General features: G+C 44.6%; 1 protein-coding gene across 1 annotated transcript; it reads left to right on the top strand.

The window, feature by feature from the left end:
* Window positions 1–33,234: 33,234 nt before the first annotated feature.
* Window positions 33,235–99,423, top strand: LOC137373252 (ral guanine nucleotide dissociation stimulator-like 1). Its single transcript, XM_068038102.1, has 19 exons — window positions 33,235–33,303; window positions 33,667–33,773; window positions 37,594–37,795; window positions 44,260–44,373; window positions 50,057–50,262; window positions 52,478–52,534; window positions 59,475–59,668; window positions 62,600–62,733; window positions 65,899–66,114; window positions 70,224–70,327; window positions 70,417–70,521; window positions 73,328–73,400; window positions 84,853–84,936; window positions 85,553–85,585; window positions 87,554–87,675; window positions 91,852–91,941; window positions 97,740–97,839; window positions 99,248–99,348; window positions 99,390–99,423. The coding sequence occupies exons 1-19, from the start codon at window positions 33,235–33,237 to the stop codon at window positions 99,421–99,423; spliced, it is 2,145 nt and encodes a 714-aa protein (XP_067894203.1).
* Window positions 99,424–144,179: the final 44,756 nt, after the last annotated feature.

The following is a 144,179-nucleotide window of genomic DNA, read 5'->3' on the forward strand; positions in this document are numbered from 1 at the left end:
GATAGGACTTAGAACTCATTGTCCATGCTCAGCAGGGAAGAATGACCAACTGGGGAGAGATATTAGAGGATTCCTGGTAGCTCCACCACTGACTTCTGGAGCATAGGCAGAAACTCAAAGAAGGAAATAAAAGTGCTGATTCAAGGAGTGGTGTTTACAGGAGGTAGAGGGCTGAAAAGCACAGTTCTTATTCTGGACAGAAAATCATGGGCTACAGGCTCACAATTCCTAAACTGCTCTCTGGGATTGCTACTCCTTGCTGGAAGTATCTAATCATAAAATAAGCCCTAACATGTTCCCACCCAAATAAACTGCAATGGGTTCAGTCTGTGCTTCTGCTGCACCTTACAGACACACAGGCTGTTAGAGGAGTGAAAACTTCCTGAGCAGTGCACATTGGCTACTATTCAGATTGCTAAGAAAACAAATCGAATCTCATAAAAATGAGTAGAACTGATCCAGGATAAATACTCAGAGAATTTTACATTTTACAGTAAATAACAGGCCATTCAGCCCAACTAGTCTATGCCAGTGTTTATGTTCCACATGAGCCTCCTCCTACCCTACTTCATGTAACCCCATCGGCTTATCCTTCTATTCCTTTCTCCCTCATATCCTTATCTAGTTTCCCCTTAAATGCATCCAAGTGATTTGTCTCAAACACTCCATGCAATAGAGATTTTCACATTCAAACCACTCTTTGAGTAAAGAAGTTCCTTCTAAATTCCCTATTGGATTTATTATTGACTATCTTGTATTTAGGTTCCCTAGTTTTGACTTCCCCCGCCCCCCCCCCCCCCCGACCATTTGGAAATATCTTCCCTACATTTACCCCTTCAAACCCCTTCAAAATCTTAAAGGATATCTATCACATTACCCCTCATTCTTCTCTTTTATAGAGAAAAGAACCCCAGCCTGTTCAATCTTTCCTGATAGTAATAACCTCTCAGTTTTTGTATCATACATAGTAAATCTTTTTTGTATCTTGTGTCTCTATATCCTGTGGTCCAACTAAAATTCTGTACAAGTTAAACATAACTTCTCTACTTTTCAATTCTATCCCTCTCGAAATGAATTCCAGTGTTTTGTTTGAAGTTTTGATGGTTTTGTTAACCTGCATTGCTAATTTTAATGATAGGTTATTCTGTACCCCTAGATCCCATTGTTCCACTCTGCCATTTCAACTCTGATTTTCCATAGTGTATGGGGCTGCCTGATTGCTCCTGCCAAAATGCATCCCTCGGATTTATTTTGTACATTATAGATGCCATTGCCCTCAATTAGTGGCTGAATAGTTCGCTGGGGTTGCAAATGACAGGCCACCTGCCAGAGCAGGTGTCAGTTCAGTGGGTAACACTATCATCTCAGTTTGAAGATTTTGGTCTCAAATCCCATGCCAGGGGCTCGAGCACAAAAATCTATGATGACACTACAGTGGAATACTAAGGGAGTGCTGCATTGTCAGAAGTGCTGTCCTTGGGATGAGACGTTAAACCAAGGCTATCTCTGCCCTCTCAGGTGGGCATAAAAGATCCCATGACACTACTTTGAAGAAGAGCAGGTGTGTCCTCCCTAACGTCTTGGCCAAGATTTCTCCCTCAGTCAACATCAGGGATGGGGAACTTCAGTTATGTGGATCAGTTGGAGAATCTGGGGCTGTTCTCCATGGAGAAGAGAAGATTAAGAGGAGATTTGATAGGAGTGTTTAAAATCATGAGGGTCTGGATAGAGTAGATGGGGAGACATTGTTCCCATTGAACGGATCTAATACCAGAGGACACCGATTTAAGGTGATTGGCAAAAGTAGCAATGTTGACATGAGGAAGACCTTTCTTTTCACAGCGATTGTAAAATCTGGAATGATCTGTCTGAGAGTGTGGTCGAAGCAGATTCAATCATGGCTTTCAAAATGGAATTGGATAATTAGCTGATTAGAAAAAAATTGCAGGTCTACATGGAAAAGGTGGGGGAGTGGGACTGGGTGAGTGGCCTCCTTCTGTGCTGTAACCTTTCTATGATTCTATCACTAACAAAAGATTATCTGGTCATTATCTCATGTGGATCTTGTTGTGCCCAAAATAGCTGTCACGTTTCCTATATTACAACTATGCCTACACTTCAAAAGTACTTCATTGGTTGTAAAGCATTTCAGGATGTCCTGAGGTAGCATTTCACTACATCTCCAATATCAAATTCACTTTGTCACATTCTCCACATAATACTTGGTATTGTTCCTGTCCCTGGCTCTTAGTCGTCTAACTGCAAAAACACACCTTGCTAGCTTACACAGAAGGATAATGGGACAATGCTCAATCTTATAACATTTCACTTCACAGCAACATCTGAATGAAATTGAAAGATGTCGAATGCCCTTTTTTGTCTGGCATTTGGGTATACGGTGATGGGTCACAGAGATCCTTTTCTGGAACAATCCATTCAGGCGGCGTCGAGGATTTATCCGGCAGGTTTTTCCAGCTTCTCAGGAGAAGTGCAACTTTAGGAATTTTAGTTCCCACACATTCAATATGCAGGATTTCTTCAAATACAAAGGGAAAGAGGAGACTGTCACACTGAATATGCAGGGTTTCTTTCAAATAGAGAGAAAGAGATGAGTTGGGTGTTTCTTTTTTTTGGCAGGCAAAATCAACAGTCTTCAAAACAGTTCACACACCAATTCCCTATAAATCTTGACCTGTCACTTCTCAGTAAACATCTTCCCCAGGCCAAACTGCACCGCCACCCCCGACCCGCCACCCCTGCTGGGTACTTATCTGAAGACAGTGACTTCCAGTAAGGGTTGTTTACAAACCAAGTCCAAAAGACCTTCCGATGACCTCTTTTTAAAAAAGCACAAAACCCAGCATCTATGGAATCTTTTTCAGTTTTAAAAGCACAAGTCCTCAAAATTTAAAAAAAAGTCAAAGTACTCTCGTAGCAATAGGCAGGACAAAAGAGTGCCAAATAAGATTTACAGAATGAGGCAAGGCTGAAAGATGAGGTGAACAGAGTGGGAAAGTGATTTACAACTGGAAAATTAAGTTGAAGAAATATGGACAGATGTGTAAAATGTACCAGACTGAAGGACCTGGAAATGGTGCTGTGGGATAATGTCATCTGAATGGTTAGGAAGCTTGTATCAAATTCCTTTGTCTGTTCCTTGAACAGAGGCATTCCCTGCCTTATTTTATGTTGTTATGTATGCATGTGATGATATTGCTGACTGTGATTTCCAGGCTATAGTTGTGTGTTTGACAGTGGCCCAGGAATTCTCCACTTGATAAGGAGCTCTGGAGATGGACACTAGCCACCACAATTGTGCAAGAGGGTCATCAAGACTAAAAATCACCAACGTGACCATGGGTTTCCTGAACTGTGTGGAACTCACCAGGGTCAACAAGACAAGAGCACAGTGGGGAGCCATTGATCAATAAAACTGATCAGCTTAAAAGGCTTTCAATATTGAAATTGCATAGCTATTGACATGTCTATGGCAAAGGCTTGTGCTTGCAGCACTTGTTCTGAGATTGTGCTTTCACTGCTTCACGGGTGTTTTCCAAGCTTTTGGAAGTCATTTCACTTACTTTGGACTTTATTCAACTTGGTCTGATTGTTCCTGCTGCCTGTCTTCAGTGCACCATGGAAGCAGCTTATGCAGCTATACCTTGGACCTCTGATGAGGAACAAGAGGAACAGTACCAACAACACCAGCAACACCAACAAAAGCAGGCGCAGCAGGAGCAACACCAGCAACAGCATCAGCTGCCTTCTCCTTAGCTACATGTTGCATCACATGACAGAGGGGATGGACAGAGATCCAGCTCGAAGGAGGCAACACTCCAAATACTGGGGCCAGAGGCAAAGAATCAGCATTTTCAGTGTGTCTGAGCACTGGTGCCTCATGAGGCTCAGGCTTTCACAAGAGGTCATTGCTGACATCTGCTGTCTCCTGGAGCAAGACCTCCTTTCACTGTGGGCTTGGTGGGCACACATTGTCAGTGGCCGTCAGGGTGGCAAACACTGGAGGGCTATCACCAGTTCTCTGCCTCTTCCTTGAGTTTTGCACTCTCTCCTGCAAGGAGGGAAAGTAGAGAGTTATGAGTGTGATAAATGGAATGTGTGGAGAGGAGGAAATGACACCAAATGTGGAGGTTAACTTTGAGACATGGGTGTGAGATGTCAGTAAGCTGAGGGTGTGTGAATGTTGTCTGTTTAGATGTTAAATATTAAAATTAATTAAGATAAGATGCTAATCAACATTAGTCTGGTCCCGGCAGCCGTCCCATGTCGATTTTACGGCCGCGAGCCGCAACTTGTGCGCCTTCGGAACTCCGTATGGAGTTCCAAGGCGAGACACTGGTGGAGAAGGGGGAGGACCGAAATTATCAGGGTGGGAGTGGGGGAGTGGGGAAAACCTTTTTATTGGCCGTGAGGATGGTAAAAAGGGGTTGAAGGGCAAAAGGAGGTTGGGGGGGGCCAGTTCAGGGTGGGAAAAAAATGTATTGCTTGTCACACTGGAATATAAAACAACCTTTGGGGGAGTTGGGAGAGGGCCTCCAGCTTTTGATGATTTTTTTTCATGTAAAGTAACAATCATTTCTCTTTAAAAATTCTAATTTTTGCGAAGGGCTCTAAGTCCTTTAAAAATGGAACCGGCGCCTGCGCGGTGATACTGGACGCCATTGCCGGGGACAGAGCAGCCGTCCCCTCTACATCATCAGGGGCAGCGGCTCTGAAACCCCCCCCCATTTAAAGGAGCCCCTGCATGCAATGTCACGGGGCTCAGCGCTGGTGCTTCTGTATCGGAAGGCTGCCACGTTTAAAGCACGCTGCCGCGATGTGCAGCACGCTAATAAAATTCAGCCCTAAAAGTGGGATACAAGTCACCTTTCTGAACCTTATGTCATCATTGAATCTCTTGCGGCACTGTATCCAAGTTTAAGAGATCACACTGCTGCTGCTCACTTCCTCGGCCACTTCCATCCACAGCTGCTTGGTTTTCCTTGGGAAACATGACCTGACTTCAATTATAAGAGCAAAGTACTGCGGATGGTCGAACTCAGAAATGAGAACAGCAAGTGCCTGAAATACTCAGCAGATCTGGCAGCATCTGTGGTGAGAGAAACAGAGTTAAAGTTTCAGGTCTGCGACCCTTTTTGCAACTGGAGGCTGTTTCCACCAGCAGTCTGCAGGAATCAGTACTGGGTCCCCTGCTTTTTCTGGTATTATATTCATGATTTGGACATAAATGTAGCAGGCATGATCAAGAAGTTTGCAGATGACACAAAGACTGGCTGTGTGGTAGATAGCGAGGAGGATAGCTGCAGGCTGCAGGAAGATATTGATGGTCTGGTCAGATGGGCAGAAAAGTGGCAAATGGAACTCAACCTGGAGAGGTGTGAGGTGATGCATTTGAGGAGGTCAAACAAGGCAAAGGAATACAAGATTAATGGGAAAATACTGAGAAGTGTAAGAGGAAGTGAGGGGCCTTCGAGTGAATGTGCAAGAGGTTTTGCAATAACATTATGCAATATCTCTCCTCAAGTCCACTTGAATTGTATCTGTGTTTTGCGAAAGAAGACCTCACTTCTTAAAACTGCCAGCAGAAACCTTGGTCCTCATATTTGCGGGGAGGAAGTGTTGGGAGCATGCGGGTTGCACTGGCAGTGGAAATCAGAAATGCGGGGAAGGTGGAGATCCTGCTGAATTTAACAGCAAGTCCTCATCTCAATGTTTTTCTCCGTTGCTCAAGTGACAGCTGGCCAGATTGAGAGGCTTGATGCCTATCGGTTGGGTAAGCCTCAGCTCGGGAGCAGAGAGGAGAGAAAGAGGGAGAGATCATGGGAGTGGGGGTGCAGAGAGAGGGGGCTTTGAATTGAGTGGAGAGAAGGAACTTGGAAACCAGGGGAGGAAAGCAGGTTTGCTTGAAGGGCTGGTGGGAAGCAGTATTGGAAAAGCACTTAGCTGTTGGTCCGGCCTTTCAGCTGTTGGGTTTCCGAGCCCCAGGAAGCCCAGTCTGGAGGTGTTCAGTCTAAGAGTCTGTTAAAATTTGTGGTAGTAGTCTTATTATATTTAACTAACTGGCCTGCCTCTCCAGAGCAGGTTAGTCATCCACCCCCAAACCTGTCTCCATTAAAACTGGACGTAGGATTTCAAGATGGGTTGGGGTGGGTATTTAGATTTTTGAATTTTAGCCTATCCACCCCCCAACCCCTTTTCCTTCACCCTTGGCCTGACTCTGATCCATTATGATGAACGCAGGTTAAGAACAGTAAAGGCACAATACCTGCTCTTATACATTGTTTTGTCTTTAGTTCAAATCATTTTACGTATCTGTAGTCCCAAGTTGCACCTATTTTAAAAACTAATTTTCGGGTTCTGAGTGTTAGCAGCAAGGTCAGCATTTATTGCCCATCCCTAATTGCCCTAGAGAAGGTGGTGATGAGCCGTCTTCTGAACCGCTGCAGTACTTGTGATGAAGGTACTCTCACAGTGCTATTAGGTAGAGGGTTTTAGGATTTTGACCCAGTGACGATGAACTTTGTAGCACACAATACTTATTCTACCTCTTTACCCCTCCTCCTTTTTTCGTCTGGGAACACGTCTTCTCAAATGTTTCATCTTAGCAAATTTTCCCGTACCTACAAATTCTGGACTCTTTCCTCGGGGGACAACTCTTTCTCACAGATGGATTCCTGCTTGTTTGCACAGGGACAGTTTCATGTTTTCTCTCTCAGTAGGGCTGGGGAGAAGAGGAAGAATTTCAGTGCAGAATTTATTATCCACAGCTGTTCCATCAGTTTCTAAATTCACTTGAAAAAGCACTTCAAAACACTCCTACAGGGGATGCAGAGACCAAATGGGCCCATCAGAGACGCCATCTATGACTCAGCAATAACCACCTATGGCAAACGTGAGAAGCAGAATGCAGACTGGTTTCAATCTCACTTTGAAGAGCTGGAACCTGTCATAGCCGCTAAGCGCTTTGCACTGTTGAACTACAAGAAAGCCCCCAGCGAGTTAACATCCGTAGCACTTGAAGTAGCCAGAAGCGCTGCACAATGAACAGCCAGACGCTGTGCAAATGACTACTGGCAACACTTATGCAGTCATATTCAGCTAGCCTCCGACACTGGAAACATCAGACGAATGTATGATGGCATTAAGAGAGCTTTTGGGCCAACCATTAAGAAGATCACCCCCCTCAAGTCTAAATCAGGGGACACAATCATTGACCAACGCAAGCAAATGGACCGCTGGGTGAAGCACTACCAAGAACTGTACTCCAGCGAAAATGTTGTCACTGATACCGCCCTCAATGCAGCCCATTCTCTGCCAGTCATGGATGAGCTGGACAAACAGCCAACAAAATCGGAACTCAGTGATGCCATTGATTCTCTAGCCAGTGGAAAAACTCCTGGGAAGGACGGTATTACCCCTGAAATAATTAAGAGTGCCAAGCCTGCTAAACTCTCAGCACTCCATGAATTGCTTTGCCTATGCTGGGACAAGGGAGCAGTACTACAGGACATGCGCGATGCCAGTACCATCACCCTTTATAAGAACAAGGGTGACCGCAGTGACTGCAACAACTACCGTGGAATCTCCCTGCTCAGCATAGTGGGGAAAGTCTTTGCTCGAGTCGTTTTAAAAAGACTCCAGAAGCTGGCTGAGCGTGTCTCCCCTGAGGCAGAGTGTGGCTTTCACACTGAGAGATCTACCATTGACATGCTGTTTTCCCTTCGCCAGCCACAGGAGAAATGCCGCGAACAACAGATGCCCCTCTACATTACTTTCATAGATCTCACCAAAGTCTTTGACCTCGTCAGCAGACGTGGTCTCTTCAGACTACGAGCAAAGATCGGATGTCCACCAAAACTACTAAGTATCATCACCTCATTTCATGACAATATTAAAGGCAGAATTCAGCATAGCGGTGCCTCATCAGACCCCTTTCCGATCCTGAATGGGGTGAAACAGGGCTGTGTTCTCGCACCTACACTGTTTGGGATCTTCATCTCCCTGCTGCTCTCACATGCATTCAAGTCTTCAGAAGAAGGAATTTTCCTCCACTCAAGATCAAATGGCAGGTTGTTCAACATTGCCCGTCTTAGAGCGAAGACCAAAGTATGGAAGGTCCTCATCAGGGAACTCCTCTTTGCTGACGATGCTGCATTAACATCCCACACAGAAGAGTGTCTGCAGAGACTCATAGGCAGGATTGTGGCTGCCTGCAATGAATTTGGCCTAACCATCAGCCTCAAGAAAACGAACATCATGGGACAGGACGTCAGAAATGCTCCATCCATCAATATCGGCAACCACGCTCTGGAAGTGGTTCAAGAGTTCACCTACCAAGGCTCAACTATCACCAGTAACCTGTCTCTTGATGCAGAAATCAACAAGTGCATGGGAAAGGCGTCCGCTGCTATGTCCAGATTGGCCAAGAGAGTGTGGGAAACTGGGGCACTGACACAGAACACAAAAGTCCGAATGTATTAAGCCTGTGTCGTCAGTACCGTGCTCTACGGCAGCGAGGCCTGGACAACGTATGTCAGCCAAGAGCGACATCTCAATTCATTCCATCTTTGCTGCCTCCGGAGAATCCTTGGCATCAGGTGGCAGGACCATATCTCCAATGCAGAAGTCCTCGAGGCGGCCAACATCCCCAGCATATACACCCTACTGAGCCAGCGACACTTGAGATGGCTTGGCCATGTGAGCCGCATGGAAGATGGCAGGATCCCCAAGGACACATTGTATAGCGAGCTCATCACTGGTATCAGACCCACCGGCCGTCCATGTCTCCGCTTTAAAGACGGCTGCAAACGCAACATGAAGTCCTGTGACTGTTGCCAGCGATCGCCAGAGCTGGTGGGCAGCTATAAAGGCGGGGTTAAAGAGGGGCGAGTCAAAGAGACTTAGCTGTTGGCAGGAAAAAAGACAGAAGCGCAAGGAGGGAGCCAACTGTGTAACAGCCCCGACAACCAATTTTATCTGCAGTGTCTGTGAAAGGGTCTGTCACTCGAGAATTGGCCTTTATAGCCACTCCAGGCGCTGCTCCACAAACCACCGACCACATCTAGGCATTTACCCATTGTCTGTCGAGACAAGAAGGCCAAAGAAGAAGAAGGGTTGGGAGTGGAGAAAGAGTTGAATGGATTGATAAGCACCCTACCCCCACTGCAAGTGGAAGTATTTTGAGTGTCAGAACTTTGTCATATATATTTTAAAAAATTCTGCGAGTTCTGGATAAACAATATGACAGCACTCAGGGTTAAATTGAATCTAAGCTGATATTTTAGGGTCATTCAGAATAATGAATGACAGGCTGGTGGGCTTATCTGGTAGGTACTTCATTGTTGAGAAATCCCAAAACCTCTGCATTTCATAGACACAGTTAAATAAAGAAACTACACAAAAGCTGCAAGTTTTGGATCTTTTACCTTCAGAATTCCTCTTACAACTGTTCCCAATGGCTATTTATTTAAGTGATGCGTGTAGATTAATGGATAGCAACAATCCCTGAGAGTCTTTGCAAATCATTTCTAAATTGGAAAGACACCTGGACATCCTGTTGAGAATATGGCAGAATATGAATGACTTCCTTGGGGAAAGATTGGAAATGTTAGTCAAAGACAATGCAGCCTGTTATTCCCCAACCAAAACCAAGATAAGTCATGTTAATTTTAATTTCCACACTTACTGCTGTAAAACTTGCATATATTTACATGTAAAAACTTCCTGAGGTAGACTTTTTACCTAATGCTTCTGTTGGTGTGAAGATATCATGGACTGGTTCATGAACTCGCCAAGAGGTGAGCAGTTCACAGTGTTAACATTGCTGTCTGAACTGATGTTTTTAAAAGCCTAGTTTCAAAGACTGGTTAAAATCAAAAGAGTTTGTCAATACCAAGGTGCTAGATGGCCAGATGTTGCTAATGGGCTTCCATGTTTCCCTGCACTACAACACAGACTGCACTTCAAAAGTGCCTCAATCAATTGTGACATTCTGAGGAAAGGCAATTCTTTCTTTCTTTAATTGACAAAAGACTAAATGAACTATGCACTGAAGAATAGCAGAATAATTAGATTTTGCATGTGTAATGCCTAGGATATTATTCCGATTGATGTTCTGGATTGTTACATCCTCATTTCACACCTGATATTAAAATTAACAGGCTGCATTGTCTTTGACTAACATTTCCACTCTTTCCCCAAGGAAATCATTCATATTCTGCCATATTCTCAACAGGATGTCCAGCTGTCTTTCCAATTCATAAATGATTTGCAAAGACTCTCAGGGATTGTTGCCATCCAGTGAAAAAACCTAATTTACAATTGCTTGTTCTTGGACCAGAATGAAAGCATGATTGAGAATAGCCTGCCCTGGCATGAGGAAGATGGAACATTGCACCCTAAGCCATGCTCCTGTTGCTTTCCCATTTCAATATAAAGAACAGCCAAGCAGGAGTGTGAAATCATGTGCAGCAAAAATGTAATATCATTTTGGGTGGGGCAGGGGTTGCTCATGGTGTGAGATTTGGATTGTACTGCCAGGGTAAGCAAGCCAAGAGAATCCAGCCTTTCTAAGTATCTGAAGTCACATAGAACAACCCATGTAAATGATCAATTCTAAGGTGATTCCTCTCCCACAGTTATCATTTTTATTCGTACAAGCAGCAATGATTTCACTGCAGTCATAAATCTAATAGATATTTTATGTGATTTTCTAACACATTGCTAGCTTTGGCTAGAGGATTTTCATAGAATCATAGAATGGTTACAACACAGAAAGAGGCCATTCAGACTGTCGTATCCGTGCCATCTCTGTGAAAGAGCAACTCACCTAGTGCCACTCTCCTGCCTTTTCCCTGTAGCCCTGCAATTTTTTTTCTATGATTCCATTCCATTTTGAGGGCCATGATTGAATCTGCCTCGACCACACTCTCAGGCAGTGCATTCCAGATCCTAATCCCCCTGTCTATTAATTATGAACCCGAAAAACAGGAATTAATCCCTGTACTACTTTTTAATTGAATGTTTAGTTTAATGACCTTGTACTTCTGCACTAGGATATAATTGATAAATTTGTTTTCACAAAGGGACATTGCCATAAATTCAGAATGACCAATTATGTGTGTGTGAAGAGAAAGGAATATTTAAATTGGACCTCATATTCACTTTACCAGCTGAAGGTCTTTTTAATAGTTTGAAAGCTACGATCTGATTTTAAAAGATGAACAGGTTTAAATATGATCATCGATTAAAAGATGTCAATTGGACAGTTGTTCAATGCTTCTTGAGGTGAGAGTGACTGCCCTTGACATCAAGGCAGCATTTGACCGAGTATGGCATGAAGCAGCCCAAGCAAAACTGGAGTCAACGGGAATCAAGGGGAAAACTCTCCGCTGGTTGGAGTCATACCGAGCGCAAAGGAAGATGGTTTGGTTGTTGGAGGTCACTCTTCTCAGCTCCAGGTCATCACTGCAGGAGCTCCTCGGGATAGTGTCCTGGGCCCAACCGTCATCAACTGCCTCTTCAATGATCTTCCTTGAATCATAAGGGGTAGGACGTCAGAAATGCTCCATCCATCAATATTGGCGACCACGCTCTGGAAGTGGTTCAAGAGTTCACCTACCTCGGCTCAACTATCACCAGTAACCTGTCTCTAGATGCAGAAATCAACAAGCGCATGGGTAAGGCTTCCACTGCTATGTCCAGACTGGCCAAGAGAGTGTGGGAAAATGGCGCACTGACACGGAACACAAAAGTCCGAGTGTATCAGGCCTGTGTCCTCAGTACCTTGCTCTCCGGCAGCGTGGCCTGGACAACGTATGCCAGCCAAGAGCGACGTCTCAATTCATTCCATCTTCGCTGCCTTCGGAGAATACTTGGCATCAGGTGGCAGGACTATATCTCCAACACAGAAGTCCTTGAAGCGGCCAACACCCCCAGCTTATACACACTACTGAGTCAGCGGCGCTTGAGATGGCTTGGCCATGTGAGCCGCATGGAAGATGGCAGGATCCCCAAAGACACATTGTACAGCGAGCTCGCCACTGGTATCAGACCCACCGGCCGTCCATGTCTCCGCTATAAAGACGTCTGCAAACGCGACATGAAATCGTGTGACATTGATCACAAGTCGTGGGAGTCAGTTGCCAGCATTCGCCAGAGCTGGCGGGCTGCCATAAAGACAGGGCTAAATTGTGGCGAGTCGAAGAGACTTAGTAGTTGGCAGGAAAAAAGACAGAGGCGCAAGGGGAGAGCCAACTGTGCAACAGCTCCGACAAACAAATTTCTCTGCAGCACCTGTGGAAGAGCCTGTCACTCCAGAATTGGCCTTTATAGCCACTCCAGGCGCTGCTTCACAAACCACTGACCACCTCCAGGCGCGTATCCATTGTCTCTCGAGATAAGGAGGCCCAAAAGAAAGAAGGCGGTGGCGTAGTGGTATTATCACTGGACTAGTAACCCAGAGACACAGGCTATTTCTCTGGGGACATGGGTTCGAATCCCACCACAGCAGAAGGTGGAATTTGAATTTAATTAATAAATCTGGAATTAAAAAAAGCTAGTCTAATGATGGCCATGAAACCATTGTCGATTGTTGTAAAAACCCATCTGGTTCACTAATGTCCTTTAGGGAAGGAAATCTGCTGTCCTTACCTGGTCTGGCCGACATGTGATTCCAGACCCACAGCAATGTGGTTAACTCTTAGATGCCCTCAGAAATGGCCTAGCAAGCCACTTAGTTGTAAATAAAAAGGAATGAAACCGCACGGACCATCGGGCATCGACCTAGGCAGCGGAAACGACAACGGCAAACCCAGCCCTGTTGACCCTGCAAAGTCTTCCTTACTAACATCTGGGGGCTTGTGTCAAAGTTGGGAGAGCTGTCCCGCAGACTAGTCAAGCAACAGCCTGACATAGTCATACTCACGGAATCATACCTTACAGGCAATGTCCCAGACGCTGCCATCACCATCCTCTCCCACCAGCAGGACAGACCTACCAGAGGTGGCGGGACAGTGGTACACAGTAGGGAAGGATTTGCCCTGGGAGTCCTCAACATCGACTCCGGACCCCATGATGTCTCATGGCATCAGGTCAAACATGGGCAAGGTAACCTCCAACTGATTACCACCTACCGCCCTCCCTCAGCTGATGACTCAGTACTCCACCATGTTGAACAGCACTTGGACGAAACACTGAGGCTGGCAAGGGCACAAAATGTATTCGGGGGTGGGGGACTTCAATGTCCATCACCAAGAGTGGCTCGGTAGCACCACTACTGGCCGAGTCCTAAAGAACATAGCTGCTAGACTGGGTCTGTGGCTGGTGGTGGGGGAACCAACACAAGGGAGAAACACACTTCACCTCGTCCTCACCAATCTGCCTGCCGCAGATGCTTCTGTCCATGACTGTATTGGTAGGAGTGACCACCGCACAGGCCTTGTGGAGACAAAGTCCCACCTGTAACCTCATGGCCCGGCATATCCCCCACTCTACCATTACCATCAAGCCAGAAGACCAACCCTGGTTCAATGAAGAGTGCAGGAAGGCATGCCAGGAACAGCACCAGGCATACCTCAAAATGATGTGTCAACCTGGTGAAGCTACAACACAGGACTATCAGCGTGCCAAACTCCGTAAGCAGCATGCGATAGACAGAGCTAAACGATCCCATAACCAATGGATCAGATCTAAGCTCTGCAGTCCTGCCACATCCAGCCATGAATGGTGGTGGACAATTAAACAATTAACTGGAGGAGGTGGCTCCACAAATATCCCCATCCTCAATGATGGGAGAGCCCAGCACATCAGTGTGAAAGATAAGGCTGAAGCATTTGCAACAATCTTCAGTCAGAAGTGCCGAGTTAATGATCCATCTCGGCCTCCTCCTGAAGTCCCCAGCATCACATATGCCTGACTTCAGCCAATTCGATTCACTCCGTGTGATATCAAGAAATGACTGAAGGCACTGGATACTGCAAAAGCTATGGGCCCTGACAATATTCCGGCAATAATACTGAAGACCTGTGCTCCAGAACATGCCGCTCCCGTGACAAAGCTGTTCCAGTACAACTACAACACAGGCATCTAGTTCAGTTTGTCATGTGCTGGTCGGAAATCTTTGGTTGGGCGAGGTGTCCCAGAGTCGAATAGTTGGATGCCACTCAAAGTCTTTCCAGACGAGGCTGATGAACAGTCTTTGATGGGTAGGTGTTCAAGGCAATTTGATTACAGCAGGTATCACACAGGTCTTTCAGCAGGGATGCAACAACTGGTCTGCTCGGGATTCGTAGCAGCAACACAGCAATAGAAGCTTTCTTCAGGTTTGAGGATTTCCCAAAATACAGCAGGCAACAGGAACCACACACTGGATGCAGGAATTCTTCAGAGACAGGAGGCAATAGGAATCTGCCACCTTTCAAATACTGGGTTTCTTTTCAAGAGATGCAGGATTCCTTTACAAAGAGAGGTCTTTTTCTCTCGTCTTCCAGGCAGGTCGGGTCTAAGTTTCAAATACCTGCTCTTTGTCCAGTTCACTGTTTGTTTAAAAGTATAAAGAGAAAGTCGGCCCCCCCGGCCGCAACTTCAAAGCGCCCGCGGGAGATGGCTCGGAGAGCATCTGCAGCGCACTGTCGGCAATGCTGCAAGCCTTTATTTAAACCACTGCAAAAAAAAAAAACCCTTAGCAAATGTAATCACCTCTAAGTCTGCCAAATGATGCTTCACCTCCCGAAGGACGTGGATGAGCTTTCCGGACGTCGATGGTGGGCACTGAGGAAATGGCTTATTACCTGCACCAGATTCCACCCCCCCTCCCCCCACCTTTACCCCCCTTCCACCCCCCCCCCACCCCCGTCCCCTTCCCTGCTCCACCCTCTCAGCTCACCCCCTCACAACCCCGTCCCAGCCCGCCCCCCCCTCGCACCATCTTCACCCCGCACCCCCTTCCCCTGCACCCCCCCCCACCCCCTCCCTCTACCCCTCCCCCTTGCATCCCCTCCTCCCACCGGCACCATCCTACACCTGTGTAGGGGCCCCAACAACCCCACTGCCTTGTGGGCGTCTCGGGAGAGACCAAGGCTAAGGGAGTAAACCCTAACAGAAAATCCGGAGCGGAACCCCGTAGGCGGTCATGTGTCACCTTTGGCATGTTTCCGGCAGTTCCTGCAGCCATACTGGTGCCAAACGTCGTGTCCTGCACTCCTTTGGACCCCACCAGAAAGGCCGAGAGGGGGGTTTTGACGACTGGGCAACTCTCAACCTCCATAAATTTGCCCAGGCATGCGCCATGGAGAGGTCACTCCATAGTTGCCTCACAGCGACTAAAACAACACGGAAGGCAGCAGTTACGGGTTATAAGTCCAGATAAATTGGCGTAGAAACTGGGCGCCACGGGTTGCCTTTGTCGGTGGGAGAGGTCATTGCACCTCACTGGACAGCTACCGCCCGCCTCAAACCGGGCAGCCCCCGGTCAATAAGGTTCTGTCCCGCCACAGTCTGCCTGCTTCAATGGGTGCTTGGAGCTCAGGGTCATTGCCCGAAAGGTGGACTGATACACCGCACCAAACAACATGAAAAAAGGAAAGAAGGTACCAGCCCTTCGCTTTGCAAGCTGGAACGTCAGAACTATGTGTCCTGGCCTGTCGGAAGACCTTACACAAATCAACGATTCTCGGAAGACCGCCATTATTAACAACGAGCTCAGTAGACTCAATGTAGACATTGCAGCACTTCAGGAGACTCGCCTCCCCGCGAGTGGCTCTCTAGCAGAGCAAGACTACACCTTCTTCTGGCAGGGCAGGGATCCTGAAGAACCAAGACAGCATGGAGTGGGCTTCGCCATCAGAAACTCCTTGCTCAGCATGATAGAGCCTCCCTCAAATGGCTCGGAACGCATACTGTCCATCCGACTGCTCACCACCTCTGGTCCAGTACACCTACTCAGCATCTATGCTCCAACACTCTGCTCCGCACCTGAAGCTAAAGACCAGTTCTATGAACAACTCCATAACATCATTAGCAGCATCCCCAACACCGAACACCTATTCCTGCTGGGGGTCTTTAATGCCAAGGTTGGGGCCGACCATGACTCATGGCCCTCCTGCCTTGGGCGCTATGGCGTTGGAAGGATGAATGAGAACGGGCAGAGACTGCTTGAGTTGTGTACCTATCATAACCTCTGCATCACCAACTCGTTCTTTCACACTAAACCCTGTCACCAGGTTTCATGGAGGCACCCAAGATCACGTCGTTGGCACCAGCTAGACCTCATTGTCACAAGGCGAGCCGCCTTAAACAGTGTTCAAATCACACGCAGCTTCCACAGTGCGGACTGCGACACCGACCACTCCCTGGTGTGCAGCAAGGTTAGACTCAGACCAAAGAAGTTGCATCATTCCAAGCAGAAGGGCCACCCGCGCATCAACACGAGCAGAATTTCTCACCCACAGCTGTTACAAAAATTTCTAAATTCACTTGTAACAGCCCTTCAAAACACTCCCACAGGGGATGCTGAGACCAAGTGGGCCCACATCAGAGACGCCATCTATGAGTCAGCTTTGACCACCTACGGCAAAAGTGCGAAGAGAAATGCAGACTGGTTTCAATCTCATAATGAAGAGCTGGAACCTGTCATAGCCGCTAAGCGCATTGCACTTTTGAACTACAAGAAAGCCCCCAGCGATTTAACATCCGCAGCACTTAAAGCAGCCAGAAGTACTGCACAAAGAACAGCTAGGCGTTGCGCAAACGACTACTGGCAACACCTATGCAGTCATATTCAGCTGGCCTCAGACACCGGAAACATCAGAGGAATGTATGATGGCATGAAGAGAGCTCTTGGGCCAACCATCAAGAAGATCGCCCCCCTCAAATCTAAATCGGGGGACATAATCACTGACCAACGCAAACAGATGGACCGCTGGGTTGAGCACTACCTAGAACTGTACTCCAGGGAGAATGCTGTCACTGAGACTGCCCTCAATGCAGCCCAGCCTCTACCAGTCATGGATGAGCTGGACATACAGCCAACCAAATCGGAACTCAGTGATGCCATTGATTCCCTAGCCAGCGGAAAAGCCCCTGGGAAGGACAGCATTACCCCTGAAATAATCAAGAGTGCCAAGCCTGCTATACTCTCAGCACTACATGAACTGCTATGCCTGTGCTGGGACGAGGGAGCAGTACCCCAGAACATGCGCGATGCCAACATCATCACCCTCTATAAAAACAAAGGTGACCGCGGTGACTGCAACAACTACCGTGGAATCTCCCTGCTCAGCATAGTGGGGAAAGTCTTTGCTCGAGTCGCTCTGAACAGGCTCCAGAAGCTGGCCGAGCGCGTCTACCCTGAGGCACAGTGTGGCTTTCGTGCAGAGAGATCGACTATTGACATGCTGTTCTCCCTTCGTCAGATACAGGAGAAATGCCGTGAACAACAGATGCCCCTCTACATTGCTTTCATTGATCTCACCAAAGCCTTTGACCTCGTCAGCAGACGTGGTCTCTTCAGACTACTAGAAAAGATCGGATGTCCACCAAAGCTACTAAGTATCATCACCTCATTCCATGACAATATGAAAGGCACAATTCAACATGGTGGCTCCTCATCAGAGCCCTTTCCTATCCTGAGTGGTGTGAAACAGGGCTGTGTTCTCGCACCCACACTTTTTGGGATTTTCTTCTCCCTGCTGCTTTCACATGCGTTCAAATCCTCTGAAGAAGGAATTTTCCTCCACACAAGATCAGGGGGCAGGTTGTTCAACCTTGCCCGTCTAAGAGCGAAGTCCAAAGTACGGAAAGTCCTCATCAGAGAACTCCTCTTTGCTGACGATGCTGCTTTAACATCTCACACTGAAGAGTGCCTGCAGAGTCTCGACAGGTTTGCGGCTGCCTGCAATGAATTTGGCCTAACCATCAGCCTCAAGAAAACGAACATCATGGGGCAGGATGTCAGAAATGCTCCATCCATCAATATTGGCGACCACGCTCTGGAAGTGGTTCAAGAGTTCACCCACCTAGGCTCAACTATCACCAGTAACCTGTCTCTAGATGCAGAAATCAACAAGCGCATGGGTAAGGCTTCCACTGCTATGTCCAGACTGGCCAAGAGAGTGTGGGAAAATGGCGCACTGACACGGAACACAAAAGTCCGAGTGTATCAGGCCTGTGTCCTCAGTACCTTGCTCTACGGCAGCGAGGCCTGGACAACGTATGCCAGCCAAGAGCGACGTCTCAATTCATTCCATCTTCGCTGCCTTCGGAGAATACTTGGCATCAGGTGGCAGGACTATATCTCCAACACAGAAGTCCTTGAAGCGGCCAACACCCCCAGCTTATACACACTACTGAGTCAGCGGCGCTTGAGATGGCTTGGCCATGTGAGCCGCATGGAAGATGGCAGGATCCCCAAAGACACATTGTACAGCGAGCTCGCCACTGGTATCAGACCCACCGGCCGTCCATGTCTCCGTTATAAAGACGTCTGCAAACGCGACATGAAATCGTGTGACATTGATCACAAGTCGTGGGAGTCAGTTGCCAGCAGTCGCCAGAGCTGGCGGGCAGCCATAAAGACAGGGCTAAATTGTGGCGAGTCGAAGAGACTTAGTAGTTGGCAGGAAAAAAGACAGAGGCGCAAGGGGAGAGCCAACTGTGCAACAGCCCCAACAAACAAATTTCTCTGCAGCACCTGTGGAAGAGCCTGTCACTCCAGAATTGGCCTTTATAGCCACTCCAGGCGCTGCTTCACAAACCACTGACCACCTCCAGGCGCGTATCCATTGTCTCTCGAGATAAGGAGGCCCAAAGAAAAGAATAAAGAGAAAGTAAAAAGCCTTTCTGAACTGATCACGTGACCAGACAAACAGTCTCCCCTGTCATTCAAAGTGTTGCTCTCAGGAGGTTAAAATCCCTTGCTGTTTCTTTGAAATTGCTTGTTTTTCCTATCCTTGTATGCAAAGTCAACATCCAAAAATTCCAGCTATTTGCAGGTGTCCAAGTCTACTGAAAATCCTTTTTTCTGTTTTTAAAACACATAAAATGCGAATATTTTAGTGCAAAAATAAAACCTCTTGCAATACTACTCTCTGTTTCCTGTTGGCTAATCAATCTTCTATCCATGCCAAAACGTTACCCCCTACGCATGAACTTTTATTTTCCACCATAACCTTTGATGTGTCACCTCATGAAATGCCTTCTGGAAGTCTAAGTACAGTACATCTACCAGTTCCCTTTTATCCACAGTACGTTACTTCTTCAAAGTACTCCAATAAATTGGTTAAGCATGATTTCTCTTTCACAAAACTATGTTGACTCTGTCTGATTACCTTGAATTTTTCTAAGTGCCCTACTATATATATTTATATATATATTTCAAAATAACTTCTAACATTTTCTCTATGATAGATGTTAAGCTAACTGGCCTGTAGTTTCCTGCTTTCTGTCTCCCTCACTTTTTGAATAAACAAGTTACATTGGCTATTTTCCAATCTCATGGAATCTTCCCCAAATCTAGGGAATTTTGGAAAATTAAAACTAAAGCATCAACTATCTCACTAGCCACTTCTTTTAAGACCCTAGGATGAAGTCCATCAGAACCCGAGGACTTGGCATCCTGCGGCTCCAACAATTTGCTCAGTATTACTTTCCTGGTGATTGTAATTTTCTTGAGATCCCCCCTCCCTTCCACTTCCTGATTTACAGCTATTTCTGGGATGTTACTTGTATCCTTTATATTGGAGACTGATGCAAAATATCTGTTCAATTCATCTGCCATCTCCTTATTTTCCCTTATTAATTCCCCAGACTCACTTTCTATTGGACCAACGCTCACTTTGTTAACTTTTTAATAATATCTATAGAAATTCTTTCTATCTGTTTTTATATTTCTAGCCAGCATTCTCTTGTGCTCTAATTTTTCCCTCCTCATTAATCTTTTAGTCGTTCTTTGTTCCTTTTTATATTCTGTCCAATCTTCTGGCCTGCCATCCATCTTTGTGAAATTATATGCTTTTTCATTAAGTTTGATACCATCTTTAACCTTTTTAGTTAACCACAGATAGTGCGTCCTCCCCTTGGAATTTTTATTTCTTATTGGAATGTATCTATTCCGTGTATTCTGGAATATTCCCTTAAATGTCTGCCACTGCATCCCTATTGACCTATCCCTTAACATACTTTGCCAGTTGACTTTTACTAGCTCTGCTTTCATGCCCTTATAATTGCCCTTATTTAAGTTTTAGACCCATTCTTCTCTCCCTCAAACTAAATGTAAAATTCAATCATATTATGATCGTTGCTGCCGAGGGGCACCTTCGCTATTCGGACATTAATTATTCCTATCTCATTGCACAATACCAGGTCTAGTATAGCCTGCTCTCTGGTTGGCTCCAGAATATGCTGTTCTCAGAAACGATCCTGACAACATTTTATGAACTCTTCATCTTGGCTACCTTTGCCCATCTGATTTTTCCCGTCTATATGTAGATTGAAATCCCCAATGATTATCGCTGCATCTTTCTGACAAGCACCCATTATTTCTTCCTTAATATCTATCATGTGGTTACTATTAGGGGGCCTGTATATCACTCCCACAAGTGACTTCTTGCCTTTATCATTTCTCATCTCAATCCAAATCACTTCTCCATCCTGGTTTCCTGAACTTAAGTCATCCCTCTCTATTGTGCGAATACCATCATTAATTAACAGAGCCACCCCTCCACCTTTTCCCACCTTCCTTTTCCTTCCTAAATGTCATATACCTTGCAATATTCATATCCCAATCGATGTTATCCTGCAGCCATGTCTGTGTAATGGCTATCAGATGGTACTTATTTATTTCTATTTGCGCCATCTGTTTATCTGTTTTGTTTTGAATGCTACATGCATTCAGATACAGAGCCTTTAGTTTTGTCCTTTTATTATTTTTGTAACCTCGAGTCTGTCTGCTGGTTTACTCTTAGATTTGTACTCACTGTCCCTTCCTGTCTTGGCATGTATTTATCTTTCCCATATTCATACCTTTATCTCTGGCCTTGTCTCAACTCCTTGATTAACGACATCTTCCTAAATTTGATCCCTTGCTTAAACCCATCTCTACGTCTCTAGTTATGCGGCTAGCTAGAACACTGGTCCAAGCACAGTTCAGATGTAAACTGTCCCAACGGTATAGCCCCCACTTTCATCAGTACTGGTGCCAGTGCCTCACAAACCGAAACCCACTTTTACCACACCAGTCTTTGAGCCAGGGATTCATTTCTCTAATCGTATTTGCCCCACTTCAATTTCCATGTCGCTCAGGTAATAATCCAGAGATTATTACCTTTGCGGTTCTGCTTCTTAATTTGGTGCCAAGCTCCACATACTGACTATGCAGAACCTCTTTCCTTGTCCTCCCTACGTCATTGGTACCTACATGGACCATGAAGGCTGGACCTTCCCCATTCCATTGTAAGTTCCGCTCTCGCCCTAAGCAGTTGTCCCGAACCCTGGCACCAGGCAGGCAACACAGCCTTCTGGACTTTCGCTGTTTGCTGCAGAGAACAGTGTCATTCTCCCTCACTATATGTCTCCTACTACCACTACTTTCTTTTTTTGTCCCCCCACTTGAACGGTTTCCTAAGCCATGGTACCACGGTCAGTCTGTTCATCCACACTACAGCCCTCAATCTTGTCCATACAAGCCGCAAGACCCTCAAACTTGTTGCCCAATTGCAAGGGCTGAGGTTCTTCCACTTCCACCTTCTCGATCCCTTTACCTGCCCGATTTGCAGTCACACCCTCCTGACCCTGACCAGTGACCAAAACAAACAACCCTATCCTGAGGGGTGTGACTACCTTCTGGAACAAAGTGTTCAGGTAACTTTCCCACTCCCCGATGCATCACAGTGTCTACAGCTCCGGCTCCAGCTCAGCTACTCTGAGCCGAGGCTCCTCAAGCCACAGACACTTACTACAGACATGGTTGCTATGGATTGCCGTGGCATCCAGGAGCTTCCACATACTACCTCCCTGACACATCACCTTTCCTGCCAACATTATTGTGTGAAATTAGTTTAATTTATTTTTACTTAATTAATTTATAGTTCCCCTCTTTACCGAACTCCCTTCTTCACACTCTGTGCCCTCCAGCAGTACTCAGTGCAGTCCAGGAAGGTTCCAGATTCAATTTGCATTCTTTGCTATGTTAGTTCATCTCAGCTGGCATGGTGGTGGGATTGCCACAATTGGCCTCACCTACCCTCTAATTAGGGAGGGCAAAATGATCATGGCCCTTACTCCTGATTGCTGTCTAGTGACATCCATTTGTGTGTATGACACTGGTGTGGGTTCTGTTGGATTGGTGATCTCTCTCTTGCTTCCCCCCTCTGCTCTCGGTGTGGTCAGTTAGGCTGCGAGTACTCACTGTCCTGGCTCAAATGCAAATGGCTGCTTTGGAGAAGTGCCTCAAAACTACAGGTACATGGAACCGTGCACAGAAGGAGTCAACCTTTTCTTTGAGTGGAGGGAGGAAAATTGGCAGGAACGGAAGAAAAAATAATCTATTATCAAAGTGTTGCACCGGTTTCATGATAAGAAAGGATTTCTTCTACTTTTGAAAATGACTTCCCTGCAGCAGAAGTTTGTATGACAATTAAAAGTCACCTTCATGTTCCTGGTACAGGTAGAATATTCGTGATAAGCAGCTGGTATCATGTTGGAATTGTCCGCTTCCTCGCTCCCCTCCTACCCCCAACCCACCCTTACCCCACCACCAAGCGCTTGCTGCTCTCCATCCCCACATGACTCAGCTAAAGCACCTCCAGTTTTCTTAGAATCATACAGCGCAGGAAGAGGCCTTTCGGCCCATCGGAGCACTGCCAGCTTTTTGAGAGAAATAGCCAATTGGTCTAATTCCCTGTTTTTTCCCCTTAGCGCTGCAGATTTTTCCTTTTCAAGTGTACAGCCAATTTCCCTATAAAAGTCATGACTGAATTGACTCCCGCCAACATTGGACAGTAGATTCCAGATCATAACTTGCAATGTTTATTCAAAAAATTCTCGTTCTCCTTCATCCCCACTGCACCCCGCCCCCCACCACCCCAGAATTTTTGCCAATTAACTTAAATCTGTGCCATCTGTTTCCCATCGTTATTTACTCCATCAAAACCCACCAAAGGAGAACAAACCTCGCCTCTCCAGTCAAACTACTTTGTAAGATATTTAAATTGACACACTAACATGCCAGATACTCCAATACATATTTATGTCTCTGCGGCAATAGAGGTCATTTCCATTCAATCCCTCATGTTTGGTTTTGGCAATTGTATCAAAACTCTTGGTCGTATTGAATATCATTATCTAGTAAAACATAGGGTTCTCTAACTGAACATTGGCACAGGAGCTCTGTCAAATGTAATCAGTGATGAAAGGTGAAATATTCCACCAACTTTACAACATATAACTGTTCCAGTGTACTTCATTTCTTTGCTATCAATGTTTATATTTAAATGCAATAAGTTTTGGTCCTGCACATTGTGCAGGTGACCTCACAATGGTCTGGCTATGACAGCATAAACCAGTAACCATGTCAACACACTTTAAACCTGAGGATAGCTGTTAGGTCCCTTCATATCATCTTGAGTCAATGTGTTGAAACATCGTAGACTTCAGTGCTGCTTCATTTAAGTGTGCATCACTTTTTTTTCCTGAATAGTTGTGATTAGGAAAGTTAATAATCGTTCAACCAGAGAGAAAGAACAGAATATACGAAGAGCTACTCACGCTCGTGAGAAGAGATTTGAGGTATTTTGAAATCAATTTGTGTGGCCAGAATTTCTAAAAATTCGAGTTTGAGTCCAGATTCAGATGTGGGAGACATGGACGAATGAATGCCAACGGGAGTAATCCTGTTGAATTTATGTCTATATTTCATTTGGTCATGATTCCCACCTCCCCACCATCAGAAACAAATTGTCTGCTTTATGCCTAAAGTCGACCAACAGGAAAATGTTTCTTCTGTGGCTTTGTTGGAGTTGCTGTCTTTAGGATGAAACTTTAAACCAATGCGCTGTCTGCCCCCCAGGTGGTCATAAGATTTCGTGGCACTATTCAAATAAGAACAGTAGAGTTCTCCCTAGTGTCTTGGCCAATATTTATCCTTCTAACAACATTACTAAAACAGATTATGTGGTCATTATCGCATTGCTGGGAAAAATGTTTGTGGGAGCTTGCTGTGTGCAAGTTGGCTGGTGCTTTTCCTAGATTACAGCAGTAACTGAGGTAGCCGAAGGATTAGATCCCAGGCTGTTCGAGTAGGCACATGTTGGTTGTCCTGTGACATTTTAATAAGGTCATTCAGATCTTGAGGGAACAGGGCAAATGTCAAATTATCAGCGAGCCCATGCTCGCTGGTATTGGTTTATTGAAAAGCTGATATAAAACGAAGGAAGATGCTCCATGCTCCATTTTAACACAAGTACAAGGGGATCTATGCCAGGGAGACTTATCAGAAGCACATGGAAACCATGGAGGACTACATGTCGGCAACTGGAGTGGGGAGATTGCGTTTGGATCAATACATAGACGAGTGTTGACTGGACATGGTATTATATATTTGAGGAAGACAAAGTGGACATTGAAAAGGCAAAGGAATAGAGGCATAAGTGACTGCAAGAAAACTTAAGTCTGCTGTTCACATTTATTAATCCTGTTTTGACCTTTCGTGTTTAATCTAGATTTGATTTCAATCTGATGTTGGTCTCATTTACATTTTAGATTTGACTGTATATCATCTTCACAAGTCATCGTGCCGCTATTTTTAATCAAAAAGGTGATTATAATCCTTGCTCACTATGTTGTCATAACTGAAACACTTCCCATGGTTACAGATCTATGCTGCAATAATCAGACCATTGTGAGGTCACTGGCACAACATACGGAACAAAGGTCATTAGGATTCATTGCTTTTTAAAAAAAAACTCTTGCAACATGGAAACAAAGTTTACTTAAATAGCGATATGTTGTAAAAGCTGATGGAGTATTCACTTGTGGAAACCTTCATCACTGATTATATCTGACAGAGGATCCTGTACAAGTGTTCTGTTAAAGGACCCGACATTTTACAAGACAATGACACTCAACACTACCAAGACTTTTGTCACAAGTGCATGAGGGAGAAATGAATAGAAGGATATGTTAACAGGGTGGGATGAAGTTGGGTGGGAGGAGACATGTTGGAGCATAAACATCAGCAAAGACGAGCTGGGTCCATATGGTCTGTTTCTGTGCTGTCAGATCTTATGTATTTCTGTGTAATTGTTTAAAGCAAATATAAGTGAATGAATGGAAGCAACCTCTTTTGCCACAGATATAAAGATAGATACATACATATCTGTCAATTTAAACATTTTATATTGGACAGAATATTTTAGATTCAGACATTTGTTATCATTATCAAAAGAAAAGTCATGACTGTAGCAAGGACCTGGCTAATTTTTGTACTCATTGTTTGTGTGTGTATGTACTTAACGACTTGTATATAGATCTAGAGCCAGAGCAGTGAAGTGCATAAAAATGATCAGTTAAAAAAAAAATAAACATTTGTGTAGCACCAGCAGGGAGGGAGGGCAGTGGTGAACTTTTTAGCCTTTTGGCTTTTACTGCTTCCAGCCCTGACCATTACCACAATACCATGACAATGATGCCAGAAGTAGGTGTCGCCCTTGCAACAGTGGCAGCAGTCTTCACCTCTCAATCAGAAGTTCATGAGTTCTAAAGATTTGAGCACATAATCTAGGCTGACAATTGTGCTCAGTCCTGAGGAAGTGCTGCACTGTCAGAGGTGCTAAATATCAGATACTACGTTAAACTGAACTCCTGTCTGCCCCTTCAACTGTCCATAAGTTTCCATGGCACGATTTGAAGAAGAGCAAGAGCATTTTCCCTGGTGCCCTGGCCAATATTTATCCCTCAACCAGCCAAAACAGATTCTCTGGTCATTATCTCTTTGCTGATTGTGGGATCTGGCTGTGTGCAAATTGCCTGCTATGTTTCCCTGCATTGTAACAATGACCACATCTCAAATGTACCTGATTGGCTGTACATTGCTTTGGGACATGCCAAGATTCTGAAAGTTTCAAGTGCTTTCTTTCAAATTAATAAACTGTGCGAAAAGAAATGTGGAAGAAAAAACTTGCAAGAGCTGTCAAAGCTAACAGTAAAAATTTGATAACTATATTGAGAATGAATATGGTGAGGTGAGGCTACAATGGAGCTATAAGGAAACTGCAGACCTGTTTGATATGTTTTCATAGTAGAAGATGATTAAAATGTTATCAACACTGGGAAACCTAAAAAATAAATTCAGGGAAGGAAGCTATTGGATTGAATACAAGTAGTAAAATGATAATGCAGAAATAATGGAATTTCCGTGAGACAAATTTCCAGGAGTTGATGGATTCCACTCAATGAACTTGAAGGAAATAGATGAGGAAATTGTAGGTGTGTTGGATATAATTTCCAAAGTTTTCTAGATTCTGCAATTGTATGGTTGGAGTGTGTATTAGGAAATGTCTTTCCATTATTTATTGTTTAGAGAGGCAAGGAGAAACCAGGAATCTGCAAACTTATCAGTTGAAATTTGATTCCAGTAGTTTCCCTGCCATATCATCAGAAACAGAGTGACCGAGGATTTGGACAAGTATGAACTGATCAGAGAGTCAGCATGCATTTGTGAAGGATAGGTCACGTCTGACTAATCTAGTTGAATTTTTTGAGGTAGTCACTAATGAGGTAAATAAGGAAATGTCTGTGGATGTTGTGTATATGAGCTTCCAGAAGGCATTTGATAAGGTTCCATAAAAGAGGTAAATAAAAGCAGAATACTGCAGATGCTGGAAATCTGCAATAAAAACAGAAAGTGCTGGAAATACTCAGCATCTGTGGAGAGAGAAGCAGAGTTAATGTTTCAGGCACCTGCTGAGCATTTCCAGCACTTTCAATTTTTATTCCATACAAGTGGTTATTGGTAAAAGTAAATGTTTTCACTGTGGAAGGAGAAATAAAAAAACAGAATATTCAATTGAGGGACGAGGAAATGTTGGTATTCAGAGGAAGCTGGGTGTTCTTGTTCACAAATCAGCAAGTTAACATGTAGAGACAGAAGGCAAATAGTGTGATATCCTTTAAATCACCAATCCCTTTGTAATAGAGTGAAGAAATCTAATGACAACCGTGGATAGGGTCTTAGTTAGATCACACCTGCAATACTGTTTATAGTTTTGGTCATCATATTGTAAGGGAGGATACACTTCGCTTGGAGGGAGTGCAACAATGGTTTACTACGCTAATTGCTAGGATGAGGGGATTCTGTTATGAGGAGAGACAGAGTAAACTAGGCCTAGATTGCCAAGAATTTTTAAATTTATTCATGGGATGTGAGCATTGATGGCGAGGCCAGCACTTGTTGCCCATCCTTAATTGCCCTTGAGAAGGTGATGGTGAGCTGCCTTCTTGAACCCCTATGCTATTAGGAAGGAGGTTCCAGGATTTTGACCCAGCGACCGTAAAGGAAATGCGATATAGCTTCAAATCAGGATGGTGTGTGGCTTGGAGGGGAATTTGCAAGAGGTGTTATTCCCATGTGTCTGCTGCCCTTGTCCACCTAGTGATAGAGGTCACAGGTTTGGAAGGTGCTGTCAAAGGAGACTTGGTGAGTTGCTGCAGTGCATCTTGCAGGTGGTTACACTGTTGTCACTTTATGACAGTGATGGATCAAGCGGGCTATTTTGTCTTGGATGCTGTCGAGCTTTTTGTGTTGTCGGAGCTGCACTCATCCAGGCAAGTGGAGAGCATTCCATCACACTCCTGACTTGTGCCTTGTGGATGGTGGACGGGCTTTGGAGAGTCAGGAGGTGATTTAAACGCTGCAGAATTTCCAGCCTCTGACCTGCTCTTGTAGCACGGTAATTATATGGCTGGTCCAGTTAAGTTTCTGGTTGATGATGTGGCTAACAAAAGAAGGTAAAGATTGCATTAGATGAAAGGAAGTGGTTTATAAGGTTGCTGGAAAAAGTGGTTAGCCTGAGGATTGGGAACAACTTAGATTCCAGCAAAGGATAAAGAAAGGGAAAAGAGACTATGAATGCAAACCAGTGAGAAACATAAAAGCAATTGTAAAAGCTTCTTTAGGTCTGTGAAAATAAACAGATTCGTTCGGACAAATGTGGGTCCATTACAGGTGGAGACAGGACACTTTGTGGTAGAGAGACTAAACAATGACTTTGTGTTTGTCTTCACGGAGGAAGATACAGAAAATCCCCCAGAAGTACCAGGGAAACCAAGGGACTTGTAACAATGAAAGAAATTAGTATAAATAAAGAGGTGGACCCGAAAAATTAATTGGATTGAAAGTTGATAAATCCCCTGGACCAGATGAGCTACATCCCAGATTATTGAAAGAGGTGGCTTTCGAGATGGTGGATGCATTAGAGGGGCTATCTTTCAAAATTCTATAGATTCTGGAAGGGTTCTTGCAGACTGGAAAGTAGCAAATGTAACCCAACTATTTAAGAAAGGAGTGAGAGAGAAAACGGAGAACTACAGACCTGTTAGTTTGACTCCAGTCGTGGGGAAAATGTTAGAATCTATTATAAAAGATGTGATAATTAGACACTTGGAAAATAACGATATGATTGGACAGAATCACCATGAATTGATGAAAGGGAAATCATATTTGACAAAACTGTTGGAGTTTTTTGAGAATGTTACTTGTAGCATAGATAAAGGAGAACCAGTGGATGTGCTGTATGTGGATTTTCAGAAGGCTTTTGATAAGGTCCCACACAGGAGGTTAGTAAACAAAATGGGATTGGAGGTAATGTACTGTTTTGGATTGAGAATTGGTTAACAGACAGAAAGCAAAGAGTAGGAATAGACAGGTCATTCTCAGGATGGCAGGCTTTTACTAGTGGGATACCACAAGGATCAGTGCTTGGGCCACAGCTGTTCACAATCTATATAAATGATTTGGATGTGGGGACCAAATATACTTCCAAGTTTGGAGAGCCAGCATGAACTTGATGGGCCAACTGGCCTCCTTCTATGCTGTAAATGACTCTGACTTCAATTTTGCTGGAGCTCTTTGATGCCATTCTCGGCTAAATGCTGCCTTGATGTCAAGGATAATCACTCTTGCCTCATCTCTTGAATTCACTTATTTTATCCCTTATTGGACAAGGCTGTGATGAGGTCTGGAATTGAGTGGGCCTGGTGGAACCCAAACTAAGCATCGGTAAGCAGATTACTGCTGAATAAGTGCTGTTTGATCGCACTGACAATGACACCTTCCATCTCTTTGCTGTTGATTGAGAGTAGACCGATGGGGTGGTAATTGGCTGGATTGGATTTGTTCTTTTTTTTGTGGACAGGACATACCCGGACAATATTCCACATTGTCAGGTCGATGCCAGCGTATTAGCTGTACTGGAACAACTTGGCTCATGGCACAGATAGTTCTGGAGCACAAATCTTCAGTACTACAGCCTGAACATTGTTAGTACCATAGCCTTTGCTGTATCCAGTGCATTCAGCCATTTATTGGTATCATGATAGGATGTGCAGGACTGCAGGGCTTTGATCTGATCCTTTGGTTGTGGGATTGCTTTGCTCTGCCTATCGTATGCTGCTTCTGCTGTTTGCATGTAGTCCAGTGTTGTTGTTTCACTAGGTTGACACATCATCTTTAGGTATGCCAGGTGCTGTTCCTGGCCTGCTCTCCTGCACGGATCACTGAACTAAGATTGAATCCCTGGTAATGGTATGGTGAGGGATATGCCAGGCCGTGAGGTTACAGATTGTAGTTGAATACACTTGTGCTGTTGATGGCCCAAAGAGCCTCATGGATGCCCAGTTTTGTGCTGCTAGATTTGTTCTGAATCAATCCCATTTAATGCGGTGGTGGTGCCACACAGTACAATGGAAGGGATCCTCAGTGGGACAACTGAAACATCGTCCACACAAGGACTGTGTAGTGGTCACTTCTGCCAATACTGCCATGGTCAGATGCATCTGTGGCATGTAGATCGGTGAGGATGAGGTCAAGTAAGTTTTTCCCTCTTGTTGGTTCTCTCACCACCTGCCGCAGGCGCAGCCTAGCAGATATGTCCTTCAGTACTCTGCCAGCTTAGTCAGTAGTGGTGCTACCAAGCCACTCTTGGTGGTGGACATTGAAGTCCCCCACCCAGACATTCTGTGCCTTTGCACTCTCAGTATTTGTTCCAAGTGGTGTTCAACATGGAGGAGTCCTGATTCTTCAGTTGAAGGAGGGCAGTAGGTAGCAATCAGCAGGAGGATTGCTTTTACCTGATATCACGAGACTTCATGAGGTCTGAACCACATGTTTAGGACTCCCAGGGCCACTCCCTTCCAACTGTATACCACTGTGCTGCCACCTCTGTTGGATCTGTCCTGCTGCTGAGACAGCACATATCCAGGGATAGTGATGGAGGGGTCTGGGACATTGACTGTAAGGTATGATTCTGTGAGTATGATATGTCAAACTGCTGTTTGTCTAGTCTGTGGGACAGCTCTCCCAATTTTGGCACAACTCCTCTGATGTTAGTGAGGAGGACTTTGCAGGGTCGATTGAGCAGAGTCTGCCTTTGTTTCCAGTGCTTTGGTCGATGCCAGGTAGTCTGTCCAATTTCATTCTTTTTCAACATTTCTATAGCAATTTGATACAACTGAGAGGCTTGCTCGGCCATTTCAGAGGGCAGTTAAGAATCAACTATTTTGCTATGGGTCTGGAGTCACATGTAGGTCAGACCAGGTAATGACGACAGATTTTCTTCCCTTAAGGTTATTAGTGAGCTAGATGGGTTTCGAAAAATGAGAGGTGATCTCATTGAAATGGATGAAATTCTTAAGGAGTTTGATAGAGTGGATGCTGGGAGGATGTTTCCCTGGCTGCTGACCCTAGAACTGAGGATCACAGTCTCTGAATAAGAGATGAAATGAAACTGAGATGAAACATTTGTTCACTCAGAGGGTTGTGAATCTTTGGAATCTTTAACTCCAGAAGGCAGTGGATGTTCAGTCGGTGAATATAATCAAGATAGAGATCAATAGATTCTTGGAGACTAAGGAAATTAAGGGCTATGTGGAGGGTGTGGGAAGCTGGAGTTGAGGTAGAAGATTAGCCATGATCTTATTGAATGTTGGAGCAGGCTCAAAAGGGCTGAATGGTTTTCTCCTGCTCCTATTTCTCAGTTCTTTTTATGTCTTTTGGTCAAAGACACCCAGAAATCGAGGTAAGCTTGTGGCATTGATCGGTAATTGGTTGGGAGGTAGGAGGTAGTGTGGATGAGGGTTCATTATCTGATTGGTGGGAGGTGACAATTGGTGCTCCCCAAGTATCAGTATTGGGACGTCAACTTTTCAGCATATACATCAATGAATTAGATGAAGGAATGGAGTTACATATCTAAGTTTGAAGATGGCACTAAGTTAGGAGACACAGTAAGTTGTGCAGATGACTACCAGAAGTTATAAAGGGACATAAACGGATTAAGTGAGTAGGTAGAATTGGCGGATGGAGTTCAAAATGGGGAAGTGTGAGGTAAACCACTTTATATAAAAGAGAAAGAAATTGGAATAGTTTCTTAGTGGTGGGAGATTAGGAGAGGTGAATAAACGGAGAGATTTTGTGTCTTTGTTCAAATAACTAAAAGCTAGTTCATAGATATTAAAAGTAATCAAAAAGCTAATGGAATGTTGGCCTCTCAAGGAGGTTTCATACAAAAGAGAGGAAGTGATGCTTCAGTTGTGCAGAGCCTTGATCAGACTCTATCTGGAATACTGCATTCAGTTTAGGGCACCTCAGGATGGGTAGATTGGTTGTGCAGGAGGTACTGCACAGAATGATATGGTGGGTTAAAGGGTGACATTATTCGGATCGATTGCATAAACTTGGCTTATAAACTTGAGTTTAGGAGGTTGAAGTGTTACCATTGATTTGTTTAAGATGATAAAGGGATTTATTGGGATAAATGAAGATAATTTCCTCTGGTGGGGGAATTCCAAAAAAGGTGGCACAATCTTAAAATTCGAGCTAAGCTATTTAGGTGTGAAATTGGGATGCAGTTGTTCATACAAAGAGCATGGAAATCTGGAACTTCTAAAAGGCTAGGAATGCTGGGTTAATTCAAAATTTCAAGGCTGAGAGGTAGATTGTTTTGTTGGGTCATGGCTAAAAGGCAATGGAAAAAATGGAATTGAGATTCCAAAGAATGGAATTGAGAGAGAAAATAGTTATGATTTGATTGAATGGCCCGAGAGGCCTCCTGTTTCTATGAATGCAAATAAGATGGTTTAAGTCTTTAAGGTTTGCCACAGAGAATATAAGAAGAAGAGAAGGGTAAGGATATTCAAGGTGCCAGAATAGCAAGCTGCACAAACTTTGGTGATTAACATGAAATCAAGTAACAGTGTAAATAATTTTTAAAGAATCTTTCAGGATGGTGGTCTAAATCTAATTTCCTGTATGTTCCAGACTTGATTTTTTCATCCTCTATGAAGGCAACACACATCAACTATATGCAACCACCAAAACAGTATTAGGCCACATGATGTAAAATGGTGGCCGGGATTTTAGGGCCCCAGTGAGGCAGAATCGGAGGCGGGGGGACACGGAGTATTGTGACCAGTAGCAGAGGGCAAGGCGGGCCAGAGGGCCCCGTTTACCAGCGATCTTCCTGGAGGCAGGATAGGCTGACAACCACATTTGCGCCCAGAGGCCAATTGACACCTTCAAGTGGCCAATTAATGGCCAATTCAAGGCCTCTTCCCGTCGCCGCTGGGATGTTACCAGCAGTGAGGGGGGCGTCCACCGTGCAGGGAGGACACTTTGTAAAACAAGGTGCTCTCCCTGCATGCTTTGAGGGGGGGTGTCCCTCCTCCGTGGGAGGTGGAACAACTTTACCCCCCCGGAACCCCTGTTCTCCTGGACTGAATGACCACCTCCCCCCATCCTTGCTGGAGCCTTCCGGACTGGCCCCAAAGACCCCACCTCATCTACCTCTGTTCTGGGGTTCCACTGCTGGGCCTGGGTCTGAGACCTCAGCAGTACTGGCAGTGGCCACCGGTCATGGTGGCGCTGCTGATACTGCTGAGCTGCCTGCCCTCTGATTGGCCAGCAGCTCTTGGAGGCAGGATGCCCGTCTCTTTAAAGTCTTTAAAGGGATGGAAATCTCAACTTCTAAAACCTTGAATCAAAAGGACTGGAGGATCACCGCTGGGGGGCACAAAAAGGCAAAGGCGGGGTTCTCCCCATCTTTTTGGATGGGTGCAGTGAGTCCTGCCTCCAGCACAGAATCCAGCCTGGTGGGTGTAATGAAGATGACTGACTGCTAAAGTTTTTGTTTCTGTTTCTTTGAAAATTACTTTTTAACCACTAACTGCAGAGGAACTTTTTCACCTTTTAATCGGGGTTAATGATGGATCTTGGACAGTGTTTCATTTGTGGCCAGCCTCCATTTGCTCTCCCACGTGTTCTCCCGAACAACATTCGGTAAACAAATTCCAATTTCAAACCAGATTTTCAAACCATCAGAGGTGTGCGACGAGGGAATATATTCACCAGAAATAACTAAATATTGCTTTTCCTCTCTTTAGTGCAATACAGTTCCACAGGAACCAGTTTCCAATATCAACCATAAAGCCCAGGTGATCTTGGACAGTGAAGTCATCAGTTCAAGCAGGAGTCTCTGGACTGCAACATGGTGGGTTTCCTGGCCAACTTTCCTCTCCCTATCCCAGAGATGCCGAGACTAATTCAAAGACTTTTATTGCTATTTCAGTGAACAGTAGCTACCTCAGCAGACACAGGGCCTTTATAGATTGTATAACTCCTTTCCCTTCCCCTCCCTTACACCTCTGCAGTGCCTTAGGATGCTTCTCTACATTAAAAGGTGCTAAATAATTGCAAGTTTCTGTCGCTCACTGGATAAACCTCCTGAGATGGAGGCTTGGGGGTAAACACTCCAACATTTTTGACCTCAGAATGTCCCAAAGCACTTTTCAGCCAATCAAGTACTTTTTGAAGTGTAGTCATTAAATGTAGGAAACACAGGAGTCAATTTATTCCCAGCAAGGTCTCACTAAGAACAATGAAATAATGACCAGTTCATCTGATTTTGAAGGTGTTGGTTGAGGAATAAATCTTGTTCAGGACACAAGATGCTTCCCTGCTCTTCCATCAAATAGTGCCATGGCATCTTTTACACTCTCCTGAGAGCATGGACAAAAAGAAACTTTCAAACAATAGAGTGTTATCTACAAATTTAGCCACCATAGATTCAGTCCCTACATCCAGGTTATTGATGTGGATTGTAAATAGTTGAGGCCCCAGCACTGATCCCCCTGGCGCTCCACTAGTAACATCCTGCCAAACTGAAAATGACCCATTTATTCCTACTCTCTGCTCCCTGTTAGCCAGCCAATCCTCTGTCCATGCTAATATGTTACCCCCTACACCATGAACTCTTATTTTGTGTAGTAACCTTTGATGTGGCAGCCTATTTAATGCCTTTTGGAAATTCAAGTACACCAAATCTGCAGGTTCCCTTTTGTCCCGGTTGTTTGTTACATCCGTAGCTGCACTGATGTCTGTTCTTTTCACAACAATCGTACACTAATCTCTTGCTCCTTTTCAGGCAGGATTTAGAGAATAGAATCATTTAAATTTTAATTCTCCAAATCACATTTATACTGTTGATTTCAGTCTCAATTGTTTGAAAGTTTCTTTTTGTCCATGCTCTCAGGAGAGTGTAAAAGATGCCATGGCACTATTTGATGGAAGAGCAGGGAAACATCTTGTGTCCTGAACAAGATTTATTCCTCAACCAACACCTTCAAAATCAGACGAACGGGTCATTATTTCATTGTTCTTCGTGAGACCTTGCTGGGAATAAATTGACTCCTGTGTTTCCTACATTTAATGACTACACTTCAAAAAATACTTGATTGGCTGAAAAGTGCTTTGGGACATCCTGAGGTCAAAAATGTTGGAGTGTTTACCCCCAAGCCTCCATCTCAGGAGGGTTATCCAGTGAGCGACAGAAACTTGCAATTATTTAGCACCTTTTAATGTAGAGAAGCATCCTAAGGCACTGCAGAGGTGTAAGGGAGGGTAAGGGAAAGGAGTTATACAGACTACAAAGGCCCAGTGTCTGCTGAGGTAGCGACTGAACCTGTCCTGCCACCTTCAGATGCACATGTACACCTGGGCCCCTCTGCTCCTGCACCCGCTTTAGAATCGTACCCTTTATTCCATATTGTGTCTCAATGTTCTTCCTCCCAAAATGAATCATTTCACATTTCTCCGCATTGAACTTCATCTACCACCTGTCTGCCTATTCCACCAACATGTCTATGGCCTTTTGAAGTTCTACACTATCCTCCTCACACTTCACAATGCTTCCAAGTTTGCTATCATCTGCAAACTTTGAAATTGTGTCCTGTGCACCAAGGCCTAGGTCATTAATATATATTTGGAAAAGCAAGGCTCCCAACACTGATTCCTGGGAACTCCACGACAAACCTTGCTCCAGCCGAAAAGCATCCATTAACCACTAATGTTTGTTTCCTGTCAGTCAGCCAATTTCGTATCCCTGTTGCTCCTGTCCCTTTCATTCCATGTGCTACAAGTTTGCTCACAAGTCTGTTGTGTGGCACTGTATCAAATGCCTTTTGAAAGTCCATGTACACAACAGCAACAACATTGCACTCATCAACCCTCTCTGTTACCTCCTCAAAAGACTCCAGCAAGTTAGATAAACATGATTTTCCCTTCATAAATCCATGCTGGCTTTCCTTAATTAAGTTGCATTTGTCCATGTGACTATTGATTTTGTCCCAAATTATTTTTTCTAGAAGTTTTCCCGCCACCGAAGTTAAACTGACTGGCCTGTAGTTGCTGGGCTTATCTTGACAGCCTTTTTTGAACAAGGGTGTAACATTTGCAATTCTCTAATCTTCTGGCACAACCCCCAAGTCTAAGGAAGACTGAAAAATTATGGCCAGTGCCTCTGTGATTTCCACCCTCTCTTCCCTCAGTATCCTTAGATGTATCTCAGCTGGCCCTGGTGAAGGCACTGCACGCACACCCAGGCAGCTGACTGAGGCTGAAACAGAGTGGCCCCTGACCGTCAGGGAGGCCTGTGAGTGGTCAGGCCTATGCTGAGCCCCAGGCTACTTGTGATCTTCTGCTGTTGACAGGGCATGCTGGAGATGATAAATAAGTTATAGCAACAGGAGGCAAAGACGCCACTGACCATTTTTTTTTTTTTTTTTTTATTTCCAAAATATACTTTATTCATAAAAATCTGTAAAAATTACATTGCCAAACAGTTTCCAAACAGCACGAAAAAATACAAACATTGCAAAAGAGATCAGTTTCTTTCAATAATGTCATGAGTTTCTTCCCAACCCTTCCGTTTCACAATTGTCATGTCAATTACAGTTTTACATTTACAGCAATTGAGAATATTAACGATACATTTCGAGGGGCTTCCCATGGTTCCAGCCCCTCAGTCCAGCTTGGTGGGGGAACCTTACACTGTGGTCTTTCCCCATTGAGCCTTTGCTGCGGCTGCCCCAAGCTTTAGTGCGTCCCTCAGCACGTAGTCCTGGACCTTGGAATGTGCCAGTCTGCAACATTCGGTGGTGGACAACTCTTTGCGCTGGAAGACCAGCAAGTTTCGGGCAGACCAAAGGGCGTCTTTCACCGAATTGATAGTCCTCCAGCAGCAGTTGATGTTTGTCTCGGTGTGCGTCCCTGGGAACAGCCCGTAGAGCACAGACTCCTGTGTTACAGAGCTGCTTGGGATGAACCTTGACAAAAACCACTGCATCTCTTTCCACACCTGCTTTGCAAAGGCACATTCCAGGAGGAGGTGGGTGACCGTCTCTTCCCCACCACAGCCAACGCGGGGGCACTGTGCGGAGGGGGCGAGACTTCGGGTGTGCATGAAGGATCTGACGGGGAGGGCCCTTCTCACCACCAGCCAAGCTACGTCTTGGTGCTTGTTTGAAAGTTCTGGTGATGAGGCATTCCGCCAAATGACTTTGACGGTCTGCTCGGGGAACCATCCGACAGGATCCACCGTTTCCTTTTCCCGTAGAGCCTTGAGGACATTCCGTGCAGACCACTGCCTGATGGACCGGTGGTCAAAGGTGTTTTTCCGCAGAAACTGCTCCACGAAGGATAGGTGGTACGGCGCCGCCCAACTGCATGGTGCGTTCCGCGGCAATGTGACCAGGCCCATCCTTCGCAACACCGGGGACAGATAGAACCTCAGCACGTAGTGACACTTGGAGTTTGCGTACTGGGGATCTACACATAGCTTGATGCAGCCGCACACGAAGGTGGTCATCAGGATGAGGGCCACCTTAAGCAGACAACAGAAGACTCCTTCCACACCATGACTGCTGCCATGTCCCAGGCATATAAGCTCCTGGCAACATCTATTAAGGTGGCGGCGGCCCTCTTGATGAGCCAGTTCCCACTGAATGGCGCTGACCTGTAATCCCTTGTCACAGCCATGACATCCAATCAGCAATGGCAAAGCAAGAGAGGGACCAGGGGATGGAGACTGTCCCTGCCCCTGGTCCCTCGCAGGAGAGCAGAGGAGTTCCAACGAACCCTGAGACGGAGGAGACGAGGCAACGCACCAGATCTGGGGCCCCTCTCCAGGTGATTCCAGTGTGGACGCTGACCCCTCCGCCACTCCGCCAGACCCCTGTAATCCCCCCCCACCTCCATTCAAGTATGAGAGCTCAGACCCCTGTAATACCCTCCCACCTCCATTCAAGTATGAGAGTTCAGACCCCTGTAATACCCCCTCCCACCTCCATTCAAGTATGAGTTCAGACCCCTGTAATACCCTCCCACCTCCATTCAAGTATGAGAGTTCAGACCCCTGTAATACCCCCTCCCACCTCCTTTCAAGTATGAGAGTTCAGACCCCTGTAAGCCCCCCTCCCACTTCCATTCAAGTATGAGAGTTCAGACCCCTGCAATCCCTCCTCCCACCTCCATTCAAGTATGAGAGTTCAGACCCCTGTAATCCCCCCCCCCACCTCCATTCAAGTATGAGAGTTCAGACCCCTGTAATACCCCCTCCCACCTCCATTCAAGTATGAGAGTTCAGACCCCTGTAATACCCCTCCCACCTCCATTTAAGTATGAGAGTTCAGACCCCTGTAATACCCCCTCCCACCTCCATTCAAGTATGAGAGTTCAGACCCCTGTAATACCCCTCCCACCTCCATTTAAGTATGAGAGTTCAGACCCCTGTAATACCCCCTCCCACCTCCATTCAAGTATGAGAGTTCAGACCCCTGTAATACTTTTAGTTTCGGTGACTGCAGCGTGGATAGCAACGGAGGTGCGTGAACGGGCTTACAGCTGTGAAGTCAATTTCAGCGTAAGTTTAAAAGTGAATTCCCTTTTGTTTTCGGAGGACCAGGGGACTGCTGGGTAAGGAAAAAGGTATATATTTTTGTGGTGGCTGTACCCGAGACACTACACGTGTAGTGTCTCTCACCCACCCTCCTCCTCTAACCATAAAAAAAGGACTCTGGTGTGTTGATAAGGTAAGCTTTTTATTTAGGAAGTTCTGTCCGTTGGATTGCTATCCTAACAAGTTTTGACTTTTTGTTTTTTTTTGGTTTTTCAGTAGATTTATTGGGAATTTGGAATAGTGGGAATGGAGGTTAAGGCAGTTGCATGTTCCTCCTGCAGAATGTGGGAGGTAAGGGTCGCCAAGAGTGTCCCTGCTGACTGCATCTGTGGGAAGTGCACCCAACTCCAGCTCCTCGAGAACCGCGTTAGGGAACTGGAGCAGGAGCTGGATGAACTTCGGATCATTCGGGAGGCGGAGGAGGTTATTGAGAGGAGTTATGGGGAGGTAGTCACACCTCAGGTAAAAGAAGTAGGTAGATGGGTTACCGTCAGGGGAAGGAGAGGGAACCAGCAGGCAGTGCAGGGATCCCCTGTGGCCGTTTCCCTCAACAACAGGTATACCGTTTTGGATACTGTTGCGGGGGACGACTTAACAGGGGTAAGCAATGGGGTACAGATATCTGGCACAGAGTCTGTCCCTGTTGCTCAGAAGGGAAGGGGGAAGAGGAGCAGAACATTAGTCATTGGGGACTCCATAGTTAGGGGAACAGATAGGAGGTTCTGTGGGAACGAGAGAGACTCACGGTTGGTATGTTGCCTCCCAGGTGCCAGGGTTCGTGATGTCTCGGATCGTGTTTTTGGGATCCTTAATGGGGAGGGGGAGCAGCCCCAAGTCGTGGTCCACATAGGCACCAACAACATAGGTAGGAAGAGAGATGGGGATTTAAGACAGAAATTTAGGGAGCTAGGGTGGAAGCTTAGAGCGAGAACAAACAGAGTTGTTATCTCTGGGTTGTTGCCCGTGCCACGTGATAGCGAAGCGAGGAATAGGGAGAGAGAGGAGTTGAACACGTGGCTGCAGGGATGGTGCAGGAGGGAGGGTTTTGGTTTCCTGGATAATTGGGGCTCTTTCTGGGGTAGGTGGGACCTCTACAAACAGGATGGTCTTCACCTGAACCAGAGGGGTACCAATATCCTGGGGGGGAGGTTTGCTAGTGCTCTTCGGGGGGGTTTAAACTAATTCAGCAGGGGAATGGGAACCTAAATTGTAGTGCCAGTGTACAGGATGTTGAGAGTAGTGAGGTCAGGGATATGGTTACAAGGACGCAAGAGGGCACTGGCAAGCAAGAACCTGGTTTAAAGTGTGTCTATTTCAACGCCAGGAGCATCCGGAATAAGGTGGGTGAGCTTGCAGCATGGGTTGGTACCTGGGATCTCGATGTAGTGGCCATTTCGGAGACATGGGTAGAGCAGGGGCAGGAATGGATGTTGCAGATTCCGGGATTTAGATGTTTCAGTAAGAACCGAGAAGATGGTAAAAGAGGGGGGGGGGGGTGTGGCATTGTTAATCAAGGAGAGTATTACAGCGACAGAAAGGACGTTTGAGGACTCGGCTACTGAGGTAGTATGGGCTGAGGTTAGAAACAGGAGAGGTGAGGTTACCCTGTTGGGAGTCTTTTATAGACCTCCGAATAGTTCCAGAGATGTAGAGGAAAGGATAGCGAAGATGATTCTCGACAGGGGTGAGAGTAACAGGGTAGTTGTTATGGGGGACTTTAACTTTCCAAATATCGACTGGAAATACTATAGTTTGAGTACTTTAGATGGGTCAGTTTTTGTCCAGTGTGTGCAGGAGGGTTTTCTGACACAGTATGTAGACAGGCCAACCAGGGGCGATGCCACATTGGATTTGGTACTGGGAAATGAACCCGGCCAGGTGTTAGATTTAGATGTAGGTGAGCACTTTGGTGATAGTGATCACAATTCGGTTAGGTTTACCTTAGCGATGGGCAGGGACAGGTATATACCGCAGGGCAAGAATTATAACTGGGGGAAAGGAAACTTTGATGCGATTAGTCAAGATTTAGGATGCGTAGGATGGGGAAGGAAACTGCAGGGGATGGGAACAATCGAAATGTGGAGCTTATTCAAGGAGCAGCTACTGCGTGTCCTTGATAAGTATGTACCTGTGAGGCAGGGAGGAAGTTGTCGTGCGAGGGAGCCGTGGTTTACTAAAGAAGTTGAAGCGCTTGTCGAGCAAGAAGAAGGCTTATGTTAGGATGAGACGTGAAGGCTCAGTTAGGGCGCTTGAGAGCTACAAGCTAGCCACGAAGGATCTAAAGGGAGAGCTAAGAAGAGCAAGGAGAGGACACGAGAAGTCATTGGTGGATCGGATCAGGGAAAACCCTAAGGCTTTCTATAGGTATATCAGGAATAAAAGAATGACTAGAGTTAGATTAGGGCCAATCAAGGATAGTAGTGGGAAGTTGTGTGTGGAATCAGAGGAGATAGGGGAAGTGTTAAATGAATATTTTGCGTCAGTATTTACAGTAGAGAAAGAAAATGTTGTTGAGAATACTGAGATTCAGGCTACGAGGCTAGATGGGATTGAGGTTCACAAGGAGGAGGTGTTACCAATTTTGGAAAGTGTGAAAATAGATAAGTCCCCTGGGCCAGATGGGATTTATCCTAGGATTCTCTGGGAAGCTAGGGAGGAGATTGCAGAGCCTTTGTCCTTGATCTTTATGTCGTCATTGTCGACAGGAATAGTGCCGGAAGACTGGAGGATTGCAAATGTTGTCCCCTTGTTCAAGAAGGGGAGTAGAGACAGCCCTGGTAATTATAGACCTGTGAGCCTTACTTCGGTTGTGGGTAAAATGTTGGAAAAGGTTATAAGAGACAGGATTTATAATCATCTTGAAAAGAATAAGTTCATTAGAGATAGTCAGCACGGTTTTGTGACGGGTAGGTCGTGCCTCACAAACCTTATTGAGTTTTTCGAGAAGGTGACCAAACAGGTGGATGAGGGTAAAGCAGTGGATGTGGTGTATATGGATTTCAGTAAGGCGTTTGATAAGGTTCCCCACGGTAGGCTATTGCAGAAAATACGGAAGTATGGGGTTGAAGGTGATTTAGAGCTTTGGATCAGAAATTGGCTAGCTGAAAGAAGACAGAGGGTGGTGGTTGATGGCAAATGTTCATCCTGGAGTTTAGTTACTAGTGGTGTACCGCAAGAATCTGTTTTGGGGTCACTGCTGTTTGTCATTTTTATAAATGACCTGGAAGAGGGTGTAGAAGGGTGGGTTAGTAAATTTGCAGATGACACTAAGGTCGGTGGAGTTGTGGATAGTGCCGAAGGATGTTGTCGGGTACAGAGAGACATAGATAGGCTGCAGAGCTGGGCTGAGAGATGGCAAATGGAGTTTAATGCGGAAAAGTGTGAGGTGATTCACTTTGGAAGGAGCAACAGGAATGCAGAGTACTGGGCTAATGGGAGGATTCTTGGTACTGTAGATGAACAGAGAGATCTTGGTGTCCAGGTGCATAAATCCCTGAAGGTTGCTAACCAGGTGAATAGGGCTGTTAAGAAGGCATATGGTGTGTTAGCTTTTATTAGTAGGGGGGTCGGGTTTCGGAGCCACGAGGTCATGCTGCAGCTGTACAAAACTCTGGTGAGACCGCACCTGGAGTATTGCGTGCAGTTCTGGTCACCGCATTATAGAAAGGATGTGGAAGCTATGGAAAGGGTGCAGAGGAGATTTACTAGGATGTTGCCTGGTATGGAGGGAAGGTCTTACGAGGAAAGGCTGAGGGACTTGAGGTTGTTTTCGTTGGAGAGAAGGAGGAGGAGAGGTGACTTAATAGAGACATATAAGATAATCAGAGGGTTAGATAGGGTGGATAGTGAGCGTCTTTTTCCTCGGATGGTGATGGCAAACACGAGGGGACATAGCTTCAAGTTGAGGGGTGATAGATATAGGACAGATGTGAGAGGTAGTTTCTTTACTCAGAGAGTAGTAAGGGCGTGGAATGCCCTGCCTGCAGCAGTAGTAGATTCGCCAACTTTAAGGGCATTTAAGTGGACATTGGATAGACACATGGATGAAAATGGAATAGTGTAGGTCAGATGGTTTCACAGCTCGGCGCAACATCGAGGGCCGAAGGGCCTGTACTGCGCTGTAATGTTCTAAATTCTAAATTCTAAAAACCCCCTCCCACCTCCATTCAAGTATGAGAGTTCAGACCCCTGTAATCCCAGCTCCCACCTCCATTCAAGTATGAGAGTTCAGACCCCTGTAATCCCCCCTCCCACTTCCATTCAAGTATGAGAGTTCAGACCCCTGTAATCCCAGCTCCCACCTCCATTCAAGTATGAGAGTTCAGACCCCTGTAATACCCCCTCCCACTTCCATTCAAGTATGAGAGTTCAGACCCCTGTAATCCCCCCTCCCATCTCCATTCAAGTATGCAGAGTTCAGACCCCTGTAATCCCAGCTCCCGACTTCATTCAAGTATGAGAGTTCAGACCCCCGTAATCCCAGCTCCCACCTCCATTCAAGTATGCAGAGTTCAGACCCCTGTAATCCCAGCTCCCGACTTCATTCAAGTATGAGAGTTCAGACCCCTGTAATCCCAGCTCCCACGTTCATTCAAGTATGAGAGTTCAGACCCCTGTAATCCCAGCTCCCGACTTCATTCAAGTATGAGAGTTCAGACCCCTGTAATCCCAGCTCCCACGTTCATTCAAGTATGAGAGTTCAGACCCCTGTAATCCCCCCTCCCACCTCCATTCAAGTATGAGAGTTCAGACCCCTGTAATCCCCCCTCCCACCTCCATTCAAGTATGAGAGTTCAGACCCCTGTAATCCCAGCTCCCACCTCCATTCAAGTATGAGAGTTCAGACCCCTGTAATCCCCCCTCCCACCTCCATTCAAGTATGAGAGTTCAGACCCCTGTATATCTGGACTTACTTTCACAGTCAAGTACTCCTGCTTCTGATGTCCCATCGGCTCTTATGCTTGTGAACGGGACAGCACGTGATGGCTGTCCATTCAATGTAAAATGTGGAAGTATGCAGTGAGAGGCGGCGAGATGCATAATCAGGAGAGTTAAGTAGTGTTTTACATACAGTAATTGAGGTGCTGCTGCCGTGTGACGGGGGAGTGGGTGCCGGACCGAGGTCCCGCCGCTGCCAGTAATATGCGGTGGGGCCTTCTCGGTGTCGTGGATCGTGCTGGGTCTCTCCCACAAGCATTTTACGGACCACACCTCCCCCCACAACCCCTCACCATGACCCAGGGTGTGGAGGGGCTGGTAAAATTCAGCCCATTGTCTGCAGTCAGTTGAGAGGTGAAAAGTGAATATCATCCCTCTCATCTCCCACTTGTCTGTAACACAGCAGGTGTTTTTCTTTTTAATAATGCAATGTGAATGTTTCAATTGAGTTGGCCTGATTTTGTTTGTTCTTGCAAGTCTAAACAAGCAGTTAGTGCCTGAAAACCCGCCTCTTTCCGCCATTCCTTCCCTTTGTTTGAAGGCTGACAAAAGTGTCTTTTTCTGTTCAGAACCTGCCCCACAAGTGGCTCGGGTCCAATCTTGCTTCTGAAGTTTTGTGCAGATAAACAGAGTGTGTAAAGGAGACGGGCTATTGTGTGGCCAGAACAGTGGGCTGGAGTTTATCATTCCGCCACTGTAATCGGGGTCAAGAATTAGACATAACATTGTATTTGAATTCTAGCTGCAAAATGTCAGCAGCTGCTCCAGAGGGATTTACTCTGTTTTGGGTTTGGTTCTTCCACAGAGCAATTCAATCCAAGACTGGGTAGAAGAGATAGAAGAAGGAGCCATTTACAACGTCATCTTGAAGGAAGAGCGGATACAGCAAACACCGAACAAAAGTGCAAGATGGCAGGGGGTGAGTACAGTTTTTTTTTCCTTTCTTCCTTTCCTCCTCTGCAAATAACAAATTGACATATATATAAATGCCAATATCAGGATTATTCTGGGGCCTGGATAGTTATATTGTAGAGATTAGATGGGAATTGTCCATTCAATTACATCTGGAATATATTGACCAAAAATTTGGTTGATAGCGTATTGAGGACCGAGGGATGGAAAAAAAATTGCAGCAAGATGTAGCATCTAATGTTAGCAAGAAAACTTAAGCTTTCCCAGCTTTCCCATCTTTGGTAATTGCTGTAAGTGTACTTGTATTCATCTTGTTGATCAGTTATTTCCCAATAATTGATTATGGTCATGTTTACATGTGTGCTTTCATATTTAATCTAAAGCAAATTTCAGATACATCCAGTGCGCTCTATTGCCCAGAGGCTTGTGTGACTTTGGAACTCTCTGTCTCTGAAGGTGGTGAAGACGGAGTCATTGAATATTTTTAAGGTGGAAGTAGATGGATTCTTGTTGGGCAAGGGAATCAAAGGTTATCGGGGGTAGATGGGAGTGTGGAATTCGAGAAAGAAACAGATCAGCCATGATCTTATTGAAAGGTGGAGCAGGCTCGAGGGGCCGAATGGCCTACGTCTGCTCCTTATTCATATGTTCGCATGTTCATATATTGATATTACACAGCCGATTCTTTTTCCAGTGATCTGGGGTGTCAATCAAATAATTTACTTTACCAATTCTCCTGACTACTTTATGTGGATCACTGAACCGTACTTTCAGCGGTTCACTCTGTAAAGGCAGGAATATTAATACCTCATTCCCTGTTTGAAATGTTCGGGTCTTGGCATGCTTGTCTGTCCATTTCTTCATGGTCATTTGGGAAGCTTTAAAGTGTTCCTGAACCACTTTGCAGGCTCTCATGAGCTGTTCCCAGACACGGATATGTAATGGAACACGGAATATTCATCCCTCTGTTCTAAAAACTTTTCTTTAATTAGTTTTAGAGGACCTCTTATCTCATGTCCATAAACTAATTCAAAAGACCTGAAACTGGTTGACTCATTAGGCGCATCCCTAGTAGCAAACCAAGGAAATTCTATCCCTTTATCCCAACCATGATATTACGCCCTGATCATCGTTTTGAGGGTCTGATGGTACCTTTTGAAAGTTCCTGTGTCTGTGGGTGGTAAGCTGAAGACTTTAACTGTGTTATACCCAATTTACACATCACTTCCTGAAAAAATTTAGACATAAAATTGGAACCTTGATCCAACTGAATTTCAATCAGTAATCCATATCTAGTGAAGAACTGGGTTAACTTCTCTACCACTACCTTAGCAGAAATTGTTCTCAAAGTATGGTCTCTGGGAACTGAGTAGCCATATCCATGATAGTGAGTATTGTTACGACCAGGTGAGAAGGGGTCTAGGGGTTCCCTCTCAGCCTTTGCCTGGTTTATCCGTATCAGGGTTTAATTTTAAAATACCTTTAAAATAGCTCTCCCTTAGTGAATCCTTGTTCACTGCTCCAATTGTAAGGCAAAGAAATCAAACAGGTTTCTTTAGATTTAAACAAGAAAGGCAGAAGTTTATTAATCTTAAACTCTAATGCAGTTAACTACGAATATGCAACGTGACAATGCGAGCATGCATACATGATAAACACACACGCAGATGGAAGGAATAAAGAGGAAAAGCTTGAGGCAATATCTGGTGGTTACCATCCTTTAAGTTTAATGTGGAGTCTTTGGTTGCCAGGAAGTCTTGCAATTCGTTGCGCCTGAAGTCACGCTTCAACTTGTTCCAATGTAGGAGTCTTTTCTGTCTTGAGGTTTACGTGTCTTCCATGGGTCCGGTGGCTTGGGAGAAGGTGAGAGAGACAGCCAGGAGAGAGAGGCTTTCTTATTCCAGGTTCCTCTTCAAAATTGCCTTCTGTTCCTTTCTCTGTTGTTTGACATTTCAAAAAACCCAGGTTGCCCAGCAGGTTAGTCATCTGACTAGCTCGTTATTTGGAACAGTCTCTCCTGTGAGGTTTGTGGACTTCAAAGATCTCGGTGGGGGGGGGGGCGGAATGGGGTGTAATGATATCTCTTACCAACGAGCTGTGGAACCGTTGTCACACCAATCTCTGTTAATTGAATCGGTGATTAATTCCTTTGTCTCTCCAAGCACTGTGTCTTAGTATGCAAATGTTCTTCCAGCCAGATTTCTGGTGACCTTCAAACACGTTATTTCTTCACTCCAGCAACAGTTTAAAATCAATGTTCATATGACAAAATCAAAAGCCTCATTCTTGGCAGGTGGGGGTCTACATGACAGTATATATTGATATTCCACTTCTGTTTTCGGTTAAGACACTACACAGGATACCAACACCCTACTAAATTGTTCCCCAATAACTGGTATGGAATTAGAGGTGCTGGTTTTATGGCAGGTTGTGGTTTTCCCACAATCTGGCACATATGGTAAGTTTTACAAAACTGCATCACTTCCTTGGAACAATCTGGTCAGTAGAAAGTTGACATATATGTGATTGGGTCTTCCGGATCCCCACATGTCCCACTATAGGAAGTTCATGGGCTATCCTTAATAGTTCCTGCTGATATTTGGGCGGTGCCACTATCTTCGTTCACAGGTCTGTGAGGAGGTCTCCAGTTCCTCAGCAGAACCCCATCTTTAATATAGTAACCTCCTGGAACTCATTTTGCCTCAGCTAGAGTTAGAGTGGATTGTGCCACTTTATTTAATTCTGGAACGGCTTACTGAGCCTTGATCAAAGAAGACTTACTGAACATTTCCTTCAGATTACCCAACTCCCCAAAGAAAGTTTCAGATATTCGGGTGCCAATTTTACCTCTGACAATGGAACTTGTTTAGCCATTGCTCGTGTCACGAAGTATGAAGGAAAAATTCCTGGAAACTTTTCCAGCAACTGTTCTGACATTTTAACTTCACTTGTTTTTTCTCTCCCTCCTGGAGAAGCTTCTACCTTTGCTCTGGCCAAATCATTCCCCAGGAGTAGGTCAACTCTGTCTGCAGGCAAACTATGGACAACACCTACAGTTAGCAGTCTAGACATGAAGTCACACTCCAGGTGCACCTGATATAAAGGTATGGGTATGCACGCCCCCCCGATACCATTCACTCAAAACTTGGTATTCAATGCGCTCCCTGGTGGAAAAGTCATGCCTTTTTAAAATTCATTCATAGGATGTGGGTATTGTTGGCTAGGCCAGCATTTAATTGCCCATCCCTAATTGCCCATGAGAAGGTGGTGGTGAGCTGCCTTCTTGAACCACTGCAGTCCATGTGGGGTAGGTAGACCCACAGTGCTGTTAGGAAGGAAATTCCAGGATTTTTACCCAACGACCGTGAAGGAATGGCGATATAGTTCCAAATCAGGATGGTGTGTGGCTTGGAGGGGAATTTGCAGGTGGTGGTGTTCCCAAGCATTTGCTGCCCTTGTCCTTCCAGGTGATCAAGGTCACAGGTTTGGTAGGTGCTGGCTAAGGAGTCTTGGTGCATTGGTGCAGTGCATCTTCTAGATGGTGCACATTGCTGTCACTGTGCGTCGGTGGTGGAGGGAGTAAATGTTTGTGGATGATGTGCCAATCAAGGGGGGCTGCTTTGTCCTAGATGGTGTTGAGCTTCTTAAGTGTTGTTGGAGATGCACCCATCCTGGCAAGTGGAGAGTATTCCATTACACTCCTGACTTGTGCCTTGTAGATGGCTTTGGGGAGTCAGGAGGTGAGCTACTTGCTGCAGGATTCCTAGCCTCTGTCCTGATCTTGTAGCCACGGTATTTATATCGCTACTCCAGTTCAGTTTCTGGTCAATGGTAACCCACAGGTTGTTGATAGTGGGGGATTCGACGATCATAATGCAGTTGAATGTCAAGGGGAGATGGTCATTGCCTGGTGCGAATGTTACTTGCCACTTATCAGCCTAAGCCTGGATATTGGCCAGGCTTGTCATTGACTGACCCACTGTGTGTTTGTGACATTTTCTGTTCTTACTCAAAATGTGTATAATTTTAGCCACATACCCAGTTGCACTTACTATAGAATAGGTAACAGTGGGGAGATCAGTGGTTTCCTGGAAGAAAAATTGCATGATCCTGACTTTTAGATGAGCCTGTATGAAAAAATAGTTTTAACAGAAACTGAGGCTGATTGCAAGTGCACTAAGAAATACAAGACTGATTACTCTAGAGTAAAAGAGCAAGCTGCAGGAATAAATATGTGCACGATTATTGGTAAGTAATCTGTGATTAATCTGGTGGTGTAAAGTGTTTATTGACTGAAGGAATAGATGTGATTTGACTAAAGCTGGTGTTTTGAGTTTGCAGAAGGCGAGCGACACTGCAATGCACATAACTCCACAATATCTGATTTAGTAAACTGCATAGAGCTCTCAGTACCAGTTCTCCTTCCTTTATGTTGAAGAAAAGACAGAAAAGCAAGGATGGATTTGAAATAAATCACAAATAAATTTTGAATTTTCTGTCTTTCTGTTGATTACTGACATTGAGGAGTCAGCCGGGAGAAGTCGGTGGACATTACTGTGTGAGAGCTGAACTGACACGGACAGTTCAAGTTGAAACATCCCAGGTTAATGGCTGGCTGACTCCAATGATCATTCCATTCCCACATTATCACCTGTAGTAACCCCCCTGAAGACCAATTCTCCTGAAATCACTGTTCAATGAAAAAAAAAACTTCAAGGAAAATCATAAAATTGTGAAGATGATTGGAATTCAACGTACAGTTTGATGTCAAAATTAAGTTCCCCTTTCTGGATGTACCACAGGCCAGCTACCCACTGGTACCACATCCAGGCGTCAGCCTGAATACGGCATTGACAGTCCATTCAACCAGGTGGGGGTGCAGGGGTATTGCAGCAGGTCCAATCCTGGACTTGTCTTATGAAAATGCATACTTTTCAGAGAGAATTGCTGGATTGCAATCACTATGATTCCAAGCTGCTCTTTCTCCCCCTCCCCTTCCCCCCACCATTCCTGAAGTTAGTTGTAATACTGCTATTACTGCTCCAACTGAACAGCTTTGAGCCTGGGATATTCTTGTTCTGTGTCAAGAGGGGAGCTGTTTGTTTTTTCTTTTCAAAAGCTTGGGAGTTAACCTAGAGCTGTTGGTGTACTTGAGTACAAAGGAATGCAATCACCTGCAAACCAGTCATGTGTCTGTCATGTTTCAACTTTAACTGTTAAAGGAGATCATTTCACTAATACATGAAATGACCAGTTCCTTTCCAGTAAGAGTGAAAGGGTCCATATTCTGATGGATTTCCTTCCTATCTCTGTATCCTCCTCCAGCTCTGAAACACACAGGTATGTGATGCTCCTCCAATTCTAGCCTCTTGTGCATTCCTGAATTTCATTGTTGGCGACCATGCTTTCAGCTGCCTTGTCCCAAAGCCCTGGAATTCCCTCACAAAACCTCTCTGCCTCTCCACCTCTCTTCTCCTGTCAGACACTCCTGAAAATAGATCTTTTTAACCAAGCTTTTGGTGATGTGTCCTATTACCTCTTCATGTGGCTTGCTGTCAATTTTTGCCTGTTTCCATTCCTGTGAAGTACCTTGGAATGTTTTTACTATGTCAGAGATGCTATAGAAATGCAAGTTGTTGTTGCGATATCTTTTGTTGCATTGCACTAATTTGTTTTTCAACACCCTGTAGGTGGAAGGAGACCAAGTTACTCCAGGTCACACCAGCAGTCAGGCAACAAAAAAGATCCGTGCAATAAAGGCCGGCACGTTACAACAGCTTGTAAACAATTTGTTGACAGCTTCTGGAGACGGTGATTCGAACTACACCAGAATCTTTTTGTCAACATACCGAGCATTTGCTTCTCCAGAAGCTGTATTGGATCTGCTGCTGGACAGGTGAGAGCAAATAATCTTTGTTTAATGGCAATGACAGGATTCTTCAGTCAGGTTATTTTCATATCATGAATCTACCAATCTGGATAGGAATTACTGAAGACCATCTACTGGAAGTGTCAAAGTTCACTGCTCATGGGCTGGGTGTCCCTCCCAGTTTTTGAGAAGAAGGGCAATGCTTTACTGCATGGAAGCTCTCCTGGTACAATACCATCTAAACACTTCTGCTTTCAATGCCCTTTCGTGAAATGACGTACAGTCCATTCCTTACTGATGCCTTGCAACAAACATTGGTACATTCCAGGCTGTAGACTCAGTTAGACAGAAGTTATTTGAAGGCTAACAAAAGATTGTGCCCACTACATTTGGTCTTTGCACGTATTTACGTTTTTACCCGAATTCACAAGCAATAGACGACTATTCTAGTGTTCAATATGGAAAAATGTTAAAATCTCATAGTCTGTGACTTTCTTTTATATTCTCAAGCATTTGTGTAAGATACTTTTTAAAGAGGAAAAATTTGTGACTGTTTTGGACCCATCGGGCTGAATTTTACTGACCACCGCCGCCCCCCCCCCCCCCGCCCACCATGTCGGGGGTCATCGCAGGGAAGCTCAAAAAATCCTTCCGGGAGAGGCGCGACATAAACCTCGAATCCGGGAAGGCCCTGCGCCATTTTACCGGCAGCGACGAGGCCTCAGGACGGCCCTCCCTCACCACTCAGCAAAAAAAACCGCATTAACATATGTAAATAAATTAGAACGGAAGAATAATTACTTACCTCATCGTGACAGCCATCCCACGCCGATATTCTGGTCAACTGACGGAAATCCCACGCCTTCGGATCTCCATTCGGAGATCCAAGGCGTAACACTGGTGTGGAGGAGGGGAGGAGTGAAATTTTCAGGGCAGGAGGGGGTTGGAGTGGGGAAACCTCCGACTATCGGCTGAGGGGATGGTGGGAATGGGATGAGGGTCAAAGGTAACAAAGTTCAGGGCGGAAAGTTTGGTATCAGAATAAAAGTTTGTTTAGGGGAGATCGGGCAATTTATATATTGCGTACTCGTTGGCGGGTGGAAGAGTGGATTCAAAGTGAGATTGCAATTTTTATTTTTATTTTTCACACACTGGCACCTTTAAAAATGTAAATGATCTGTCAGGACTTTTTGGCCCTTGAAAAATGGCATTGGCGCCTGCACGGTGGCACCTGATGTCATTGCTGGGGACGGACCATGATATTTCGTGTGGAGGCTCATTAATATGGAGTGGGTGGACCATCCACCCCCTATGACGTAGAGGGTGTGGGCACTTCACCTCCAGCAACGGCATTAAAAACAATCATAAAATTCATTACCTGCCCTCTCCCCCCACCTCACAAAACACTTACCTTGTGCTCCGACCTTCCCCCCTCCAAAGTTCATCAACTTTAAACTTTACCCCTTCCCGTCAACCGCTAGACCAATGAAATTAGTTTTACCCCACTCCCCCCACCCCATCCCCGTCCCGCACTGAGTAACGTACCTGCTCCCACCTCCCCATCAGTGTCCCACCTTACATCACCGGATGGAGATCCGATGGCACGGGAGTGACAGCTGCCGGCTCCAATATGGCACCGGAATGGACGGTGGGAGAAAGTAAGTATTTAATTCATTAATTGTACAAAAATATTTAAATTTAGGTTTCTATCGCCAATTGGCAGGGGGCAGGGGGGGAGTCGCCTCAAGGCCTCGCCGCCAACAATGTCAGATCTATAGTTGAAAAGGAAAACATTGTCGATGTGTGGGAAAGAGTGAGACTAATTGGAAAAGCTGTCTCAAAGAGCCGAGTACAAGTACAGTCGGCTGAATGGCCTCATCCTATACTGTACGATTCAATAATTCTAAACTTGGAAATGATGTAACCATGTTACACCCCACTCCTCTCTCCCCACAAGGCTTTCCATAAATATGTTTTCATGAAGATTTGTGTATCATTGGGCAAACAGGTGCAGGCAGAGTAGGCACATAATCATGTAAAAACTGTGCAAAGGTAATGATATTTCAAGATAGTGTTGTAACATGCTAAATCAGAGTTAAAGTGAAAAGTTTGAACAAAACTAGCTGATTAAGGTTTGAAATACTGAATCTGTATCTTCAGTGTTTTTTTAATGTTTGACAGCCAATTATGGATCAAATAGTTGTTTAAAATGACTTAATTTATCTTTTATGACCAATTGCAGGTATGGAGAGTGTGACTGGGAGGAAAATGATGAACAAAGGTCTCCTGAAACAAGAAAGTAAGTTCAGCCCGATGTGTGACTGAAGTATGCTTCATTCAGAATACAGTAATGTGAAAGGAAATTGCTGGAGAGCCAGCAGTTCCTGTAAATTTATGTAGGAACTTCCTCATGAAGGCATCCCATAGCAGTACAGTGAACGCCCTGCCAGACCATAGCAATCACATTAAAGAAGCTGCTTGACTGCGTCTCTAATATTTACATTATTCCGAAAGATCATAGAGTTAAAAAAATATTGTATCAGCACAAAACATCCAAAACTCTTCAACAAAAAATTTCTTGCCCTTCAATGTCAAGGTCTTGAGTTGATTACCTCAGATTGACAATTCTGGACTAAACACCCAGAGTAAAAGAAATGGCTTTCGCTCCTCCTGCCCCCTCGCTTTTTGCATCGCCCAACCCGCTCCCGCCAAGCCGCTCTCACTACGGTGTCCTGCGTACTTCCTGTGAAAGTTTGAAAAAATAAATCGCCATTTAGTGCAATCATACATCTAGAGTGTGACTTGTTCCTGGTATCATGGCTTTGGCAGAACTCCCATTCTGTTGCCATTGAATGTTTTGCATTGTGCCATAATCTAACTTGCCCATCTGGCTCCTGAATTCATGAAGTCAAGTACTTTGTCCAAGTAATGGTTACTCATGTTCAAATTGTGATAGTTAAAAGCTTTCAATGGTATTCGACAGCAGACAGCATCACATCCATGCAATTCTGCATAAATCATCAGAGATTAACAGGAACACTGCTTAAGTTTTTGCACCCCACAAGATTGCTGTGATCATTTTAGTGCCCTGGATCTGGTCAGTTAACTGAGTAGAGGCCTGGGATTAAACCCAGGATTATTCTGGTCTGTACAGCTCATTAACTAAACTCAGAGCTATTAGAGAGGAAGGAAAGAAAATGCATTCAAATATCTTTCCTAGAAACAGCCCATAATTGCAAATATGTATTCAACTTTGGTGATAATTGGAGGATGTGCATTATGAGAAATGCTTGATACATTGGTGTTCTCGATCAAACGTTAAGTTGTGTCTGCGATGCACGTTGCATGAGCAGTGCTCCATAATGAGCTTGATCAGTCATGATCTTATCAAATGTGGAGCAGGCTCAAGGGGCCGAATACTCCAGCTACTAATTCGTATGTTTGTATGTATGCATTGGAGATGGAGACTTTAGTCCAGTGGGACTACAGAAGAGTGCTTTGGGCCAAATTTTCTAGACTGCACAGTACAGATTAAATTCTACACATTGTGAGTCAGCAGGGTAGAGCCTCTTTAACTTAGTAATTTATTGTCACCTGGGATGTTGTTCATAGGGTACCGTCTCGTAGTGGTGATCTTTTGAATTGATTTTTCTTTTTAAACTTTTTCTGGAGGGTTACTGGTTGAGTGTTTATTCAAGTCTATGTAATGTGTCCTCCTAAAGAAGTATGAAAATGGTTAAGATAGAGAGGCTTCCTTGACATAACAAATGAACCCTGGCTTCTTCTTCGGGTCATGTTTCCAGTGTGTTTTAACCTAGAGATGCTGTTTTCTTTAACAAAGTTCACTCGCCGCCCAAAAACTTTAAAATTTCCATGGCCTTGCCCTTCTATCTCTGCAGCCTCCTCAAGTCCAATACTGGAATTCCTGTGTTCCTCCAATTCTACCCTCTTGTGCATCTCCAGTTTCCTTTATCCTTCCATTAGCAGCCATGCCTTCAGCTCTCTGGGCCCTAAGTTCTGAAATTCCCACTCTAAGCTTCTCTCCTTTTCTAAGACACTCTTTAAAACCTACGTCTTTGAACAAGCTTTTGGTAATGCAGCTGTTTTCACTGAAGTGCATACCAATGTTTGCAAGAATTATAGTACTTCATTTCATAATCTGTATGTTTTGATAGCCAACATGATTCAGCAACCTTAAAAATGTGGACCATCAAGGTTTTGGAACTGATGTAAAAGAGTTTTTATCCCTGAATTTAATCTGTGCCATCTGACTTCAATGCTGTTGCACTGAATTCAGATGATGTGAAGACAGTTCCTGCAGTGCAAAATATTTCGACAAATATGAGGCATCTTTTTCTTTGAACAGTGCCAGTCTTTTACTGCATGTGAGACTGCAGACTACTGCACCCCCCACCCACCCCACAACATCCTCTGCCTGCTAGTTTAATAGGAATGGAATCAGTTAGTCTCAGTAGAGCCCATGTGCCTGTATGATGGTCCACCGAATATGGAATTGCTGTGTAATTAGAATAGATATGTTATATATGCAACTTTTAAAATACAATTTCATCTGTACCCAGTAGTGGCAAGAGTCTGTAGAAGTGAAACTATGTGTTACTGGAACAGCACTGTCAGTCTCACTAAGTCTCAATTGTTGCAAGTAAATTGTTTGCTAATTGCGTGAAGAATAGTTTGCTTTTGGAGCTTATTCTTGGCAAAATATGAAGTGCCTGTCACATACCCCATCCATAAACTTCATGTCATTTAGAACTCTGTCCATATCCTAGTTTGCATCAAGTCCCATCACTCCTGTGTTCACTGACCTACATTGTCTCCTGGTCCACCAATGCCTCAGTTTGATTTTTTATTGATAATTCTCACTTTTATGTTAAAATCCCTCCACGGCCTCACCCCTCCCCATCTCTGTAATCCCCTGAAGCTCCAAATCTCTCTTGGAAATCTATATTTTCCACCAACTCTGGCCTGTTGTATATTTCTCACTTCCTTTTCCCCACCATTGGTTTGGTTTTCAGCTGATTAGGCCATAAGTTGCATAATTCCCGTCCCCTGCAAACATCTCCACCTCTCTCCTTTAAGAAGCTCATGACAAATCATTCACTGGCCAAGCTTTTGGTCACCTATCCTAATATGTCCTCCTTTGGCTTGGTATCGGGTTTTGTGTGATTAACCTCCTGTGGGATGTTATATTATGTTAAAGGTGCCATTTCAGTGTTGTCATGGCTTCACTGTACAACTGATCTCCTCTTCTGCTCATTTTTTATGACAAGACCAATTAAACTGCCTGGTAAGTAATGCTATATAGTCACCAGTACTAAACAAGGAGCTGAAAGTGAGTGGCAAGCTGACCATATTGGAGCATCTCATTAGATATCCTTATATCTAATAGGGAGGAATAGGGAGAGAGAGGAGTTGAACACGTGGCTGCAGGGATGGTGCAGGAGGGAGGGTTTTGGTTTCCTGGATAATTGGGGCTCTTTCTGGGGTAGGTGGGACCTCTACAAACAGGATGGTCTTCACCTGAACCAGAGGGGTACCAATATCCTGGGGGGGAGGTTTGCTAGTGCTCTTCGGGGGGGTTTAAACTAATTCAGCAGGGGAATGGGAACCTAAATTGTAGTGCCAGTGTACAGGATGTTGAGAGTAGTGAGGTCAGGGATATGGTTACAAGGACGCAAGAGGGCACTGGCAAGCAAGAACCTGGTTTAAAGTGTGTCTATTTCAACGCCAGGAGCATCCGGAATAAGGTGGGTGAGCTTGCAGCATGGGTTGGTACCTGGGATCTCGATGTAGTGGCCATTTCGGAGACATGGGTAGAGCAGGGGCAGGAATGGATGTTGCAGATTCCGGGATTTAGATGTTTCAGTAAGAACAGAGAAGATGGTAAAAGAGGGGGGGGGTGTGGCATTGTTAATCAAGGAGAGTATTACAGCGACAGAAAGGACGTTTGAGGACTCGTCTACTGAGGTAGTATGGGCCGAGGTTAGAAACAGGAGAGGTGAGGTTACCCTGTTGGGAGTCTTTTATAGACCTCCGAATAGTTCCAGAGATGTAGAGGAAAGGATAGCGAAGATGATTCTCGACAGGGGCGAGAGTAACAGGGTAGTTGTTATGGGGGACTTTAACTTTCCAAATATCGACTGGAAATACTATAGTTCGAGTACTTTAGATGGGTCAGTTTTTGTCCAGTGTGTGCAGGAGGGTTTTCTGACACAGTATGTAGACAGGCCAACCAGGGGCGATTGGATTTGGTACTGGGAAATGAACCCGGCCAGGTGTTAGATTTAGATGTAGGTGAGCACTTTGGTGATAGTGATCACAATTCGGTTAGGTTTACCTTAGCGATGGGCAGGGACAGGTATATACCGCAGGGCAAGAATTATAACTGGGGGAAAGGAAATTATGATGCGATTAGGCAAGATTTAGGATGCGTAGGATGGGGAAGGAAACTGCAGGGGATGGGAACAATCGAAATGTGGAGCTTATTCAAGGAGCAGCTACTGTGTGTCCTTGATAAGTATGTACCTGTGAGGCAGGGAGGAAGTTGTCGTGCGAGGGAGCCGTGGTTTACTAAAGAAGTTGAAGCGCTTGTCAAGAGGAAGAAGAAGGCTTATGTTAGGATGAGACGTGAAGGCTCAGTTAGGGCGCTTGAGTGCTACAAGCTAGCCAGGAAGGATCTAAAGGGAGAGCTAAGAAGAGCAAGGAGAGGACACGAGAAGTCATTGGTGGATCGGATCAGGGAAAACCCTAAGGCTTTCTATAGGTATATCAGGAATAAAAGAATGACTAGAGTTAGATTAGGGCCAATCAAGGATAGTAGTGGGAAGTTGTGTGTGGAATCAGAGGAGATAGGGGAAGTGTTAAATGAATATTTTGTGTCAGTATTTACAGTAGAGAAAGAAAATGTTGTTGAGAATACTGAGATTCAGGCTACGAGGCTAGATGGGATTGAGGTTCACAAGGAGGAGGGGTTAGCAATTTTGGAAAGTGTGAAAATAGATAAGTCCCCTGGGCCAGATGGGATTTATCCTAGGATTCTCTGGGAAGCTAGGGAGGAGATTGCAGAGCCTTTGTCCTTGATCTTTATGTCGTCATTGTCGACAGGAATAGTGCCGGAAGACTGGAGGATAGCAAATGTTGTCCCCTTGTTCAAGAAGGGGAGTAGAGACAGCCCTGGTAATTATAGACCTGTGAGCCTTACTTCGGTTGTGGGTAAAATGTTGGAAAAGGTTATAAGAGACAGGATTTATAATCATCTTGAAAAGAATAAGTTCATTAGAGATAGTCAGCACGGTTTTGTGACGGGTAGGTCGTGCCTCACAAACCTTGTTGAGTTTTTCGAGAAGGTGACCAAACAGGTGGATGAGGGTAAAGCAGTGGATGTGGTGTATATGGATTTCAGTAAGGCGTTTGATAAGGTTCCCCACGGTAGGCTATTGCAGAAAATACGGAAGTATGGGGTTGAAGGTGATTTAGAGCTTTGGATCAGAAATTGGCTAGCTGAAAGAAGACAGAGGGTGGTGGTTGATGGCAAATGTTCATCCTGGAGTTTAGTTACTAGTGGTGTACCGCAAGGATCTGTTTTGGGGCCACTGCTGTTTGTCGTTTTTATAAATGACCTGGAAGAGGGTGTAGAAGGGTGGGTTAGTAAATTTGCAGATGACACTAAGGTCGGTGGAGTTGTGGATAGTGCCAAAGGATGTTGTAGGGTACAGAGGGACATAGATAGGCTGCAGAGCTGGGCTGAGAGATGGCAATTGGAGTTTAATGCGGAAAAGTGTGAGGTGATTCACTTTGGAAGGAGTAACAGGAATGCAGAGTACTGGGCTAATGGGAAGATTCTTGGTAGTGTAGATGAACAGAGAGATCTTGGTGTCCAGGTGCATAAATCCCTGAAGGTTGCTAACCAGGTTAATAGGGCTGTTAAGAAGGCATATGGTGTGTTAGCTTTTATTAGTAGGGGGGTCGAGTTTCGGAGCCATGAGGTCATGCTGCAGCTGTACAAAACTCTGGTGAGATCGCACCTGGAGTATTGCGTGCAGTTCTGGTCACCGCATTATAGGAAGGATGTGGAAGCTATGGAAAGGGTGCAGAGGAGATTTACTAGGATGTTGCCTGGTATGGAGGGAAGGTCTTACGAGGAAAGGCTGGGGGACTTGAGGTTGTTTTCGTTGGAGAGAAGGAGGAGGAGAGGTGACTTAATAGAGACATATAAGATAATCAGAGGGTTGGACAGGGTGGATAGTGAGAGCCTTTTTCCTCGGATGGTGATGGCAAACACGAGGGGACATAGCTTTAAGTTGAGGGGTGATAGATATAGGACAGATGTGAGAGGTAGTTTCTTTACTCAGAGAGTAGTAGGGGCGTGGAACGCCCTGCCTGCAGCAGTGGTAGATTCGCCAACTTTAAGGGCATTTAAGTGGTCATTGGATAGACATATGGATGAAAATGGAATAGTGTAGGTCAGATGGTTTCACAGGTCGGCGCAACATCAAGGTCCGAATGGCCTGTACTGCGCTGTAATGTTCTAATAAAAAAAAAACTCGGCCTGACTGTCCTCTATTATAGGGGTGTCCAAGTCTTGGTGATCTAACCCTCAGAGCCCAAGCAACCAAGTTATTTTTATACTTATATTTTTTATTTGCTTGGTTTGTCCTGTTTGAATATTGTTGAAGGTTTATAAAGATCTTTTTGTAACCCACTTCTGCCTTACTGTTGGAGAAAGCCAAATCCGAACCCCAAGACCTGTTTGTATAAGTATCTTCAAATGCATGCAAAATAATTTTATATGAGCCCCAAGGCTCATATATGTAACCTCCAAAGATGAAAACTTGGGAACACCATTACCTCCAAGTCCCTTTCCAAGTCAAACTTCATCCTGACTTGGATTTATATTGCCGTTCCTTCAGCGTCATTGGGTCAAACTTCTGGAGCTCCCTACCTGATGGCACTGTGGGAGTATCTTCACCACATGAACTGCTGCAGTTCAAGAAAGTAGCTCAGCATCACCTTCTCAGGGCAACTAGGAATGGGCAATAAATACTGGCCTTGCTAGTGACACCCTTATCCCAAGAATAAATTAAAAAGAAACAGCCTTAATTTATTGAGTTTAAAATTACAGTATTAGAAGTTTCCAAATTGCCAATTAGAATTTTATTTCTAAACATTTTTGCTTCCCCTGAAAAACAGTTACTGACTCTATCTTGCATGTATATTTCTAGTGCAATCACCTCAGTTCTGCGAGCCTGGCTGGATCTGTGCTCTGAAGACTTCTGCGAGGTGCCAAATTACACGTGCCTGCAGAAGCTTCTTGAACACCTGAGGCAGACGATGCCAGGCTCGGACCTGGAGAAACGTGCCCACCAACTCCTCGAACAATTTCAGCAGCAAGATTTGGCAGCACAGGAGCTGGACAGTAAGATTAATCTTTGTGTAGCAATGAAAAAAGTTGTTTCAATTTTAAAAGCTATGGAGGTGGAGGGTGGGACTGGGGGAGATATGTTCCCCTTTTTTGATGATGGCTGCAATTGCTATTCTGGAGCTTATTTTCAATTCATCACTGAGAAGTTATATTACACCATGCAGGTAGAGTAACATAAGAGCCAGAAACACTCTTACTCCAAATTCCATTCCTTCAAAAAAGAATCTGTTTTTTTGCTGTATTGCAAATCTCACCAGTCAGCTTTTGATGTAACATTTAAACTATTGCAGCAGGACAAAGGAACCAGTTAGAAGAGTTTTTTTAAATGACGAGTTATTATAGTGTGGAATGCTTTACCTCAAATAACATCATTTAAGAGGGAATTGGATAATCATTTGAACAATATAACAGGATCTGGGGAGCAGGACAGGAAAATGAAATTGCAGTTGATGGATCCAGTTGAGAGTTAAGGACCAGCACAGGCAACTTTGGCCAATTGACTGCCTTCTGTGTTGTAATTTCTGTGTTTCAAAGTGACGCATCTTTAGAAACAGCTTGAATTGCTGCCAGTTAAATTGTTAATTCCATGGCTTAATGGCAATCAAAGGTATTGAGTATTTGAGTCACTATGAAAGATAAGATAATTTAATTATGCAATGGATTTTGATGAAATTAATGAAATTGGTATAATGACATTTTGCCACTAAATTCACCAATGATCTTTTAGATCAGTGTTGTCAAATGGAAATCACCGAGGTGCCAAACATGTGGCTACATCAGCACCATTTTAGCCATCTGTACTAATTATAGTAAAAACATCCCAGTGTTGCAGAATTACCAATTGAATATTGTAACGGCCGAGGTGGGAGGAGTGCACTGTTTATTCTAGTTCCCCTTCTCCACAGGTCACAACATATATTTACATTTTTTCCCACTTTCCGATACGGTCAATCATAGACTCCATTTTTATCCCAGAATAAAACACAGCAACCAGGTTTCTTTAATAAACAACAAAATGATTAGTTTATTATAAAACAAGTCTTAATTAGTAATGAATCAAAGCATAAACACACAGATCAAAATATAAATGCTCGCTTTTTTTCTTAGTGCCACCCACCCACCTCCCTCTATCTCGCGCACACACACACACACACACACACACACACACACACACACACACACACACACACACACACACACACACACACACACACACACACACACACACACACACACACACACACCTCTTGTCCAAAAGAACAAAAAAGAATGCGTTGGCCAATAGACTTGCTAACCCTTGAAGAAAAACAGGGAAGATATGAAAAGTTGTCAGAAGTCCTTTTCTGGTTTGGCGTCCCAAATATGGGTAAACAGCTGTCACTGGGATCTTCCTAAAACAGTTCTTGTCAGGCAGCGTTGAAGATTAGTATGGGCAGGCTTTCCAGGGAAACTGCAGTCACAGGTTTCAGGAGGTTTCTTACACTTGCTTCTCAGCTTCTCAAGAGATGGAAAACTGGCATGCTTTTTCAAAGAGCTGGAACAGAGTGAACTGGGTGTTGCTTCCTTGGCAAGTTCCTTTAGTCCAACTGCCTTTTCAAACCATTGTCCACATCCCAACTCACAGTCCAAAGTGAAAGCAAAACCAATGTCACAAGAATCAAGCTTCCTGACCCCTATCAATCTTGAGCTGTTCCTCCTTTGTGAATGTCTTTCTCCAAGTCAAAAACAACCCCTGCTGGGTAATTATTTGAAGATAATTCCAGTAACTTTTTATAATCCAGACCTCTCAGTGACCCTTGTTTTAAAAAAACCATACATGGACTCCTTTTCAGTTTTAAAACACAAATCGTCAAAATTTAACAAAAAAATGGAAGCGCTCCGAATAATATGTCTGCACAAATGAAAGAATCAGTTCTGAATGGTATAGTGATGCAGCCAAGAGTTCATTTGGGCATGTTGTGTCAAACCTTTCATTTTGAACAGTAATCTGAAGTAAACTAATTCACGACACCCATGAGTTCATGCAGACTCTGTCCAATAGTTTTGAAGTTCAGTTGGGTTTCCTTTTGGATTTTTGAAATTACTTCAGAATTCATATTTCAGTTAATTTGATTAGAAATAAATCATGGAGTGAGTGCTGTGCTGATGTTGATTGGAAGAGGTTCCTTTTTGTCTTTTGTGCCAAATTCTTATTTTCCACTCAAATTTCAACTTTTTGTAAAGTCTAAATCTGTCCAAGTATCGCAGAGGCCCTTCCAACACATCACTGCACTTCTGGAAGGGACCCAAGAAAAGCTTACCTCTCCTTCTCCAAACCCCAACCTCAATTCAAGGGATTACCATTATTTAATACACAAGAGCAAATCCTGCGGAGTTCATCTTCCGCTTGAGGTTGCATTATCGTCTGATTCACAGAATTGTTACAGTGCTAAAGGAGACCATTCAGCCCATCGTGTCTGCACTGGCTCTCTGAAAAAGCAATTCCCTCAGTTCCATTCCCCTGCCTTCTCTTGTAACTTTCTGGGTAATTTCCTCTTCAGCTGTTGCTGTCAATGGTATTATTGTTATACTCTGTGACTTACTGTATTGCAAGGTTATTTTTGAAACAAGAACTGTTAAATCAGTTGGAAGATTTGATCAGGCAGAGATTACTTCCCCGTCCATTGTGTCTGCTTAATGGGGACGCATCAATAAACAAAATTGTTTTCTTGCCACTTCAGTGCTCTCATTAAGAGGCTTTGACTGAAATATTGTACAATACTAATTTTACCAAATCTAGATTAAAAAATACAGAAGTAAGAACATTTTTAAAGCAGTGAACAATTTCCAATCACGCAAGTTTGAGCCAATTCTTTTGTTAGATGTTTTAGTTAAGTGCTGTGAACTTTGGGCACAAAATAAATGTTCTTTTTTCAATTTGCACAGATAGTTACCATGGAAAGATCATGTTCAACCGGGGTGAGGAGGGCGATGCAAAGGTTGAGGAAGTTGAAGATAAACAGGATATCTTCTCCTTCCCATCAGGCCTAGTTGCAGAACAACTGACATATATGGATGCTGTGAGTAAAGAAGAATTTGAGACCATTTTGTCAGTCCAGTTACTCAATTACTCTAACTGTGATGTTTCAGTCTGCAGTAAGCATTCTGATCTCTCTTCACATCATTAGTACTATTAGTGCTCCATTAGTCTCGATAACTCAGAGTTCACTTCACAATGCAGCGTTCTAAAACTTCAAAACATGTTTGACATGTGACTTCAGTATGAAGATTGGAATGTCTGTCAGTGAAAACTTCAACAGCCTTCTTCGTTTTTCTGAATATGAATGTCATGTGAAATAAGTAGCTTGGGAGAAGACTGAAAACCCCTTATTGCAACATGCAATACTGAGCTTCTGCACGATGGATAAGTAATAGTTCACGATTAAAGCGACAATGTTCAGAGTTGAGATAAAAATTGTAACAAATATGAGCAGGCCAGTGCATTTTTTTTTAAATTTGCAGATAAAACCTGATTCCAGCTTGTGTGAAAAAGCTTGGCAAACGTATCATTACAATGATATAACATGTTATACATGTCGAAATGCAACCAATCAGTTTGAATGGGATATGATTGTGACGAGGTTGATCTGACAGATTTCAATGGACAGTACAACTGAGCAGGTTGCAAAACCAACCTTTCACCCCATCCCAGCAGTTTCCTATGGGCAGGTTGTTAAAGTTATCACCCATGATCTGCTTCTCAAAGAAAATTTTTTTAGAAATACTTTTCAACAAAACTTTTTATAATCTAAGTTAGAAATATAGTGTAACTGAAACTCTTACTTTATGCAAGTCTTTTCAGATTTCGAGGATTTTGGAAGAGGGGAATTTTTTTTCAATAAAAGCATTCTACAAATTGAGTTCCTTTAACCAAAGTTAGCTCTCCCCCAGATCAGGTAGCTAAGTATCTGCACGTTTATCACCCTTAACCCACTCCCTTTCCTCATCTACATGCTGCCCCATAGCGATATCATCTGCAGACATGAGGGTTAGCTTCTACATGTACGCTAACTCTACCTCCCTGCCATATCTCTTGACCTCTCCACTGCCATTGTGCTGCTAGACTGGTAGTTTATTATTCAGTTGTGCATGAAATTTCCTGCCATTGAACATGGGGAAGATTGAAGGCATTGCCTTTCTTCAATATCCACCTGAAACTGCCGCCTGGCGGAACCAAACTGTCCACATTCTAAGTGTCCCATTCAAACCCATCAAAAAGAGAATTTACTTCCACCTCTAACATTGCCTCCCTTCATTCATACTTCAGCCCATCTTCCACTAAGACCATCATCCATGCCTTTGTCATCTTCGTATTCAACTGTTACAAAGCTCTCCTGTCCAGCCTCCCAAGAATCCAAATTTCTGCTGTCTGTATCCTATCCTGCACAAGGTCTCATTCCCCTATCATCCCTGTCCTCATTGACCAACACTAGCCCTGTCTCCCAATGCCTAGTGTTTAAATTTCTCATCTTTGTGTTTAATTTCTTTCAGTTTGTCCCTTCCTATCCATCTGAGCTCTTTCAACCCCTCACCATTTCTCTAACTCTGGCCTTTACACTGATGTCCCATGCTCAAGTTTCCTCTCTAAACCTTTTTTGCCTCTTTGCCTCCCTCTGCCCCTTTATGACCCTCCTTAAAACCTGCCTCTTCGACCAAGCTTTTAGTCACCCATCCTAAAATTGTTTTTTTTGGACCCATCATCCATTTTTTCTGATTATGTGTTTTTGAATCTATTTGAGAGGGTCTCCTATGTTGAAGGTGGAGCTACTGAAGTTCCCTCTTGCCTTATTTTTGGCCTTTCCCAAAGCTTCTGTTCAGACAGTGATCTTGGTTTTCATTTGAAGAGCATGTCTACCAAGTGTATGAAGGATGAGGTGTTCTTTTGCATCTGTTAATAAAGTGATTGTAGTTTGTACTACCAAACATTTTAATTTGTGCATTTGTGGTTTGTGAAGAGTAGGTAATCTGGTCAAAAATAACCTTTGATTTCCCTTTGTCTGTGCACATTCTGGGCAGAGATTTGTCTCGAATGGTGGCACAAAAGGTGTGGTATTGGATCGGCCACCCGTGATACATAGCACCCAATATTAGCGGGCAGCCAATCCAATAGTGCACATTTTGTGCCACCAGCCAAGGCAAATATCTCCTTCTATATCTATGTGGTCATCATAAACTTGGTCGCTGTTAAACCATGTCTTTTAGCTTTAACTATTATTATGACCCAGTGAGAAATGTCTCGGGATCACTCTCAGCCTTCACCTGGTCTTACCGTAACAGGGTTTAATTTTAAAAACACTGTTGTTTTAGCGCCCCCTTGGTGAATCCTTGTTCACTGCTTTCCAATTATAAGGCAAAGAAACTAGCACAAACAGGCTTTCTCAGGTTTAAAGAAGAAAAGTTGAAATTTCTGTAACTTAAAAATGAACTCTAATTCAGTTAACGCCTACGGATACATGACACACCCATGCTAACATGCATATATGATACACACATGCAAATAGAGACAGAAAAGAGTAGAAGAAAAATAAAGTGGAAAAGTTTGAGGCAATATCTGAAGAGTTGTTGTTATGGTTCTTTGAGCTCACTGCAGAGTCCTTGACTGTAGGCAGATCTTGCTTTTCGTTGAGGCCCAGTATTCTTCTTAAACCTTGTTCACTGTCGGAGACTTTTCACTTTTGGGGTTCATATGTCTTCAGTGGATTCAGAGGCTTGTGAGAAAGAGATGGGAGCAGATAGGAGAGAGATCTTCTCAGTCCAGGAACAAACAGGCACTCTGCCTTCAAACTCTCTGTGGCCAGTTCAAAAGAACAAGCTGGAATAGCGAGAGAGTCACGTGACCAGCTGGTCTAACCAGTCCTGGCCCTTGTGGATTGCATCTTCCTTAGCAGGCCCTGGAATGCACATCCTCACCTTCGATGTCTGTTAGTATGTAAATGTTTTTTTTCAGCCACGACTGATCTGTTTAACAAGTTATTTCCTTGCTCCAACAAGTTATAAATCAATGTTCTTGACAATATTGATGTACCTTATTCCTGGCAGGTGGGGGCCTAGTATGACATTATGTTATTGCAAAGCAGCATGGCTATTTGACCTTTAAATGGATAATTTTTGTTTGTACTGCAGTGTTTAAGTGGCCCATGGTACTGGAAACATCTTTAGTCTTTGTCTTTTTCACTTTTGATCAGGAACTGTTCAAGAAAGTAGTGATCCACCACTGCCTGGGCTGCATCTGGTCACAGCGCCACAAAAAACAAAATCAGCACCTGGCGACAACCATCCGGGCCACAATCACACAATTTAATAACATCACTAAATGTGTGATCAGCAGCATCCTAAAAGACCGAAATCTGAAGCCAGACCAAAGAGCCAGGTTGCTTGAGGAGTGGATCACTATTGCTGAGGTACTGCATTGTTTATCGATGAGACTATATGAAAGGCCAAAGGCTACAGTAAGGGAAGCCACCAAGGTGGAAGAGAGCCTATAAGTCAAGACCAAGCAGCTCAGGAATCGGTGATTAGATGTTAAGCTCAGGTTTTGAAAGCCTATTAGTAGATTGTAGGAGAGGGAAGATCTGAGCAAGGGAGGTTTATGAGGAAGAAGAGTTTGAATGCTTCTGTAGAATGGTGAATCCTGGCACTATTTCCATTCTGCTAAACTTTGTCTTTGCCCTATACCTGAATATACACACATTCCTACAGGTATGATTGGAAAGAGATAAAGAGTGGGAATTTTGACTGACTTATTTTTCTCTCTGCCTCCATTGGGCCAAGTGCATGGAGGACATTCTCGCTGCTGTCTTGGCTAAGATTAGCTAACTCAGTAACAACAGTTTTATTTTAGTCCAAACGTAGCAAATAGAAGTGCATTTGGTTTTCTGATTTTTGTATGCTTTTCTTTAGATGGTTATCTTGTGCTGCCAGTCCTGCCCATCAGCTCTTTACACTAGACATTACAATTTATTATTCATCAGCCAAATACAATGAACAGGAAGGCTTCCCCCTCCCCTCTTCCCCCCCCACATTACGATGTCCCAGACACCGCCATCACCATCTCCGTGTATGTCCAGTTCCACCGGCATGACAGACCTAGCAGAGGTGGCGGCACAGTGGTATACAGTTGGGAGGGAGTTGCCCTTGGAGTCTCTTGGCATCAGGTCAAACATGGGCAAGGAAACGTCCTGCTGATTTCCACCTACCACCCTTCCTCAGCTGATGAATCAGTACTCCTCCAGGTTGAACAGCACTTGGAGAACCACTGAAGATGGCAAGGGCACAGAATGTATTTTGGATAAGGGGCTTCAATGTCCATCAACAAGAGTGGCTTGATATCACCACTCCTGACCAAGCTGGCCGAGCCCTAAAGGACAAAGTTGCGATACTGGGTCTGGGGCAGGTGGTGAGGGAACCAACAAGAGGGAAAAACATACTTGACCTCGTCCTCACCAGTCTGCCTGCTGCAGATGCATCTGTCCATGACAGTAGGGTAGAAGTGACCACCGCACAGTCCTTGTGGAGATGAAGTCCCACCTTCGCGTTGAGGATACCCTCTATCGTGTTGTGTGGCACTCCCACTGTGCTAAATTAGATAGACTTTAAACAGATCTAGCAATGCCAAAGTGAGCAACCATGAGGCACTGTGGGCCATCAGTAACAGCAGAACTGTACTCAACCACAATCTGTAACCTCATGGCCCAGCATATCCTACACTCTACCATCAAGCCAGGAGACCAACTCTGGTTCAATGAGGAGTGCAGGAGGGCATGCTAGGAGCAGCACCAGGCATACCTCAAAATGAGGTCTCAACTTGGTGAAGCTAGAACCCAGAACTACTTGTGTGCCAAACTTCGTAAGCAGCATGCAATAGACAGAGCAAAGCGATTCCATAACCTACGGATCAAATCTAAGCTCTGCAGTCCTGCCACATCCAGTCGTGAATGGTGGTGGACAATTAAACAAATTACTGGAGGAGGAGGCTCCACAAATATCCTTATCCTCAATAATGGGGGAGCCCAGCACAAGTGCAAAGATAAGGCCCTTCAGCTGCTTGATCAATGTAGAAATGTGTAGAAATGCAGCAAGACCTGGACAGTATCCAGGCTTGGGCTGATAAGTGGCAAATCACATTTGCAATAATCTTCAGCCAGAAGTGCCGAGTTGATGATCTATTTTGGCCTCCTCTTGAAGTCCCCAGCATCACAGATGCCAGTCTTCAGCCAATTCAATTCACTCCACATGATATCAAGAAATGACTGAAGGCACTGGATACTGCAAAGGCTATGAGCCCTGACAACATTCTGGCAATAGTACTGAAGACCTGTGCGCCCAAGCCAAGCTGTTCCAGTACAGCTATAACACTGGCATCTACCCGGCAATGTGGAAAATTGCTCAGGTATGTCCTATACACAAAAAGCACGACAAGTTCAACCCGGCCAATTACTGCCCCATCAGTCTACTCACAGTCATCAGTAACGTGATGGAAGGTGTCATTGACAGTGCTATCAAGCAGCGCTTGCTTAGCAATAATCTGCTCACTGACGCTCAGTTTGTGTTCCGCCAGAGCCACTCAGTTTCTGACCTCATTACAGCCTTGGTTCAAACTTGGACAAAAGAGCTAACCTCAAGAGGTGAGGTGAGAATGACTGCACTTGACATCAAGGCAGCATTTGACCGTGTATGGCATCAAGGAGCCCTCGCAAAACTGGAGTCAATGGGAATCGGGGGGAAAACTCTCCACTTTTTTTTTATTAATTCATGGGATGTGGGCATCACTGGCCAGGCCAGCATTTATTGCCCATCCCTAATTGCCCTTGAGAAGGTGGTGGTGAACTGCCTTCTTGAACCGCTGCTGTCCCTTTGGGGTAGGTATACCCACAGTGTTGTTAGGAAGGGAGTTCCAGGATTTTCACCCAGCGACAGTGAAGAAATGGCGATATAGTTCCATGTCAGGATGGTGTGTGACTTGGAGGGGAACTTGCAGGGAGTGGTGGTGTTCCCATGTATTTGCTGCCCTTGTCCTTCTAGTTGGTAGAGGTCACGGGTTTGGAAGGTACTGTCTAAGGAGCCTTGGTGCATTGCTGCAGTGCATCTTGTAGATGGTACACACTGCTGCCACTGTGCATCGGTGATGGAGGGAGTCAAACTTAGCGTAAAGGAAGATGGTAGTGGTTGTTGGAGGCCAATCATCTCAGCTTTAGAACATCATTGCAGGAGTCCCTCGGGGTAGTGTCCGAGGCCCAACCATCTACAGCTAGTTCATCAATGACCTTCCTTCAATCCTAAGGTCAGAGGTGGGGATGTTTGCTGATGATTGCACCATGTTCAGCATCATTTGTTACTCCGCAGATACTGAAGCTGTCTGTGTAGAAATGCAGCAAGACCTGGACAATATCCAGGCTTGGGCTGATAAACGGCAAATCACATTTGCGCCACGTAAGTGCCAGACAATGACCATCTCCAACAAGAGAGAAACCAACCATCTCCCCTTGACATTCAATGGCATTACGATCGCTGAAACCCCACTATCAACATCCTAGGGGTTACCATTGGCTAAAAACTGAACTGGAGTAGCCATGTAAATACCATGGCTGCAAGAACAAGTCAGAGGCTGGGAATCCTGCGGCGAATAACTCATCTCCTGATTCCCCAAAGACTGTCCACCATCTCCAAGGCAAAAATCAGGAGTATGATGGAATACTCTCCCCTTGCCTGGATGGGTGCAGTTCCAACAACACTCAAGAAGCTCAACACCATCCAGGACAAAGCAGCCCACTTGATTGGCACGCCATCCGCAAACATTCACTTCCTCAACCACCGACGCACAATGGCAGCAGCGTGTGCCATCTACAGGGTGTACTGCAGCAACGCATCAAGACTCCTTAGACAGCACCTTCCAAACCCGCGTCCTCTACCACCTAGAAGGACAAGGACAGCAGATGCTTGGGAACACCACCACCTGCAAGTTCCCCTCCAATCCACACACCATCCTGACTTGGAATTATACTGTCATTCCTTCACTGTCGCTGGGTCAATATCCTGGAACTCCCTTCTTAACAGCACTGTGGGTGTGCCTACCCCACATGGACTGCAGCAGTTCAAGAAGGCAGCTCATCACCACCTTCTCAAGGGCAATCAGAGATGGGCAATAAATGCTGGCCAAGCCAGCGATGCCCACATCTCATGAATGAACAAAAAGAACACCCCACCACTCCCTAAAAGAGTCTGTGTCTGGGTCATGCTCATTCTGAAGTCTCCTTCGGTGTCAATCACCATAGCTGTAGACCACCCATCAAAAATTGACAGATGATGAACTGAAGAGGTTGTTATAGCATCAAAATAAGTGAATAGCAAACTGTGAGTTGTCAAGAAGTGTGAAATTGTTTTTTCCATGAATCTGTTTTTAATGCTGTTATTTTCACAGCTGACCTTTTTGGTAGAACAGTTCAAAAGTGTGAGGTATCAGGAAACTAGCAGGCACTGATATTTACAAAGAACTCTCTTGTTGTCCTTCTAGAAATCCAGAACAATTAACAATTACTCCTCACTCCGGGCCATTGTTGCAGCCCTGCAGTCCAGCCCAATTTATAAATTGAGGAAGACTTGGGCTGCTGTGTCAAAGTAAGTTCCTTTTCCAAAGTAGCCATGTAATGTTTGTCATAAAAATGTGATGATGAGTTGCAGATTCTACCCTGAGCTTCCTTGCACAGTGAGCTTCAGATTCTAGATGTGTTGGCAGGGCTACCAGAGACACTATGGTGCACCTCTAACAACTGGCTCATTGCCAGAAGTCTGTCTTCCTTTTGCTCGAGAATGTGAGTTACTGAGCAGTTTTCTTCAGTAGAATAATAAAACTGTTCAGCAACTTAAACTTTAAAGTATTGTGTTCCAAAATTGATCTGCTGTTCTATGTAACTGGCCATAAAATACTCCCTCTGTGGATATGTTGTGTCCAGTAAAGGGCTGCTACCCGACCTGAACCTAACAGGACCCGACGACATGTGTCGGTTTCGGGTCGGGTCGGGCTCCTCTTCCAGGTCCGGCTTTCAGGCTCGGGTCGGGTGGAGCCAGGCCGAGTCCAGGTCGGGCTCGGCTCGGCTCGGGTCGGGTCGGACACAGGCGGTAAGTGCTCTGCAGGTAAGTATTGAAATTAAAAAACTTACCTAAGCTGGGAGATCGGGACGAAACTGAGTCTGCGCAGTGAGCGAGTGACGTCACCATGACATCATCACGCATGCGCTGCAGCTTCCTGAATTAAGTAAAGGGATGGTCGGGTTGGGCTCGGGGGGGGTCGAGTTGAGGTCAGGCTTGGGTTGGGTTGGGCTCGGGGCAAAATCGGAGGGATTGGGTCGTGCTTGGGTCGGCTGTGGTTCGGTCGGGTTCAGGTCGGCTTCTTTTTCCTGACCTGAGTAGGCCTTTAGTGTCCAGTGATGTACGATGGTGGTTTGACACAATCTTTTATCTCCTGAGGAAGTGCGCTAAATCCTTTAAAGCACGTTGCCACAGACAATTTGATCCTGTCTGAATTTTTAGGTTTCTTGAAAGTTCTGCCAGGAGATTTACAAAAAGCTAGCTAATGCCCTGCATTGCATTTAGTTCTGAGAAATACTTAAACCCTTTTCAACCCCCCATTATCTCTGATTAAGAAGGGGAAAATAGAGTACGAGAGCAAGCTTGCAGGGAACATAAAAACCGACTGTAAAAGTTTCTCTAGGTATGTGAAGAGAAAAAGATTAGTGAAGACAAATAAAGGTCCCTTACGGTCAGAAACAGGGGGATTTATTATGGGGAACAAAGAAATGGCTGACCAACTAAATGCATACTTTGGTTCTGTCTTCACAAAGGAAGACACAAATATCATACCAGAAATGTTAGGGAACACAGGGTTTAGTGAGAGAGAAGAACTGTAGGAAATCAGTATTAGTAGAGAAATGGTGTTGGGGAAATTGATGGGATTGAAGGCCGATAAACCCCCAGGGCCTGATGGTCTGCATCCCAGAGTACTTAAGGAAGTGGCCCCAGAAATAGTGGATGCATTGGTGGTCATCTTCCAAGATTCTATCGACTCTGGAACAGTTCCTACAGATTGGAGGATAGCTAATGTAACCCCACTATTTAAAAGGGAGATAGAGAGAAAGCAGGGAATTATTGACCAGTCAGCCTGACGTTGGTAGTGGGGAAAATTCTAGAGTCCATTATCAAAGATTTTATAGCAGAGCACTTGGAGAACAGTGGTAGAATCGGACAGAGTCAGCATGGATTTACGAAAGGGAAATCATGCTTGACAAATCTACTAGAATTCTTCGAGGATAAAACGAGTAGAATTGATGAGGGGGAGCCAGTGGATGTGCTTTGTTTGGACTTTCAGAAGGCTTTCGACAAAATCTCACATAAGAGATTAGCATGTAAAATTAAAGCGCATGGGATTGTGAGGGATAGAAAATTGGTTGGCAGACAGGAAACAAAGAGTAGGGAACAATGGGTCTTTTTCCGAATGGCAGGCAATGACTAGTGTGGTACCACAGGGATCGATGCGAGGACCCCATCTATTCAGAATATATATTCATGATTTAGATGAGGGAACTAAATGTAATATCTCCAAATTTGCAGCTGACACAAAACTGGGAGGGAGGGTAACTAGTGAGGAGGATGCAGAGAGGCTTCAGGGTGATTTGGACAAGTTGAGTGAGTGGGTAAATGCAAGGCAGATGCAGTATAATGTGGATAAATGTGAGGTTATCCACTTTGGTAGCAAAAACAGGAAGGCAGATTATTATCTGAACGGCTATAAACTGAGAGAGGGAAATATGCAACGAGACCTGGGTGTTCTCGTACACCAGTCGCTGAAGATTAGCATGCAGGTCCAACAGGCGGTAAAAAAGGCAAATGGTATGTTGGCCTTCATAGTGAGAGGATTCGAGTACAGGAGCAGGGATGTCTTGCTGCAATTATACAGGGCCTTGGTGGTGTCACACCTGGAATATTGTGTGCAGTTTTGGTCTCCTTATCTGAGGAAGGATGTTCTTGCTCGAGGGAGTGCAGCAAAGGTTTTCCAGACTGATTCCTGGGATGGCGGGACTGACGTATGAAGAGAGATTGAGTCGGTTAGGATTATATTCGCTGGAGTTCAGAAGAGTGAGGGGGTAATCTCAGAGAAACCTATAAAATTCTAACAGGACTTGACAGGGTAGATGCAGGAAGGATGTTCCCAATGGTGGGGGAGTCCAGAACCAGGGGTCATAGTCTAAGGATACAGGGTAAACCATTCAGGACTGAGATGAGGAGAAATTTCTTCACCCAAAGATTGGTGAACCTGTGAAATTCGTTATCACAGAAAGCAGTTGAGGCCAAAACATTGTATGTCTTCAAGAAGGAGTTAGATATAGCTCTTGGGGCGAAAGGGATCAAAGGTTATGGGGCGAAAGCAGAAACAGGTTACTGAGTTGGATGATCAGCCATGATCATAATGAATGGTGGAGCAGGCTCGAAGGGCCGAATGGCCTACTCCTGCTCCTATTTTCTATGTTTCTATGTTTGCTGCTACATGTCTGAGTCTTTGACAGCCATTGATTAATCTGCCTCTATTCTCTCATGATTAATTTGTCTCATTCTCTTGATTAGGAGCAGCATGGGATTGTTCGAGGAGCTTGAGGAACAATGCTGCCATCGAATTAATTATCATCTGGGTGAAGAGGTAAGATGTTGCACTTGGTCCAGTTTATCCGTATTCATCGGGTGTTCAGTGTTTAAAAATAATACCTGCAATGTGTTAACCTGGTGGCTGACTGCATATGGGTGTTGTCAATCGATCAGGCAGCTGGCGAAATGTAAACTGTGTACTCGGTGGTCTGGCTTGGCTCAAGTCTTCAAAGCTTCTGTCAGTCTCGATACATATAATGGAGGTAGATATTATAATTAACTATTTAAATAAACATACTTCTAACAAGGGTATGTTGACAATGATGTAAACTCAGTAATAAACACAGAAAGAGAATCTACCTTTAAAATTTGAACTCTTCAACAAAGTTTAAAGTGGGATTTGTGCCAATGATTTTTCCTTTTGCTTTGTGCAGTGGGAGGGCCTTTTAAATGCAAGGTGGGGCACTTACACATTTAATTGGTTCCCATAAGTAATTATTAGTTGAATGATCACCTGTTTTTCTTCCTTTTCCTGTTTGTTCTGTATAATAAGGATAAGTAACTGCATGGGAACTGGGACATATTTAGAATATTGCTTTGTTCGTTGAATACTTCAGGCTATGATTATCTAATTTCAAATAGTTTGTGCCAAAACAGACACAAATTAGAGCATCTTGCATCTTCTTCAGTAAGTTCCAGAGAATACTGAATATGCCATATGGACTAAGACCACTTTCAGAACAACTCTTGTTCTCTCGTGTGCATAGCAAAAACATTTGATGGATTTTTGGTGGTACTATCAGAATATTTTGAAAGCTCTGAAAGACAACTACGTTTACCAAAGTTAGAGTTTTGAAAAAAAAGGCCGAACTGGGAAAACACATTGACCACATTTTGAAATTGACATGCAACACCTGACCCTTGGGCCAGCATTTAATCTGGACAATGGGGATCTCGATGTCCAGCAAAAGTGCTAGTGAGAACCCCATGTCGTTACTTCTGAGGGAGGCCTGCCGAATCAAGTGCCAATTAGGTACTTAACTGTACAAAGACGGGCCTTCCACTGGGTCAAGGACCCTGGTGACGGACGTCCCGCCCTCTGAGAGCTGCCAGCCACTCAGGCCAGCAGCTGTTTAACTGAGCAGCGCCACCACAGAGGCTGTTGCTGCTGCCAGTGGAGTAGCGCTGGACCCAGACCACAGGTAGGTCAGGGCGGGAGGGGTCTCGTGGTATGGGGGTGTGGGGTAGGGCAGTGTATGGGGTTTGGCAGAAAGGGCATGGGGGTAGCTATCAACATACCCCCCAACCTGATGCCAGGTCCCTAATTCAAGCCCCCCTCCTCCGCCCTGGAGCCGGAAAGCATCCCACTTGGTTTTCTTACTGTGCTCCCCAGGGCCGCCTGCCGCTTGGCTGATTGCGATGGCAGTGGGATGAGGCCATTAATTGGGCATTAATTGGCGGTGGGGCAGGAAGGCCGTTCACAGGCCTTCCTATCCCACACTTAATTATGGCGGAGGTGGGGAGGCAGCGGGGACCCACTGGCCACCACCCCACCCGATTACATGGTCTCCCCGTCTCCAAACCCGTCATGGGGGAGAACATAAAATTCCCTCCTCGGTGTCTGAAAAAGAGCAAAATGTGTTCAATCAAATTGAGAGGTTTGAAAGGCTTGCCTGCTGCTGTTATACAAAAAAATGAGTTGATGAAGTAACTTTTTTTGCCTTACTGTGTTTGGCAGTCCAACAACAAATCAGTTTCGCCAAATTGTATTTGTGTTTTTATCCAAAAAAACATGTTTCACCTCGAGCACATGTTTTTTAGACTTCTAGGAATTACAACAACTCCATTCTTCTCTCCTCATCCTACTCAGAATCACAGAATAGTTACAGGACAGGAGACCATCTGACCCATTGAGCCCTTGCCGGTTCTACAAGAGCAGTTTAGTTCGTCCCACTACCCCACCCTTTCCTGTAACCCTGCAATTTTTTTCTCTTCAGGTTCTTATCCAATTTCCTTTAGAAAGTCATGATTGAACCTGCTCCACCACCATTTCAGCTGCTGCATTCCAGATCGTAACCACTTACTGCCTTCAAAAAAAAGTATTTCCTCATGTCACCTTTGGTTCTTTTGCCATTCACCTTAAATCCGTGTCCTCTGGTTCTCGAGCATTCTGCCCAATGAGAAAAATTTCACTCTATCTACTTTGTTTTGACCCCTCATGGTTTTAGACACCTCTATCAAATCTCTTCTCAACCTTCTCTAAAGAGAACAACCCCAGCTTCTCCAATCTATCCACATAACTGAAATCCCCCATCCCTGGAACCATTCGCCTAAATCTTTCCTCACACCCACCACCACCCAACCCACTGCCAACTCCCCCACCCCCCTGCCCCACCAATCGACCTTGCTACCACCAAGCTGTTGTTCAGTACTTGGCTCCATGAGGAGAATTTTTTTTACCTCCTCCAGACTTCCCGTTTTTAAACACATTAATTCAAATCAATAAAGTGAATAAAATGTTCAATAGGATTTTAAATAGAATGATTGGGCTGAATGGCCAACACAGTCGTTATGAACATGAAGAAAGTCTCCCATTCGTATAATGGCTTCTCTGCCAGTTGTAGCAAGTGTTCAGTGTGTCTTGTGTGTTTTAGGAAACATTAGGCACCTAACACACTCAACCAAGTCCTCTGCATAGGGTGTAGTATCTGGCATCTTTATCACCACGATGATACCGAGAAGCCATGGTTTTTGGCTTCTGCTGTAGCTTCCTTCCTTGCTTAGATTGAACTGGACTGTGAAAAGTCTTTATATACTGTTTCATCTAGACCTAAACGTCACATCCCCTCCATCACCAAGACCACTTGCTTGTGCTTTTACATCATCACACGCCTCCACGCCGACTTCTCTCCATCTCCCTGGGACCTTTAAACCTGTTTTTGATGCCTTGACTAGATGTTTCCTACATCTTCCCGTCATTCAGCCTCCATAAATTTAAACATGGTTCACACCAGCCGGTACACAATCCTGCGAGTCGGCCATTCCCACCACTGACCTTCATTGGCTCCCTATCCCCAATGTACTGAACTTAAAATACAAATTTTCAAATCTTTACAGCCTTGTTCTGCCTATTTCCTGAAACTTCCTACTTCCACTCCCAATCCTTCACCCATCTCTATTTTCTTTTACATACACCCCCTCTCTTCACTGCACCATTGGTTGCAGAGCATTCAGTTGCTTCAGCCCAACTTTGGAACACCTTAATTTCCTGACCGCCTCCACTTTTCTCCAGCTTCAAAAACCTTCTGAAATCCCATCTTTGCAACCAAGTTTTCAGTCATCTCTCCTAACTCTCTCATCATGCTCATTGTCCATTCATTTTTATCTATTTCATTCCTCCACTTGCAATTAATCCTGATATTGGTTAGTTATAAAAATCTTTGTGCCAAATTGCCACAACACTGCTCATTGTTACAGTCAGAAAATAGTCAAAGCATGGGTTTTCTGTCTAATTCCTTATTGATTTTAAATGTAGCTTTTTGTTCTGTATTTGAAATGGACTAAATGTAGTATTTTTGTTAGAAAGATATGAATCTGAGTTCTAAAAGCAGACTGTCAGATGCTCAATTTTTCTGAACTCTAAGAAGACAATGTGAAATGACGTATTTCTGAAATACATTTGCAGGCTGGATGGAAACCTTTGGTGGGCCAATTCTGGCCCTTAGGCTGTATGGTGGAGGTGGTGGCGTAGTGGAATGTCACTGGACCAGTAATCCAGACACCCAGGCAAATGATCTGGGGAAATGGGTTTAAATCCCACCATGGCAGATCGGGTGAGATTTGAATCCAATTCATAAATCTGGAATTAAAAGTTAGTCTAATGGTGATGGTGAAACCATTGTCAATTGTTGCAAAGCCATATTGTTCACTAATGACCTTTAGGGAAGGAAATCTGCCATCTTTATCTGGTCTGGCCTACATGTGACGCCTGACCCACAGCAATGTGGCTGACTCTTAAATGTTTTCAGTGGGCAATTAGGGATGGGCAATAAATGCTGGCCTAGCCAGCGATGCCGACATCCTATGAACAAATAAAAAAAATGTTTGACAACCTTGATCTAGATAAAATAGATCATTCAGAGAGGCATCACAGCTGTGGAAGACTAAATAGATTGGTTCCTGGGATGAGAGGGTTGTACAGATTGAGTAGTATGTTATGACCGGGTGAGAAAGAGATCTAGGGGTTCCCTCTCAGCCTTTGCCTGGTTCAACCGTAACACAGTTTAATTTTAAAAACACAGTGTTTTAGCTCCCCTGTTCACAGCTTTCCAATTGTAAGGCAAAGAAATCTTAGATTTAGACAAGAAAGGTGGAAGCTTATTAATCATAAACTCTAATCCAATTAACAACTACAAATTTGCGATGTGACCACGCTAGCGTGCATACGTGATAAACACACACACAGATACAAACAGAAAAAGTAGAAAGAATAAAGGGAAAAAGTTTGAGGCTGGGTGTATTTACAGTCCTTCGACTTCAACGTGGAGTCTTTGATTGCTGGTAAGTCTTGTTGTTCGTTGGGGTCCAGTGCACACTTTAACTTGTTTTGATGTCGGAGTCTTCTCTCTCTTGAGGTTTAAGTGACTTCAGTGGGTCTAGAAGCTTGTGAGAAAGCGGGAGAGAGGCAACCAGCAGAGAAGCTCTCTTGCTCCAGGTTCAGTTGCAATCTGCAGTCTGTCTTCAAACTGTCCTGCGCGTCCTTCAAAAATGCCTGGACCAGAAGGTTTGTCATGTGACCAGCTGGTTTAACCGTGCCTGCATTTGTGGATTCTATCATCTTAGCTGATCCTGGAATGCGAGTTTTCTTTCACTTTCAATGTCTGATGATCAAAATCCATTTGGGTTAATTGGACAAGGGAGTAGTTGCTTTGTCTCCACAAGCACTGTCTTTTAGTATGCAAATGGTCCTTCAGCCAAATATTTGTTGATCTCTTTAAGCAAGTCATCTCTTCACTCCAGCAACAATTCAAAATTACTGTTCATATGACAAAATTAATGTGCCTCATTCTTGGCAGGTGGGGGTCTTCGACACCTCCATACCCAGTGGAATGAGATACGATATTTTTTTAAAAGAACATTTCATGAAAAGGGATCAGAGAGAAGATAAGTCCAGGAAAACACACATGCATCTCTCTCATTCATTCAGAATTTCTAACAGTTGTTACAGCCTATTTCTTCTTGGTAGCAGTGCTGCTTTAACCTGCCCTTTTTGGCATCCCAGTAAACATGTGATTTTTGGGGAAGTTTTTCAGTTTGCGCATTTCCATGACTGCCGAGGGTGTCTTTGTTCTTGTTAAGGTCTGCAGGGGGGGAGTTAGATTTAATTAGCTCTAAGTGGGAGTTCCGCTTATGGGCGTCGGCAGTGGGCGGTTCTACTTTGAACTCTCTTTCAGTGCTTTGAGGAGTCATACAAGGGCTTTTCACCTTAGGGGATGGTTGGTTCCCTTTTCCCCTGACTGTGGGGGAGGATTCCTTGCTAATCTTCCCTTTAACATCTGGTACACTCCTGATTGCAGGTATTTGTCCAGATTCTGCTGCACTCCAATGTGGCACCTCGACTTGGTGAAGCATCACCCTCATGGTTTCTCTGCCCTCTTGAGGACTTTCTTTGTCTCTGCAGGTTCCTGTAAATGCTGTTAGCATCTCTGGTGGGGTGCTTCTAGTGTCTGCATTTACATGGGAGGATGTGGGGTCTAGCTTTTTAAATATTTTGGGGTTGGCTGACCGGACGGTAGGGGTTTCCATTTGGGATTTCTTTAACCTGCCCTCTTGGTTTCTTTGCCCCTTTCGCCAGCTGTGTGCCTGCCTGTGCCCTTTTGTTCTCGACAGGGGTCCCTTCCAGTTCACCAGCCCTCTGCTGGAGGGTCCTACAAACACCAATAAAGGACTTAGGGATGCTTGGGTAATGATCTGGCAGGGTCAGATTTCACTGTAGGTTGGGGTTTACCCTCAACCTGGCACATGTGACAAGTCCTACAGTATTCCACCACATCTTTGTGGCGTTTTAGCCAGTCAAAACACTGTCTTATGTGGGCTTTGGTATTTCGTATACTGATATGTACAGCCACTGTAATCTCGTGTGCCCTTCTTAATATTTCTCTCCGGTACCTCTGCGGCACCACTAACTGATGAACTACTGTCCACTCCTTGCTCTCAGGTCTGTGAGGAGAACTCTATTTCCTCATCAGTACCTCATTCTTTAAATAGTAGCAGTTACGGACTCCCTCTGCTTCAATTTCAGACTGGGCAGCCTGTGCTAACTCTCACAATACTGGGTCAGCTCGCTGAGCCTTGGCTAGGGAAGATTCATTTAATTCATTCCTGGGTCTTCTAACTTTCCAAAGAAAGTCTCAAACAGACAGACCTCATGGTCATCTGCCTGCAGTGCCAATTCAGTCTCCTCTCAGGGAGCTGGTTTGCTCATGGCTTGATTCACTACACATTCAGGGAAACTGCAGGGGCCACCTTCTGCCACTGCCCTGTCTTTCTCAACTCCTGCAGTCTGTCTTTCACTACTGGGGAAGCTACCACCTTCATCCCTGCCAGATCATTACCTAGGAGCAGGTCAACCTCATTCACAGGCAAACTAGGGACAATCCTTACAGTCACCGGTCCCGAAACTAGGTCGCACTCCAAGTGCACCCACTGTAAAGGTACAGGCATACACTGCCCTCCAATACCATTCACCACCATTCTGATGTTTATTGCACTCTCTGGGGGAAAGGTCAGGCCTTTTCCCAGTAAAAGGGATCTAATGGCCCTTGTGTCCCTGAGGATTACTATGGGCTTGCGTTTCCCACTCGAGGGGTGTGGGGTTACTCTCCCTTCAGACACAACACCCTGATAACCTTCTAAAATCCTATTAAATTTTCCTGCACTTGCAGCGGTAGGCTTCCTGGGTCTGATTCTTACTGCAGTTAAAGCCACAGCTTGTTCTGCTGTTCTTTCCATCAGGGTCCCTTCTCCTTCACTGAGCGGCTGTGCCCTGATTAACCCTACAGGTTTTCTCTTTTGTCTCCAGCAGTCAGCTGTCAGATGCCCTGCTTTATTACAATGGAAGCACACAGGTGCTCACTCCTACTTACAGCACCTTCCTTTTTGGCTGGAGGAGAGGCCCCTGTGTCTCCTGCTTTTCTTTCCCTCTCAGGATTGCTTGGGCTTCTATCACCTTCCCACCCTTTGTCCTTTTCAGATTTGTGGAGATGACGAGGAATGGTTTTCCCCTGGAGAACCAACTGATAAATGAGAGCAAATTCATTAGCCAGCACTGCGGCTTGCCGGGCTCTTTGAACCTTCTGTTCTTCGACATGTGTCTTTACGGAGAGTGGGAGAGAGTTTTTAAATTCCTCGAGCAAAGTCACTTCTCTGAGATTTTCCTTGTTGAGCTGCACTTTCGGAGCCCTCAGCCACTGGTTCAAAAGCCAGCTGCTTACTTCTGTCAAACTCCAGGAAAGTTTGATCAGCCTGCTGCTTGAGGTTTCTAAACTTTTGGTGGTAGGCTTCCAGTACTAACTCATATGCCCCAAGGATAGCATTTTTTGCCAGTCCATAATCTGATGAACTCTCATCTGGCAACATGGAATAAAGCTCATGGGCTTTTCCTATTAACTTGCTTTGTATCTGCAGCATCCAAGCCTCAACAGGCCACTTTAACTGCCTTGCCAGTTTTTCAAAAGTAACAAAAATCACTTCCACGTCTCCCTCATTGAATTTTGGGATCAGTTGGGAAAATGTTTTAATAATTCTGAACACAGCCCTGAATTACGGTCCTCCATATTGGCCATGATTTCACTGGGGTTACTCTGTCGCACCCTAGTTAACTCAAGTCGCCTCAGCTCTCTGTCTTCGCATTCTTTCTGGAAGGCTCTTTCTTTCTCTCTCTCCTGTCTCTCTCTCTCTTTTTCTCTTTCCTCAAATTCAGGTTTCCTCTGTTCCAATTGTCGCTTTGCTCACAATACCCTGTCAGGGCTTAATTCTAACCCAGTTTCTGCTTCTTCAGATTCACAGGAAAAATGTTTGGCCACTAGTCTTAGGAGTTCAGACTTTCTAGCCTTGTCATGGACAGTGATCCCACACTGCTCAGCCATTTTTCTCAACTTTTCCAGACAGTGCTTTTAACTTATCACAAGTTACTTCACCCTGGCTTGGGGAACGACTGGCTTCAATCGCAGACAAGTTCGTACACTAGCACACACAACCACAAGAAAACCTGGATTGAAATCTTTTCTCTTTTTGATTGGGATCAATTTGACTTCCCACTTCCAATTTGCTCGCTTGCCTGTGGATCAATTCCAGATGCTACCACCCAAATTTCTGTTATGACCAGGTGAGAAAGGGGTCCAGGGGTTCCCTCCCAGCCTTTGCCTGGTTTGACCAGAACAGGGTTTAATTTTCAAACACGGGCTGTATTTTACCGGCCCCTTGATACCGTGGGTCGCAGTACAGGGGCCGGTAAAATTCTGCAGGGAGAGGCCCGCCTCAACCTGCGACGTCGAGAAGGGCCCACCACAAATTATTGATGGCGGGGGGACCTTGTTGCGGCCCATCCCCCCTGCTCCCCCCACCCCCGTCGCTCGGTGGCGACACCCCAATGAAGATATGTAAAACGGTACTTACCTCTGCAGATTATGCAGCCCGCCGCCTCTTCATGGACACTTCCAGATTTTAAATTGAACGGGCAGCTATCACGTGCCATCATGTTCTGAACAGAAAAGCTGACGGGTTTTCAGAAGCAGATGTTTTCACGATGGAAGGTAAGTTGTGTTTTCAGGGGTCTCACTCTGCATTATGGAAGGGAGGAGGGAGGGGGGATTAGAGGAGTCTCACTCTGCATTATGGAAGGGAGGAGGGAGGGGATCTGGGACTACTCTGGGAAAGCTCTGCAACATCTGCAACATCCCTGTGTAAATCATCAGAGGCAGCAGCTGAGCGAGTGAATGTCCATATCACTGGAGACGTTCATGAGTAATGGTGGCGTAGAAATGATGTTATTGCATACATTGGCTCTCCTGAAGGGCTAATGGTGTAAAGGGATGTGACATTGGCGCTAGGTGCTGGCACACATCATTCACACAGAGAAAAGGACACAGATGTTGGCGAGGAACATTAAGTGAAAGACGTATTTGCATTGCTCTGTGAACTTGGTCAAGTTAACTTTGCTTCACTCTCCACAGATGCTGGCTGACCTGCTGAGTTTCTCCAGCACTTTCTGCTTTGCTGCCAGATTGACTGCAGCCCCACTCTTCAACAGTGAGCTAAATATTACTTTGACAGCTGTCAGGAAACAGGTGCTGGGACGCATTAAATAGGCCCCAGCACCCGCTACACAGCTGTCAAAAGGTCTCTCACTGCGCCCAATGTCACACCTCTCCCCATGTAATATGGGGGTTGGGAGGGTGGTGCTCAGCGCAGTGATGCTAATGAGCCCCCGCATGAAATATCACCGGGGCTTTCTGGCAGCAGCTGAATGTGGGCACCCCACCAAGTTTAAAGGGAGCCACTGCACAGCGCGGCACCCAAATAAAATTCCGCCCACTGTGTTGCAGCTCCCCCCTCAGTGAATCCTTGTTCACTACTTTCCAATTGTAAGGCAAAGAAATCCATCAGGTTTTCTTAGATTTAAACAAGAAAGGTGGAAGTTTATTAACTTTAAACTCTAATCCGGTTAGCGACTACGAATAGGCTACGCGACCACGATAACATGCTTATGTGATAAACACACAAGCAGATAGAGACAGAAAAAGTAGAAAGAATAAGGGGAAAAATTTGAGACAATGGCTGGGTGTATTTACAATCCTTTGACTTCAATGTGGAGTCTTTGGTTGCCGGTAAGTCTTGCTCTTCGTTGGGGCCCAGTGCACACTTTAACTTGTTTTGATGTAGGAGTCTTCTCTCTCTTGAGGTTTAAGTGACTTTCGAGGGTGCGGAGGCTTGTGAGAAAGCGAGAGAGAGCCATCCAGGAGAGAGGCCCTCTTGCTCCAGGTCCAGTTGCAATCTGCAGTCTGTCTTCAAACTGTCCTGTGTGTACTTCAAAAATGCTTGGACCAGCAGGTCAGTCATGTGACCAGCTGGTTTAACCACTCCTGCATTTGTGGATTCTGAGCAGACCCTGGAATGTGAGTCCTTACACCTTTAATGTCTGGTGATCAAAATCCATTTGGGTTAATTGGACCAAAGGAGTAGTTGCTTTGTCTCCACAAGCACTGTCTCTTAGTATGCAAATGTCCTCCAGCCAAATGTCTTGTGATCTTGTTAGGCAAGTCATTTCTTCAGCAACAGTTTAAAATTAATGTTCATATGATAAAAATTAAATGCCTCATACTTGGCACATGGGGGTCTTCATGACAAGAACTAAACTGTCTTGAGTTTAGAAGAATGAGAAGTGATCTCATTGAAACACAAGATTCTGAGAGGGTTTGGGAGCATAGGTGCTGAGAGGCTGTTTTTCCCCTGGTTGGGGAGTCGAATACCCTGGGGCACAGTCACAGAATAAGGGGTCAGCCATTTAGGACTGAGATAAAGAGAATTTTTTTCACTACATGTTGTGAATCTTTGGAATTCTCAACCCCAGAAAGTTGTGGATGTTCAGTTGCTGACTATATTCAAAGCTGACATCAATATATTTTTGGACCCCGAGGGAATCCCGGGATGTGAGGATCACTCAGGAAAGTGGAGTTGAGGTCTGAGATCAGCCATGACCCTATTGAATGGCAGAGCAAGCTCCTGGGGCTGATACGTTATCTTATGTTTTTCTGAACACCCTTCTTCTGTATTGTAAAATTATACAAAACTAGCTGAGTTCCTGATAGCTGTCCATTCGCTCCTGCTGGAAAGTTGCATATCTGAGTATCAGATGAGGAGCCAAATGAGCTCAGCGGTGATGCCCTCTAATGGAATAGGCTACAAACAGTCATCACCTAGGTTACCAAATGAAGGATGGCCTCGGGTTGTACCAGGTTCCAGCCATTAATTCAGTCAATTTTAGGAGATGAGGAGAAAAAGAAGAAAAAAAAGATAGAGGACAATCTAATGTTTTGCCTGTATTTACAAATAAGTGAACTGCCTGTGGTTTAGGGTTGAAAGAGACAATATTGTATTTAACCAATGCTGTTTATGTGCATTATCTTTGTATATAACTGAAGTGTTCACAATAAGCAAGAATGGTTAATGTTATTTATAACAGTAACGTGTGGAAGAGCTCACATGACAAAGTTACCCAAAGATTGAGATGGTTAACACAGTACAGACTAGGAATCAAACTTTCCTGTTCTATGTGGATCAAGCTTTGTATCATTATACCATTCTGTATTAAATGTTCTGAATGTTCTGGTTGCAAATTGATTTTGATGCATACTAAAGGGAACAAGTTAATTATGGGTAGTATGTTCAGGAAATGTGGCAATTAACACATTCAAAATGGGTTGAACAAATTTGCCTCTATTTTATAGGATGTGATGCAAGGAACTGTGCCTTACCTGGGCACATTCCTCACCGATCTCACAATGCTGGACACTGCACTTCCAGATTATGTTGTAAGTCTGTTTGTTTTACCACATGTTGGGATTCCTGTTTTGCTGATGGTTGCTATAGTAACCGTATCAATGCAGGTTTCTTGAAGATGAGAATAAAAGCAACAATAAAATAACTACTGAGATTGATCAAAGGCAGACATGAGAAAAAGTATATGCATGGCTATTGTAATTTAATGCTTTGCACTGTGAATCAAACACTGTAAATGAAGCGCACACTAGTTGCTACGCAGCTGGTTATGAATATAGCCCTATTTTTTCCGTATCCTGAAAATTTTGCATAAATTGCCCAATTTTATTGTGTGCAGGTAATTTTCAGTTAATTGGACATCACACACCATTTCATTCTCAAATAGCTACTGACTTATATAATCAAATTGATGTTGATGAATTTGACTGCAGAGAAGGACTTGTCTATTTTATGAAATAATGACTTGGCAGTGCATCTATTACACCTTTGGTGTTGTATACATGATTGAGTTTTGACCGCATACTAATTTGGAGCCAAGTTTACAGGGTTGTATTTCGCTCTTGACCATTCAAGCCCATAATTTTGTCGTACAATCTAACCTTTCTACAAATCGCATTCATGTTTTTTGTCCTTATTTCTCTCCTGTAGGGTGATTTGATCAATTTTGAAAAGAAACGAAGGGTTAGTATGAATTACTACATTTTGAAAAACTTTCAAAGTTGTGTGTGGGGGGAAAACATGCCCTTAAATGTTATTGGGCTTTCTTTTTCACTTGGATAGTGGTGGGGGGTTCAGTGAGGGGGTGGGGGGATTCCAAAACTAGGGGCCGTAAGTAGTTACTAGTAAATCCAATAAAGAATTCATGAGAAACTTCTTTACACAGAGAGTGGTTAGAGTGCAGAACTTGCTACCTCAGGCAGTAGTTGTGATGAATAGCGTAGATGTCTTTCAGGGGAAGCTAGATAAGTGCATTTATTTATTTATTTAGAGATACAGCACTGAAACAGGCCCTTCGGCCCACCGAGTCTGTGCCTACCAACAACCACCCATTTATACTAATCCTACATTAATCCCATATTCCCTACCACATCCCCACCATTCTCCTACCACCTACCTACACTAGGGGCAACTTACAATGGCCAATTTACCTATCAACTTGCAAGTATTTGGCTGTGGGCATGTGGGAGAAAGAAATAAAACGATATTCAGATCAGGTCAGATGAAGTCGGTGGAAGAAATATAAACACTGACACAGACCAGCTGGCCAAATAGCCTTTTTCTGTGTTGTTAACTTGATGTAATTTACCTTTCAGCAGTTATTGCCGGTACAGCCTGTACCCAGTGTTGATACGTGATTGAGATTATTACTGAATTATGTCTCGGTGCGACTGCAAGTTTTTCATTAATCATGAAAGCGGATGAATAATTTCTCAATATTTCACACAGTACTTTCCTTCAGAAGATAGACATCAGTTACATTCATGACACATCAGAGATTCCAAGTGCAGCTCCTAGGTTATCACCGGTGATGGGCATTTTTCCTTCACATTTCTGATGTTGCTGGTACCAACTTTTCAAACATGCATTTATTGCCAAGGTTTTTGTTGAGGATATTTGAAGCAATTTCATTTCATGTCACAGCATTCTGCAGAGAACCTGAAAATGATAACATGATAAGAACTTGACGATGTGGAAAGCAGTGAAATTTCATTTCTAAAAGTGTAACGTGAGTTCCAATTTTAGCCTAGCCCGGGAATTGAGTGGGTTCAGGTAAGATGCAGTAACTGCCCTGCTCAGTTTGACTTCAATAGATCATAAAATCAACTGGGATGCAAAATGGGCATCTGTCCCAAACCTGTAAGATTCCAGTGAGGTGAATAGGTTAAAATTGGGGCTATAAATCTATCAAATGGCTGCTCTAAGCAGTGGATGATTATAAAGTGTGTATATTTTAATGGGCCTGATGAATACTGGCTTACACTTTATATCCCAACAGTAACATGCTGTTGTCAACGTTTGATAGGAAAAGTCTTTCCCTTTTATCTGTCAAACTGTCACTGAATACAAGATGTAGCAGAGAACCCACAAGTCATAGAGTCGTAGTGTTATACAGCACAGAAACAGGCCCTTTGGCCCATCGTAAGTGATCAAAAGAAAACACTGCAGTGTTGTGGTTCAGAATATTCTAGCCGCTTGCAGTCCACAAAGTTCACTCTGGTGCAACATCTTGGATCAATAACTGTAGATGAGCTTCTACTCATCAGAATTTCTTTCAAATAAGGTAGCAATCTTGAATAAATTTTCTTCTCTCCCAGTCCTTTATCAGTATGATATTGTTCTAAAATGAATGTTTGATTAATATTTTTTCAGAAGATTCATCTTTCAGGCACTGCTTTGAGAGGAATTGTAGCCTGAAAGCAACCTTGGATAACCTGTATAGATTCATCTCTTTGGTGCCACGTCTGTGCCATTTTTTCCCACTGCAGTGAGACTTTGAGGCATGATTTACTGTGCATTGAGTATCCAGCAAACAAAACGTATTTAAAGTAGTTTTTGGTCAGGAGTTAAAAGTACCAGTGACTAGGTGTAGCAGTAGCAATGCTTTGTGTATTTTTTAAACTTTTACTGTTTCTTTCCATGCTCTTTCAGGAATTTGAGGTGATAGCACAAATTAAACTTTTAAAGTCTGCATGTAACAACTACTGCATCACCCCAGTCCCTAAGTTTCTTAGGTGGTTCAACAATCAACAATATTTGACTGATGAAGAAAGGTGAGTGGTATTGCGAGAATGGATGTTCATATTGTGTTGTCTGTGTCATCTTCTATGATTTTAATGGCTGTTCAATGTTTGTGAGCCTGTCAGTTCAATTAGTCTCTTCCCGTCCCTGATTTCAAATAATTTTGTAATGGAATCTGACTGCGCAGGATAGTGCTCACAACCCATCACAAGAGTTCTATCGTTGTATCAAAATGGGTTTTATTAGTATATAGTAACACACACCATGACAAGATTGAAAATGCTGGTCCCTTTAATGAAACGGGTCTCATTTCAGTGTTAATAGGGAGCAGGTGATACTCATCATAGTTTTGAATTTGAGGGCTGGGTTTTTGCCCAGTTGAGGAGTTGCCTCTGGACAAAGAGTTAGTCGAGAAATTGTATAAAACATGGAAATCTAGACCAAAGCATTCCACATATAAAATTTAATCAAGACAAGAGAGATACATTTTAATGGTTGAAAATTAGAGGGAGAGAATGAGAAAAGAATACAATGTAACAAATTCAAAGAAAAATCAACTTATTCACTTATTTACCAATAATTGGTAGTATTTAAAATACTTTCCTTCCAATCGTGGAAAAGGTCACTCATTTGGATTTCTTGAGTGGAAAGATTGTTTCAAACTTTTTGAAAAACTCTAGTTTGGTTAGAGCTTCGGGATTCGAATTACAGCAGCCTTCGGAACACCAACTTTGAATCTGATCAAGCTACTGGTGATAAGAGATAGATACACATAGATATTGGGAAGGAGAGTGGATGGGGATACAAGGAAAATTGAGGAGATGCCAAAGGCAACAGCAAATGAAGCCAGACATTTCAGCATGGGCTGGGGGCAGACATTACAAAATAGGGAATGTGGAATCTGGCCACGCAAGAAGTTTGAAATCAGATTGTTTAGATCACCACTGAGGTGAATACCTTTTTGACTCTTACACTAAAATGGACGGGGTGGGAGGGGGGGGTGCGGGTTTGGTGGTGCAAGATATTCTTTGGATGTGCCCACTGTCACTTTGTAGATGACAATAAATACATTAAAAAAAACTTAGTGGTGAACACTAGTACAAATCAGGAAGCTGTATAAAATGCGAGTCAGGCCACACTGGAGTACTGTGTGCAGTTCTGGGCACCACACTATAGGAAGGATGTGATTGCCCTGGAGCGGATGCAGAGGAACTTTACCAGGATGTTGCCTGGGCTGGAGCATTTCAGCTATGAAGAGAGACTGAAAAGGCTAGGGTTGTTATCCTTGGAGCAGAGAAGGCTGAGGGGGGACATAATTGGGCTATGCAAAATTATGAAGGGCACTGATAGTTTAGATAGGAAGAAACTTTTTTCCTTAGTGGAGGGGTCAATAACCAGGGGGCATAGATTTAAGGTAAGGGGCAGGAGGTTTAGAGGGGATTTGAGGGGGGAAAAAATCACTCATAGGGTGGTTGGAATCTGGAATGCACTGCCTGATGAGGTGGTAGAGGCAGGAACCCTCACAACATTTGAGAAGTATTTATATGAGCACTTGAAATGCCATAGCATTCCTGGCTAGGGCCAAGTGCTGGAAAATAGGATGAGAATAGTAGGTGCTTGATGGCCGGCACAGACACGATGGGCCAAAGGGCCTGTTTCTGTGCTGTGTAACTCTGTGACTCAAAGAGTGGGAACTGATCTTTGGACTGAACTATGAATTGACAATAAACAAGTTGTGGATCAGAGACTGTCATCAGCTTCCTCATTTTGGTGAATGGATATCTGCCTATTTAACACATCATAATAATAAGTCAACAAATACAGGAGAAATACAAAGACTTACTGAGAGACTGATACAGAGAGCCCATTTTGAAAACCTGGCCCAGAGTTTCCACTTTGGGCACAATTGATAATCCAGATATAAATTTCAGCAGTTTTTGAGAAGTATTTCTTTTTCTCTCAAAAGCAATACTTCAGATTTGATATGCAAATATGTTTTTGCATATCACAAACATAAAATTTGCAATAGCCCAACACAACTGATCAGCTTTTTCGAAAGTGATTTTAAGAATAGGTTTGCCTCAAAAAATATTCCTTGATCTAGTGATAATATGGTGCAGTTTTATTAATACAGCTGAAAATGGATGTATTACAAAAATTAAACATTTTAATCAGTGGCTAGTCCACCACCTGTGAGTAAGCGGAGTTTAAAGAACTAAAAATTACTTTAAAAAATGTTATGACCAGGTGAGAAAGGTGTCTAGGGGTCCCTCTCAGCCTTCACCTGGTCTTACTGTAACAGGGTTCAATTTTAAACACACTGTTTTTTTCTCCCCCCCCCCCCCACCCCCGGTGAATCCTTGTTCACCACTTTCTAATTATAAGGCAAAGAAATCAGCACAAACAGGCTTTCTTAGGTTTAGAGAAGAAAAGTTGAAATTTATTAAACTTAAACTCTAATTCGGTTAACGCCTACAGATACATGCGCACCAACACTAGCGTGCACACGCGATACACACATGCAAATAGAGACAGAAAAGGGCAGAAGAAAAATAAAGTGTAAAAATTTGAGACAATATCTGAAGAGTTTTTGTTACGGTTCTTCAAGCTCACTGTAGAGTCCTTGATTGTAGGTAGATCTTGCTTTTTGTGAGGGGTAAGTATTCTTCTTATACCTTATTCACTGTCGGAGACTTTTTTCTCTTGGGGTTCATGTGTCCACAGTGGATTCTGAGGCTTGTGAGAAAGAGATGGGAGCAGGCAGACAGGAGAGATCTTCTCAGTCCAAGAGCAAACAGACACACTCAGTTCAAACTGTATGTACAATTCAGAAAACCCCAGGTCACCAAGGAGGTTAGTCATGTGACTAACTGGTCTGACCATGTCTTGGCTCTGTGGATTGTATCATCTTAGCAGGGCCTGGAATGCTCCTCTTACAGACAATACCTGGTGATTAAGGTCCATTGTGGGTTGAATGTGTCAGGGAATGGTCCTTTGTTCTTCCAGTCATCATCTGTTAATATGCAAATGTCTTTTCCAGCCACAACTGATCTGTTTAACAAGTCCTTTCCTCACTCCAGTAACAGTTTAAAATCAATTTTCATGACAATATTAATGTGCCTCATTCTTGGCAGGTGGGGGCCTAGCAGGACAAAAACAATACAAACTATTTACTTGCTACATTAGTTTGCAGACGGTGGTTTCTTAGTAAATGGGAAAAGAGTTTTTGAGATGTGCCTGTTAAGTATTCTTGCGCCTTTTTGTGAAAAAAAGGCTTAATTTTAAGCACCTCCTTGGGCCACAAATCCACTTGACTAGCGGGTACCCACAATGATGATTAATTTGATCTGGGGACATGGTCAGTTTTGTGGGTGGGATCAGCTTCTAGTATGATATTTAAACTAGCGCAAAGCATCACAGAAACTCAGTTTGCACTGAACATAAGTTGCACTTCAAATTCTAAGATTCCTTTGGGCAGTTTTGGATGATTTTCAGTGAATTTCACTGAAGATTCCAGAGCCATTTAACATTAACTCTTGCTCCTATGTTTTGTCTTCTCTTTACTGCTGGTTAACAGGACTCGCTCCCTCATTTTAGTATCACTGGACCTAGCATGTTGAGTGTTGGCTACCTGAGGTGACTGATCCTCCTCTTTCTTTCATTCCTTGTGAAATGTCCATTCCCAGCTGTGTGCATTCTCATAGCAGTGCAGTTGACGCCAGGTGCTTGCTTTGTTTGTTGTGAATCTGCAACTTTTTCTATCACTCTAAGCACTGGAAGTTCAACTTCCAATTCTAACCAGTACACTTTCTATAAGCCCAGTGCTTATTAACTTTCCTCCATCCAATGTACAGGTTGCACCATATTTCTGTTCCCTTCAGTGTGTCCTGCAAAAAAGCTGTGAAGGGTGATGGCGGCTGTCCTCTGAGAATGTCTGACACGTGGAGTTACATACTTCTCTTGCTGCTTTTCACACAGCAGAAAAGATTGTGGCTGCAATAGTGAGAACCATTCTGGTTGTTGCACCTGTCAATCATTAATCAAAGTAATATGAATTATTCTCTTGCCTGAAAAATAAGTGCCTTTTGGAAGTAAAATAATCATTAGTGTGAAAAATGAATTCTCAAAAATGACAAGAACATTAAACAAGAACATTGTTTATTTTTAGTTGCACCTTGTCTGAAATGTGCTTATCTGCCATCCTGCAGCTATAATGTGTCCCGTGAAATAGAGGCAGCTGCCGAAAGCAGTCCATCATCACCAAAGGACAGAAAGAGTTTGGTGAAGTGCCTCAGTCTGTAAGTATCACCTAATAAGCAGAGGAGACACCTCATCTGGTTACTTCAGAGGACAGCATCCTTTATTATAGGATCAGTGAATAGACATGATGTACAACAGCTGCACCGTGAATGGAGCCTTTTGATGTGTAGCCATTATTGTTTTACTGTCTTGGGAAGATTTGGTGGTTGATACAGTTTGAATAATTTGAGGCATGTGATAAGTGTAGCATAATTGGGAAGAACAAATGAATTTGGACTCAAATCGCTCCAACACTGGGGTTTCCTCACCTCATACCTATATCTGTTGTAGACTAATTGATAGAGATTGAACACTATGTCTAGTCAACAACTCCATTATCATTGTATCATATGATTATTGGGATGGTAGAAGGTGAACCAGATGGGCCGAGGTCTTTTCATGTCTAGTGATTTCTATGTGTTATTCCTCTCCCAGTATCCATTGATTGCAATTTATGCACCATGGTTAGATTCCACCTTTTTAAATGTCTATGTAGAAGAGGGAAAAGAAAAAGGCTGCGTTTATTGACAACAGAACCACCAGGTGGTGTAGTACTGGCACATGTACAAATGCAGCCTCATCAACTGAAACGTCACTATCTGTGATGTCTCAGACAGCTGCCAGTAATAAAAATGCTGCTGCTCAATTGTCACAAAAAATTAAACCCAAACTCTATCAGTGTCTGTAGTCACCACCTCCATCACATCCCCAACAGTATCCCACTCCCTCCCACCATTGCACTTCTCTTCGTCGCTCCATCCTGCACCCGTCTACTCACCGCTCACTACCTGCCTCGCCACCCCCTCCCTGCCTCGCCGCTGCCTCCCCTCAGCTACTTACTCCACCCTCAGCAACCTACTGCCAACCATTTCTTCAGTGGTGCCGCGGAGAGCGACTGGCCGGGGGCGGAGAGGTGATAGCAGGGAACGAGCAGCCGGAGTGGGGCGTGGTAGTAGAGAGTGGTTGGGGTGGGATGCGGGTGGGCGGTAGCAGGGAGCGAGCGCTTGGGGTGGGGGTTGGGGAGGTGGTAGCGGGGAGCGAGCGGTCAGGGTGGGGGTCAGGGGGCTGGTAGCGGGGAGAGAGCTGTCGGGGTGGGGGGGTCAGGCCGGGCCGTAGCAGGGAGTGAGCGGTCGGGGTGGAGGGGTCAGGCGGGGCCATAGCGGGGAGCAAGCGGTCGGGGTCAGGGGGCGGTGGTAGTGGGGAGGGAGCAGTCGGGATGCAAGTCGGGGGCGCTAGCGGGGAGCGAGCGGCTGAAGCGGGATACTGTTGGGATGAATGGAGGCAGTGATTGCAGCCATTGAGGGGGTGAGGCAATGCGTCTGTTGTTATTGGTGGTGACGTCACCGTGTGCATGTGCAGATTCATCCTGGCAAGCTGGCAAATGTTCAGATGCACTGATGACGTCAGCGATCGCTCTGCGCATGCTCTGCATTGTCAGGAAAGACTCCGAAAGAAAACATGTATTAAAATGAAAGGATTTTGCACTTAGTTGTGAGCGTACGTGATGGAAATTAAATATTTGAACTATTTGAATGAAAATCAGATCTGCGTTCCACTTTGTCAGAAATTTAATCTATTGTCATGTGGGTCAGCAGCAGCAAAAAAGAACTCTACCTTGCTACTTTATCTTTAGGAATTCATGTTTGAAGCTTCACTGCAGTAATCAGATATGCTTTTATGTACAAGGTAACATAGAGCCGTGTTTGTGTGTGTGTCTGTGTGTGTTTGTGTGTCTGTGTGTTTGTGTGTCTGTGTGTTTGTGTGTCTGTGTACGTAAGTGTGTATGTGTCTCCGTGAATGTCTGTCTGTGTGTGTCTCTGTGTTTGTGTATGTGTGCGTGTGTGCGTGTGTGCGCATGTGTGTCTGTGTGCAAGTGTGTGTGTCTCTGTCTGTGTGTCTGTGTATGAGTGTGTGACTGAGTGTGTGCCTGTGTGTGTGTGTGTCTGTGTGTGTGTGTCTCTATGTGTGTCTGTGTTTGTGTGTGTGTCTCTCTCTCTCGCTCTCTCTGTCTCTATGTGTGTCTGTGTTTGTGTGTCTGTATGTGTGTGGCTGTGTGTGTGTGTCTGTGTTTGTGTGTCTCTATGTGTGTGTCTGTGTTTGTGTGTGTGTCTCTCTCTCTCGCTCTCTCTGTCTCTATGTGTGTCTGTGTTTGTGTGTGTGTCTCTCTCTCTCTCGCTCTCTCTGTCTCTATGTGTGTCTGTGTTTGTGTGTCTATGTGTGTCTGTGTTTGTGTGTGTCTCTCTCTCTCGCTCTCTCTGTCTCTATGTGTCTGTGTGTGTGTGTGTGTGTGTGTCTGTGTGTGTCTGTCTGTGTGTGTCTCCATGTGTGTCTGTGTTTGTGTGTCTCTATGTGTGTGTCTGTGTGTGTGTGTCTCTGTGTGTGTCTGTGTTTGTGCGTGTGTGTCTGTGTTTGTGCGTGTGTGTCTCTCTCTCGCTCTCTCTGTCTCTATGTGTGTCTGTGTTTGTGTGTCTCTATGTGTGTGTCTGTGTGTGTGTGTCTCTGTGTGTGTGTGTGCAGGTAAAAAAGCTTCGAAGTTATTAGCCTGGATTGTTGTCCTGTTGCCAGGAGTGGCAGCGGGTGCAGAAAATGGTGGCCACTCTGCACTTTGTATCTCGGACATTTCTGTGTTCCCCTCTATTAACTCTGCAGTCTAATCCTCCAAAGGACCAACATTCACTTTAGCTACTGTCTTCCCTTTCATAGACTCAGAGTAGCTTTTGATATCCATTTTTATATTTTGCGCTCGTTTTCTTTCTTAATTTATCTTTGCTCTTTTTATTACCTTTTTAGTAACCCTTTATTGATCTTTAAAAGTTTCCCAATCTTCCAGCCTGCCACTGTCCTTTTCAATATGGTATGCCTTAGTTTTTGTCTTTATGTTATCCTTAACTTCCTTGCTGAGCCATGGATGTTTTTCCCCCTCTTAAAATCTTTCTTCCTCTCTGAAATACATTTTAGTTGGGAGGAATTGAATATCTCCTTAAACATCTGCCACTGCTCATCAACTGTCCAACCTTTAGTCTTCCTGCCCAGTCCACCTAGGGCCAAATCTGTCCTCATGCCTATGTAATTACCTTTGTTTAACTCCAGAACACTAGTGTGGGTCTCCAGTTTCTCGCCCTCAAACTGAATTTGAAATTCTAGCATGCTATGATCACTCTTCCCTAGAGGATCTTTAACTATGAGATTAATTAATCCCAACTCATTACACAATACCAAATCTAGAATAGCCTGCTCCCTGGTTGGTTCCACAACATATTGCTCCAAAAAACAATCTCTAATACATTCAATGCACTCTCCCTTGAGGCGACTCTTGCCAATTTGATTAATCCAGTCGAAATGCATATTAAAATCACCTAAGATTATTGCCGTACCTTTCTTACAAGCCCCCAGTATTTCTTGGTTTATACTGTACCCCATTGCGGAACTACTGTTTCGGGACCGATAGCTAACTCCCACCAGGGACTTCTTTCCCTTGATATTTCTTATTTCTGCCCAGACTGATTCTACGTCTTGATCTCCAGTCCCGATATCATTTCTCACTACAGCACTGATCTCTTTCTTTACTAACAAAGCTACTCCGCCTCCTTTTCCTTCCTGCCTATCCTTCCGAAATACTGAGTATCCTTGGATATTCAATTCCCAAACCTGGTTTCCCTGCAACCACGTCTCAGTAATCGCCACTAAATCATACCCATTCATCTCTATTTGTGCCGTTAACTCATCTATTTTATTACGAATGCTTTCTGCATTCAGATACAAAGCCTTTAAGTTTGTTCTATTATCAAAGTTCCCTACTCTTGTATGATTCCTTGGTGCAATATGACGTTCACACACTCTGTGGTGTGGCACATGGCTGCCTTGACCATATGTTATATAGAAACCAAGAAAGAGAAGGGAAACACTTCATTCACTGCCTGGTAGACTTCTCTCACTATTACGATATGGTTTTTATATGTGGTTTATGTAGGCTAATGTGGCTTCATTGTTGCCGCGATCTAAGAACCCCAATGTACAGTCTAGTGTATTTGATCTACAATATGAGATTGCAAACTGTTCTTATTCCCCTGTAAATGTCAGCATGAGGGATTTAAAGTGCTCAATTATCATTTTGTTTGCATCATCCCATCTGTGCCAAACAACTGGTTTACTATTTATGCTTATTTCTGTGGATCAAGCTGCAAGGACTGGAAAGCAGCCAGTGGGGCTAATCAATTATTCCCTCAGAATTGCAGATCCTTACAGTAAATCATTAGTTGATGCTTCACTTTATTTCAAGTGACTATTCAGAAGTCATTAGCTAATTTGACTGTTGCTGTTCTGTAATTAGTTACTCATAGAGAGTCATAGTGTCATAGAGAGATACAGCACTGAAACAGGCCCTTTCTCTGAAAACAGGTGCCTTCCAGTAAAGGTGTGTTTGGGGTCTTAAATGGTCAGGAGAGAGGAGGTAAAAGGGCAGGTATTACACCTCCTGTGATTTCATGAGAAGGTGCCGTAGGAAGGGGACGAGGAGTCCGGGGTGATGGAGGAATGGACCAGAGGGTCGCGGAGAGAACGATCCCTTCGGAATGCTGACAAGGGAAGGGAAGATGTGTTTTGTGGTGGCATCACGCTGGAGGTGGCTGGAAGACCACGATATTCCGCGCATCTGTGAACTCCCGAAGTTGCTGTCAGTCTCCGTGGAGTAATGACGGCAAATATTGTTTTGCTGTTAATACAACCATAAATATTGGATGTTTGTCTTTTACTTAAATATGTCACAACAAGCACTTGATAAATCTTTGGCCCAGTTCTGTGCTCCTGGACAGAATCGGCATCAGTTTCCTGTCCTTTTCAGATGACATGAATTTGCTACATGTACAGTACCTGAATTTGTGAATGAAATGTTGTCGCAGCTTCCTAAACTACTTCTCATGCTGCTCTCCACCATGTTCCCATTTTGTGTAAAGTCAAAGTATCTGCCTTAACTTGTACATTCAATTCAAATTTGGCTCTATTTCTACATAGCTGGATTTGTGATGGGTTCCTGTCTCTCTGTTTTGTACGGGCCCAAAGAGATAGGGAAAATCTGCTCAGTTCTGTTTTATGTTGATGGATTTGTGCTTTAATCTACCAATGACAGAGCAGTGCAGAGGACAGACATTTCCCGTACTATGAAGCCTGCTAGATTCAAATCAACAATCTCATTGGATTTTAATCAGGCACAGAAATCAAATACCTGTACATTGAAACTCTACTGCCTTCAATGCAGACAGTTCTATACAAAAGCATTGCCAGATTCAAAAATGCTGTTAACATAAAAATATACCCTAATATCCCCATGTGACTGGGTGACAAAATTTATGGCCTGACACTCCTGTGAAGCATCTTGGAATATTTTATGATGTTAATAAAAGCTAGATAAATTAAGTTGTTGATTATTACTGTTACTACCTCTGAAAGAACCTTTTTCAAATGTAATTCTTTGTGATCAAAATATAAATGGGTTAATGGGTTCTAATGAAAGATCACAGACATGAAACACTAACTCAGTTTCTCTCTCCAGAGATGCTGCCAGACTTCCTGAGTATTTTCAGCATTTTCTGTTTTTATTTCAATAAGTTGCATTACAGGCCCAGGATGGAATAGAGCAGGTGATTCTAATAAATTGCAAAAACTATTCATTATATCGGGCCATTGTTGGATGACCAACTACCAAGTGCTACCTGAATCAGCAGTAAACTCTTTCTGTACAGCGTAGCAACTTTAGTATTCTTTCAGTGTTTCTGCTGATGAATCCCTTTCCCTCATGCAGGCTATTTCATGGGACAGAGGTCGCAGAAAGGACTCCAAGCAAGAGCAGTGACCAGCCGAAATCCCCTCGGATCGGGAGCTCGGGGGAGAACATGGACTCGGTCAGTGATTTGATTACTGTGAAATACAAGCTTGGCTTGTTTTGTGTGATATTTTATATCCTTTAAATATGTTCGAAGGAAGCTTTGCGTGTTAAAACATATTGTCACACTAATAACCAAAATCTTTAATTTTAATTCTTTAAAGATTATTAATGACTTCATGGTTGACCATAAAGTTAGCACCTGGGCTGTGACTGTAGCAGCTTAAAGTGCATAGTCCATCAAAAACGGTATTTTGGGATTAAATCTAGTAAACTGCTGCCCAAATCGCAACAACGTAATACACCTCCCTGCATGCACACCAGATTCCCTCTTGAATGCAGGCTTTGTTTTTTCTATAGTTGACCTTTAGTTGCTATTTAGCATCTTCTCTACAGAAGGGTGGTGTTTCCTGGAAGTTTATCAGTAAGCTGGTATCATTGGTTTTAGTAGAAAGTGTCTCTCACCTGTTCCCTGGAAATGTCAGCAATTCAGTCTTTTAGCAGTTCAGTTAACCATTATTATATCTGTTCTGCGTCTTTAGGGTCCTATTTCTGTTTCAAAATACCCTCCCTATTTATGGATTCTCCTCTTTTGGTCCTTATACACCCCCTCTTCAGTGCCTTTATTGCCTCTTCATTACCAATATTCTGCACTCACCTGGTAAGAGCTGCATTAGAATGACCTGAGTGATTTGACTCCTAATTTCCTTCCTTCTAACTCTCTCTATTTCTAGTTCTTGCTGTCTCTTTCTGTCTCTCGAGCTCTTGCCTGTATGTGCGCTGGCTGGCTTTCTCATTCAGGCAAGCTCACCAATACTTTTTTGCACTCATGCTCTTTCTTGACTTGTTCAAGCCTTGCAGCACCACAGGATGTGTTTCAACTTCATCCTATATAGGTGGATGCTGCAAAGTTACAATGAGTAACTGGATGAGGCAGTCAAGTAAATATCTGCATAGATATAGGAGTGTTCAAATACTGAGTGTTCAACTGAAAAGCAAAGGGATTATTTGATAACTTAGAGTTAAAACACTAGCAGAAGTATTCAAATGTAATGGCCGTGATGAATTTGTGCATGCCATGTGCTAACAATCTAACTGGGTAATTTACAAACGTGCTAAATGATGAACTGTCAATGTTGGCTTATCAACCAGTGGATGTGAGATGGCGGCATCATTCTTCGGAGCAGATTTTGGCTGAGCGAGGGAGGAAAACCAATGGAAAGATTTCACAGTTTAACTATCATGGAATCATGCATTACTTCCCCTTCTCAAGACCAAGCTGTTGTATCCACAATGCCTCCATTTTTTGTTTTGGCGGGGGTGTGGTAAGTGCCAGGGAGTTTCATAGCACAATAGATGTAACTGGGAAGAGGGAACTTTCTGAGATATAATCATTGACACACTTTATCAAAAATAAATTTCTGCAGTCATCTGAAGTATCGTCTCATTCACCCATTCGCCCTGTGGACACTGTCTCCTCGGGAGTATCATCCTCGCTTAGTAGTGTGTCGTCATCATCATCATCATCGTCCCACACTCCCAAGGTTCCCAGGCGTTCCATCTTCGCAGCCGTCTGCAGTTGGATTCAGAAGCGTTCTGTTAGAACAACTTCCGGCAATTGGGCTCTCAAGTGTTCGGCCTCAGTGACTGCCTGCATTTCAAAAGTGGCATTTCCTGGGTGCAGGCAGAAGAATGGCCACGATAACATCGGAATCAGGCAAGAGGATGACGATCTGTACCAAAGCACTTTGGTAAGTAAATGGATTGTTTCTATTAGTCATGTTCATGCTGCTTAATGGCTGTTGCTTCTGTCAATATATTCACAGACATTTAAAAAAAGTTCCTCTTGTATTTCAGAAAAAAATTACCTCAGACCATTTGTTGCCATCTCGTCATATTGAAGATGGCGGTGTGGCTGCTATTAGTGCTAATTCGCAATGTTTAATTTCCACATTGTTGATATGGGCGGCACAGTGGCGCAGTGGTTAGCACCGCAGCCTCACAGCTCCAGGGACCTGGGTTCGATTCCGGGTACTGCCTGTGTGGAGCTTGCAAGTTCTCCCTGTGTCTGCGTGGGTTTTCTCCGGGTGCTCCGGTTTCCTCTCACAAGCCAAAAGACTTGCAGCTTGATAGGTAAATTGGCCATTATAAATTGTCACTAGTATAGGTAGGTGGTAGGGAAATATAGGGACAGGTGGGGATGTTTGGTAGGAATATGGGATTAGTGTAGGATTAGTATAAATGGGTGGTTGATGTTCGGCACAGACTCGGTGGGCCGAAGGGCCTGTTTCAGTGCTGTATCTCTAATCTAATCTAATCTAATCTTTTCTGTCTCTTGAGTATTTTGGCCATCATTTCAACTTTCTTTTGGAATGTTGCAGCACTGTTTGAGTTTTGCTGACATTACTCATTAAATATACAGGCCACACCAAGGTGTGGCACACTCATACCCTTATTCAGGGAATGAGCTGAAATCTATTAATTTCTGATTTCTCCCCATCCTTGTACTTGATTGCAACAATGTACCAAGCAGGTACAGATTGAACGCTGGGTTCTTCAATGAGTGTGTAGCTAACCACAGGCACCTCTGGCACCTCCTGTTAGTTAATTGAGTAATAATAGAAGAGTCCTTGAACAGTTTTTCTTCCTTGGCCTTGGCTCACGTGAAGTTTCAAAGATGGGAAGAGAGCAAATGAAAAATAGGAGTGGAGAAAGGTACAGTCCAAAATAGAATTGTCACCATGTGACTGATTCAAAAATGACTAATCAAATCTAAACAATATTGGTCACATGGGTAACACGCTGGACATATAACTTAATGACCCACTCGTATATTTTATGTTGGGAAAAATTATTTCAAGCCTCTTTGATTGTGGTTTCTAAATAGCTCAGTGTGATTTTTGGAAACTTTCTTCTGATATTTAAGCATCATAATTCAACACAACCTCTGGATGAGTTCTGGCAAAGAAAATATTTGTTAGCTAAATTTTTAGCTTTACTAGGGCAAGCTAGCATTCAGACAGTAAACTTCTGTACGTCAGAGTTTAATAATTACCAGGTGAGTATTGGCTGAGAGTGATGTCAATGAGTTGGAGTGGGCCGGGACTGGGCAGGTCTTAGAGCAAACATTTTATAGCAAACAGAATCTATTTAAACACAACATTTGCCAATTACTGCAAACTGAACTCATGACCAAAACTATAGCAAAGTCTCCTGATAGAAGTAGGATTATTTCTGCAACAACATGCAATGAGTGGAGGATAGATATAAAATTATAGAATGATACAGCATAGAAAGAGGCCATTTGGCCTATTGTGTCTGTGTAGCCTCTTTGAATGTGCTGTTCAGTGCGTCCCTCTCCCTTGTCCTTTCCCCATTGCTCTGCAAATTTTCCTCCTTCAAGTAATTCACCAATTCCTTTTTGAAGGTTGTTTTTGAATCTGCATTCACCGCCCATTCAGGCAGTGCATTCCAAATCATAACTTGCTGCATTTAAAAAAACCCTCTTCCTCTTACCACTGATTCTTCCACCATGACATTATTTTTTTTTTAAATTATATGTTTACTGGCCCTTCTGCCACTGGAATCAGAGTAAATAAGGAGAAGTTATCAAATTCTTCATGATTTTGAACACCTCCATCAAATCTCCCCCTGACCTTCTAAGCTCTAACAACAACCACCCCATAACTGAAGTCTTTCATTCTTGGTGCCATTCTAGTAAATCTAGTGGCGCAATGAGTAAAGATGGAAGCAACTTCTGTTTCAAAGATAACGTCACTATGTTGTGCTGTTTATTACACCTCTGTCTTCTGCCATATGCCCCAAGTTCACATAGCTTCAAGGCCTCCTTTGTTAATCCCTTGTGTCGATTTGAAAACATGGAATCAGTCCATTGCAAGATATGAAATGGGAATTTTTAATACAGCAGAGTGGGTGTATAAAGGCAACGAATGGTCAGAATTTTCATCTTATTACTGATCTAATCAGCCTTTACAACCTGTATCAAATCTTCACATCACCTTCTCTGCTGGAAGGAGAACAACCACAGCTTTGAGTTCGAATTTCAGGTGAGAAAGGAGGAATGAGAGGAGAGGGAGAGAGAGAGTGCTTTCCAGAGGGAAAAGTTTGAGAAGGAATTACAAGCACAAAAAGACAGTGAAATCAGACAGATTGAATTGGTGAGGGAAAAATTATCTTTGCGTAGTGGAGAAGCCGCTGGTAATTCGAATGATCCTAGTCCAGAGACAAGCTGTGATTTCTTACACCATTCCCGATTAGTATCCAAATTTGAAGAAGGTGACATTGAAGCCTTTTCTCATATACTTTGAGAATAAGTTGCTGAGACAGAACACTTGGGAACCTTGCCTTTTGGAAAGGTCTTGCACTTTTCTCTCTCTCTCTATATATAAAATATATTCATGAAAAGTAATTAATTTTCTATTTCTTCATGTTACTGACCAAGATAGGACACCTGTTATTTTGCAGAGAGCCTCATCCAAGCAGACCGTGGAAACAGAACCTCCTGAGAATTCTCAGTTCACACAGACCATTTCACAAGATCGAGGTGAGGGGTGAAAATTGTCTCAATTTGATAAATCTATCCCAAAAGATACATAAACCTCTGCCAGCAGATTTATATTTTCTTCTGATTTCACAAAAAGCTGGGAAAATCCAGATTCTTATAATTGAACTTACCCAACTGCACTCAGCAGGATCCAACTTGGAGTCATTTAGCTTCACATTACTCAGTAACAAGCTATTTGTCAGCACCTAATGAAAGCATAAAGCCTCCTCCAGTTTAGTGGCTCATGTCAGCTAATCCCTCGAAAAGCTATATTGTGTCATAGGTACAAATCTGGAGTTTATTGTGGATTGAACTAAAAATAATTCAGAATTTATCAGCATTATTCTGGTTTCTTCATTGTAATTCAAATTGATTATTCAACAATGCATTAAACATTTTATTTTACTGAAATCAAGAACCATCTTTTTTCAGTTGGCTGCAGAGCACCTTGACGATGAAGCAGGAAAATTCAATGGGGTCCTCAGCACCGAATGTGCTAATCAGTAACACCCTCCCCACCACCTTTTCTGTTGAAAGGTGGATACCAGAAAAAAGTTGAAGACAGGATCAGCCTTCATGGCTGTGATTCTCTCATGATTAAAAATCCTGTCAACTCTCACTGTCCAGATTCCACCAAGCAGAAGGCCTCATTAGGTGAGGATTCCCAGTGCCTGTGGAATGATATTCCAGTCAGGGTTTAACAAAATTCTCTGGATACAAGCTTCACTGGTAAAGCTGTCATTTATTGTTCATCCCTCATTGCCCTGAGAAGGTGGTGGGACAGGCCCTATCATTGAGCCGCTGCTGTTTTTTTGATGATGGTGTTTCCCCATTTTTATTAGGTAGGGAATTCCAAGATTCAGACCCAACAATGAAGGAAGAATGACGTTTGTCAATGTTTTGCAGTGGTAACTCAATAGCTGTTTAACTGTTGGACCAGAGTAAAAACCCAATTGTTCATTCATGTTCTTTAAGAAAGGAAACCTGATATCCTTACCTGGCCTGGCCCATGCATGGTCGACCCTTAACTGCCCTCTGAAGATGCTTAGCAAGCCACCTAATTCGATCAAACTGTGACGAAAAAGGCAGCCAGTACTGATCTTCTCGGGGGGGTAACTAAGGACAGGGAATAAATTCTGGTTGTGCCAGCATATCCTGAGCATAGATTAAAAAATGTTTTTCTTTTCAGTTATAGGGCCGATGCAATAATGGTGTAAACCTTCAAACTTTTCACTTGTGGGTTTGTGATACATTCTGAATCCTTGCAACAAATTCTAATCCTATTACTCTCAGCCATTCATAATTCTACATCTAGATTATAGTTGTATGCTTTATCCAATCAACACGATAAAAATGTATGTGTAAATACCAATGTACATTTCTCCTGCTTTTCAGAGTTGGTGATATCAGAGAAGGCCAATGTGTTCCATGCTTGGTACCCTGCGAACCTTGACCTTCTCCTGAGAATTCCTAACTCAGACGAACAGACTTGGCTGCGAACGCAATCGTGCTCAACACTACCCAGAGCACCCAAAGAGGGAACCTTGACGCGCACACTAAGCAGGATTACAGTGTGAGGAGACGAACGTTTTGTGCAGGTGTGACCTACCACTCAGTCGTGGAATAGCCCTTGAGATCTTTAGCAGACCTTTCCTGCCTTCTCTTATTTTTCCAGTTCTTCAATCTCTTCTGCAGGCACAGAATCAAACTTATCTACAACAAAGGACAGCTGCTAGAAATTAGGAAAAAGTTTATGATTGCCATGATGTTGCAATTATTTTGAATTCATGTTCAGCTTTATATTTTGTATACATTGTTATGACTAAGTGAGAAAGGTGTCTAGGGGTCCTTTTCAACCTTCACCTGGACTACTGCAGCAGGAATTAATTTGAAACACACTGTGTTTTGAACTCCCTCTTGGTGAATCCTTGTTTACCGCTTTCCAATTATAAGGCAAAGAAATGAGCACAAACAGGCATTCTTAGGTTTAAAGAAGAGAAGTGAAATTTATTCAAACTTAAATTTGAACTCTAATCCAGTTAACGCCTACGGATACACGTTGCGCCCCACGCGAGCACGCATACCTGATATGCACATGCAAATAGAGACAGAAAAGAGCAGAAGAAAGATAAAGTGGAGAGGTTTGAGGCAATCTCTGAACAGTTTCTTGTTACTGTGCTTCGAGCTCACTGTTGAGTCCTTTTGTAGGCAGTTCTTGCTGGAGGTAATTCTTGCTTTTCGTTGGGGCCCAGTATTCTTCTTAAATCTTGTCTCTCTCTCTCTTAGGGTTCCTGTGTCTTCAATGGATTCCAAAGATGGGGAGAATGAGACGAGAGGAGACAAGATCGAGATGTTCCCAATCCAGGAGCCAACAGCTTTCTGTCTTCAAATTCTCTGTGGCGAGTTCAAAACCTGCAACAACTAGTCCGTCATATGACTAAACTGGTCTGATCACGTCTTCTGTGTATTGGGAGAAGGGACTGGTTCCTTTGTTCCAACATTGTCTGCTAGTGTGCAAAAATGTCTTTCCGGCTAGGGGCCTGGCAATTCCTTGTAATAGACCCTCTTTTCTTCCCAGCAACAATTTGAAGTTTAATGTCCATGTGGCAAAATTTATGTGCCTCATTCTTGGCCTGCACAACACCTTCACACCCAGCGGAACGAAATGCGATTTGAAAAAAAGACACATTTCATTAAAAGGTATGAGAGAAATATAGAGAGAAAGAAAACCATGTATTTCTCTCATTCATTTCCATGCATTCATAAATCTTAAAGCTTATTAACATTGTCTTTTCTGGGTGCTGCTTTAATTTCCCCTTTTTGGCATCCCAGTAACCAGGTGGTTCTTTGGGCAAGCTTTTCTTCAATTTGCCTAATGCCCAATGACTTCAGTGGATGGGTGGTTCCCTTTTTCTCTGACTGTGGGGGATGATTCTTTGTTAATCTCCCCTTTGTTCTCTGAGACACTCCTACCTGTAGGTAGTTGTGCAGACATGACCGTATTCTCCTGTGGCACTTTGGCTAGGTGAGGCATCACCCTCATGGTTTCTGTGCCCCCCCTAGAGGTCTGTCTCTCTTTATCTCTGCAGGTTCCTGTAAATGATGTTAGCAATTCTGGTGGGGTGCTTCTAGAGTCTGCATTTACGTAGGAGGATGTGGGGTCACACATTTCGGGGTTGGCTGACCAGACAGTAGGGATTTTCTTCAGGACTTTCTCTCGGGCTTCCTGCCCTCTTGGTCACTTTTTCCCCTTCTCTTTCTAAACTTTTGCCAGCCTTGCACATGCCTGTCCCTTTTTGTTCCTGGTCAGGGTCCCTTACAGTGCACCAGCCTTCAGATGGAGGGTCTGCCTAACACCAGTACAGGACGTAGGGGGTGCATGTTTCATCGTAGGTCGGGGATTCCCCTCATTCTGCCATATGTAGCAACTCCTGCAGTACTCCGCCACATCTTTGTGCAGTTTTACCCGGTAATCAGGTACAGTTATACACTGCCCTCCAACACCATTCACCACCATTTTGGTATTCACTGCACTCTCTGGGGGAAAGGTCAGGCCTTTTCCCAGTAAAAGGGACCTAGTGGGTCCTGTGTCCCTGAGAATTACTATGGGGTTGCTGGCCCCACTTGAGGGGTATGGGGTTAATTTCCCTTCAAACACAAAACCCTGATAGCCTTCAGGAATCCTATCAGCTTTTCCAGCACTGGCTGTAGTAAGCTTCCTGGGTTGCATTCTTGCTGCAGTTAAAGCCACAGCTTGTTCTGTGTTTTGCACCAGGTCCCCGTCTTTACTGAGCAGGTGTGCCCTGATTAACCCTATCGATTTTCCCTTTAGTTTCCAGCAGTCAGCTTTTAAATACCCTGCTTTATTACAATGGAAGCACACAGGTCTCCGGGTCTCACTCTTGCTCACTGCACCTTCCTTTTTGTCTGGAGGGCCCCCTGTGTCTCCTGCTTTCCTTTCTCTCCCAGGATTGCCTGGGTGGAGATCACCTTCCCACCCTTTGTCCTTTTCGGATTTGTGGGAGTGATTAGGAAAGGTTTTCCCCTGGGAAACCGACCTATAAATTAAAGCAAACTCATCAGCCAGAATGGCCTCTTGCCAGCCTCTCTGGACGCACTGCTCCTCGACATGGGTCTTTATTCAGAGTGGGAGAGAGTTTTTAAATTCCTCCAGCAGAACTACTTCCCTGAGATTCACATAGCTGTGCGGTATTTTAAGAGTCCTCAGCCACTGGTCAAAAGCCAGCTGCTTACTTCTTTTAAACTCCAGCTAGGTTTGATTAGCTTGCTTCTTGAGGGTTCATATGCCCAAGGATAGCTTTTTTGGTCAGTTCATAATTTGCTGAACTCTTATCTGGCAACAAGGAATAAACCTCATGGCTTTTCCAGTTTGCTTGCTTTGTAGTAAAAGAGACCAGGTCTCAGCTGGCCGTTTTAGCTGGCTTGCCAGTTTCTCAAAAGAGGCAAAAAAGGCCTCCACATCTTCATGGTTGAATTTTGGAATTAGTTAAGTGAGTTTTAGCAATTTTTTGCCCAGCCTGAATTCTGCTCCATATTTGCTATTATTTCTCTGGGGTTACTCTGTCACCCCTGAGTTAACTCAAGCTGCTTCTTTCTTCGGATTCGTTCTGGAATATTCTTTCTATCTCTCGCTCCTCTCTCTCTTGTTCCTTCTCCTGTCTTTCTCTCTCTCTCTCTCCCGCCTTTCATTCTCTTCTCATTCCTTTCTGGAAGGCTCTCTCTTTCTCTTCCCGTTCTTTTTCGGAAGGCTCTCTCCTTCTCCCACTCTCTTTCCTCAAAGTCAAGTTTCCTCTGTTCCAATTGTACCTTTGCTAACAATATCCTGTCAGATTCTGCTTCTGACCCTGTTTCTGCTTCTTCAGATTCAAGGAGACAATGGTTGGCCACTAGCCTTTGGAGTTCAGACTTCCTAGTACTGTGATCCCACACTGCTCAGCCGTGTTCCTCAACTCCTCCATAGACAGTGCTTTTAACTTATCCCAAGTTACTTCACCCTGACTTGGAGAACTGCGAGCTTCAGTTGCAGACATGTTAGAATTCAATCACACATGACCAGGAGGAAACCTGTATTGAAAACTTGCTCTTTTTGATTGGGAACAATTAGGCTTCCCATTTCCAATTTCTCTTGTTTGTCTATGGGTAAAATTACGGACACAGGCACCCAAATTTCTGTTTTGACCAGGTGAGAAAGGTGTCTGGGGATCCGCTTCAGCCTTCAGCTGGTCTTACTGTAACAGGCTTTACTTTTAAACACACTGTGTTTGGAGCTCCTCCTTTGGTGAATCTTTGTTCACCGCTTCCAAATATAAGGCAAAGAAATGAGCACAAACAGGCTTTCTTAGGTTTAAAGAAGAAAAGTCAAATTTATTAACATTTAAACGGTAATTCGGTTAATGCCGATGGATACACATCACGCCCCACGCTCTGTAGGGTGTTTCACATCGTGTGAGGTTCATTCAGCCTTGCTGGTCATGACTGAACCCACTTATTTACAGTCGAAGGTCTGGGCTTACCTTCATGAATCACACAGAAGGCTGATGAATGATGCAATTGACACAGGTTTCAGATTTTTCATAATGAAAGTATGTTCAATATGTACTGCGGATCTCAATATGGCAAAACCCATGCTAATGTTCCTATATGACGAACAACAAATAGATTACTTCCCCTTGGACTTCTTAAACTAAGCCCCTCTATGTTCCCTAACCCACAGTCGGTTAACTGCGAACACGACACTAACCCCCTTTTCTAAGGTTTGTTCGGGACATGCAGAGGTAACTCTCCACATGGCTGTGAGTTGAGTATTCTGCAGGCTGTGGATGAAATGCTCACCCTGCTGACTTTGGATGCCGGGTCGTGTCTTCTACGATCGAAGTCCTTGGAGCCGTAACCATTCCTTAGGGCATGCGACTTCCTTTGGTCCTGGTTGTGGAGGGAGCAGCGTGCTCTGATCTTCTGTCCTGTAGAGCTGTGTGGCTGCTGTCCATTTGACATTAACTGTTTAATCCTCTCCTTCCTCAGGCTGCTTCACTTCTACTGATCAGCGGTCTTGCTTTTTCCACCAAAACCGGAATGTTCCCTTTTTTTCTGACTGATCTTGTCAGACGATGGAAAATGCTTTGATTGGTCCCTGGAGAGAAAGCTTTGTTTGAATCTGTAGTATTTTCCCGCCTCTCATCTAGCTGGTTTCGTTGGGGGAGGGGGGGACGGACAGTGGCAACTGTTGGTCTTGCATCATCTAGTTGAGTACTATACGAGGTGTGAACTGTTTCCGATGGGTTCTGTTGTCCGATTGACTTGATTATATATAAAACCGATGGATTTCATTGTCTCCTTAGCCAGCTTGGAGCCAGTGATGATGTGGGTGGCAGGCTGAGAGCAGAAGGCAATGTCTCTGTTGCGTGGAGTGAGTTTTGGTTTAGCATTTGAAAAGCTTGTCCTTCCTGGTCTGAGACCAACAGCCTGTCCTCTGGTAACTGTGTTTTAATCACTGTCCTTTTTACAGCCATTTTCCCCAAACTGGGGTGTTACTCCTGGCGAATAAAGTCTTGGATTAAAAATGATAATCCTTTAGTTGCCCCTACGAGGATCTTCTGTCTACCGAGACTGAGACCCCTCGCACAAATATCTTCCTTCGTCCTCTTCTTGTCATGTGTGAGCACCCCTCATGTTCAAATCAAACCGTATCCTTCACCGTTAAACTAAACTCTGGGGAAACCCTCCCTCCCGCTTTAAACAAACTTACTATTGCTAAAACACATACAAACAAGACAGTACATTCCTCTTGTCAAAACATATAGTCTTGGCAAAAACTCTCCTCTCTTATGCCACACAGAAACTTCACTTTACAGTACACAGGAAAGAGAAAAACCTTTGTACATACAAGTACTGGTTTTATACAGTCTGCAAAAACAACTCTTCCCTCCCGACCCAAATCTTTAAAATCACAATTTTCTCTCGCTGAGAGCAATCCATTGGCGTCGGAGGGCTTTCTTGCGTTTCTGCAGTCAATAAAAACCAAGTAACACACTACTCTAGACTGTGCCACTGCCAGGAGGTGAAACATCAATTGGGATCTCTACATTTAAACTGAAATCCCACCATGGAGGGGACGTTATGTCTTTTATTTCTTCCACCTTCTCCCACCTTCTCTCTGTTGCATTGTTCGAATGTGTAAAAATGTTTTTGGGACACCTCCACTTGTTTTAGGAGTTTTTTGAGATGTACGGGCAGGGCTGGTATCTCATACCCGTACGTGGTGATGTAACTCTGTAGATTGTCTACAGACTTGTTAATGTCAAGGTGAACTGTGGTCTCGATTGTGGGAAGAATTCTGAGCCTCTGTGTGGGGTTTAAAGCAGAAGGGCCGCTTGTTCACAGGACACCAGGTGTCGTTGTGAACCCTGTCGTGGTCGAGGCTAGTCGTCACACAGTATGTTCCACTGCCAGAATATGCTACCTGAGGTGACACGTGGGCCAGGACCATCACCTCCATGGTGCAATTGACTGGCTCTAAGCCTTTGTATTTAAACCCACACACAGGCCTGCACCTGGCAGCCTTTGAGGTCACTGTCAGTCATGGCGTACTCCCACCTAACCACGTACAGTGGGACATCACGATAGTGCACGTATACCCCAACTCTGATGACGCCGATGCTCTCCACGTGGTACACCGGTGCAGGCGTTTGGGTCTAGCTCAGTACTGGCATCCGCAACACTATCCCCATAATCATGTGGTTTGACTGACCACAGTCCACAGGAACCGGGTAGGCTTCTGAAGCCAGCCTGAGCTGACACGGGCTCAAACGGTTGCTGTACAGACTGAGGTGCCTGTTACTAACCCAAGAAGGAACGTGACCTTCCCTCAGGTCCTCCAATTACTGCGTCCTTCATTTAGCAACCAGGCCCCATAAAGTACACACGTGTCATTCCTTGCAGTCTGAGCCGAGGCATTCCTATCCTCCTTGATTAACTCGTTAATGGAGTGTGCCTGAGACTCCAACTGTGCTATGACCTCCCTCAAATGGATAGTCATCGCCTGGTCTTCATGCAACTCCCCTGCCTCGACCGCGTTCCCCTCTCTCAGGACCTTTCGTAACTGGTTCTGAGGGTATTGACCTGAATCTGCAATTCAGCATCATCTAAACTATTGATGGCTGACGTTCCTGTGCCGAAAATGGTCGCAGCATCATTTATCAATCCCCATTTGTACCTTATAGAGCCAACGCTGCTCTCCTTATCCTGTGTATACAATACATCTAACTGTACATCCCATTAACTTAACTCATTAAATTGATGGTACATTTCACGGAGCAGGGTTTCATACAAATGCTCCGTTTCCACCAGACACCATTCTGGCTGTTGCACACAGATCAGGTTTAAAACAACTGAAATGACCTGATGGTGCACCATGTGGTACAGTATCTTTCCTGTGGGGACTAAAACCAAGCCATTCCCTGAGCCCGGTGTGGTGGCGGGGCAATTGATCTCAGCTCCCCTTACCAGTGGGGCTGTGGACAGAGGCTTTCTTTCCTGGGCAACAAGTTCTGTGGCATTTACAGTGTTGGGATGTCTCAGGGTTTCCCCGGAGACCATACTCCTGTGCCAACCCACCCCTGCCCTGAAATCCTCCCATTGCCTTATAAACGCAATCGACATTCCTTTGGGGCAGGCCCTCAGAGACCCCCCCACACACACGTAAATGCCCTGTTCCTCCTTCCACCACTTGTTCCAGCACACCTCTACACCCCTTTCTACCCCGTGATCATCCGTTATGTGTCGTTCCCCAGTCATTTCCGGTCCGTGGTCTGGTTCCCTTTTACTGGGTCTAACTTTCTCAACCACCACCAAATTCCCGGGGAATGTTCCCTTCACGTCTGAGATAGACGCTCTTCCCTTCAGTCACCCTAACCCTCGTGGCAGTAACCTTTATTTTTACACACGGCATGGAAGCCTCCCCGAAAGTGTAGCCAGCGTGGTTCATGTGCCTGGCCGAATTCGACCCCACCCACCCTGGCCACCTTCCCTTGTGGAAATAGACCCTCTGTCCGTCCATCACCCCTGTATCACCTTTAGTCACAGTGGGTCCGTGTCCTCCAGAGCCCCCGCACAGAATGGATGCTTCAGTGTCTCCCCTTCTCACCCTGCCGGTCTATACGGCCATCAATAATATGAATTCCCATCGGGAGGTCTGCATTGTTCATTCTTCTGATGTTTCCCTGCTTGAAAACAAACTGACAGAATGCATAATCCTCTGTGAGAGGTTTGATCCTCCACAGGTCCAACTGCTTATTTACAAAACATGGAAAAACTATCTACAAAACTCCACTGCCTGACTTGAGGCACCCACGGCCAGATGGTATCCAGCCAGGGCCTCTTGCATTTCTGCACTGGCTCGTAGGGAGACGGCAATGGAACTCTTGGCCTTGAGGTCCTGTTGCTCCTCCTTACAGCCCCGGATATTGGGTCCTCGTCATCGTCCCAGATGAACAGTGACAGGCCCGTATCCACCAGACTCATGACTGGGCCTGGGCTCCTTTTGACCGTTACCTTCCCTTCCTCAGGAGTAAACAGTTTACACTGGTTGATGTGAAACCATTTTGTCCACCTGGGAAGCTTCACTGCATAGACCATGGGGCTCGCCTCATCAACGATGTTGTACGTCCCCATGTACAGTGGTTCGAAAACCCCTACCCGGGCGTAATTCCTCACCATCATCATGTCTCCTATCTTCCATTCCTGGCAGCACTGTGGTTCTTGCAGCAACTGGCTCTGGCGATGCTGCTTCCCCAGATTGCTGACAGCCTGTCAGTGAATGCTCTGGAGTGTCTCGTACAGATTCTGCACAAAATGATCCTGGGTGACCTCCCTCACCTGTAGCTCTGATAGCCCTGGAGCTGTCACATGTATGGGAGCTTTCATTACTCTTCCCGTCATAAGCACATGCGGGCAGTACCTTGTGCTTTTAGAGGGACTGGATCGAACTCCCATTAGAATCAATGGAAGGACTTCATCCCAGCACTGAGGGAACAACCCTATCTCCTTCCTCAACCTTTCTTTTAAAGTTTGGTTCATACGCTCCACAATCCCTGAAGACTGGGGATTGTGAGACACATGCCACCTTCCGTGTATTCCCAAGAGTCTGAGGGTATTCCTCCTGACCTGGCCTGTGAAATGACTCCCCTGGTAGGATTCCACCACATGTGGCAATCCCCACCAGGATTACAACTCTCTCCCCAGCAGCCTCACAGTTGCTAGTGCGGTGGCTGATCTACAAGGAAAAGCTTCGACCAACTTGGCGAATACATCGACCAGGACCAAGCAGTACTTGTTCCCAGCCTTTGTCCTCGGTAGCAGTCCAATAAAGTCGATCTGCAAAGACCACCATGGCCCCTCTACCCTTCTCGCGTGTCCTAAGGGTGCCTTTCTTTTCTGGGGATCAGGGTTGTTCACCGTGCACACCAAACAGTTCACACAGAACTCCCAAACTTCTTCCCTGAGCTGGGCCCAACACCCTACCTCCTCTACCCTCTTCCAGGTGATTTCTGGCCCTGGCTGCCCTGTTCCCAGACCCACGTGGGCCAACTGAAGAAATTGTTCCTGGTGCTGTTCGGGAACTACCCATCGATCCCCCTTAAAGAGCATACCCTCTTTGACAACCACGGCCGCTGCCCCGACCGCACCTTCAACCTTTTCTTCCCTCACCAGCTTTTCTCGGACCGCTCTGATAGCCGAGTCCTCTGTCCGGACCTTGGTTAGGTCGGGAGCTATCACTGTCTCCTGGGTCCCTCCTTTGTCCCGAAGTGCTGTGAACAGCCCTGCCTGATAGGGATCCCAGAATTCTCTCTCCCTTGTTCCCTGTTTTTCAAGCTCATTGGCCTTAAAGTTTCCCTGCCACCTCGGCTCTGACCTGGAGTGGGCTTTCACTTTGTGGATGTAAAAGTCCTCTCCACTGCCTACGGCCGCAAGGATCATTTTCAACAAAGGGGCCGTTGTAAAAGGTTTCCCGTCTGCTGCTTTAAAGTCACGGTGGCTCCAAATAGCCAGATATTCGGTACACGGGTTGCAGGTGAACATCAAGTCCAAACAAATGGTGTAAGGAGGGGGGAATTCCTCGGGATGTGTTACCACATACGCCACCACTGAGAATTCTGTGTATCGGACACTCATGGTGTCGGGGAGTTTAATTGCCTTGGCCACCTTGGCCTGAAGGTCACAAATCCCACATCCCGTGAATCGCGTCCCGTTTACGACAGAACCTGATCCAGCAACATAGGTGTCCCTACGGTAGTTTGGACTGCGGCCTTGACCCCTACATCGTGATCCCAAACCCCTTCAACGGTGCACCTAAGAGCTTCCTCTGCATATGTGAGGTTCATGGTGAGTTTGGGCTCCATGAGCCCCAGCACTTTCAAATTTAGCTGAGACAGTAGTAAAGTCCAGCGCGCTATGTGAACACTGGTCTCTGTGCCGTCCTTTATCCTTCCGTCCAGCAGTATTTGAGTGGGGATATGGATAGTTAACAATGTGATGAGCGAGCACCCCGTGAAAAGCTGAGAGTGTTTCATGGCCCAATAGGTGGTCTAGAAGATGCCTTTCGCAATTGGAGTATCCTTGCTCCACGTCTATGAGGACCCTTGAGGAGTACACTCCTGGAGCAACACTGCACCTAAGGTATCCCCACTGGAGGTTACTTCCAAGAAGAAACTCTCACCCCCATTAATCACCACTCGTGCTGGTGCCATTTGGAGGTCCTCCTTGGGGCACACTAACACTGCCTGGCAGTTCTCATCCCACTCCCATCCGACTCCCTTCAGGAGGAGCCGGAGCAGAGAGGCTGCTGTGGTGGTGTAGCGCTCAATGAAGTTGTGGCAGTACCCTGTGAGCCCCAGGAAAGACCTTATCCCAGTCACGTCTTTCGGCGCTGGCAACTCCTGTATTGCCTTCCTCCTTGCCTCATCTATGCAGCGCTTTCCTGCCAGCATGGTCAAACCCAGAAATTTTACTTCAGGCTGACCAATCTGGGCTTTCTTGGGATTCACCTTGAATTCCATCTCCTTCAGTAGCCCTAGCAACTCTGCTAATAATGGGCCATGTTTCTCCTCCCCCTCTGAGAAGAGCAACAAATCGTCCATGTATTGGACTAGTTGGTGTGACCGGCTGAACGCTTTGAGTGCATCAGCCATGCTCTGGTGAATGATAGATACAGTTGTGGAAGCCCCGGGGAAGACTAGGCCAAGTATACTGTTGGCCTTTAAAAGTGAAAGTGAACTTATACCATTCCTCCTATTTCAAGGGGATTGAACAGAACCTGTTTGAAATATCCAGCACTGAAAACGTGGTTGCGGTGGCTGGAATGCTCCCTATGAGGTCAGCTACTGCTGTCACTGCAGGCGCGTATGCTGGAATGTTTTTATTGAGGACTCGATAGTCCACAGTAGCTCTCCACGAATTGTCCGGTTTCGTGACCAGCCAAAGTGGTCAAAGGTCTGGGCTTAGCCTTATGAATCACACTGAAGGATGATAAATAATGCAATCGACACAGGTTTCAGATTTCGAATCATAAAAGTATGTTTAATATGTACAGTAAATATCAATATGGCAAAACCCATGCTAATGTTCCTATATGACTAACAACAAATAGATTACTTCCCCTTGGACTTCTTAAACTAAGCCCCTCTGTGTTCCCTAACTCACAGTCGGTTAACTGCGAACACTACACTAACCCCCTTTTCTAAGGTTTGTTCGGGACATGCAGAGGTAACTCTCCACATGGCTGTGAGTTGAGTATTCTGCAGGCTGTGGATGAAATGCTCACCCTGCTGACTTTGGATGCCGGGTCGTGTCTTCTACGATCGAAGTCCTTGGGGCCGTAACCATTCCTTAGGGCATGCGACTTCCTTTGGTCCTGGTTGTGGAGGGAGCAGCGTGCTCTGATCTTCTGTCCTGTAGAGCTGTGTGGCTGCTGTCCATTTGACATTAACTGCTCGACCCTCTCTTTCCTCAGGCTGCTTCACTTCGACTGATCAGCGGTCTTGCTTTTTCCACAAAAAGCCAAATGTTCCCTTTTTTTCTGACTGATCTTGTCAGATGATGGAAAATGCTTTGATTGGTCCCTGGAGAGAAAGCTTTGTTTGAATCTGTGGCATTTTCCCGCCTCTCATCTCGCTGCTTTCGGTGGGGGAGGGGGCGGACGGACAATGGGAGCTGTTGGTCTTGCATCATCTAGTTGAGTACTATACGAGGTGTGAACTGTTTCCGATGGGTTCTGTTGTCCGATTGACTTGATTATATATAAAACCGGTGGATTTCATTGTCTACTTAGGCACCTTGGAACCAGTGATGATGTGGGTGGCTGGTTGAGAGCAGAAGGCAATGTCTCTGTTGGGTGGAGTGGGTTTTGGTTTAGCATTTGAAAAGCTTGTCCTTTCTGATGTGAGACCAACAGCCTGTCCTCTGGTAACTGTGTTTTCAACACTCTACTTTTCACAGCCATTTCCCCCCAACTGGGATGTTACCCCTGGCGAATAAAGTCTTGGATTAAAAATGATAATCCTTCAGCTCGCATGCATATGTGATAGGCACATGCAAAGAGACACAGAAAGAGCAGAAGAAAAATAAAGTGGAGAACTTTGAGGCAATCTCTGAACAGTTTCTTGTTACTGTGCTTCGAGCTCACTATAGAGTCCTTTTGTAGGTAGTTCTTTCTTGTAGGTAATTCTTACTTTTCATTGGGGCTTAGTATTCTTCTTAAACCTTGCTCACTGTTGGAGACATTTCTCTCTCTTGGGGTTCTTGTGTCTTCAATGGATTCCAAAGCTGGGGAGAATGAGATGAGAGCAGACAGGAGAGAGATGTTCGCAATCCAGGAGCCAGCAGCTTTCTGTCTTCAAATTCATTGCGGCGAGTTCAAAACCTGCTACAGCCAGTTAGTCAGGTGACTAAAATAAAAGCACAATACTGCAGATGCTATATTATAATTATTTATTACAGTCATGTGACTAAAGTAGTCTGACCACGTCTTCTGTGTATCGGGAGCAGGGACTGGTTCCTTTGTGCCAACACTGTCTGCTAGTTTGCAAAAATGTATTTCTGGCCAGGGGCCTGGAAATTTCTTGTAATAGGCCCTCTTTTCCCAGCAACAATTTGAAGTTTAACGTGCATGTGGTGAAATTAATGTGCCTCATTCTTGGCTGGTGGGGGCCTGCATGACAATGTATATATATATTTGTAAATGTTAGCCTTTTTAGGGAAAGAAATCTTCAAAGGATGCAGAGGGGGGACCAGATCCCTGAGATATGAATACTTTTACACTTATTTTTGTCCCTCATTTATCCTTATTTGTGGTCAATTACTTGGAACTGCCATTATCCCGTGTGGGCTAGCCTACAGTGATCTGTTAAAAGAATAAGCAATACCCTTTGTGAGTGAAAGTGCAGGGGCCTTGATGTTCAAGATCCTAATCAGACACTAATTCATTGACCTCTTCATTTTAGTGCAATCACTTCACAGGTGTAGGATAGCATTGATTCTGTATGTTCACTCAATAGATTTATCCAAAACAAAATCCCTTCAAAGTAGCAAAAATGCCAAGAATGTCTTAACAGTATATGAGACCCTATCAAATTCAGTTTTGCACTATGTGTAAATTAACCAGCAGAGAAAGCAAGTGTTGAAGCACTTTAACATTTCTAGTGTCTTCCACACACACTGTTCAAGTGTCCTTTCCCAATCTGAATCTATGTGCTGTGATGAGGAGGGTCTTTATGGAGCTCATTACCCTGGTTTTGGGAGGCCAATGTATTTTCTTTCCTCCTCCTGTCCATCACTTGGTGCCCTGTAAAGGATTTACTAATCAGACACAATTCCAGAAAGCCACTCACTATAAAAATGTTCAGAATCTGGGCTTTGCCAACAACAATAGACACAGATATTAAAGGAAATCATCTGAGTTATTTGTGACATTTTCTAAGTGTACATTTTTGTAAATATTTTCCATATTCCTTTTATATTATGTAATTTGTTTTTAAAAGTTACTAAAATACATTTCAGTGCATAAATGTTTTGTGATTTTATTTTGAAATGGAAGCAAAGTTCTGGTATGATGTGTGTACTTCATATATAAATAATGTTACTTCACTGCCCATAATTACTGCCATCTGCATGTTTCATGAATTGAGAGCTCACCTACTTGAATGAGACCATCTGACCTTTATTGATAGCCGTATCCTCGAAACCAAGGCCAGTGACTGGGTAACAGCAGTGTTACCATGTTTTTACAACAGCTGATCAAAACAGAGTAACAAAACCACATACACTTCAATAGCCTAATCGCTGGCTGGAAAACAATATAGTGAACGATTTGAATTCTTCATATGCAAGGTCTTTGTTTTTCCTCCTGATTTGTACCAGTTTTCCCCAGTAAGTATTTTTTATTTTTGATCATCAGCTGGAAAATGACACTGGGCATATCCACAGAATATCTGATGTGGTCAGTATGACTTCCAACATCAGCCCACACCTCCAACCCCCCACCAAAACCCTCCGAGATATCTGCACTCCTCTAATTCTGGCCTCTTCTGCATCACTGATTTTAATCGCTCCACCATTGGTGTCCGTGACTTCGGTTGCCTCGGCCCCAAGCTCTGGAATTCCCTCCCTACACCTCTCCGCCTCTCCATCTCACTTTCCTCCTTGAAGATACTCCTTGACCAACTACCTCTTTGACCAACTTTTGATCACCTGACCTGATATCTCCTTATGTGGCTCGGTGTCATATATTATAATGCGGCTGTGAAGAAGTTTGGGGCATTTTCTTGTGTTAAAGGCACTATATACAGTTAACTTGTTGTTGTTTTTGCATGCTTTGAGCAGTATTCTGGACAGGAGTCAGCCCTGCCTTTTACCCTGATTTCTCAGTCATCATTTATAACCATTCTGGTTTGATCCCTTCGATCATGATTGTACGTTTGGGCTTGAGTATTAGAGATAAAACAGTTGCTGGTAGAGAAACAAAAAGTAACTCGGTGTCTTGGGGACAACACCTGACCTGGGGGTTGTTGTAAGGTCAGATAGGCAGATGCAACAACAGTGAACAGGAATGTTTATGAAAGCTTGTGAAATCTCTGTTCAAGTTAAAACTGTGATTTCAAGTGTAATTCTTCAGCCTGAAATGTGACACCTTCCTTTAATGATGCACAGCAGCAGTGACAATAACCTTGTTACTTTGTCAATTTGATGGTTGAGTCAAATGCAAGTCAGAGAAGGTTTACTAGACTAATACCTGGAATGGGCGGCTTGTCTTACGAGGAAAGGTTGGACAGGCTAGGCTTGTTTCCACTGGACTTTAGAAGAGTAAGAGGTGACTTGATTGAAACATATAAGATTCTGAGGCCACAAGGCCACTAACATTAACACTGGTGGAGACGATCTTCAAAGGGTAAACACTGAAACAGTGGAGACTTGAGAGATTGGAATTTAGACATGATCGAATAAAATTACAAAAGAGAGAAAACATTGGACAATCATGTGACAGTCTTTCCATCTGTGTGAAACCTGGCAGTTTCTTTTCACTATGGGAGACAAGCACCTGATTTTGACCAGTGCAGATGCAAGTGGTAGGTCTGTCTGTCTGTCTGTCTCCCTCTCTCTCTCTCCCCAGGCAGTGCTGTAAATTCAAACCCTGCCTTGGGCTGCAAAACACCCAAGTTTATCATTGCTGCAGACAGAGACTTTGAACTCTGCGGGGTGCCCGCATTCAGCTGCGGCTGCCAAACCCACGCAATATTTCACACAGGAGCTCATTAGCATCACTGCGATGAGCCGTCCCCTGCCCCCCATATTACGTGGGGAGAGGCGGGAATCTGGCACAGTGTGGAACCTTTTGACAGCTGTGTAGCAGGTGCTGGGGCCCTATTTAAAGCGTCCCTGCACCTGCTTCCTGACAGTTGCCCAAGAAATACTTAGCTCTCTGTTGAAGAGTGGGGCTGCTGTCAATCTGGCAGCAAAGCAGAAAGTGCTGGAGAAACCCAGCAGGTCAGGCAGCATCTGTGGAGAGAGAAGCAGAGTTAACATTTCCGGTCAGTGACCCTTCTTCAGAACTGGCAAATATTAGAAATGTGAAAGGTTATAAGCAAGTAAAGCGGGGGTGGGGTAAGAGATAACAAAGGAGAAGGTGTAGATAGGACAATGTCACAATAGCTGACCAGAAGGTCGTGGAGCAAAGGCAAACTATATGTTAATGGTGTGTTGAAAGACAAAGCATTAGTACAGATAGGGTGTTAATGGACTGAAAATTGAACAGCCACAAGCACCAACATGAAAAAAACGGTGGGTAAGCAAACTGAACAAACGAAGATGAAATAAAATAAAATAAACATAAAGAATATACTAAAAAAGGAAAAAGATAAAAATAACTAAAAATAAAAGTAAAATGGGGGGCCTGTCATGCTCTGAAATTATTGAACTCAATGTTCAGGCCGGCAGGCTGTAGTGTGCCTAATCATGAAATGAGATGCTGTTCCTCGAGCTTGCGTTGATGTTCACTGGAACACTACAGCAATCCCAGGACAGAGATGTGAGCATGAGAGCAGGGGGGAGTGTTGAAATGGCAAGCAACCGGAAGCTCGGGGTCCTGCTTGCGGACTGAGCGGAGGGCAAGCGGTCACCCAGTCTGCGTTCGGTCTCTCTGATGCAGAGAAGACCACATTGTGAGCAGCGAATACAGTATACTACATTGAAAGAAGTACAAGTAAATCGCTGCTTCACCTGAAAGGAGTGTTTGGGGCCTTGAATAGTGAGGAGAGAGGAGATGGGCAGGTATTGCACCTCTTGCGATTGCAGGGGAGGTGCCGTGGGAAGGGCATGAGGTGGTGGGGGTAACGGAGGAGTGGACCAGGGTGTCACGGAGGGAACAATCCCTTTGGAATGCTGACGGGAAGGAGGGGAAGATGCCTTTGGTAGTGGCATCACGCTGGAGGTGGCGGAAATGGTGGAGGATGATCCTTTGGATATGGAGGCTGATGGGGTGGAAAGTGAGAACATGGGGAACCCTGTCACGGTTCTGGGAGGGAGGGGAAGGGGTGAGGATAGAGGTGCGGGAAATTGGAAGGACACGGTTGAGGGCCCTATCAACCACAGTGGGGGGGAATCCTCAGTTGAAGAAAAAGGAAGACATATCAGAAGCGCTGTCATGGATGGTAGCATCATCAGAGCATATGCGTCGGAGACGGAGAAATTGGGAGAATGGAATGGAATCCTGACAGGAGGCAGGGTGTGAAGAAGTCTAGTCAAGGTAGCTGTGGATATTAGTAAACAGCCTATCCCCAGAAATGGAGATAGAGAGGTCGAGGAAGGGAAGGGAAGTGTCGGAGATGGACCATGTAAAGCTGAGAGAAGGGTGGAAATTAGAAGCAAAGTTGATAAAGTTTTCCAGTTCGGGGCGGGAGCGGGAAACAGTATCGATACAGTCATCAATGTACCGGAAAAAGTGTTGGGGGAGGGGACCTGAATAGGACTGGAACAAGGAATGTTCGACATATCCCACAAAACGACAGGCATAACTAGGACCAATGCGGGTACCCAGAGCAACATCTTTTATTTGAAGGAAATGAGTGGAGTTGAAGGAGAAGTTGTTCAATGTGAGAAAAAGTTCAGCCAGGCAGAGGAGGGTGGTAGTGGATGGGGACTGGTTGGGCCTCTGTTCAAGGAAGAAGCGGAGAGCCCTCAAACTGTCCTGGTGGGGGATAGAGGTGTAGAGAGATTGGACGTCCAGAGTGAAGAGGAGGCGGTTGGGGCCCAGGAAACTGGAAATTGTCAAAATGACATGGGGCATCAGAAGAGTGACAGATGTAGGTGGGAAGAGACTGGACCAGCGGAGAAAAGATAGAGTCAAGATAGGAAGAAATAAGTTCAGTGGGGCAGGAGCAGGCTGACACAATGGGTCTGCTGGTACAGTCCTGTTTGTGGATTTTGGGAAGGAGGTAGAAGCGGCCTGTCCGGGGTTGTGGTGCTTTGAGATTGGAAGCTGTAGAGGGAAGATCTCCAGAGGAGATGAGGTCAGTGACAGTCCTGTGGACAGTAGCTTGATGTTCGGTGGTGGGGTCATGGTCCAGAGGGAGGTATGAAGAAGTGTCTGGGAGTTGGTTCTTAGCCTCTGCAAGGTAGAGGCCACACAACAGCAGCACCACCCATGTCTGCAGGTTTGATGACCATGTCGCGGTTAGACCTGAGAGAACAGAGTGCCTCAAGTTCAGAGGGGACAGGTTAGAGTGAGTGAGGGGGGCAGAGAAATTGAGATGACCAATGTCTCGTCGACAGTTTTCAAAGAAAATATCAAGAGCGGGTTAGAGGCTGGGAGAGGGGTCCAGGTAGAGGGAGAATGCTAGAGGCAGTTGAATGGGTCTACTGATCGGGGGAAGGACTCCTAGTCAAAGAAGTGAGCCCGGAGGCGATGGAAGAAGAGCGCAATGTCATGTCCAGCGCGAAATTCATTGAGGTGGGGGCGTAAGGGGATAAAACTGTGTCCTTGCTGAGTACAGAACATTCAACGTCAGAGAGAGGGAGGTCAGAGAGTATAGTGAATGCACGGCAAGGTGTCAGATCAGAAGGGGTGGGGTCAGAGGGAAGTGAAGAAGGATCTGGAGGGGCATTAGTCCCCATAGTACATCGTTTTAAGATGTTCTTTGCACTTTTTAATTTACACTTGGGGTAGGTAGAGGTTTTTAGTCAACATTCTCACTTATTAATGTTGTAGGTCCTCAGTGTCTTCATAGTCCGAGGAGGAATGCTGTTGATGTCTCTCCTCATCATGCCAGACCTGGACCCTATTGGGTGTGTAGTTGTGCACAGCAGCAAAGAAAGGAGCTGGCCTTTTCGGACTGTAGAACAGGGCATCACCCTATCCGTACAGGCATTGGAAAAGCTCTTTCAGCATGTCAATCTCCTGCTCAATGGCAGCTCCTTTAGCTCAGTGACTGGCGTTGTAGCTCTCCTCTGCAGCAGTGGTGGGGTCTCTCACTGGTGTCTGGTGCCATGTTTACAAGGGATAGCCCTTATCTCCAAGAAGCCACCCCTCCATTTGAGCCAGTTCAGTGAACAGAGGCGGCAGCTGGGACTGGCGCAGGTCCCAGGTGTCATGGCAGCTGTTTGTGAAGCGGGCACAGATTTGAATGAAGCATCTCCGGTGATCACTTACCAGCTTCACCCAGATTGAGACGATTCCTTTCATGATGACATCTGCAGGTGGTAGCCTGGCAGGATGCCTGATGGCCACATGGGTGCAGTCTCTGAACCCTAAAACCTTTGGTTATCTGGCAATGGTGCCGAAACCGATGACCCTCTGGGCCTAGCTGTGAGAGTCTGTCCTAAAGTGGACATACTCAGTGACCCTCCGGTGCAGGGCATTGGTGACCTCCCTGATGCAGCAGTGCACTGCTGACTGTGTGACCCCACAAAGGTCCCTGGTCGGCTCCTGAAAAGCTGCAAAGGAGTCAAGCTTGAGAACTGCTGCCACGATGAGGAATAAAGACATGGGATTTCCACCAAAGCCCATGGGCTGCAGATCATCCTTGATCAGGGCACAGAGACATGTCACCACCTTCTCTACACACACAAACTCCTCTGACACTGGTACTCTGACATCTGATGGCATGTCATGTGGGGCCTGTAGATGCACGGCAATGGTAAAGGCGAGCTCCCCTTGGGGGTTGCTGCTCACGACCGGGGGCCTCTACATGGATCGCACCTGCCTGTTGATTTTTCCTCTGGTGCAGACGGATACTCAAGAGCAGAGGATCACACAATGTAGGATGAGCCATTCCTATTTCCAGGGCAGGGATTGGTGTTGACGGGTACATCAGGTGCTTTCATGATCAGCTATGTGGCATGGCATGGCATTGACCAGCTTTGCCAACACTCAGAGTGGTACAGCTTGACCACATCAAGATATTCAAGCTGCATTGATTGCCCCCACCATCCATATAAGCTTAATGCTCCTACCCTTTCTGGCACCCTGCCCACACACAGGGTGACTGGAGTGCTGTTGCTCCTTCACAAACACAAACAAACGCAGTGCGTACACTGTTTATGGAGGGAGGGTCGCACTGAGGTCCCCCCACTGCCGGTTATATGCGGCGGCCTTTCTCAATGTTATGGGTCGAGGCAGGCCTCACCCCGCAGAACTTTGCCAGCCCCTGCGCCACAACCTGCGGCATTGAGGGGCTGATAAAATTCAGCCCTATATTCTTTTATTTGTTCTGGACTTTAATCCAACCAATCTATTTTTTTCAGTCGTGTGTGTGTGTGTGTGTGTGTGTGTGTGTGTGTGTGTGTGTGTGTGTGTGTGTGTGTGTGTGTGTGTGTGTGTGTGTGTGTGTGTGTGTGTGTGTGTGTGTGTGTGTGTGTGTGTGTGTGTGTGTGTGTGTGTGTGTGTGTGTGTGTGTAAGTTGGAACATAGTTTATTATTTTACTAAGATCGGGTTTTGATTTGAACTATAATAAAGTGACCTCTTTCTTGTTTAAACTCAAGAAAACCTGTCCGATTGGTTCTTTTATGATCATAGCTGCTAAAACGGTTAAACACTCATTGAATTGGTAGGCACACCTACTGCTTAAAAGAAAATCCCTGTTGCCATCAAGCAAGGAGAGGGACAAGAGGGGAGCCATTCGACCCCTCCTCACCTGATCATAACAAGAGTTTTTTTTAAAGTTTGATACAATCTTCCCACTCTAACAAATCCAAATGAGTGACTTTCCCCCAAATAAGATTGGAAGGAAAATATTTTAAAAACGAGGAATAATTAGTAAGTAACTGAATGAATTGATTTTGCTTAGTATCTGTAACATTGTATTCTTTCTGCCATACTCTAGCTCCATCTCTCTTTCTCTCGCTCCCTCTAATTTTCAACCATTAAGAAGTGACTACGAGGCTGGTTGAGCAATGTTGCACTTTATCAGCTTCAGAACCATTTCTTTCAAAGCCAGGAAATCCTCCCATGTCCTGCAAGTGGTGGATTTCATGGTTCAAGACCTACTTGCTTGCTATGGGGATTGACAGCCAAGATGTAGCAGCGATTCACAATAAAGCGATCCTGTACATTGTGAGCAGAAAGACAGCGCATATTCAAGCAGCTCACAGAAGATACGTCTACGTTTGATACAGCAGTAAGTGCTCTTGAAAAATACTTCAGGCCAAAGAAAAGTGTGATGATAGAGCCAGACACATTCCACCAGAGATCGCAGAGACATGGTGAGTCCATTAAACACTACGGGCAGCATTGCAGCAATAGGCATCTACATGTAAATGTGGCACACTAAGCAATGAACTAATTTGTGACCAATTAATTGAAAAGGCTTCAATTCCATGAATTAGGGAACACCTCCTCATGGAGGATGATGATTTAACCTTGGAAAACGCCACAACCTTGGCAGTCCAAATCGAATCTGCCATGTTAGATTCAAAGAGGTTACACAAACATGCATCCTTAGACTCAGGGTTGTTGACACAGCTTCTCCAACCAGTTTCAGTGCAGGGGTTAAGGACAAAGAGACTTTAACAACCTCATCAAAGGTGTCCCATCAAGGTCAGTTACCTTCAAAACTGTGCCCATATTGTGGAAATGCTCATCAAGTCACAAGACCATGTCCCACTCGAGGGAAAAAGTGTAATTCATGTTCAAAGCAGAACCATTTTGCAAAGATTTGCAGGTCGTCAAAGAAAAAGGCGTCATCAGTTTGACACGTGGGGGGAGTCTCTTCCTGAGAGTGAGGTATAACATGTATATACCATCACAAAAAGTAAAGCACCAGGTCATTTTAAGGAGAGCTCAGTCAAGATCGCAGCCATCCCCTTGTCATTTCTTATTGATGTTGGCGTGAAAGTATCTTATTTTGAGTGACAAACTCTAGAATCAGTATTTTTTGCAATTCTCTCTCACTCCTGCAACAGACACACTTCAAGCTTATGACTACACTATCTTTTCAGTTTTGGAAATGATCACAGTTTCAGTACACTGTAAAAATATCACCCTAGACAGGTTCATTTTCTATGTAGCCAAAGGCCGAAATCTTATGGGGTAAACCTTTTCAATAGGCTTGGATTCAAGCTTAAAGGTCTGCTGCAGCACACATTAACAGGATTGACGATGCAGATTATACACACCAGTATCCTTCCTTATTTACTGGATTTGGGAAGATCAAGGGCTACTGTCATATTCCTTGCATTGACACATTCAATCAACCAGTTTCACAACATTTGAGGCAGTTGCCGTTTGCAATCCATGCTGAAGTGTCACAGGAGCTGAAATGACTAGGAGCAGATGGCATCATTGACTAAATCGATTCATCGCTGTGGATATCAAATCTAGTCATTCAACAAAGAAAAAATGGCAAAATTAGACTATTCATTGACCTTAAGACGGTCAATAAAGCTATCATACCAGAAAAGTAACCACTTCCTGTAATTCAAGAACTGTCAGCATCATTTCATGCCTCCACAATCCTCACAAAGCTTGATATGCAAGGGAGTTATCTTCAGATACCTCGAGCAGAACAAAGCCGATAACTTACAGCTTTTGTTACTCATGAATGTGTGCTTCAGTACTGCAGAATGCCCTACGGAGTAAGTTCAGCACTGAAGGCATTCCAGAAGATCGCTTCTTCACTCTCCACTCCTCTCTGCTCCTCTCCCCACCTCTCTGTTCCTCGCCACTCCTCTCTGCTCCTCTCCCCACCTCTCTGTTCCTCTCCACTCCTCTCTGCTCCTCTCCCCACCTCCCTGCTGGCCTGACCTGTGTATTCAAAAACTCATGAAGAGGTGTCACCAACCTCGATCCTGAAACCATCAGGAGACATTCTTGAATTGAATGGTTTTCTCCGAGGACAAAGAAACTGATTTCCTTAACCCTTCTCAGGATGAATATCTTACAATAATAAACCAAAATGGGACTAATAAAACTAGACCCACACCATATTTGGCAAAGGAGCTGTGAGAAGTCACATGGTGGGGCAGCAAGATTGGTCTCCTTGTAAAGATGTTTACAATACAATCTTCAGGAAAGAAGTAGCAAGCAGACCAGGCAGTACGAACATGCCTTAAAAGAACAGGAAACTGTAATATCTGTAAGGTCTCCAAGACTGTTTCTTATCAAATCCACCAGTACAGAAAACCAAACTCCAAGTAATGAGAGTACAAGCAACTATCTTCATGACTTGCTGAAAATCCATCTCTTCGAGAGAATCCTGTAACGACTTCGATGTACAACATCGGCTATCGAATTCACCTCATTACATTTCAGCAGTAAAAACACCTTCTTCACTGGGCCCACAATGCATGCCTTTTCCCCAAGACAAGACAAATCAGGTGAATTACAAACTGTTCCTTTGCTTGTAATTTGTAAAAGTGCACTATCCTCTTTAATGCCTTTCTTTCTTGAGTGTGTATGTGGTGAGTGACCTAGTGTCAGACTTTCAGGGTGAACATGTGAATAAAAATAATCCTCTTTATTTAAACTGACGAAAAGCGTGTTGCTGCTTATTCAAATTGGCTATACACTCAGGAGTTCAGAAACACACAAATCTTCCTTTTCAAAAACACACTGATTCTGGGCAGTAAAGGGAAAAGAACAGGGGTTTCAGTTCTCTCTCAATTCTGTCTGTAAAAGAATTGGGAACTGCATCCACGATCCAAACCAACTGGACTTAAATTAGCTGAATCTGAACTTAAAAGAATAAATTGGAAGAAAGAGGGAAAAGTATAATCGCTGAAATTGTTTCTTTCAATAAAAAGGATTACAGCAGCAGGCTCCGCGTATATTAACAGTAAAAAATAGAATGGCTGGCTTTAAATGAAATAATTTGAAGAACAGGATGATTTAACTTGGCATAAGTGAGCTACCTTAAACATCAAACAGTTCAGAGCAGTAGCTGACCAGGTGGAACTTCTTGTGAGGGAAAGGGCAAAAAGACCCGAGGTGCTAAAAATGCTGGCTGAGCATTTCTCCCTCACCCCAGAACTGGAACAGGCAGAAGATCGAGAACCTGAAACAGACCAGGTTACCTTAGCAAAAATTCACCTGGAAGAGCAAAGGCTTGAGTTAGAATTTCAGGCCACAGATGAGGAAAGAGAGGAGAAATAGAGAGAATGCTTTCCAGAGAGAAAAATTTGAGAAGGAACTACAAGCACAAAAAGATCGTGAAATGAGACAGATTGAATTGGCTAGGGGAAAATCATCTTTACATAGTGGAGAAGATGCTGATAATTCAAATGATCCTAGTTCAGAGACAAGCTTTGACTTCTTAAAGTATTCCTGGTCAGTACTCAGATTTGAAGAAGATGATACTGAAGCCTTCTTCATATCCTTTGAGAAGTTTGTAGATCAGTTAAAGTGGCCTGAAGGAACTTGGACTCTCCTGCTACAGGGCCAGTTCGCGAGGTTTATTCCCTGTTGTCCGAGAGCTCCTTAAGCTCGGAGCAAATGAAAAATGCTATCCTGATTGCGAATGAGCTAGTAATGGAAGCATTTCGTCAGACATTTTAGGAACACTTGCAGAAAGCCCACTCAAACCTTCCGCAAATTTGAGTGAATTAAGCAACTTGCCTTCAACTGGTGGGTGTTGAGCACTCAAAATTGTCCACAAGTACGAGGGATTAAGAGAGTTAATCCTGTTAGCGAAGTTCCAAAACTGCCTCCTGTACAGCCTTAAAACTCATACAGGGGAACAAAGTGTTTCAAAATCCATGGAAGCAGCTAGCATAGCAGACACCTATAAATTACCACATAGGCCCGTAACTCAAAATAAACTTGGGTCTAATAACTCTTATAGGCTGGGGAGAGATAGGATGGATATAGATGAAGCAGAAATGGGCTCAAGAGAAAAGGAGAGTAGGGAAGGAAAAACAGATCCATCTCCAACCTTTAAAAGAAGGAACCAAGATGGTAAACCAGTTGAGGCACGTCTGATGTGTTTTCAATGTGGAAAATCTGGGCATATCCAGGCAAATTATTGGTATTCCAAGAAACCAAAAGGAGGCACTGCTGTCAAGCCAGTGTCCGTAGCTATGAAAGTAGTGAGCATACATTCCACAATAACCCAGGAACACATACCAGAATATTTTACAAAAACGGAAAATGACTCCTTTTGTATCCCAGACACCAGGCGAAGCGATAACCGTCCTCAGGCAAACCAGTTATTTGCAAACTCTACTGGATCTGCGCTTGCAGAAACACCACCCAAAAGCAGAACAAATACCATGGTACTGGTAAAAGGGCTTATTGGAAAATGCTTAAGGGTTCCCTTAGTTAAAGTTTACCTGCATAGTAAGTTGCTCACCAGTGTCGTGATGGTCAGTGTCATTCTGAGTGTACCAATTCAGGGGATAGATCTATTGCTGTGCAATAACTTGCACGAAATATAGTATTGTTTTCAGAGGGTCTACAGCAATCCATGGATACTGGAAAAACTGAGGGGAATGATGCAGATGCTGAGGGCTGAGGAAGTCCCAAAAATCCCACAAGAAGCCAATACAGAGCCAGAGGAAAGGAAAAGAATGGAGGTAAAAGCAGATTAAGGGAAATGCTCCAGAGAGATGGTTAGCAGAAACCTTTTTTACAGATTTCAGTCGAGACAAGGAAAGTTCCCGAACAGCAAGCCAAATGTGAGGGAGATGCCTCACCTAGTTGAAGGGCCACAGGGGAGTGCAATGAAAGCTGGAGCAGAAATGTCCTCGAGGACATGGGCCAGATTAGGGGGGGAAAACCCTCCCCAAAGTAAAGAAAAAAGGGAAGCTAAAATCCCTAAGGTAAACAGCACTTGTGAACCATAGAACCAAGGAAAGATTACAGCACAGAAGGAGGCCATTCAGCTCATCATGTCAGTGTCAGCTGAAAAACTAGCCACACAATCTAATCCCACTTTCCAGCACCTGGTCTGTAGCCTTGCAGGTTATAGCACTTCAGGTGCATGTCCAGGCACCTTTTACAAGGGTTGAGGATTTCTGCCTCCACTCCCATTCTTAGAAGTGATTTCCAGACACCCACCATCCTCTGGGTGAGAAAGATTTTCCTCATGTCCTCTCTAATCCTTCTACCAATCACCCTAAATCTGTGCCCCCGGTAATTGACCTCCCTGCTAGTGAAAGCAGTCCTTCCTGTCCAATTTTGCACACCTCAATTAAGTCACCCTTCAGCCTCCTCTGTTCTAAGGAAAACAACACTAGCCGATCAAATTGTTCCTCAAAGCTGCAACTTTCAAGCCCTGGCAACTTTCTTGTAAATCTCCTCTGTACTCTCTCCAGAGCAATTCTGTTCTTCCTGCAATGCGGTGACCAGAACTGTACGCAATACTCCAGCTGTGGCCTAACAAGCATTTTATACAGACCCAGCATTACATCCCTGCTTTTGTATTCTATACCTTGGCCAATGAAGGAAAGCATTCCATATGCCTTCTTCATCACTCAATCTACCTGTCCTTCCACCTTCAGGGACCTGTGGACATGCACTCCAAGGTCTCTCATTTCTTTTACCCTTCTCAATATCCTCCCTTTATTGTGCATTCCTTTGCTTTGTTTTTCCTCCTCAAATGCATTAACTCACACTTCTCTGGATTGAATTCCATTTGCCACTTTTTTACCCACTCAACCAAACCATGCATATCATTCTGGAGTCTCTAGCTATCCTCTTCAATAACAACTACATGGCTAATTTTTGTGTCATCAGCAAATTTCCCAATCATGCCTCCCACATTTACGTCCAAATCATTAATATATACCACAAACAGCAAGGGATCCAACACTGAGCCCTGTGAAATGCCACTGGAAACAGCTTTCCATTCGCAATAACATCCATCGATCACTATCCACTGCAGTACCCTCATCAATCCTCCTTGTTACTTCCTCAAAAACTCAATCAAGTTAGTAAAACATAACATTCTCTTAACAAATCTTTGCTGACTATCCCTGATTAATCCGTGCCTTTCTGAGTGGCAGTTTATCCAGTGTCTCAGAACTGATTCTAATTACCCACCACCAAGATCAGGTTGACCAGCCTATAATTATTTGGTCTATCCTTTGCACCCTTTTTAAACAATGGTACAACATTCGCAGACCTCCAATTCTCTGGCACCACGCCTGTATCCAGTGAGGGTTTACAGATGATCCTCAGCGCATCCGTTATATCCTCTTTGGCTTCCTTTAACAACCTGGGATGTCATCTATCTGGCCCTGGCAAGTTATCCACTTTCAAAGTGTCAGACCCTCGAGTATTCCCCTCTCATTTTGCTTATCATATCTAACATTTCACACTCCTCCTCTTTTACTACAATGCCTACAAAATCCCTCTCCTTTGTGAAGACAGAGGCAAAAAGCTCATGAAGAACCCTGCCCACATCTTCTGCATCCATGTGTAAGTTCCCTTGTACATCTCTGATAGGCCCTACCCTTTCCTTCGTTATCCTCTTGCTCTTAATGTGCTGATAAAACATCTTTGAGTTTTCCTTGATTTTACATGCCAATAATTTTTCATGTCCTCTCTTTGCTTTTCTAATTTCCTTTTTTACTTCACTCCTGCACTTTCTATACTCTTCTATGCTTTGTAAAGTGTTAAGGTTTTTGTGACCATCATAGGCTTTCTTTTACTGCTTTAACTTACCCTGTATGCTTCTAGATATCCAGGGGCTCTAGATTTGGCCCTATCACCCTTTATCTTTGTGGGGACATGCCTACACTGTACCTGTAGAATCTCGTTTTTGAATGCCTCCCAATGGTTTGCTGCTGATTTTTCTTCAATTAGCTGTATCCAGTCCACATTCGCCAGATCACCTCTTAGTTTTGTAAAATTTGCCTTCCCCCAATTTAGAACTTTAACTCCTGTTTTATCTTTGACCTTTTCCAAGATTATGCTAAAACTAACTGTATTATTGTCACTATCTCCAAAATGGTTACCCACTGCTACTTCATCCACTTGCCCAGCTTCATTACCGAAGATTAATTCTAGAATTGTGTCCCCTCTCGTTGGGCTTGTTATGTGCTGGCTAAAAAAAGTTCTCCTGAATGTAGTTCCAGAATTTAATGCCGTCTGTGCCCTTCGCATTGTTTGTATCCCAGTTGATATTTGGGTAATTGAAATCTCCAACTATTATTGCTCTATAGTTTTGCATCAGAAACTTGTCGACACATTTGTTCTTCTATCTTCTTCTCATTATTTGGGGGGTCTATAGTACACTCCTAGCAGTATGGCTGCCCCTTTTTTATTTCTGACCTCAACCCATATGGCCTCATTTGCTGATTCATTTACTGTATCATCCCTCCTCACAGCTGTTATTGATTCCTTAACCAATAATGCTGCACCCACTCCTTTTTTATCCCCCTCTCTCTATCCTGCCTGAAAACTCTCTATCCAGGGATGTTGAGGTGCCATTCCTTCCCCTCTTTCAGCCAAGTTTCCATTATAGCAATGATATTTTGTTGCCATGTGTCCATCTGTGCCCTCAGCTCATTGGCTTTATTTACTATACTCCTTGCATTTCAATAAATACCTTTTAACACGGCCAAATTTCTGTGCTGCACACTTTTTAAGCTTTGCTTCTTCTGGATTTCAGAATCACTCACTAATTTTCTGTCTCTCGTTCCCTGCCCTGAAAATGTCCTATCTGAAACTGCCCTCAGATTCCCATCCCCCTGCCAAACTACTGTAACCATCCCCAACAGCAGAAGCAAAACTTCCTGCAAGGATATTCCTTCCAGTCCTGTACAGGTGTAGACTGTCTGGTTTGTACAGGTCCCACCTCCCCCAGGACCGGACTCAATGCCCCAGAAATCTGAAGCCCTCCCTCCTGCACCATCTCTCCAGCCACTCATCCATCTGGTGTATTCTCCTAATATCTCTTCGTGGCCTTGGGAGTAATCCGGAGATTACTACCTTTGAGGTTCTGCTTGTTAATCTCTTTCATAACTCCCTAAACTCAGCCTGTAGGACCTCATCCCTCTTTCTTCCAATATCGTTGGTACCAATGTGGACCACGACCTCTGGCTGTGCACTCGCCCTCCAGAATGCTCTGGAGCCGCGTGGTGATACCCATGACCCTTGCAGCAGCGAGGCAACATACCATCCTGGAATCATATCTGTGACCACAGAAACGCCTATCTGTTCCCATAACTATAGAATTCCCGACCATTCTTGCTCTCTTGTCTTTTCTCCTCCCTCCCTGCACAGCTGAGCCACCTATGGTGCTCTGGTCATGACTCTCATTGCATTCTCCTGAGGAACCCTGTCTCCCATCAGTACTCAGAACTGAATACTGGTTAGAAAGTGGGATGCCCTCCGTGGACTCCTGCACTACCTGCCTTGACCTTTTTGTCTGTCTGGCAGCCACCCAGCCCCTCTTTGCCTGTGCTCTCTAAAGCACTGGGATGACTGCCTGCCGAAACGTGCTATCCATGTGGTTCTCTGCCTCGCGGATGTACCACAGTGACTTCAGCTGCTGGTCGAGTTCCAAACCCAGAGCTCAAGCTTCTGCAGCCAGTGACACTTCCTGCAGATGTGTTTGTCAAGGACACATGGTGCGTCCACGATTTCCCACATACCACAGGAGGCACATTCCACTTGGTCGAGCTGCCCTGCCATACCTTTGCTTTACAAACTAATTATTACTGGTGTAGTAAGTGTAATAAGTAGAATGACTTACCAGTTTCTTGCCAATTGACTTCTTCACCTGTACCATGGATGCTGAAATTGCAGGAAAGAAAAGAGACCAAAGAGCACCTCATTCTCCGAGTCACACACAATTCACAACCTTTCACTCTGTCCAAACAGCACTTTCTAATTTGTAATTATCAATAAATTCAGCAAATTAAAACCTTAGTAGTACTAACCTTACCACTTACAAGGTAGCTATTTGAGGGTTTTAAGCTATTTACAGGCACTAACAGCTGTTACTTTCCAACCAATCAGCTTACAGATTTCCCATGATGTCACAGAATCACAGAATTGTTCCAGTGCAGAAGGAGGCCATTCAGCCCATCGTGCCCACACTGGCTCTCTGAAATATCAATTCCCTCACTGCCATTCCCCCACCTTCTCCCCATAACCCTGCACATTCTTTCTTTTCAGATAACTGTATAATTCCATTTTGAATGCTTCAATTGAACCTGCCTCCATCACGTTCTCAGGCAGTGCATTCCAGACTTTAACTACTCGCTGTGTGAAAAAGTTTTTCCTCATGTCACTTTTGCTTCTCTGACAAAATATTTTAAATCTGTGCTCTCTCGTTCTCTATCCTTTCACGAGTGAGAATAGTTTCTCTCTATCTACTCTGTCCAGAGCCCTTATGATGTCAAATATCTCTATCAAATCAGCTCTTAGCCTTCTCTTTTCCAAGGAAAACAGTCCTAACTTCTTCAATCTATCTTCATAACAGAAATTCTTCATTCCTGGAACCACTCTTGTGAATCTTTTCTATACTCTCTCCAATGCCCTCACGTCTTTTCTAAAGGGTGGTGCCCAGAACTGGAAGCAATATTCCAACTGAGGCTGAACTAGTGTCTTATACAAGTTCAACATAACTTCCCTGCTCTTGTACTCTATGCCCGTATTAATGAAGCACAGGATACTTTGTTAACCACTCTGTCAACCTGTCCTGCCACCTTCAATGACTTATGCACATGTACATTTAAGTCTCTCTGCTCCTGCACTCCCTTTAGAATTGTACCCTTTATTTTATATTTTCTCTCCATGTTCTTCCTACCAAAATGAATCCCTTCACATTTCTCTGCATTGATCTTCATCTGCCACCTGTCTGCCCGTTCCACCAACTTGTCTCGTCCTTTTGAAGTTCTATACTGTCCTCCTCACACAATTCACAATGCTTCCAAGTTCCGTATCATCTGCAAGCTTTGAAATTGTGCCCTGTACACCAAGGTCTAGCTATATATCAGGAAAAGCAAGGGTCCCAACACTGATCCCTGGGGAACTCCACTACAACTCTTCCTCCAGTCCGAAAAACATCCATTAACCATTACTCTTTGTTTCCTGTCACTCAGCCAATTTGGTATCCATGTTGCTACCATCCCGTTTATTCCATGAGCTACAAGTTTGCTCACAAGTCTGTTGTGTGGCACTGTATCAAACGTCTTTTGAAAGTCCATGTACACCACACCAACAGCTTTACCCTCATCAACTCTCTCTGTGACCTCCTCAAAAAACTCCAGCAAGTTAGTTAAACATGATTTTCCCTTAAGAAATCCACGCTGGCTTTCCGTAATTAACTCACGTTTGTCCATGTGACTATTAATTTTGTTCCGAATTATTTTTTCTAGAAGTTTTCCCAACACCGAAGTGAAACTGTCATTGCTGGGCTTATCTTTACACCCTTTTTTGAACAAGGGTGTAGCGTATGCAATTCTCCAGTCCTCTGGCACGACCCCGAGTCTAAGGAAGACTGAAACATTATGGCCAGTGCCTCTGCGATTTCCACCCTCACTTCCCTCAGTATCCTTGGATGCATCTCATCTGGTCCTTGTGCTTTATCCACTTTAAGTAGACAGCCTATCTAATACTTCCTCTTTATCAATTTTAAACCCCTCTAGTGTCTGACTTACCTCCTCTTTCAACATTGCCTGGGTTGAATCTTCTTCCTTGGTGAAAACAGATGCAAAGTATTCATTTAATACCTCAGCTACGCCCTCTGCCTCCATGTGTAAATTCCCTATCTGGTCCCTAATTGGCCCCACTCCTCCTTTTATCACCCTTTTACAATCTGTATGCCGAAAGAAAACTTTGGAATTTCCTTAATGCTAGCTGCCAGTCTCTTTTCATGTGCTAGCTTTGCTTCTCTTATTTTCTTTTTCATTTCCTCTCTGGAACTTCTATATTCAGCCTAGTTCTCAATAGTATTTTCTACCTGGCATCTGTCATAAGTAAACTTTTTCTTCTTTATCTTAATTCTGCCTCTTTTGTCATCCAGGGAGCTCTGGATTTGTTTGCCCTACTGTTCCCATTCGAAGGAACATAGCTGGACTGTGCCCAGACTATCTCTTCTTTGAAAATAGTCCATTGTTCATCTACCGTTTTCCTGACAGTTTTCGACTCCAATTTATTTGTCCCAGCACCATTCTTACTCCATTGAAGTTGGCCTCCCCACATTTAATTATTCTTACCCTGGATTGCTCTTTGTCCTTTTCCAAAGTCAGCCTAAACTTTATGATACAATGATCACTATCCCCTAAATGCTCTCCTACTGGTACTGATCCTTGATCCACTTGGACCACCTTATTCCCAAGATTCAGGTCTAGCAGTGCCTCCTTTCTTGTTGGACTAGCAAACATAGTATTGGAGAAAATTTTCCTGTACACACTTGAGGAACTCTTGCCTCTCACTGCCCTTTTTACTACTATTATCCCAGTCTATGTTTGGATAATTAAAGTCCCCCCATTATAACCACCCTATAATTTTTGCATCTCTCTGTAATTTCCTTGAAACTTTGTTCCCCCACGTCATTCCCACTCGCTGGTGGCCTATAGACAATACTAAGCAATGTAACTGCACCTTTTTTGTTCCTTACCTCTAGCCAAATTGATTCTGTCCTCGATCCCTCTGGGACACCCTTTTTCTCCAGCACTGCAATGCTCTCCTTAATCAATACCACCACCCCTCCCCCATTTTTCCCTTTTCTATCTTTCCCGAGCACCTTGTATCCAGCAATATTTAACACCCAGTTCTGCCCTTCTTTAAGCCAGATCTCTGTTGTAGCCACAACATCATATTTCCACATGGCAATCTGTGCCTGTATTTCACCAGTCTTATTAACCACAATCTGTACATTCACATACATGCACATTAACCCTGATTCAGACTATTACTTTCTTCCTTACTCTGACCCCACATAATAATTGACAATTCCCTACTTTGGTGCTATCTGTCTCCCCCAGTATTCTGTGCACTTTGGTATTCCTCTCTGATACTTGCTCCTGGTTCCCATACCCCTGACAAGTTACCACGTTTGCTTCTCTCCAATCTGAGCTCCCTCTCAGGTTCCCGTTCCGCTGACAATTTAATTTCCAAATTGATTCTTGACATCGCAGCCGGCGGGGATGTCATCCGTCTGCGCCAACCTGCGCACATGTGCAAACGGGCTCCTGCTCTCTGCGTGTGCGCTGCGTTCCGCATTGCCAGGACCGGTTGGCACATGCGCTGATGACATCATCACCTAAATTGCCAGGACTGGTACACGCATGCTCAGATGACGTCATCGCATAACGCGGGAGAGAGAGCAAGCGGAGAAGCGGGGAGATAGCGGGGAGAGAGTGGGGTGTGGGGGAGAAGCAGGGAGAGAGCGGGATGTGGGGGAGAAGCAGGGAGAGAGCGGGGTGTGGGGGAGAAGCAGGGAGAGAGCCGGGTGTGGGGGGAAGCAGGGAGAGAGCGGGATGTGGGGGAGAAGCAGGGAGAGAGCCGGGTGTGGGGGGAAGCAGGGAGAGAGCGGGATGTGGGGGAGAAGCAGGGAGAGAGCGGGGTGTGGGGAGAAGCAGGGAGAGAGCGGGGTGTGGGGGGAAGCGGAGAGAGAGCGGGGTGTGGGGCGAAGCAGGGAGATAGCGGGGTGTGGGGGGAAGCAGGGAGAGAGCGGGATGTGGGGGAGAAGCAGGGAGAGAGCGGGGTGTGGGGGGAAGCGGAGAGAGAGCGGGGTGTGGGGCGAAGCAGGGAGAGAGCGGGGTGTGGGAGACAGTGGGGGCGAAGCAGGGAGAGAGAAGGGTGTGGGAGACAGCAGAGGGAGGGGTGGGAGGGAAGTGGGAAGAGAGCAGCTGAAGGCATTGATGGCGGCAGGTGCACTATCGTCTTGCCTCCCCGCCCGCTCTCTCCGGCAATTCCCCCCGTTCGATCTCCCGCTCTCTCTGGCCATTCCTCCCGTCCCCCGCTCTCTCCGGCCATTCAGCCCCCTCCCCACCCCCCACCCACACCACCCGCCCTCTCGCCCTCCCTCTCCGGCCATTCCGCCTGCCCGCTCTGTCCGGCAGCTCCCCCCGTCCGCCCTTTCCTCCCCCCCCCCGCCCGCTCTCCCTGTCCGGCCATTCGCCAGCCAGCCGATCTCTCCGGCCATTGTGTGCTGCCATGTGTTTACGTTGCCTTGGTGTGATTATTTGAGCTGCGCCATCTTTAGTCCTGGCAGCTGCCTGAACATCGCTGACTCTGACCTTGAGGTTGAACACGCTGCATTTGCGCATGTCTCAGTGCAGCGCCACCTAGTGGCTGCATTGTCAGCAAACGCAGCCTTTAATTTAAACCTTCCCCAACCGCACCAGCACATCTCCCTGCGAGAATATTTGTCCCAGTCCTGCTAAGATGCAACCCGTGCATCATGTACAGGTGCCACCTGCCCCAGAACAGGTCCTAATGTCCCAGAAAGCTGACGCCCTCCCTCCTACACCAGTTCTCCAGCCATGTGTTCAATCGTTCAATTCTCCCATTCCTTTGCTCACATGCAAGTGGGACTGGGAGTAATCCTGAGATTACTGCTTTTGAGGTCCTGCTTTTAATCTCCTGCCTAGCTCTCTTAAATCTGCTTTCAGGACCTCATCCCCCTTCTTACTTATGTCATTGGTACCAATGTGGACCATGACCTCCGGCTGTTCACCCTCCCCCAGAGAATGTCCTGCTGCCACTCCGTGACATCCTGGACTCTGGCACCAGGGAGGCAACACACCATCCTGACGTCACGGTTATTGCCTGTCTGTTCCCCGAACCACCAAATCCCCTATCACCACTGCTTTTCCACTCTTCTTCCTCCCCTCCTGTGCAGCTGAGCAATCTGTGGTGTCTTAACAATCTTTTTAGCTACCAGATTTTCCCCTTTTGGCTTCCAATCAGCTTGTTTTAATTTCTGATTCAGGTCGTGTCTCATTTTTGGTCTTTTGTCTTTGGTTCGCGGACTGGAGCTCCCAATTTCTTATTACGGACAGGTAGTTAATTTTACTTTAAATAAATTTCTCCTTTTCCAACCAACTGTCTGTAAACAAGATTAGTGATTCAAATTTTCCGTCTCTTAAACCCGGACTAGTAAATGACCACAACAACAATGCAGCTGTTAAAGTTAAATCAAAGAATTAGGGTTTATTAACACACACTCTTAAACTCAGGAAGGGTTAACTTCACAATACATGCTTACAAACATACAAGGAAAGGTTAAAGCCATAAAAAGGCAAGGACAGTTACTAAATAGCAAATTATCTTAATTACAAGCTAACATGGATTTCAGTTAAAACTAGTGCAAGTTTAAATTATCAAAAAGTCTAAAATTGGAGATTACTGACTCGAAATGTCAAGTGGGTGCAGAAGTCATTGGTAATACCTCTTCTCTTAGGGCGGCACAGTGGCGCAGTGGTTCGCACCGCAGCCTCACAGCTCCAGGGACCCGGGTTCGATTCTGGGTACTGCCTGTGTGGAGTTTGCAAGTTCTCCCTGTGTCTGCGTGGGTTTTCTCCGGGTGCTCCGGTTTCCTCCCACAAGCCAAAAGACTTGCAGGTTGATAGGTAAATTGGCCATTATAAATTGTCACTAGTATAGGTAGGTGGTAGGGAAATATAGGGACAGGTGGGGATGTTTGGTAGGAATATGGGATTAGTGTAGGATTAGTATAAATGGGTGGTTGATGTTCGGCACAGACTCGGTGGGCCGAAGGGCCTGTTTCAGTGCTGTATCTCTAATCTAATCTAATCTAATCTAATCTTACAAATTTCTTCTTCTTGCACTCTCAGATATAAATGGAGGCAGCGTAATTTGCTAAAGTCACCTTTTTCTTAGACGGAGAGTAAGCTAGCAGAAAGCAAGTTCTGTTGCTAATTTTAGCAGACTGTGTTTTATTAATTTTTTGCTGTTGGCAGACTGTGGCTTTTAATTTTCTTGCTTCTTGCAGACTGCGCCTTTTTGAATTTTCTTGCTTCTTGTAGGATGTGTCTTAGAGAGGAGTGCAGAGAGAACAGCTACAGGCAGCTGTGCCAATCTGAAACAAGGCAGCTGTGTTTTCTTTGAGCAAGCTGTACCTTCAACTGCAGGCAGGTTGGATAGGGTGGCTCCTGGAGAAGCTGTACCACATGATATCTCTCCTCCATTTTAATAATTGGAACAATTTGAAGTAAAAACTTAAACATGCTGTACAAAAATGGCGGTTGATATCAATACTCAAATGCACAAAACACGGTTTACAATTGGTTCTCATCTATTTGTGACACTTGGTGGATGGACAGTGTTCTGAAAAGGAGTTAAAGAATCAACCTGCCAAGGACAAACCCCAACTCAGTTTGTTTCATCTCTTTGAAAAACCTGCCAGTTTTTTCCATCTCTTTGCGAAGCTTTTAGAAGCGAGTCTTAGAAATAGAGAAATTGATGCTGCATTCCTACTGCAAGGCCTGCCTGAAACCCCTGTTGCTGCACTTCTCCTGGAAACCCTGCCCAAAGTGATCTTGGAGAGATTGGGTCGATTAGGCTCATATTCACTAAAGTTTAGAAGAATGAGAGGGAATCTCATAGAAACATACAAAATTCTAACAGGAATGGACAGACTAAATGCAGGAAGGATGTTCCCGATGGTGGGGAAGGCCGGGACCAGGGGTCATAGTCTAAGGATAAGGGGTAAGCCATTTAGGACTGAGATGAGAGGGATTTCTTCACCAGAGAGTGATGAATCTGTGGAATTCTCTACCACAGAAAGCAGTTCAGGCCAAATCATTAAATATATTCAAGAGTCAGATATAGTTCTTAAGGCTAATGGGATCAAGAGAAAAGGGGAGAAAGCGGGAACAGGGTACTGAGTTTGGATGATCAGCCATGATCATATTGAATGGTGGTGCAGGCTCAAAGGGCCGAATGGCCTAATCCTGCTCCTATTTTTCTCTGTTTCTATGTTTCTACATGAGATAAGGAGCAGACAGCTGAAGGAGTTCGGGGACAGAGCATCAGACCGTAGTGAGTGTGAGTGTCGGGGGCAAGGTAAAATCATAATAGTATCATCAGCAGAAGAGAGAGTGCTGACTGATGAGGTTTTTTTATTATATGTCTTTCATAAATCGTTAGTTTATTTCTGTTGAGCTTAGTTAGTCTGATAAGTAGAGGCATGGCAGGTAATCACAATCCCATGGAATGCACATCCTATAAAATGTGGGAGCTCCAGGATGCTTCTCATGTTCCGGACAGTCAACCACTTGTACAGGAGGTGTCATCAGCTAGAGGAGCTCAAGCTCTGGGCATCACTGTGGTATATCTGCGAGGCTGAGACCTATACGGATGTGGTCACCCTGCAGCTTAATAGTATGCAGGTAGAGAGGGAATGGATGACCACCAGGCAGTCAAGGATGACCAGGCAGGTAGTGCAGGAGTCCTCCAAGAGCATCTTACTTTCTACCTGTACTCAGTTCTGAATACTGGTGAGAGTAATGGTTCCTCTGGGGAGTGCAGCCAGAACCAAGTCCACAGTACCACAGCTAGCTCAGCTGTACAGGGGGTCAGGAGGAAGATTGGGAAAGGTGGACTTCACACATTCAGGCAGTTTGAAGACAATGAAGGTACTTTACAGGCCAATTAACTGCAATTTTTCAGCACATCTGAATTTTACTAATGGTACCTGGGAACCGTGGTACTTCAGAGCCTTGCCTGGTTAAAGGAAGCAGCGGGATCTCAGTGCTGGCTCACTCCAGCAGCCATCAAGAGAGATAGTGTGCGTGCCAGGAAGGGTGCAGCAGTATAGGCACCAGTAAACGAAGGCAGGAGGGTGGAAAAGGTACCAGTACTGTGGGGGCATGCTGCCAGTGTGCCATTGGGGCAGTGGCACTTGATCCAAGGAAAGGAGTGAGGGAAAGTTGGGGATGTCCCTTTTGGATAGAAGGCCGTGTACAAGCAGAGAGGCTACATTCCGTGGGCCTCATTCACCCAGGCTTCAGGCCCCCATTGAGGAGGAGCAACAGCAGAGAAGGAAGGAGGGAGCTCCAGGCACCGACTGCGAAACATCAACAACCTAAGGGCCAACAAGATGACCAGGCTTGGGGTGTGGCCACCGAAGAAGGGTGCAGAGGACTATACAAACTGCCCCATGCATGCAGAAGAGGCTATCTTCATGGCAGAGTCCACCATCCAAGGCTCAACCACCTCCAGATGTCTGAATGGCAGTGTTTGTGCCTCCCCAGGAAGGCCGTCACTGATCTGTGTGCCATGTTGCAGAATGAGATGAGACCCATGGGGGTTAGCAGACCCCCAATGCCAGTGGCGCTGAAGATCAATGTGGCTCTAAACTTCTACATCTCCAGATCTTTCCAGGGATCCACTGGAGATGTGTGGATCTCGCAGTCTCTGGTGCATTGGTACATCAAGTAGGTGACCAATGCCATGTTAGAAGGGCAGTGACTATGTATACTATCGCACTGATCCAGACAGGTAAGCAGAGAGGCTCATCAGCTTCGGAACCATCGTTGAAGACACCCAGGCGCAGGTTTGATGGACTGCCTGCATGGGGCCATCAAGGCTCCCACAAACCAGCAGCCTTCATCAACAGGAAGGGCTTCCACTCACTCAATGTACAACTGGTCTGAAACATGCTCTTTGCCTTCCTAATAGCCTGCTGAAGCTGCATGTTACCTTTGTGTGTTCCTTGTACAAGTACCCCCAGGTCTCTCTGAACATCAACACTTACCAGTTTCAAGCCTTTTAAAAAATATTCTGCGTTTCTATTTTTATGACCAAAGTGAACAACTTCACACTTCCCTACATTATACTCCATTTGCCATCTTGTTGCTCACTCACTTAACCTGTCTATATCTCTTTTCATCCTCTCTACGTCCTCTCTGCCTACCTTTCCACTCAGCTTTGTATCATCAGCAAACTTAGATACATTCCTCTCTGTCTCTTCATCCATGTCATTAATTTAGAGTGTAAATAGCTGAGTCCCCAGCAATGATCTTTGCGGCACCCCACTATTTACTGCCTGCCAACTTGAAAATGTCCCATTTATGCCCATTCTCTGCTTCCTGTCTGTTAACCAATCCTCTTTCCACGCTAATATATTACCCCCAACACCATGAACCCTTACCTTGCCTCTTAATCTTTTATGTGACACCTTATTAAATGTCTTTTGCAAATCCAGCTATACTACATAAATGGTTTCCCTTTATCTACCCTACTAGTTCCATTCTCAAAACATTCTGAATAAATTTGTCAAACATGATCTCCCTTTAGTAAAACCATGCTGACTTGCTCTAATTATACCATGTTTTTCCAAGTGCAATGTTAAGCCTTCTTTTATCATAGTTTCCAGCATCTTCCTATCGACTGATGTTAGGCTAACTGGCCTGTAGTTCCCAGTTTTCTCTCTACCACCTTTCTTGAAAAGTGGTGTAACATTTGCCAACTTCCAATCTCACAGGCCATTCCTGACTGTGAGGAATTCTGGAAAATCATAGCCAGTGCATTCACTATCTCTGCAGCTGTGTCTTTTAGAACCCTAGGGTGGAGGCCATCTGGTCTCGAGGACTTGTCAGATTTTAGTCCCTCAAGTTTCCCCAATACATTTTCACAGCTGATATCAGTTTTGTTAATTTCCTCACTCTTTTTAGCCCCCATATTACTGCCTGTTTCTGGTATGGAACTTGTGGCTTTTGCTGTGAAGACAGACACAAAATATTTGTTCAATGCCTCTGCCATTTCCTCATTCCCCATGATGATTTCTCCTGTCTATGCCTCTAAGGGACCAATGTCTACATTAGCTACTCTCTTCCTTTTTATGTGCTAATGAAATCTCTAACAATCTGCTTTTATATTGCTGGCTAATTTACTCTCATATCCTATGTTTTCCCTTTTTATCAACTTTTTGGTGGCCTTTTGCTGGTTTCTAAACCATTCCAATTCCTCAGACTTGCCATTATTTTTTGCAATGTTGTAAGCCTCTTCTTTTAGTCTAATACTCTCCTTAACTTCCTGAGTGAGACACAGATAGGTCTTAGCGAGTTTTTGTTTTTGAATGGAATGTACTTTTGTTAACCCTTGGAATTGTTTCTTCAAATGCTTCCCATTATCTATTTACAGCCATACCTGCCAGTCTATTTACCCAATTAACCTTAGCCAGTTCTCCCTTTAAACAAAGCCAAATTCAAAGGTGTCAGTTTAAAGTTCTTGCTCGTGATTGAAATGGGTCACTTTCAAACATAACATAAAATTCAATGGTATTATGATCACTATTTCCCAGGGGATCTTTTACTAGGACACTGCTTATTAACCCTGCTTCATTACACAATATGAGATCTCAGATAGCTTTATCCCGAGTCGTTTCTACAACATATTGCTCCTGTCACGAAACTGTCACGAAAACATGCTACAAATTCATCTTCTCGACCACTGTTGTCAATTTGATTCTCCCAGTCTATATGCAGATTAAAGTCCCCCACAATTAATACAATACCTTTTATACATGCCCCAATAATTTTTCATTTAATGTTCTTTCCTGCTGACCTGGGAAGCATGAGGACCTGACACAGACTCCAGGCACCTCGTCGCTCTCTTGCTTTGCCACTGCTGCATGAGCTCATGGACAAGGTGATGGCATTCAAGTTTGCGTACATCTCCAGCATCCACTGAGTGGTCTGTTGTATCAGCCTGTCCATGAGGGTTGCCAATCTCTCCCTGGAGAAGGCCATACTCACATACACCAGGGATACGGCAGCACTTATGGCCTGGACGGACTCTTCCATCGTCCGCATGTGGCTGTGCATAGCCTCTGGAAGCTTCCCAGATGTTTCGGCACCACTCGTTGCA

This window comes from Heterodontus francisci, chromosome 8 (genome assembly GCF_036365525.1).
Source record: "Heterodontus francisci isolate sHetFra1 chromosome 8, sHetFra1.hap1, whole genome shotgun sequence".
Classification (NCBI taxonomy): Eukaryota; Metazoa; Chordata; class Chondrichthyes; order Heterodontiformes; family Heterodontidae; genus Heterodontus; species Heterodontus francisci.

Excerpts from the sequence above, each read along its gene's own strand:
- LOC137373252 (XM_068038102.1), top strand. The coding sequence starts at position 33,235 with ATGGAAATCTCAACTTCTAAAACCTTGAATCAAAAGGACTGGAGGATC. Across the intron at positions 66,115-70,223 it reads AGTGGATCACTATTGCTGAG|AAATCCAGAACAATTAACAA; the intron begins GTACTGCATTGT and ends TTGTCCTTCTAG. Across the intron at positions 84,937-85,552 it reads CTGCACTTCCAGATTATGTT|GGTGATTTGATCAATTTTGA; the intron begins GTAAGTCTGTTT and ends TCTCTCCTGTAG.